We start from the raw sequence: 144,179 nt of genomic DNA on the forward strand, positions 1-144,179 counted from the left end.
GAATCTTCATCCACCAAAGCTGTGTAATGGAACACGATTGACAATCCAGCAAATGATGCCGCATGTCCTAGAGGCAACCATCCTCTCAGGACAATACAGAGGAGAGAAAGTATTCATTCCAAGGATACCACTTATTCCAACTGACCTTCCATTCTCCTTCAAGAGGATTCAGTTCCCCATCAGGCTATGTTTTGCTATGTCCATCAACAGGGTGCAGGGGCAATCAATGAAGGTTGTAGGCCTGAACTTCACAGAACAAGTGTTTGCCCATGGCCAGCTGTACGTGGGCTGCTCGAGGGTTGGAACACCAAGCAATCTTTATGTCTTGGCACCAAGTAAGAAAACCAGAAATGTTGTATACCAAGAGGTTTTGAGAAATTGAAAATTGACAAAACGTCATGTAGGCAATGTACTGTGATATTGCTCTAAAATATACATGTTCTTTTCATCATAAATTTGTCTTATTCTTATTCAACCCGGGCGAAGCCGGGTACCTCAGCTAGTATGTATATATATATATATATATATATATATATATATATATAGTTGTGGATCTCAGAGTAACGGCACTCCCGTTAGCAAGGGGGGGGGGGCGGGGGTTAAACCGCTTGTCTTGTTAAGCTGGCCGTCTCCGGTCCTGGAACTATCCCGCTCCTTTGCGGGGTGAGATTGGCCAGGGTGATTGGTCAAAGGTTTCCCAAATACCTTCACCAATCTCTCCGCAAAGCAGGGAGATGAGTCACTGCTCGAACCGCGGATGTGATGGTAATTGCCGAGATTTAGCAATCCACGATCCAAGCCGTTAACAAAAGGACTAAACCCGATTAAAAGCGGTTGGGCAAATCGTGCCACAGGTACTCAATTGGGGACAGGACGCAAGCGATCGGATGAGAGGAACCAAAGAATAAGAAGGGTGAAGGAAGAACAAATATGATTTATTAACTACCTAAAAGAGGAAATGAAAGGCAAGAAGAATATACAAAAGAAGGAAATAAAAGGACATAGGGCAAGCTTATCTAAACAGTCGTAACTTATCACGACCCCAGGACAAACAGACAGACTCACACGGAATGGTAGCTGGTAGGGGAGGAAGGTCCAGGCAGATGGTTCCAGGCGATGGGATCTGTCCAGGCTCTGGGTCCGCGGGCGAAGAATGGCAGGCAGCTTCCCGTATCGTTGGCGCGCGACCGGACCTTACATATGCGAGGGGCTGGAATCTGCGCACGTATAGCGTGCCGAACGCGCTCAAAACCAACGGCAGTTCGTATCAAACGATCGCCCCAAGCGATCCTCCACGTAATGTTCTTATCATTCACCGCCTCTGCGCTGTTCTCTCAAGTTTGCCGATCATCTGCCGATCTTCTCTCCTCTCTTCTGATAATCTCCCCCGCATCTGCGTAAAAGGGCTTCGCGCTCGCGCTTTTATTACCTGCCTCGCGTATCAAGCCGCGTCCGCTTCGCTCCGCCTACCGGTGAATACGCCTCGTCCCGGATTGGTCGCGAGGGTTCATTGATACCTCCCCTCGTGACGCGTTGATGGGGCCACACCTATGTTCCTGGCCGCTCCTCCCTTCTTCTCCCACTCTGCCACGTGGCTTATGGTGGCTTGGGGCGAGCTTCAGCGCAAAGGTGCGCCATACAATTTGGAGAGGGTAAAGCCGCAAAATGAATAGGATGGGAATTTGAGAAGGGGGCTAGGTTATTTGATTAATACAACGCAGATTCAACTATTGGAAACAGATCCTTACCTGAAACACATACTAATGAGATAACTACAGAAGAAGCCTATGGTGTGCTACGTGTTGCTCGTAGCCTAACTAGGGTGCAACCTTTGACGTTACAAAGGTAATATTTACAAGTTGTTATTTACAAGTATTTACTAGTGAAGGGTTCTCAAAACCGCAACAATATATATATATATATATATATATATATATATATATATATATATATATATATATATATATAATCGTTAGATTAAATAAGACGCGGACGTAGCTTCAGGACGTCGATCTTTAATTGTCGACCAAGCTTTCGACCAACAAAGGTCTTCTTCTGAGTCAGCCCCAAGTTCAACGGAACTTCCGTTCCGTTAACTTCCGTTGAACTTGGGGCTGACTCAGAAGAAGACCTTTGTTGGTCGAAAGCTTGGTCGACAATTAAAGATCGACGTCCTGAAGCTACGTCCGCGTCTTATTTAATCTAACGATTATATATTCAATTCAAATGAGACGCCCTGCTCGTACTTTGGAGTTTCTACTATTTCTTACAGTTATATATATATATATATATACATATATATATATATACATACATACATACATACACACACACACACACACACACACACACACACACACACACACACACACACACACACACACACACACACACATATATACACAGCCACGTGAAAAAGTAAGTACACCCCATGTAAGGTTTTGACTTTTTCAACACATTTCATGATTTGATCTTCATTTCAACAATATTGATAGATAAAGGTGATATAATATAATAAATATCATGAAGCATTTACATTTTGTAGTCCACTGTAAAATTTAAATACACATAAATGCAAATTTCGCATGTAGAAAAAGTAAGTACACCCCGACATTTATCACTACTTCAAATACCTAAAATTAGAATCAGGTGCACCAGCTCAGGTGTAAATGATTAGAACATCGTCATCGAGGATCTTGGAGGAACCTGTCTTATTAGTGTAGCAGCATAGCAAACCTGTTGTGCATTTGATACAAGCACCAAATACAAATGAAGTGATACAAGCACCAAATTTGGCACAAATGTACATTAATATGTTGCGAACATTTTCAGATATTGGGCCACTTGAAATTTCATAATTTTTTTTTCAAATTTTTCCAAATTTCGTAATTTCAAATTTTTCGGGTGACATCGTCACAATTTCGGTCTTCGAGGCCGGCCGATATAGTGGGGCGGCTTAGCCCAAATATTCAAAAGAATTGTGCATTTTGTGATACAAGCACCAAATTTGGCACAAATGTACATTAATATGTTGCGAACATTGTGTGGTCAGCAATGAAGACGAGAGTCTGAATTACATGTATGCAAAAGACCTTGTGAACCAGTGAAGCAAATACACGGGTAAGCATGAATTAAATCTAGGGCATGATATAATTTCCATGATGTTTACCTCTACACTCAATGGTGGAAGGAGGTAATGTTTTGATCCCAGCTTGTCTGTATGTCTGTTTGTCTGTTAGTCCACAAAATTCCAGACAAAGCTTGTAGTAGTGGTAGTTGTAGTGGTAGTGGTGATAACAGAAATTGTTATATAGAACTGAACTTATATTATTATTATATGCAGAAAATAACTTCATTTCTATATGCCCTGCAGTGGACAGGTTAATTGGTTTATGCACTGAAGGGGTCACCCTGGTGTGCACTGCTGTGTTCTGCCTCACTGAGTTGTTCAGGTATGATGTACTCAGCACAAGCTTCCGGTCGGCCCGGAGGTGGGGGTGCGGGGCCTGTCACGGAACGTCAAAACAAACGGCCTGCCGGGGCCGCCCAAAAGTCGGGCGTGAGGGGCGCGTCCACTAATGGAACGCCTCTCGCTTCCCAGATCGAGGGCCACGTGGTCAGGAGAACCTCGTCCCTTCCGGTCACACTTTGCCTATCGGCCGGCCTCGAAGACCGAAATTGTGACGGTGTCACCCGAAAAATTTGAAATTACGAAATTTGAAAAAATTTGAAAAAAAAAATTACGGAATTTCAAGTGGCCCAATATCTGAAAATGTTCGCAACATATTAATGTACATTTGTGCCAAATTTGGTGCTTGTTTCACAAAATGCACAATTCTTTTGAATATTTGGGCTAAGCCGCCCCACTATATTTAAACCTCAGACATTTAGGTTTTTTTGGGGGGTTTTTTTGTATACTGAATCGAGGCTCGTGAAAGAGCTGACATTTACTTCACAAACAAATCAACCAGACAAACAAAATATATAAAAAGAGAGCGCGGAAGACAAGAGAAGGGGAAGCACACAAACACTTGAGAGCACACAACATTTAAGAGCAGGGAGATGTGTGGGAGGGAGAGGGCTTGGGGGGAGGAGGCGTGGGAAGGGGTGGGGGGTGGGAGAAGTATAAAACACAAGGACACCAAGGACTTCCAGGACAGAAGTTGGTATTTCAAAAAAGTGGAATTGGGGTGAAATTAGCGGGGATAGAAAAGATCAAGGTTTTGGATGGGGGAAGATAAGAGATGGTGGTGAACAGCTGTTTTAAAGACCTGGAGGGTGGAGTGGGATTGAAGAGAGTGAGGGAGTTTGTTCCAGAGGCGGGAGAAGAGAGGAATGAAGGAGTGAAGGTGAGCAGAGAGCCTTGATTTTGGCAGTTTAACCATAAGAGGGTTGCAGGCAGATCTTGTGCGACCTGTAGGAATATTTGCGGGACAGAGCCCAGAGAGAGCTGGGGGGGCAAGGCCAGAGAGGAGTCGGTAGAAGACGGAAAGACCACCAACCTGCCTGCGGTGAGTGAGTGAGAGGCCCTTGGAGTTTAACATACCATTTGTAATGTACCATTACATCAAATGTAATGCTACTTTAAAAAAACATACCATTTCAATTGAAAAAACACTACCATTTCCTGGCATGTGACTTCACCACACTGCTAATGGCATACGTTCCAGTACAGAAAGCTTGCGTTTTATGTGGGTTCTGTTTGCGCATTTTTTGAGGAGAGAGCGGCTGTCATTTTTACCATTTTTTTTTTTTTGAATTATGTGACTTGAGTGCGTGAGTAATGCTGCAATTAAATTTTCGCACTGAACAACATGAAAACGTGTTTGCTATAACACCCGGATTCCGGCTAGATGGGATTCCCACCTTTGCCCTCATTTTGTTCACGGTTTCAAAGGTTTCAACGAGATCATGGCAAGCCATGAACTGTCGATTCAACGTCGCACACACATCTCCCAGCAGGTACCCGATGACACGGCTGATAAGACTTCGCATTTCCAGTCCCACATCATGAAGCTTTGCCCGGAGCATGAAATATATTTTTTTGAGGGTGAAAAACAGGGGCGTGGTTAATACACCGGAAAATACGGAACTCAGTTTTCACTCTTTGCTTGTTTGTCCGGGCAATATCTCAGCCGTCCTTTGAGCTGGGAAGCTGAAATTTGGGCACATGGTGAGTGAGTTTTGGGGCACAAAAACAGTATTCTTAATTTTTGATTGATCAATTAATTGATTAATTACTTAATTATAATCGATTTATTAAGAACTCATTTATTTTCTTTCTCATCTGGGCAATATCTCAGGCACCTTTTGAGCTAGGAAGCAGATATTTGGACTTTAATTTGATTAATTATTTAATTTTTTGGATTAATTACTTAATTTTCAAAAAATTAGATTTGGATGAAATGATGGTGCTTTAGGTATGCGATGAGCCAATTGAGTCAGAAATTATTTGTTTTCTGATTATAATTTATTTATTTTAATTATTGAGGATTTATTTATTTTCTTTCTCATTTGGGCAATATCTTGGGCACCTTTTAAGCTACTGAAGGAAGCTGATGTTCGAACACAACAGTGACCAAGGTATTTGGCTATGAAGTATATTTTTATGCCTCCGCCGACAAATTCGCCAGAGGCATTATGTTTTGAGATTGTCCGTCCATCTATCCATCCATGATAGGTTTTCGTTACCGCAATAACTTGAGAACAGGTAAAGGGAACTGTCAAATTTGGTGCAGGTATGTATAATCAGGTAAAGATGAACTGATTAGATTTTGGGGTCACGAGGTCAAAGGCCAAAGGTCAGAGGTCATGTTAGGTAAAAAATACTGTTACCACAATAATTTGTGAACCTATGATGGGATTTTGACCAAATTTGGTACAATTATGGAGCATGATGTGAAGATGAACTGGTTATTTTTTGGGTCAAGAGGTCAAAGGTCAAATCTGAAATAGGTCTATAACTTGAGAACATCTAAAATGATCTAATTCAAACTTCGTACAGGTATGTATAATGTTGTAAAGAAAAGTGATTCGATTTTGGGGTCATAGGTCAAAGCCTGTAATAAGTTTATAGCTTGAGAACGGCTGAAGTGATCAAATTCAAACTTAGCACAGGTATGTATAATGATGTAATGATTAACTGATTAGATTTTGAATGGTCCCAAGGTCAAAGGTCAGAGGTTGTGTCAGGTAAAAATGTGAGAACTTGTGAACAGCTGAAGGGATTTATATTAAAACTTAGCACAGGTATGTATAAGGATGTAAACATGAACTGATTACATTTTGGGGTCAATAAGTCAAAGGCCAGAGGTCATGTCAGGTAAAAATGTGCTAACTTGGGCACAGCTGAATGGATTTAAATCAAACTTGGTACAAGTATTATAATGATGTAATAATGTGGGCGGAGGCATATCAGTCGACGTCGTGATGTCGAAGAGTGCCGTTCCAGTTGATTTATTGATTAACTAGAACGCCACTCAGTGGAGCGCATACTCCCGCCGTGGGTTTAGTTGGAATAATACGTTTTGTTTAACATCCCCTCTCCCCAAAACAATAAATCAAAAAGAAAGTAAGCCCTAACTGTCAGAGAGTTTATTTTGATATATCCTGGAATTAGAGGAGAAAAACATCATTTAAGAATAAGAATAAAAGCTTTAATGCAGTAAAACAGAAAAAATCTTTCCCAAAAAAAATTCCCAAAAAAAATCCTGGATCCGGAATAATATCCTGAGCTTCACCAAAAACAAATCAATTCCTCCTTATCCCAAGGGCAATCATCCCACCAACTTTCATCCAAATCCGTTCAGAACTTTTCCAGATATCTTGTTCACAAACACACGAACATACGAACACACACACACACACACACACACACACACACACACACACACACACACACACACACACACGGATGGACACGATCGAATGCATTACTCCCGAGCGGGAGTAATAAACCTGGAAATCACAGAGCTGGAACCAGAATTATTTATTTGGTCTGGGAAGCCCATGCAAGGTTCCTTCTTCTTCAGCCTCTTACAACCCTGGATGAATATGCGATCTTTTTTTGAAAAGTTGGAATTTTGCCAAATCTGTTTTATTCGTTTGTTAATATACCTCAGCCATTGACAAATCTGGAACTAAATCTTTATAAGTTCATCAAATACTGACACTGTGGCGGACACAAAAGCCCACTGGCGTGGTGACATCATTCCGCGCACCAAGTGGGCGGTGGCCACGCCCGAGGGGTAGGCGTGGCCTCATGATATACACCGGGCACGCAGCCCGGAGCGCGCCAGTGTTACAGTGAGCTCCTGAAATAAAGACGCTTATAAGTTACCGCTTGTCCGCTTCCTCCTTGCTCGCAAGCAGCGCGCGTAACGCCGCGCTTTGCTGGTGACCCCCTTGACGTTGGATCTGCCGGAGCGATCCTTCCACACGCGACGCCATTGCCATGGCCAACTTCATCAAACTTCCCGAATTTTGGGAGGCTCAGGCGGAAGTCTGGTTCGTCCAGGCCGAAGCCCAATTTCAGCTTCGGCGCCTCACCGGCGATGACACGCGCTATTGCCACGTCGTCGCCTCCCTCGGGCCCGGCACGGCCGCTCGAGTTGTGTCCGTCCTTCGCCACCCACCGGACGGCCACAAGTACGAGGCACTCAAGCGGCTACTCCTAGCCACGTTCGGCCTCACGGACGACGCACGGGCCGACCGCCTCCTGGATCTCCCCGAGCTCGGTGACACGCGCCCGTCGGTCCGAATGGACCATATGCTGTCACTGTTGGGTGACGAAGCCCCCGGTTCTCTATTCCGGGCGCTTTTCCGTCGCCAACTTCCAGCGCAGGTTCGCCTCGCGTTGGCCGGGACCGGGCTAACGGAACCCCGAGCATTGGCAGCCGAGGCGGACAAGTACTTCGCCGCTTCAGACACGCGGGCGAGAGTCGGCGTGGCCGTCACGGCCCTCGTGGCTGATGCTGCTGCTGATGCTGCTGATCCACAGCATCAGCTTATACAGCATACACAGCATGCTGATACGCACCTCGTGACCGCCGCCACGCCCCGCCCACCGCCGCGGCGAAAACTGCCACCGCGGGGAAACCCGCCAACTCCACCGGCCTGGCGGAGCCAGCCGCGCTCCTCCAGCTCCACCACCTGGTGCTGGTTCCACGCCAAGTTCGGCCACGAAGCTCGGCAGTGTCATCCGCCATGCTCCTTCAACAGGTCGGGAAACGCCTGGGCCGGCGCTCAATAGTGGCGATGAGCGCCGGCCGTTCGAGCAGCCTACTGTTCATAACGGACACCTTCTCCGGGCGCCGTTACCTGTGCGACACGGGAGCGCAGGTGAGTGTCGTTCCCGCCGGCACGTCAGACAAGCACGCCGCGGGTGGGGGCCCCGCGCAGCTTGCCGCGAACGGGACGCCCATCCGTACGTACGGAAAACGCTGCCTCTCTCTGCGGTTCGGAGGGCAGGTTTTCCGATGGACGTTCGTCACCGCCGACGTGCCCATGGCACTGCTTGGCGCAGACTTCCTGTGCGCTAATGGGCTCCTGGTCGACGTCAAGCGCAGACGTCTTGTCCAGGCCGAGACGTTCAGCTCGCTCGCTTGTGCGTTGCCCAGCTCAACGAGCGGCTTGCCAAGCGGCTTGCCGAACGGTTCGGTTCCGGCCACGTTGGTCTGTACGCTTCCGGCAGTGGACGCATTCACCCGCCTCCTCGCCGGCTTCCCGGCCCTCACGCGGCCCACCTTCTCGGCGGCGGCCGTCAAGCACGGGGTGGCCCATCACATCCCCACCGTCGGCCCACCGGTCTACGCCCGGGCACGCCGCCTCAAGCCGACGAAGCTGGCGGTGGCAAAAGCGGGGTTCGCTACCCTGGAGCGACTCGGCATCGTTCGGCGCTCAGAGAGCGCTTGGGCGTCGCCGCTGCACATCGTGCCGAAGCCCGGCGGGGGATGGCGACCGTGCGGGGACTATCGCCGTCTCAATGATGCCACGACTCCCGACCGCTACCCCGTCCCCCACATTCAGGACTTTTCCGCCCGTTTGGCGGGCATGTCCTTCTTCTCGAAGGTGGACCTCATACGCGGCTACCATCAGATCCCCGTCAGGCCGGAGGACGTCCCGAAGACGGCGGTCATCACGTCATTCGGACTCTTCGAGTTCCTGCGCATGCCCTTCGGTCTGAAGAATGCGGCTCAGGTGTTCCAGCGACTGATGGACAGCATCCTGCGTGACTTGGATTTTGTCTACGTCTACCTGGACGATATCCTCGTCGCCAGCGCGTCCCGCGAAGAGCACCTACGCCACCTCCGCACGCTCTTCGAATGCCTGGGCCAGCATGGCCTGATTGTGAACCCCGCAAAGTGCCGGTTCGGCGCCACCATAATCGATTTTCTGGGGCACCGTGTCACCAGGCACGGAGCCGTCCCCCTGCCGGCCAAGGTGGAGGCGGTGAAGGGGTTTCCGCGCCCCCGCACGATCAGAGGGCTGCAGGAGTTCCTGGGCATGGTGAACTTTTACCATCGGTTCCTGCCCCGTATCGCCCAGCTCCTGCGCCCCCTGCACGAAGCTCTCCGAGGTAAGCCGGGCAAAGGCGACGTTACCTGGACTGAGCAGATGGACACGGCGTTCACGGGCGCGAAGCTCGCCTTGGCTAACGCCACCATGCTCGCGCACCAGGCGCCCGATGCACCGATCGCCCTCACCACCGATGCCTCGGACTACGCGGTGGGTGCGGTGCACGAGCAATGGGTGCGTGGAGCTTGGCAACCGCTGGCGTTCTTTAGCCGGCAGCTTCGCCCGCCCGAACGCCGTTACAGTACCTTCGACCCCGAGTTGCTCGGGCTTCACTTGGCGGTCAGGCACTTCCGCCATCTGCTCGAGGGCCGTGCGTTCACTGCCTTCGTCGACCACAAGCCGCTGATCTTCGCGATGGGCAAGGTCACCGAGCCGTGGTCGGCCCGGCAGCAGCGTCACCTCTCAGCCGTGTCCGAGTACACGACGGACATCCAGCACGTCGCGGGGAAGGACAACCCGGTGGCGGATTGCCTTTCCCGGGCCGTCGCCCACGCAGTCCACCTCGGCATCGACTATGCCCGGATGGCAGCGGACCAGGCCGCTGACCACGACGTCCAGGCCTTGCGGACCGCCGTCACGGGCCGCCGCGTCACCAAGGTGGCGTTCGACGGCGCGGGCGCGGCCCTCTTGTGCGACGTCTCCCTCGGGTGTCCTCGCCCCATCGTGCCCGCGGGCTGGCAGCGCCAGGTGTTTGATGCCATCCACGGCCTGTCCCACCCGGGCGCAAGGGCCTCCCAAAGGCTGATCGCCGACAAGTTCGTCTGGCATGGCCTCCGGAAGGTCGTCCGCGGCTGGGCCAGGACGTGCCTCGCGTGCCAGCGCGCCAAGGTGCACCGGCACACCCAGGCCCCGTTGGCCCCGTTCACGGTGCCGGAACGCCGGTTTGACCACGTCCACGTGGACCTGGTGGGACCTCTGCCCCCCTCGCGGGGTTTCCCCTACGTCCTCACCATGGTGGACCGCACCACCCGGTGGCCGGAGGCCGTGCCCTTGGCGTCGACAACGGCGGCCGATGTCGCGCAGGCTTTCATCGCCACCTGGGTCACCCGGTTCGACGCCCCCTCAGACAGCTCGTCCAACCGCGGCCCCCAGTTCACCTCGGAGCTCTGGGGGGCAGTCGCGCAGGGGCTCGGGGTCCGGCTGCACTGAACCACGGCCTACCACCCCCAGGCTAACGGCCTGTGTGAGCGATTTCACCGCTCATTGAAGGCCACGCTCCGGGCCACCCTCCGCGACGGCGGCTGGGTCGACAGGCTCCCCTGGGTCCTGCTGGGCCTCCGGACGGCGCCCAAGGAGGACCTGCGCGCATCCGCGGCGGAGTTGGTCTTTGGGCAACCGCTGCGGGTGCCGGGCGAGTTCCTCCCCGACTCCACGGCACCATGGTCCGCGGCACAGCAGCGCTCCGCTCTGCAAGAGACCGCCCAGAGGTTCGCCCCGGTGCCAACGGCATGCCACGGGCACCCACCGACGCACGTCGCCCCGGAGCTTCGCACGGCGGAGTACGTCTTCGTCCGCCACGATGCCCACCGGACACCACTGCGGCCCCCGTACGACGGGCCTTTCCGCGTGCTGGAGACCGGGGCGAAGCACTTCACCCTGGACATCGGCGGTACTCCTGACCGCGTTTCGGTAGACCGCCTCAAGCCGGCCCACCTCGACGTGGACCATCCACCGCCAGTGGCCCGACCCCCACGTCGGGGCCGCCCCCCTGCGGGCGGACCCCCGGCACCACCCAGCCCCGCCGCCCCCCGGTCCTGCACCCATCCCAGGGGCAGCCAGGGGCATCCCACCTGGCATCCCTGCACCCCGGACGCCGCCGATCGCCAGGGGGCGCTTCGGCCGGGTCATTCGTCTGCCCCGCAAACTGGCCCTCCAGGTGCGCGGGAATTCTGGGGGGGGCGCGTGTGGCGGACACAAAAGCCCACTGGCGTGGTGACATCATTCCGCGCACCAAGTGGGCGGTGGCCACGCCCGAGGGGTAGGCGTGGCCTCATGATATACACCGGGCGCGCAGCCCGGAGCGCGCCAGTGTTACAGTGAGCTCCTGAAATAAAGACGCTTATAAGTTACCGCTTGTCCGCTTCCTCCTTGCTCGCAAGCAGCGCGCGTAACGCCGCGCTTTAACACCACGAATGACATTCGCTCAGCTAAATGTTGATGTCTCTTCTCAGGTAAACAAACAAAAAAAAAAACAGTTTTAAAGCATTATACGTATCAAACGATACATTTTATGAAACGGGGAAACCTAATGCACACTTTGGTGGTTTTAAAATGACAGAATGTCCTTATTAGAAAAAAAAAATGAACATTGAAGACGACGCTGCTAAAAAAATACACCGCCCTAACGCATAACCACGAATTTAAACTACATTTACAACAAATATGAAAACTATTTTCATATCACAATGTTAAATATAGAATATATAGAAGATAATGTTTAAAAAAAATGAGCCCTATCTTCCAATGGTAAAAAAATCCTTCAAAAAATTCCTGGATCGGGAATAATATCCTGAGCTTCACCAAAAACTAATCAATTCTTCCTTATCCCAAGGGCAATCATCCCACCAACTTTCATTCAAATCCGTTCAGAACTTTTCCAGATATCTTGTTCACAAACACACGAACACACACACACACACACACACACACACACACACACGGACACGAGTGAATGCATTACTCCCTGGCGGGAGTAATTATTGTACACCGCTCCCTCCCAATTCCATCTCCATATGCTGCACTGGAACTGCCGGGCGCCGAATGCGCCCCGTCATTGTCGCACGCTGGAGGATATGTTATTTATTTTTTTGGCAGTGGGACAGTGTACTTTGAATGGAGTTCTACTTGTTGACTTGAAGGATTAACCTTTGAAAGTGGTTAACTTGAAAAATCCGTGGGTCTCACCATTCCCGGTGGCATCTTCATGAGAGGTGAAATTTCCATGCGATTCTCTAAAGCAGTGGTTCCCAAAATGGGGTGTGCGTCCCCCTTGTGGGGTGTGAGGTGGGTACAGGTTTGGAATTTGGGAGGAGGGGCATGAGGACACGCGAATTTTTTTTTTATGCCGAATTTTACATATTCACGCCGTGCAATACACCCACGTCCTTCAAACATCGTGCCAGCTCCGTGTGTGCTGCCACCTGTGAATAACACAACAACTAATGGATTAGTAAATTAAAAACGATGACAAAGTAGAAGCTTGGTTTTCCAATGCATTTGTGGTGTCAGATATCTCCCGTGCAATTTGCTTTGCTGGATTAACCTCTACACCACGTAATAAAGCCAGTGGGACATGCTTACAGAAATTTCCGTCAGCACTTAAAGCCAGAGGGATAGCCTGGTGTTGGCTCAGCGGTTAGGGTGCCGGCTTGGGATCCTAGGATCCTGGGTTCGAATCCCGGTCAATCGCTAAATTAACACCAGGGGGGTTGACTCAGCCTGTCATCCTTCCGAGGTCGGCAAATTGAGTACCAGCTTGCTGGGATGAATGATCACGGTGTGTACCCCGATTTAGAATAGGTACACCGTATCCCTGCGCATCGTCAGAGGTGACTAAGGGTTGGCGCCAGGAGGGGCATCCGGCCATAAAAACATTGCCTCAAACAGGGAACCATGATTGTCATGGGGCCCGCAAGGCTAACCCCTGCTCTCGTGGGGGAAATGGCCTGAAAACGATCATTCATTCATTCATTCACTGAAAGCCAGAAGGAGCTGTGCACTCATCTCCTTCAATAATCTCTGTGGTTGTGTAGTATCAACAGCAGGCATTGGACATGGCGGCGTAGTGTCCGACTGCACTTTACTGCGTCTAAAATAAAATTTATTTCAACAAAAAAGTTTTCACATTGTCACCTTTTTATTTTTCCACTTTTTCACCTTTTCACCTCACTTTTCTGGATATTGTAGAGGCCAAAGTTTGAAAATCATTGGTTGAGCCACAAAATCTATTCTTGCCGAGTCTTGGTTGGCAGAAATTTGATCTTTTATACCCTCTCTTTAGATTTTAGATGGCAGAAATACCTTCTCTCATTTAGTCCTGCATTTTCTTCCCGATCAACCTGCTGCTCTTCCTTCATCCTATTCGACTGAAAAGTGATGCATCTGGAATTACTTTCTGAAGGGGATAAAGGGAGAATTTAAAAATATATAAATAAGGACCGGACATCACAACTTGCTATCCGCTGCCCAGAATAATTGAATAACCTCTGGTAAGGTACCTTGTGTTTCCTCAGTCACTGTCAGACCCATTTGGGAACATGAAAATTCCCACAATTTTCAGCTCTTGATTATGGAGCTTCTCCATGGAGTGGAGTACAGAAATATGGCAAATGTTAAATCTCATTTGAGTGAAATACTTGTCAATTGTGCAACAATTTAATGTTTTGGTGAATTTTGAATGCTTTTTGTGATTTGTCTTTTCAGTGAAACAAATGAATCTGGTTTCTTGTTCCAACTGTTCCCAGTTGTTCTGCTCAGAAATTTTAAATCGTCGCATGACACAAACTGGTTGTCAAGAAACCGACACGTTTAGCAGCGTGTCTTCCAACCACAGTTGTAAAACCTGCACCATCAAGAACCTCAAGAGTATCCAAAGAAGTAAGAGACTACACAAATGTTCTGTGTGCATAAAATCATTTACCGCATTGGCATCTTTAAAACGACATCAACCAATACACACAGGGGAGAAGCCTTACAACTGTTCTGTGTGCAACAATTCATTTGCCAAGTTATGTTCTTTAAAACGACATCAAAGAATACACACACGAGAGAAACCGTACAAGTGCTCTGTGTGTTTTAAGAGCTTTCGTCAATCTTCAAATGTATACATTCATCAAAGAACACATTCAGGAGAGAAGCCGCACAAGTGTACTGCGTGTCCAAAGGCTTTCAAACAATTGACACGTTTACGCAACCATCAAAGAATACACACGGGAGAGAATCCCTACAAGTGTTCTGTGTGTCCAAAGGCTTTCAAACAATTGACACGTTTACGCAACCATCAAAGAATACATTCAGCAGAGAAGCCGCATAAGTGTTCTGTGTGTTCAAAGGCTTTCAAACAGTTGACACGTTTACACAACCATCAAAGAATACACACGGGAGAGAATCCCTACAAGTGTTCTGTGTGTCATAAGATATTGGCGAATAGAATGTCATTAAGAGGGCATCAAAGAATACACACCGGAGAGAAACCGTACAAGTGTTCTGTGTGTTTTGAAGCCTTTCCTCACGTCGTATCCCTAAAAGTTCATCAAACAACACATACAGGAGTACATCCATACACGTGTTCAGTTTGCAACAAGAATTATTCTTCTTCCTCATCCCTTGGTGTGCATAGAAAAAGACACAGCGGAGAAAAGCCCTACACGTGTTCAGTTTGCAACAAGAATTATTCTTCTTCCTCATCCCTTGGTGTGCATAGAAAAATACACAGCGGACAAAAGCCCCACAAGTGTTCAGTTTGCAACAAGAATTATTCTTCTTTCTCATCCCTTGTTGTGCATAGAAAAATACACAGCGGAGAAAGGCCATACAAGTGTTCTGTGTGTTTGAAAACCTTTGCTCGACGAATTGGCTTGAAGGTTCATCAAATAATACATACAGGAGAAAAGCCCTATAAGTGTTCTTTGTGTTTTAAAGCCTTTGCCCGACCACTTGGCTTGAAGGTTCATCAAATAACACATACAGGGGAGAAGCCACACAAGTGTTCTATTTGCAGCAAGTATTTTTCTTCTTCCTCTTGTTTATATAAACATCGAAAAATACACAGTCGAGAAAAGCCATACAAGTGTTCTTTTTGCGGCAAAGATTTTGAGCGGTCCTCGCGTTTATCTGAACATCAAAAACTACACGGTCGTGAAAAACCATACAAGTGTTCCGTGTGCAGCAAGGATTTTTCTACTCCGACACATTTACAACAACATGAAAAAATACACACGGGAGAGAAGCCACACAGGTGTTCTGAGTGTCTGAAGGCCTTTGTACAAAGAGGAACATTAATACGGCATCAAAGAATACACACAGAAGAGAAGACATACAGGTGCTCTGTTTGCACCAAGGTTTGCATTCGTTCTTCGTCATTGAAAAGACATGAAATACTTCACACAAAAGAGAAGATATCAACTTCATTATGAGACAGGTATTGTCTCATTGGCCCCCTTGCACATTTTTCAAACAATGCACCATTTATTCCAGGAAATTGTTGAAATAAAAAAATATTTTGGTATCCACATATGTATTTCTTTGGTTTGCAGTGAACAAAACAAAAAAACGTTTAAAAAATTACTAAATTCTGGCTTATTCTGCACAGAAATCCTAAAATGGCCCGGAGAATATTGTTACGGATCTCTACGGCGGCCCTTTTCCCCTTAAGAAGGGGGGATTAATCCCCTTGTCTATGACTGACCGACGTGAGTCCTGAAGTCCCAACGCTCCTTCCAGTCGGGAGCAGCCAGGGTATTTGGTCTATGAAAAGTCCCAAGGACCTGAGTGCCACTCCTGACCGTGAAGCAGGGGAGGGACTCCCGCTCGAACCCCGGTTTTAGATGGTCTAGTTGCCGAGCGGTTTTTAGCAACCCAAACTTCGAGTCATTAGCATTCACTAACCCGATTCCGAAATGTTGGCCAAAATCGCGCCACAGGTGTTCAATGTGGAAACCTCAAAGATGAACGGATGTGAAGAAGAAGAAGGCAAAAGTAGGAAGAACAAATATGATTTATTACTAACTATTATGTACAAGACCAAAAGAACCAAGGAAAAGGAAAGATACGAAAATAAAGACAGAAAGATGGAAGGACCAAAAGACACAGTGCAATACTAACTTACCTATACAAACTTACTTATACCCCAGGACAAGACACACAAAACAGACGACAATCAGACTTACACGAATGGGGAATGAAGGCAGGAACGAATGGCTGGAAGGAGAGGAAGGTTCAGTTGGAGCAGGAGAATGGTCGGGCCGGGAGTGAGCAGCCGCCGCCCCTCCGCACTCGGGTCCACACGGCCGGGATGCTCGCAGCAACACGTCGGAGCTTGTCGTGGCAAGGCTGGTTGGAACAGCGTCTCCTTTCCCAGAGCTCTCTATTCGGGCTCCTTCAACTCTCTGGCTCCCTCAATGACTTCGTCCTTCACCTCTTTCACCAAGCAGTCCCTCACTGAACTCTTGCACGCATCTCTCTCCCTCAATCATCTGAGGTGGGGGCGTCGCGCTGCGGGTTATATGACACGCCCTACCAAGCCATACCCACTGATTTGTGGTTGGTCGTTCGGGGCTTTCCTGGCTCCATCTTCTGATGACGAGGGGCGGGCAACACCCTTGTTCGTGGGCTTGACCGCGTGCGTAATGGAGTTTGGGGTGAAGAAAACCACCCAATGCACTGAGAGGATTGGGGGAGACTTGAAAAGGGATTCTGTCTTATCTGATTCGGTGCAATGCAGTGTCAATTAATGGGAAACAGAGCCTAAAGCTAATACACAGAATAAGGAAATAACTATTTAGAAGGGTATTTGATTTTCTACGTGCATGCGATGGATTAACTAAGGGGGACGACCTTTGACCTTTACACACAAAACGGAGATATTTACAAGAATTCATTACACTTACAGAGGGTGATATTTACAACAATTCTCAAATCCACAACAATATTATTGGCACCTTTTAGAAGTTGTTAGAAATAATTAGATTTCAAGCAGGTGATTCTCCTTTACTGTGTAATTTAACTCACCTGTGGTGAGTTGCAGGTGCCTGCAATATAAAAAACACTCATTCACCCAGTTTGAATCGAGAAAAGGAGTCATTCTGCTATTTGTGTCACTGTGTGGACCACATTGAGAATGGAGAAAAGAAAGAAAACCAGAAAATTGTCTGAGGAGGTCAGACACAAGATTGTAGCCAAGCATGGATAATCTCAAGACTACAAGTCCATCTCCAGAGACCTTGATGTTCCTGTGTCCACCGTACGCAATATTATCAGGAAGTTTAAGGCCCTTGGCACTGCAGCCAACCTCCCTGGACGTGGCCGCAAGAGAAAACTTGATTGAAGATTGCAGCGAAAGATTGTTAGAATGGTGGAGAAAGCACCTCGATCAACTGCCAAGCAGATTCAAGCTGACCTCCAGACACAAGGTACGACAGTTTCAACTCGCACCATCCGTCACCAACTCAATGAAAGGGGGGTTCGATGGTAGGAGACCCAGGGGGACCCCACTGCTGAGAGAGAGACCTAAGAAAGCCCGATTGAGTTTTCCAACACACACCTGAACAAGCCAAAATCCTTCTGGGAGAATGTCCTGTGGACAGATGAGACCAAATTTGAGCTTTTTGTTAAAGCACATCATCTTTATGTTCACAGAAAACAATATGAAGCCTTCAAAGAAAAGAACACCTTCCCTACAGTCAAAGATGGAGGAGGTTCAGTGATGTTTTGGGGTTGCTGAGCTGCCTCTGGCACTGGGTGCCTTGAATGTGTGAATGACATCATAAAATCAGGAGATTACCAAGGCATTTTGGAGTGCAATGTTCAACCCAGTGTCATAAAGCTGGGTCTCTGTCAAAGGGCATGGGTCTTGCAGCAGGACAATGACTTCAAACACACTTCAGAAAGCACCTAGGAATGGTTCAAGATGAAACGCTGGACTGTTCTGAAGTGGCCAACAATTAGTCCAGATCTAAATCCCATTGGACACCTGTGGGGAGATCTGAAAACAGCAGTTGGGAGAAGGCACCCTTCAAATCTGGGAGAACTGGAGCAGTTTGCACAAGAAGAGTATGGCCCAAACTGCCCGTCGAGAGATGTTGGAAGCTCATTCATGGCTATAGGAAGCGCTTGACTGCAGTTATTTTGTCCAAAAGCTGTGCCACAAAATATTAAGTCTAGGGTGTCAATCATTTTGTCAATGTTCCAGAGGCGGGAGAAAAGAGGAATGAAGGAGTGAAGGTGAGCAGAAAGTCTTGATTTTGGCAGTTTAACCATGAGAGGGTTGCAGGCAGATCTTGTGCGACCTGCAGGAATATTTGGGGGACAGAGCCCAGAGAGAGCTGGGGGGGCAAGGCCAGAGAGGAGTCGGTAGAAGATGGAAAGACCATCAACCTGCCTGTGGTGAGTGAGTGAAAGGCCCTCGGAGTTAGCTTCATCGCGGGAGATTCCAATGATTCTGAACGCTTTGGTTTCAACAGCGTGAAGACGAGCTAGGTGTGAGGCAGGAGCACCAGCCCAGAGGGGAGAGCAGTATTCCATTGAGATGCGGATGAAAGCCTTGTATGTGGTGAGGAGCTCAGGTGTGCCAAGGAAGGACTTCGCACGACGGAGGATGCCCAGTCGGCGACTGGCTTTGGAGGCCAGATTTGAAATGTGGTTTTCCCAGGAAAGATCATGGCAGATAGTGAGACCCAAAAGCTTGAGTGACAGAACTTCTTGGAGAGGATTATTCAGAAAGTGGATGGGAGGGTTGTCCAGTCAGTCTTTTCGGAGAGACATCATAAGAGTGTGAGATTTGTCAGGATTGAAAGACGTGTTCCACTTGTTTGCCTAGTCTGTGATTTTGACCAGGTCTGCAGAGAGTGAGGAGGCTGCAGACTGCCGATCTGAGGGATGAGGAATGGAGCGACAGAGAGTAGAGTCGTCAGCAAAGAGATAGAGAGGATTTTCAAGAGAGTCAGAGAGATCATTGATGAAGACCAGAAAAAGCACAGGGCCCAGGACACTGCCTTGGGGAACTCCAGCCTGAACGGGAAGAGGAGATGAGAGAAACCCATTCAGGGCCACACGTTGACTACGACTAGAGAGGAAGTCCGCCAGCTATGCGTGGAGATTTCCATGGATACCAAAGGAGGAGAGTTTGGTGAGCAGAGCGGGGTGCCAGACCGTATCGAAGGCACGTGATATGTCAAGGGAGACAGCTCTAATTTCCTGTTTGGCATTGAGGACCTCCATCCATTGTTGAGAAAGCAGAAGCAGCATGTCCAGAGTAGAGTGACCAGGTCTGAAACCAAATTGATGGTCAGAGATCAAGCCATTGGAGAAGAGGAAAGATTTCATATCTGAAGCAATGATGGATTCCATGACTTTGCTGATAATTGGGAGAAGGCTGATTGGTCTGTAGTTGCTAGGATCTGTTTTTGCACCTTTTTTGTGCAAAGCGGTGATGTTGGCTGATTTCCAAGCAGATGGCAGATGACCTTGAGCAAAAGCGAGGGTGAAGAGAACAGAGAGAGGGAGTGAAAGAGTGGAAGAACATGATTTTAGGACCCGTGGGCTGATGCCGTCAGGACCAGTTGCAGAATCAGAGTCGAGGGTTGACAGAAACTTTTCCACAGAGTCCAGGAGCAGCTGGGTACGACTGGGTATGGTGGGTACAGAGAGGGATGGGTTTGGGACACAAGATTTGGAGGCAAACACAGAGTTGAGGCATTCAGCTTTTTCACGTGTGGAGTCAGCCGTGTAGCCATTTGAGGTGAGGGAGGGGATGGAGGGGGAACAAACACCAGAAACAGATTTGACCAGACGCCACCAGGATTTGGAAGAGGGAAACAGATAAGAGAGTTCGGTCTTGAGAACGGAGAGATATAGTTTCCTGGCTCTCCTTAGGGTGGACACACACTTGTTTCGGGCTTTGTGAAAGGAAATGAGATTTCTTTCCGTTGGATTTGCTTTCCAGGAGACGAAAGCAAGTTGTTTCTGGGCAACAGCCTCACCACAAGATTCCATGTACCATGGACGGGAGGAAGGGTATGACAACTGAAGACGAGATGGGATAAATCTGTGCGTGAGAGAGAGTAATTTACTTTGGAAGAATTCCCAGGATGAGTTGATGTCAGAGGCGGTAGAGATGGGAGACCAGTCCAGATGATTGATGGCTGCTTGAAGACCGTGCCAGTTGGCCTGAGTGAAATGCCAGACTCGTCGACGCTGAGGAGGCTCTCTGAGAATGGTCAGAGAGATGTCCACTTTGACAAGCACATGATCAGATGAGCCGATTGGAGCAGAAGAAGAGCAGCAGACATTTTCAGGGAAGTTAGTCATAACCAAGTCCAGAAGAGAAGATGCTCCGTTGACCGAGATCCAGGTCGGGAAATTGACAGATTGTGTCAGTCCCAGTGAGTCGCAGAAGTCCTTTGCTGAAGAGCCATGGCTGGTGAGAGAGGTACCCACACCCAGCCAACTGGCATGGTGACAATTGAAATCACCACATATGAGGAAGAGAGAGTTGGGATGGGTAGAAAGAAGTTGGTCCATATTATCAGACAGCGAGATGTAGATGGAGTCATCACTGTTTGGTGGACGGTACAACACACATATGAACAAAAGGTGGGAGCGAAGGGGAAGCCGTAGCCAAAGGTATTCCTGGGGGTGAGGTGGAGAGAGGGCAGTGCAGGGCGAGTGAGGAAGAGAGTTTTTTAAATAAAGATAGCAACCCCACCTCCAGGACGAGGCTCAGGTCTATCATACTGGAGGAGGGAGTAACCTGGGAGAGATACCAAGGAATCAGAGACATCATGAAGGAGGAAAGTTTCTGTTAAGCAGATCACGTCTGGTTTGTCAGAAGCAAGCTGCATGGAGAGATCAGTCAAATTTGAGCGAAGGCCCCGGATGTTTGAGGTCCATACCGTTAATGAAGAGGAAGGGGGAGCATCGGATACAGAACAGGGGGGGGGGGGGCGGGGTAGGGTAAGATGTGGAAGAGGAGGAAGTGGTAGGGAGAGCTGTTGAAGGTGTGTCAGAGATTTCAGAATAGCTTGGAGAAAGGGAAGAATGGGGCGGACAAAAGGTTTGATGGTGATTGGGTGAGGCACAGTGAGGTGTTATTTGAGGAGGGGGGAAGAGCAAGGTAGAAGGTTGGGGGAGATGAAGGTGAAAGTTGGAAGGGGGAAGAAGCGGGGAGGATGCTTTGAGGAGGAGGGGTGAGAGGGGAGTCGAGGAGGGGAGGGGTGTGGGGGGAGTTTGGGAGGGAGGGGAGGGAAGCGGCAAGGGGGGAGATTTGAAAGGGATGGGTGATGGGGAAGATTTGGAGGGGAGGGGCAAGGGGGAATATTTGAAAGAGATGGGTGATGGGGAAGATTTGGAGGGGAGGGGCAATGGGGTAGATTTGGAGGGGAGGGGTGATGGGGAAGTTTTGGAGGGGAGGGGTGATGGGGAAGTTTTGGAGGGAAGGGGTGATGGGGAATATTTGGAGGGGAGGGGAAAGGGGGAAGATTTGAAAGGGATGGGTGATGGGGAAGATTTGGAGGGGAGGGGCAAGGGGGAAGATTTGAAAGAGATGGGTGATGGGAAAGATTTGGAGGGGAGGGGCAAGGGGGTAGATTTGGAGGGGAGGGGAGATGGGGAAGTTTTGGAGTGGAGGGGTGATGGGGAAGTTTTGGAGGGAAGGGGTGATGGGGAAGATTTGGAGGGGAGGGGCAAGGGGGAAGATTTGAAAGAGATGGGTGATGGGGAAGATTTGGAGGGGAGGGTCAAGGGGGAATATTTGAAAGAGATGGGTGATGGGGAAGATTTGGAGGGGAGGGGTAAGGGCATTGATTTGGAGGGGAGGGGTGATGGGGAAGTTTTGGAGGGGAGGGGGGATGGGGAAGTTTTGGAGGGAAGGGGGGATGGGGAAGATTTGGAGGGGAGGGGTGAGATTGGATTTTGAAAAATGTACGATTAATGGGAAACGAACATTTCTTGCAAAATGAGTTTGAGACCTTCGAGTCAAAAATACGTTTGAGGACGCTGACGGAGGGGTGGAGTGCTGGAGAGTTTTGGGAATGTAGAAAAAAGGAACTGTAAGAGATGGTATTTTTTTTTGGAATGAACTGATTTGGTGAGCAAGTCGAAAGCATCCTTTTATAGGAGAAGAAGAAAAAGGTGTTATAATATATGACAGAAAACATTTGTTCAGGGGAAAGTTGAAACATCTTTAACAACGTGATCACGTGATCACAAACAACGTGAACGAAGAACGAACGAACAAATAAGGACAAGAAATAAACGAATAAGAACTGAGAAGGAAATTTTTATTTTTATTTTTTTATTTTTTTTGGAGTTGAGATATTAAACAATGAGTATGGGGTGAACGACTGGGACAAAACAGAGAACGAAAGTAATTGCAGCGCAATCAACGAACCGCTAAGAGAAAACAAAGCCACAAGGTCAGAGACGGTAGCCTAAACCTACTACTACTAGTACTAGTACTAGGCCTCAGAATACACGACACGAATTAACCGACGATTTAGTATACATGTATGAAAAATTAACACCGAAAATTTTCCGAAAGACACACGAAAGGTACACACACCGAAAGATAGATCCAGTCTCGACAAAAACACAATTGTGAAAAATTACTTAACTTCGCAAACGTGAGCGCACGGGTCAGCTTCGAAAAAACGTGACCTCCAATCTTGCGCATGCGCAGATCTCAAAGCCTAATTTATGCCTTTAGCCTAATTTATGACCTGTCAGTTTACAGCTCTCAGTTCATAGTTGTTAGGCTGGTAAGTTCAATAGAACACAATTAAAGCTGATTACTATATTTATTAATGGAGTTCAAGCAAGCAATTAAAACAATTAAAACTTAAGTGTTTGCAACAAACGGTCGGGCGAGGTTCAGGAAAATCCATTCAATGACACAAATTACGTATGCAAATAATTAATTTTCTTCCACAATTTCCCCTTTTGTCATTCTCATGACAACAATCTAGAAGTGTCCAAATTAATTGTTTGAGTCACAAGTTGACCATTTAAACCTGCTTTCACAAATAATTCCTGTTCTTTTTGTTCGGTCCCCAGGTTAAATTATTACCAAATTCACCTGAGGATCCCTGGCCAAATAGTTCTCCACGGATATACCTTCTCATAGACAGGAGAATAAAGGTCTCCAACATAGGCCACTTTGCTTAGCCCATCGTCTGGCAGTATCCCTTTATTTGTGATAGCAGTGTGTCCAATAGTTATTTTGGCTTCCATGTCAGGAACCATCCAAATAGAGAAGGGAAGTGTGAAAGTGTAATGCCAAATGGAATCAATACAGATCAATCATGCACATCTCCCGAAAAGTCTCCTCACGTTTTGGAGGTTTTGGGGATGTAGTTGTGAAGAATTTAGCAATTAAGCATTTAGTAACGAGCACTCCATCGACTACCAAGGAACCAAGTCCTGCCTGAGACTGTTGACCAGTGTGGAGTTGTAAGTGGATGGCCTTGCCTTTTCTACACTGGGCCTAAATGACTCCGCTTGCTGTTTCTGGCATGGGCTATGGACCACTTGGACACGATGGTCCTAACGTCTCTATCGATGCAACTTTCATCTCAGGCCCACACTTGGTATCATTTGGATGATCAAGCAACATCTCATCTGCACCCTCTACCCACTCACGTTGTGTGAAAAGGCAGATCAACTGCAGCTGGATGACAGCCTTGGTCAAGGTCTACTAAGGCTCACTGCAAGTGTGGCTACGTATGGAGCAGGGTCATTTTATGATATTGCCCACCTACGCAGTGATGCAGGTGCTACCATGACGACAGAAGGAGAAAGTCCACACTTGATTTTCATTTACACAAGTGATCGGTCTCTTTCTCAAACAGAGTTCCAGCATTCTCTTTGCAGTGAAACATCCTGGAATCATAATTGCCAAATGTTGCAGGTGTTGAACATCGAATCATGCTGACAATGTCACCCAGATAATGTTGAAACGATAAAGGAAATAATGATGATAACCTTTATTTTGAACTGGGAAATTTGTGCATGTGTATTAGGTAAAGTTTGTTTGCAGAGATACTTGTGTTGCGAACTGATGTTAAAGCAAAGCACATCTGATGGAGTAGCGTGTGGTATGCTTTCTGCTGGCCCAACATCTATCAGTCATTGCAGATAACGTCATATGGCCGCGTGGTCAACAGTGACTAACTTGAATACAATAAACAACTGTCAACAACGGATGGATCAACGAACAAGAAGACGCCTATTAAACGACCAGATCTTCTCATGTGGATGGTGTATGCATGAGGAAAACGGGAAATTGAACATCCAAATTTTGTAATTTGAGCACCTTGTAATTGTTGTTTAAATTAATTATTTAAGTAAAAAAAAAAATAAAACAAGTACACATACATTCAAAGTACACCGCCCCATGCCAAATAATTAAATATGCTGCAGCGCGGCATTGCCGGGGCGCCTCCGGCGCCCGGCAATACCGCAGTGCAGCTCATTGAGGCTGCATTGGGAGGGAGAGGTGTACACTGATTGATTGATTAATTGTATAATTAAAATCAATAAAAGATTATCACAAAATATTTTCATAATCAATTGGCTAATCGCATAACTAAACCACTAGTGCTTCATCCGAAGATGTATCTTTTAGAAATTTAATTAAATAAGTCATTTATAAAAAATTAAATAATTAATTGATTACTCAATAAATAATTAATCGATTAATCAATAAATAATTAATAGATGAAATGATTAATCAATAAATCAAAAATATCTTTGATAGCCACATCACTTGGTCACTCATGTCCAAATATTAGCTTCCCAGCTCAAAAGGTGCCCGAGATATTGGCCAAATGAGAAAGAAAATAAATAAATGATTAATAATGAAAATAAACAAATGATAATCATAAAAAAATTAAATTATTAATCAATTTGGTCAGAGAACACATAAACTACCACTATTTCATCAGAATCTGTAACTTAAAAAAAAAAAATTTTTTGGTCATTAATCGAATAATTAAATAATTAATCGATTAATTGATTAATTAATAAATCAAAAATATCCTTTGCAGCCAAATCACCTGGTCATTGGCATGTCCAAATATCAGCTTCCTAACTCAAAAGGTGCCTGAGTTAATGGTCAGAAGAGAAAGGAAATTTAATTAATTAAATAAGTACTTAATTAAACGCTAATAATTAAATAACTCCTCAATTAATTGATTATTCAAAAAACAAAAAATACCGTATTTGACAAAGGACTAGCTCACTACTGTGCCGAAATTTCAGCTTCCTAGCTCAAAGGATGGCTGAGATATCGCCCGGACAACCAAGAAAGCAAGAAACCAGAGTGAAAACTGAGTACTCTCTTTCAGCGTGCGTCACTGCCGAGCCCCCTTTGGTGCCCGGCAATGACGATTTGCAATGCCTGGAGATGGCATAGGAAAGGAGCGGTGTACAAAAAATTAGAGAATGTAGAAATATAAAGACCTCCACAAGCCAGGAGTAGGCGAGTTATCGCAGGCATTCAAATTCAAAGCTGTCCCTGGTCCTCTTAATTCATAAAATGTATTGCAATGACAAACTTAAATATATTGTTAATGAGATAGAAATCGTTTCGTTCTTTGATGAATCTTAATAATACTATGCTATAGTTCATCATGATCTTGAAGAAAAGGATTAATTATATTATTAATATGTGTGTATTTCTATGTATTACAAACATAGGAATTCAATTCAGGTTTCCGGTCCCTGGAGCAAGGAAGCGTCTTCGACCTCTGCACGGCAGCAAAGTTATAGTATTTTTTCCATTCGTGTCTTCGTCAATTTCCACTCGTTTTTTATTGTGCATGTGTTGCAGTGTGTTTTCCAGTTGGTGTTGATTTGCAATTCTTGCAAACTTTTGTATAAGTTAATCGTTTTCTGTCCCACCGCATGTGCGGCCTGGTTTCTCGCGGCTTCCCCACCGCCATAGGTGTTCTGTGAATTTAAGTTCTTTCCTTCGCTGTATTGCTTCTTTCTTAGATTTTCTCTTCTCCCCCTAACTTCCCCGAACATCGACCACTTGTCTAACGTTTTAAATCTCTTCAAAGTCTCTTCACGTCTCTTCTCGTCACGTCACGTCACGTCTCTTCAAAGCTGTCCATGCGCGCACGCTTTCGAAGTTAAGTAACTTTTCACAATTGTGTTTTTGTCGAAACTGTATCTTTCTTTCGGTGTGTGTAACTATTGGTGTGTCTTTAATAGTATTCTTGGTGTTGGTTTTTCATACCTGTGTACAGAATCGTCGGTTAGTTCGTGTCGCGTATTCTGAGGCCTAGTGTAGTACTAGTAGGCTCCCGTGTCTGACCTTGGCTTGAGGCTTTGTTTCTGTCAGCGGTTCTTCGATTGCGCTCGCAATTACTTTCGGTCTCTATTTTTCACGTTTCACGTTCGGTCTCTGTCTCTGTTTTCATCTCAACTCAAAGAAAAAAAAAATTCCCTTCTCTGTTCTTATCCGTTGTTCGTTCTTATTTGTTCGTTCGTTCTTCGACGACGTTGTTCGTGATCACGTGTTCACGTCGTTAAAAAATATTTCAACTGTCCCCTGAAGAACTGTATTCTGTCATAAACTATAACACCTTTTTCTTCTTCTTCTATAAAAGGATGCTTTCGACTTGCTCACCAAATCTATTCATTCCAAAAAAAAAATCCATCTCTTACAGTTACAGTGCCTCTTTCATACATTCCCTAAACTCTCCAGAACTCCACCCATCCTTCAGCGTCCTCCAACGTATTTTGGACTCGAAGGTCTCAAGAAACTCATTTTGCAATAAATGTTCGTTTCCCATTAATCGTACATTTTTCAAAATCCAATCTCACCTCTCCCCTCCAAATCTTCCCCATCACCCCTTCCCTCAAAAACTTCCCCATCAGCCCTCCCCTTCAAAACTTGCCCATCACCCCTCCCCTCCAAATCCACCCCCTTGCCCCTCCCCTCCAAATCTTCCCCATCACCCATCTCTTTCAAATATTCCCCCTTGCCCCTCCCCTCCAAATCTTCCCCATCACCCATCCCTTTCAAATCTTCCCCCTTGCCCCTTCCCTCCAAAACTTCCCCATCACCCCTCCCCTCCAAAACTTCCCCATCACCCCTCCCCTCTAAATCTACCCCCTTGCTCCTCCCCTCCAAATCATCCCCATCACCCATCTCTTTCAAATCTTCCCCCTTGCCCCTCCCCTCCAAATCTTCCCCATCACCCATCCCTTTCAGATCTCCCCCCTTGCCCCTTCGCCCCTAAACTCCCCCCACACCCCTCCCCTCCGAGACTCTCCCTCACTCCTCCCCTCCTAGACTCCCCTCTCACCCCTCCTCCTCAAAGCGTCTTCTCCGCTTCTTCCCCCTTCCAACTTTCACCTTCATCTCCCGCAACCTTCTGCCTCACTCTTCCCCCTCCTCAAATAACACCTCACTGCGCCTCACCCAATCACCATCAAACCTTTTGTCCGCCCCATTCTTCCCTTTCTCCAAGCTATTCTGAAATCTCTGACACACCATCAACAGCTCTCCCTACCTCTTCCTCCTCTTCCACATCTTACCCTACCGCCCCCCCCCCCCCTGTTCTGTATCCGATGCTCCCCCTTCCTCTTCTTTAACAGTATGGACCTCAAACATCCGGGGCCTTCGCTCAAACTTGACTGATCTCTCCATACAGGTTGCTTCTGACAAACCAGACGTGATCTGCTTAACAGAAACGTTCCTCTTTCATGATGTCTCTGATTCCTTGGTATCTCTCCCAGGTTACTCCCTCCTCCGGTATGATAGACCTGAGCCTCGTCCTGGAGGGGGGGATGCTATCTTTATAAAAAAAACTCTCTTCCTCACTCGCCCTGCACTGCCCTCTCTCCACCTCACCCCCAGGAATACCTTTGGCTACGGCTTCCCCTTCACTCCCACCTTTTGTTCATATGTCTGTTGTACCGTCCACCAAACAGTGATGACACCATCTACATCTCGCTGTCTGATAATATGGACCAACTTCTATCGAGCCATCCCAACTCTCTCTTCCTCATATGTGGTGATTTCAATCGTCACCATGCCAGTTGGCTGGGTGTGGGTACCTCTCTCACCAGCCATGGCGCTTCAGCAAAGGACTTCTGTGACTCACTGGGACTGACACAATCTGTCAATTTCCCGACCCGGATCTCAGTCAACGGCGCATCTTCTCTTCTGGACTTGGTTATGACTAACTTCCCTGAAAATGTCTGCTGCTCTTCTTCTGCTCCAATCGGCTCATCTGATCATGTGCTTGTTAAAGTGGACATCTCTCTGACCATTCTCAGCGAGCCTCCTCAGCGTCGACGAGTCTGGCATTTCACTCAGGCCAACTGGCACGGTCTTCAAGCAGCCATCAATCATCTGGACTGGTCTCCCATCTCTACCGCCTCTGACATCAACTCATCCTGGGAATTCTTCCAAAGTAAATTGCTCTCTCTCATGCACAGATTTATCCGATCTCGTCTTCAGTTGTCATACCCTTCCTCCCGTCCATGGTACACGGAATCTTGTGGTGAGGCTATTGCCCAGAAACAACTTGCTTTCGTCTCCTGGAAAGTAAATCCAACGGAAGGAAATCTCATTTCCTTTCACAAAGCCCGAAACAAGTGTGTGTCCACCCTCAGGAGAGCCAGGAAACAATGTCTCTCCGTTCTCAGGACAGAACTCTCTTATCTGTCTCCCTCTTCCAAATCCTGGTGGTGTCTGGTCAAATCTGTTTCTGGTGTTTGTTCCCCCTCCATCCCCTCCCTCACCTCAAACGGCCACACGGCTGACTCCGCACGTGAAAAAGCTGAATGCCTCAACTCTGTGTTTGCCTCTAAATCTTGTGTCCCAAACCCATCCCTCTCTGTACCCACCATACCCAGTCATACCCAGCTGCTCCTGGACTCTGTGTCCTTTCCTCCTGACAAGGTGGAAAAGTTTCTGTCAACCCTCGACTCTGATTCTGCAACTGGACCTGACGGCATCAGCCCACGGGTCCTAAAATCCTGTTCTTCCGCTCTTTCACTCCCTCTCTCTGTTCTCTTCACCCTCTCTTTTGCTCAAGGTCATCTGCCATCTGCTTGGAAATCTGCCAACCTCACCGCTTTGCACAAATAAGGTGCAAAAACAGATCCCAGCAACTACAGACCAATCAGCCTTCTCCCAATTATCAGCAAAGGCATGGAATCCATCATTGCTTCAGATAAGAAATCTTTCCTCTTCTCCAAAGGCTTGATCTCTGATTATCAATTTGGTTTCAGACCTGGTCACGCTACTCTGGACATGCTGCTTCTGCTTTCTCAACAATGGATGGAGGTCCTCAATGCCAAACAGGAAATTAGAGCTGTCTCCCTTGACATATCACGTGCCTTCGATACGGTCTGGCACCCCGCTCTGATCACCAAACTCTCCTCTTTTGGTATCCATGGAAATCTCCACGCATGGCTGGTGGACTTCCTCTCTAGTCATAGTCAACGTGTGGCCCTGAATGGGTTTCTCTCATCTCCTCTTCCTGTTCAGGCTGGAGTTCCCCAAAGCAGTGTTCTGGGCCCTGTGCTTTTTCTGGTCTTCATCAATGATCTCTCTGACTCTCTTGAAAATCCTCTCTATCTCTTTGCTGATGACTCTACTCTCTGTCGCTCCATTCTTCATCCCTCAGATCGGCAGTCTGCAGCCTGCTCACTCTCTGCAGACCTGGACAAAATCACAGACTGGGCAAATAAGTGGAATATGTCTTTCAATCCTGACAAATCTCACACTCTTACGATGTCTCTCCGAAAAGACCGACTGCACAACCCTCCCATCCACTTTCTGAATAATCCTCTCCAAGAAGTTCTGTCACTCAAGCTTTTGGGTCTCACTATCTGCCATGATCTTTCCTGGGAAAACCACATTTCAAATCTGGCCTCCAAAGCCAGTCGCCGACTGGGCATCCTCCGTCGTGCGAAGTCCTTCCTTGGCACACCTGAGCTCCTCACCACATACAAGGCTTTCATCCGCAGCTCAATGGAATACTGCTCTCCCCTCTGGGGTTGTGCTCCTGCCTCACACCGAGCTCATCTTCACGCTGTTGAAACGAAAGCATTCAGAATCATTGGAATCTCCCGCGATGAAGCTAACTCCAAGGGCCTCTCACTCACTCACTGCAGGCAGGTTGGTGGTCTTTCCGTCTTCTACCGACTCCTCTCTGGCCTTGCCCCCCCAGCTCTCTCTGGGCTCTGTACCGCAAATATTCCTACAGGTCGCACAAGATCTGCCTGCAACCCTCTTATGGTTAAACTGCCAAAATCAAGACTCTCTGCTCACCTTCACTCCTTCATTCCTCTTTTCCCCCTCCTCTGGAACAAACTCCCTCACTCTCTTCATTCCCACTCCACCCTCCAGGTCTTTAAAACAGCTGTTCTCCACCATCTCTTATCTTCCCCCATCCAAAACCTTGATCTTTTCTACCCCCGCTAATTTCACCCCAATTCCACTTTTTTGAAATACCAACTTCGGTCCTGGAAGTCCTTGGTGTCCTTGTGTTTTATACTTCTCCCACCCCCCCCCCCTTCCCACGCCTCCTCCCCCCAAGCCCTCTCCCTCCCACACATCTCCCTGCTCTCAAATGTTGTGTGCCCTCAAGTGTTTGTGTGCTTCCCCTTCTCTTGTCTTCCGCTCCCTCTTTTTATATATTTTGTTTGTCTGGTTGATTTGTTTGTGAAGTAAATGTCAGCTCTTTCACGAGCCTCGATTCAGTATACAAAAAAAAAAGAAGAAAAAAGTGTATAACTCAGATTTTGGTGTGACTCAACAATTGACTTGTGATGGAAAGATATACATATCTTTCATGAGCAGTCTTGTGTCAATATTAAGTTGGGGATAGACTTTGTGAAACAAAGACAGAACTTCTTCTGTTGTCATGTTACCCGCTGAGAAGAGAATAGCTATCAAGGTTTCTCGGCCCCCGATCAATTCCCTCCCACATTTTGCTTCCAAATAAGTGATCCCGGTCCTCCAGATCTACCCTTCCCTAATCCCTTATCAGAATCCCTCGCCCCCCCCCCCCATCTCCTCCCTCCTACCCCCTCCGACTGTGAAGACCCAATCAAATATTCTCCTATTGTTCTGAATGATATAAATTGAGCTAACTGCACTCAATCGAGGAAGAATACCTGTGTCGGCCCAGAGTCCTGGTGTGGAGTGAGTTGATTACATTTTGTATTGCTATTGTAACAACTAGGGCATGCCCGTACTATATCTATATCTAAAATTATATCCCCCCCCTCTATTTACATGAAATGGTTTGGTCCAAAGCGAACGGCTTGCGAGTACGGTGACAATCCCCCCCCTCTATTTACATGAAATGGTTTGGTCCAAAGCGAACGGCTTGCGGAGTTTGGTAAAGAAATCGCCATAGCATGCACAAACGCGCAGGAAAGCGAAAGAATCGCAAATTAGTTTTAATTAGTTTTAAAACATCGTTTAACGCCAACATAGCGGCAACATAGTTTGCCAACGTGAAATAAATGAATACGCTCTCAAATGTGCCGTCCGAGGCAGAGTCTGTTCGCCACGTTCGGCACACGTGATAGCTCGCTGCTCTCTGATTGGTTGAATCGTTTTTTGGACATAGCTCGGTAACTACTTCTCCGATTAATATGAAACCTTGAAAAGGCACATCCTCGGGTCCCCAGCAATATACCTGGCAAGTTTAAAGTATATCGGACCCGTGGTTGTCGAGAAACAGCGGTCACAGACATACAAACATACAAACATACACACAGAGATTACTGGAATTATAGATAGATGAGTATTCATTCCAGTGATATTAAAATATACAAATATTCAGTGAGTGGACATGACTCTGATGATGTACACAATATTGTTATTCAACATGTGTGTGTGTTTATATATGTGTATCAGTGTATGTATATGTGTGTATGTGTGTGTCTTTATGTGTCTGTTTGTCTGTGTGTGTGTGTGTGTGTGTGTGTGTGTGTGTGTGTGTGTGTGTGTGTGTGTGTGTGTGTGTGTGTAATATCATATGAAAAATAAATTTTCCTTATTGGGTTTTTTTTTTTTTTTTGTATGCTGAATCGAGGCTCGTGAAAGAGCTAACATTTATTTCACAAACAAATCAACCAGACAAACAAAATATATAAAAAGAGGGAGCGGAAGACAAGATGGGGAGAGAAGGGGAAGCACACAAACACAACATTTGAGAGCAGGGAGAAGTGTGGGAGGGAGAGGGCTTGGGGGGGAGGAGGCGTGGGAAGGGGGGGAGAGGTATAAAACACAAGGGGACCAAGGACTTCCAGGACAGAAGTTGGTATTTTTAAATAAATAAAAATGTGCGATTTTGGGTGAAATTAGCGGGGGTAGAAAAGATCAAGGTTTTGGATGGGGGAAGATAAGAGATGGTGGTGAACAGCTGTTTTAAAGACCTGGAGGGTGGAGTGGGATTGAAGAGAGTGAGTGAGTTTGTTCCAGAGGTGGGCGAAAAGAGGAAAGAAGGAGTGAAGGTGAGCAGAAAGTCTTAATTTTGGCAGTTTAACCATAAGAGGGTTGCAGGCAGATCTTGTGCGACCTGTAGGAATATTTGGGGGACAGAGCCCAGAGAGAGCTGGGGGGGCAAGGCCAGAGAGGAGTCGGTAGAAGACGGAAAGACCACCAAACTGCCTGCGGTGAGTGAGTGAAAGGCCCTTGGAGTTAGCTTCATCGCGGGAGATTCCAATGATTCTGAACGCTTTGGCAATGCAGGTAGGGGAGTGTTTTAGGCACCTACGAAATTGATATATGTTATAATTGGACCTGATATGCAAGTTCTCGTCCAATTGCAAGTCACTCGGATGAAAATTGAGGATTTTTGAAATTTCACTTGAGCAATGACCTTTGGCCTATATTGACCTTTTAGCCGATGTTGACCTCAAAAAATAATTGGTGGTTGAATTCACTGTCCTGATATGCAAATCCTCTTCAATTTTCAGTCACTGGGATGAAAATTGACAATTTTAGAAACATGCCGATGTTGACCTTTTGACCTTCAGACCCGTGCGTCCTGTTACGACCTGGCCCTTGTGTGAATGGCTCAGGGTACTACCTATTGCTCCGGAGATCCTAATCGATGTGCTCGGGAGACCAATACGTTCCTTGTGGGCGGTTCGCGCCATATGAGCAATCAGAAGTGACCGAGCGAAGCTACCATCCAAATGCTGACGCAATTTTACACCCCCCCTCCAATCTTCAACACACAGTATGCCAATCCAGAAATGCAATGCAAATTCAAAACAGGGAAATAAATGCAAATACTTTACTCAAAATCAAGAAAACACACAAGGTACAACACCAAAGAAAAGATAAATCATAAGGAAAACAAGTCAGGAGACGACGATGGTTCACGAGCGAGCGGTATTCAATGACAAAGGACGGACTGTAACCGAAACAGGCCCGGACAGGCCAGGCCCGGAAATGTCAAAACGAAGGTTACTGACCTTGAAATGAGATAGAAAATAATGCATAATCAGTTATGAGGTTAGTTAGCTGCACAATACCGAAAATTCGGTGAAAAATGAAATGGGGAAAAAAAATTATAAATAAATAAATAAAATGAAAAAACAAAAAAAAGGAAAAATCGAGCTCCGTGGGGCTGGACACATGACATTGGCCAAACCAAATATCGAAACCCCTGTCAGATTCCACCAAACCCCTTGGAGAAGATGTAGCTTGAATTTGATTACCCCCTAAAAAGACATCATTTTCGGGCATGGCTCTGCCCACAATGGACGCAATTCGCCCACTTTAGGCAGGACACAACTAGATCATGATATCAACCTCCCAACCAAGTTTCATCAAGATCGTATGATATCTCGTAGTTATCCTGCGGACAGACAGACACACAGACAGACGCACACACATGACAAATATAGTGGTCACTTGATAACTCGTGAACCAAAATAAATCCCGCTGATAAGCAGCGGCAAATATCAAGTAACTAAAGGACAGACAGGCGCCAAGACAAAACAGACAAGACAATTAAACGACCCACCCAGTATCTTTAGCTAATCCCAAAGGGGAGGGAGGGGTAGGAAAAACAACAAAGACAAGTCAGGAGACGACTATGGTTCACGAGCGAGGACGATAACTGAAACATTCCCGGACAGGCCAGGTCCGGGAATGTCAAAACGAAGGTTACTGACCTTGAAATGAGTTAGAAAATAATGTATAATCAGTTATGAGGTTAGTTAGTTACACAATACCGAAAATTCGGTGAAAAATGAAATGAAAAAAATATATATGAAAAATCGAGCTCCGTGGGGCGAGACACATGACATTGGCCCAACCAAATATCGAAACCCATGTCAGATTCCACCAAACCCCTCGGAGAAGATGTAGCTTGAACTCGATTACCCCCTAAAAAGACATCTTTTTCGGGCGTGGCTCCGCCAACAATGGGCGCAATACGCCCACTCTAGGCAGGACACAATGAGATCATGATATCAACCTCCCACCCAAGTTTCATCAAGATCGGATGATATCATTGGGTAGTTATGCTGCGGACACACAGACACACACACAGACAGACGCACACACATGACAAATAGAGTGGTCACTTGATAACTCGTGAACCAAAATATTCGCCAGGATATAAAGGAAATAAAAGGTAAAATACAACTGGGAGGGGAGGGGAATTGCGGCCCGTTTCAGATGGCGTCCTAGCTGCCTCGCCCCAGCCACGTGTCCCGGGGTTGGCGCTTCCCCTCCACTCTTCTCTTTTTCAGTGGGTGTCCTCAAATTCCACAAACGACTTGCCCAGAGCAGTTCCTGGAAGACCATGAAGCCGCATGTTGCCTCCGGCCGGCTCAGACGAAACTTGATGAGGAGCAAAAGCTTCTGCTCCCTCTCCCACTTTTGCTCACGATCCCACGTGCACCGAGAAAACCCCCCTCCACCCAAATCTCTCCTGCACCGACTGTCCCTCCAACAGGCAGCCCTCAGAAAGCTAAATCAAATCCTCAAAAAGGTCACACAGGCCGAGTCTCTCATCAAAACTTGACCCGTACGTGCTGCGTTCGTTTTCGCCTTTCTCCACCGACCCGATGCACTCTTCTTCCTCCTCTTCTTCTCTTCTTGTGCACTGCTCCTTTCCTATGCCATCTCCAGGCACTGCAAAACGTCATTGCTGGGCACCGAAGAGGGCTCGGCAATGACGCCGCTGAAAGGGTGCACTCAGTTTTCACTCTGGTTGTTTGTTTTCTTGTTTTCTTGTTGTATACCGCACCTTTCCTATGCCATCTCCAGGCGCTGCATAACGTCATTGCCGGGCACTGAAGGGGGCTCGGCAGTGATGCACGCTGAAAGGGAGTACTCAGTTTTCACTCTGGTTGTTTTCTTGTTTGTTTTCTTGTTTTCTTTCTTGTTTGTCCGGGCGATATCTCAGCCATCTTTGGAGCTAGGAAGCTGAAATTTCGGCACAACAGTGAGCAAGTCCTTTGTCAAAAACGCTATTTTTTGTTTTTTGATTAATCAATTAATTGATGAGTTATTTAATTATTAGCGGTTAATTAAGTACTTTTTCATTTCCTTTCTCTTCTGACCATTATCTCAGGCACCTTTTGAGTTAGGAAGCTGATATTTGGACATGCCAATGACCAGGTGATTTGGCTGCAAAGGCTATTTTTTATTTATTAATTAATCAAATAATCAATTAATAGATTAATTATTTAATAATTCAATTAATGACTAAATTTTTTTTTTTTTAAAGTTACAGATTCTGATGAAATGGTGGTGGTTTATGTTTTCTTTGACTGAATTGATTAATAATTTAATTTTTTTATGATTCTTATTTTTTTATTTTCATTATTAATTATTTCTTTATTTTCTTTCTCATTTGGCCAATATCTCAGGCACCTTTTGAGCTAGGAAGCTAATATTTGGACATGACAGTGATCAAGCGATGTGGCTATCAAGGATATTTTTGATTTATTGATTAATCATTTAATCGATTCATTATTTATTGATTAATCAATTAATTATTTTATTTTTTATTAATGACTTATTTAATTAAATTTTAAAAAGATACATCTTCGGATGAAGTACTCGTGGTTTAGTTATGCGATTAGCCAATTGATCAAGAAAATACTTTGGGATAATCTTTTATTGATTTTAATTATACAATTAATCAATCAATTAGTGTACACCTCTCCCTCCCAATGCAGCCTCGATGAGGTTTACTGCGGTATTGCCGGGCGCCGGGGAGGCGCCCCGGCAATGCCGCACTGTAGGATATTTAATTATTTGGCATGGGGGCGGTGTAGTGTACTTTGAATGTATCTCTATCTGCACTTGTTTGTTTGTTTTTTCTTCCCAGAGGTTCTTTCTCAATTCAATTATGTGGAGCTCCGGTGGGAGGGACAAGGTCGATAAGGAAGATCTTTATTTGTTTTTTAACAAAAGAATAAAAATAAAGTCGAAAGGGAAGGAAGAAAGAAAAGAGCAAATCTGGTTTCATAGCCGGCCCGGAATTTCACACAAGATACACCCCAAACGATCACAGCCCTCCCCTGCCCCTCATGGCCTCATTCATTCCCACATCCCTCAATTGTCCAAGTCTCCCTCCATGTTGTCCTTGAATCCTGCTGCTCTTTCCGAGTTTCCTCCGTCGGGATTCGCTACGTGCTCCTCTCTGGAGAGATCTTGTTCCTTCGTGTACAGTACAGTGTTGTACAGTGTAACACCAGCGTTCGAGTGAAGGCCATGAACTCATACGATCTCTGAGGAGGTTTTCAGCAATCTCAACAATTCCAATCCGCAGATTCGCCACAGATCTCGGACGTCGTTAAAAACATTCCCTCGGTTTTAATGGGGAGCCAGTAATTATTTCGTGACGTTTTGTTGAGAAATAAAAGGAAAAACTCTTCGACTCGCTTCTCGTGATCGAGTCCTACCTGGTCCTTACCTGGAAACATTATAGCCTCCTTGGATTCTTGTTCGTTTTTATTTTTAAATAAAATGTTCGATCTGTGGCGAATCTGCGGAGTGGAATTGTTCAATTAACTCGGTTCATAGATCACGTGATCGCGCGGTCTCAACTCGCACGTTGTGGTTTGGTTATTGGAGTGTGCGGTACTGTACCAGGTACACTGTATTCTACTGTACTCAACTGTACTGCATTATACTGTCGTGTTTGCTGTGAACCGATATCTCCACGGGAAGAAATGGTAAGAATATCCTACGGGAATCCCCCCGAATGGAGGAGCGACTCAGATGGAGGAAACGGGGAAACGGGGGATGAGGAGTCTGGACCTGGTACGTACTGTTCGTTCCCGTACGGTGTCCGTGCTGTGTGCTATTTAAATAAATAATAATTTTGATGGAGAATCACACCATGTACGGATCGGGTTCCCTCGGACAAGATCGTGTCGATGTCCTGACCGGGTTCCCTCGGACAAGATCGTGTCGATGCCGGGTTCCCTCGTACAAGATCGTGTCGATGTCCTGACCGGGTTCCCTCGAACAAGATCGTGTCGATGCCCTTATCGGGCTCCCTCGTACAAGATCGTGTCGATGCCCTTATCGGGTTCCCTCGGACAAGATCGTGTCGATGCCCTTATCGGGTTCCCTCGGACAAGATCGTGTCGATGCCCTTATCGGGTTCCCTCGTACAAAATCGTGTCGATGCCCTTATCGGGTTCCCTCGTACAAGATCGTGTCGATGTCCTTATCCGGTTCCCTCGTACAAGATCGTGTCGATGTCCTGACCGGGTTCCCTCGTACAAGATCGTGTCGATGTCCTGACCGGGTTCCCTCGTACAAGATCGTGTCGATGTCCTGATCGGGTTCGATCCTTTCCTCCTCTTTTTCCCTCGGATTCTCCAAAACTATTCCCTCCATCTTTGTTATAATCACCTCGACCCCTTCGGGATCCTTCAAGATCTTTGGTGCTGAGAGGGTTTTTTATGTTGATTTGCGAACTGTATAAGAATTGTCATGAAATATGCTGAGAAATTGGGGTAATGGGGTCAGGGAGGGGGTGTAGTTCTGGGTTCAGGGGAGAGAATTAGTAAATATTTACCAAGAGAGATTGTTGGGTTTGTTTCCTTTACTTTGTGGAAGTTAAAACTCATGGTCGCTTTACTTTTCCAAGTTGTTTCAAAAAGATATTTTTCACGGGATTGAAAAGGACAAATTTTCTGAATATCTATTGTGACGATGATTTTGTTTAGAAATCCTCTTTAAACTTGAGTTTGTTTGTGATGTTTTTATTTTCAGATTTTATTGTGAAGGTGAAGGTGAAGGTGGAGTCCGAGTTTTTGGATGATTCCTCCTCGCTTATCAAAGGTTTGAACAACAACAACAATGTTTCTGTTATAGTTCAACTTGAATTATTAATTAATAAAACTGCCGCTTCCGGACTTCCGGCTTCGTTTTTCTTCCGGACCTCCGCTTCCGGACTTGCCGGCGAGGTTTCCGTTTTTTCGAAGCTGTGTACGCTCTCCACACTATCGAAGTTAAGTAATTGTTTCCATTTGTATTTTCATCAAAACTATTTATGTTATGGTGTGTGTACGTATAGTGTGTCCAGAGGAAGATTCTCAGTGTTAATCTTTCATACCTGTTTGAAATATCGTCGGTGAATTCATGTCGTGTCTTTTGAGGCCTTGTACCTTGTCCGACCTTGAGGCTTTGTTTTTCTCTCAGTGGTCCATCTATTGTGCTCCAACTACTTTCGTTCTCTGTTTTTTTCCCAGTCTTTTCACCCCATACGTCCTTGTTTAAAATCTCAACTCAAAAACAAAAAAACCCAAAAAATTTTTTTTCCTTCTCTGTTCTTATTCGTTGTTCTTATTCGTTCTGTCGTTCTTCGTGTTTCACCCACATTTCCCCAGATCGTTTTCACTGTTAAACTTTAAAATGTTTAAACTTTCCCCTGAAGTACTGTATTCTGTCGTGTATTATAATACCTTTTTCTTCTTCTTTAAAAGGTTGCTTTCGATTTGCTCACCAAATCTATTCATTCCCAAAAAAATTCCATCTCTTACAGTGCCTCTTTCATACATTTCCTAAACTCTCCTGCTCTCCACCCCCCCCCCCCCCCCCTCCAGCATCCTCAAACATATTTTTGACTCGAAGGTCACAAGAAACTCATTTTGCAATAAATGTTCGTTTCCCATTAATCGGACACTTTCCAAAATCCAATCTCACCCCTCCCCTCCAAATCCTCCCCATCACCCCTCCCCTCCAAATCCTCCCCATCACCCCTCCCCTCCAAATCTTCCCCATCACCCATCCCTTTCAAATCTTCCCCCTTGCCCCTCCCCTCCAAAGCCTCCCCATCACCCATCCCTTTCAAATCTCCCCCCTTTCCCCTTCCCTCCTAAACTCCCCCCACACCCTTCCCCTCCAAGACTCCCCCTCACCCCTCCCCTCAAAGACTCCCTCCTCACCCCTCCCCTCCAAATCTCCCCCATCTCCCATCCCTTTGAAATCCCTCCCCTTGTCCCTTCCCTCCTAAACTCCCCCCTAACCCCTCCCCTTCAAATCTCCCCACCCTCATTTCTTCTCCATTTTCCCCCCTCTAACCCCTCCTCCTCAAAGCATCCTCCCCGCTTCTTCCCCCTTCCAACTCTCACCTCCATCTCCCCCAACCTTCTGCCTCGCCCTTCCCCTCCTCAAATAACACCTCACTGTGCCTCACCCAATCACCAGCAAACCTTTTGTCCGCCCCATCCTTCCCTTTCTCCGAGCTATTCTGAAATTTCTGACACACCTCCAACAGCTCTCCCTCCCTCTTCCTCCTCTTCCTCCTCTTCCACATCTTACCCTACCCCTCCCCCCCCCTGTTCTGTATCCCCCCTTCCTCTTCATTAAAGGTATGGACCTCAAACATCCGGGGCCTTCGTTCAAACTTGACTGATCTCTCCATACAGGTTGCTTCTGACAAACCAGACGTGATCTGCTTAACAGAAACTTTCCTCCTTCATGATGTCTCTGATTCCTTAGTATCTGTCCCGGGTTACTCCCTCCTCCGGCATGATAGACCTGAGCCTCGTCCTGGAGGTGTGGTTGCTATCTTTATCAAAAACTCTCTTTCTCACTCGCCCTGCACTGCCCTCTCTCCACCTCACCCCCAGGAATACCTCTGGCTACGGCTTCCCCTTCGCTCCCACCTCTTGTTCATATGTGTGTTGTACCGTCCACCAAACAGTGATGACTCCATCTACATCTCGCTGTCTGATAATATGGACCAACTTCTATCTACTCAACCCAACTCTCTCTTCCTCGTATGTGGTGATTTCAATTGTCACCATGCCAGTTGGCTGGGTGTGGGTACCTCTCTCACCAGCCATGGCTCCTCAGCAAAGGACTTCTGCGACTCACTGGGACTGACACAATCTGTCAATTTCCCGACCCGGATCTCAGACAACGGAGCATCTTCTCTTCTGGACTTGGTTATGAATAACTTCCCTGAAAATGTCCGCTGCTCTTCTTCTGCTCCAATCGGCTCATCTGATCATGTGCTTGTTAAAGTGGACATCTCTCTGACCATTCTCAGGGAGCCTCCTCAGCGTCGACGAGTCTGGCATTTCACTCAGGCCAACTGGCTCTGTCTTCAAGTAGCCATCAATCATCTGGACTGGTCTCCCATCTCTACCACCTCTGACATCAACTCATCCTGGGAATTCTTCCAAAGTAAATTGCTCTCTCTCTCATGCACAGATTTATCCCATCTCGTCTTCAGTTGTCATACCCCTCCTCCCGTCCATGGTACACAGAATCTTGTGGTGAGGCTGTTGCCCAGAAACAACTTGCCTTCGTCTCCTGGAAAGCAAATCCAACGGAATGAAATCTCATTTCCTTTCACAAAGCCCGAAACAAGTGTGTCCACCCTCAGGAGAGCCAGGAAACCATATCTATCCGTTCTCAAGTCCGAACTCTCTTATCTGTCTCTCTCTTCCAAATCCTGGTGGCGTCTGGTCAAAACTGTTTCTGGTGTTTGTTCCCCCTCCATCCTCTCCCTCACCTCAAACAGCTACACGGCCGACTCCGCACGTGAAAAAGCTGAATGCCTCAACTCTGTGTTTGCCTCTAAATCTTGTGTCGCAAACTCATCCCTCTCTGTACCCACCGTACCCAGTCGTACCCAGCTGCTCCTGGACTCTGTGTCCTTTCCTCCTGACAAGGTGGAAAAGTTTCTGTCAACCCTCGACTCTGATTCTGCAACTGGACCTGACGGCATCAGTCCACGGGTCCTAAAATCCTGTTCTTCCGCTCTTTCACTCCCTCTCTCTGTTCTCTTCACCCTCTCTTTTGCTCAAGGTCACCTGCCATCTGCTTGGAAATCAGCCAACATCACCGCTTTACACAAAAAGGTGCAAAAACAGATCCTAGCAACTACAGACCAATCAGCCTTCTCCCAATTATCAGCAAAGTCATGGAATCCATTATTGCTTCGGATATGAAATCGTTCCTCTTCTCCAATGGCTTGATCTCTGATCATCAATTTGGTTTCAGACCAGGTCACTCTACTCTGGACATGCTGCTTCTGCTGTCTCAACAATGGATGGAGGTCCTCAATGCCAAACAGGAAATTAGAGCTGTCTCCCTCGATATATCACGTGCCTTCGATACGGTCTGGCACCCCACTCTGCTCACCAAACTCTCCTCCTTTGGAATCCATGGAAATCTCCACGCATGGCTGGCGGACCTCCTCTCTAGTCGTAGTCAACGTGTGGCCCTGAATGGGTTTCTCTCATCTCTTCCTGTTCAGGCTGGAGTTCCCCAAGGCAGTGTTCTGGGCCCCGTGCTTTTTCTGGTCTTCATCAATGATCTCTCCGACTCTCTTAAAAATCCTCACTATCTCTTTGCTGATGACTCCATTCTCTGCCGCTCCATTCCTCATCCCTCAGATCGGCAGTCTGCAGCCTCCTCACTCTCTGCAGACCTGGACAAAATCACTGACTGGGCAAACAAGTGGAACATGTCTTTCAATCCTGACAAATCTCACTCTCTTACGATGTCTCTCCGAAAAGACCGACTGGACAACCCTCCCATCCACTTTCTGAATAATCCTCTCCACGAAGTTCTGTCACTCAAGCTTTTGGGTCTCACTATCTGCCATAATCTTTCCTGGGAAAACCACATTTCAAATCTGGCCTCCAAAGCTAGTCGCCGACTGGGCATCCTCCATCGTGCGAAGTCCTTCCTTGGCACACCTGAGCTCCTCACCACATACAAGGCTTTCATCCGCAGCTCAATGGAATACTGCTCTCCCCTCTGGGCTGGTGCTCCTGCCTCACACCTAGCTCGTCTTCACGCTGTTGAAACCAAAGCATTCAGAATCATTGGAATCTCCCGCAATGAAGCTAACTCCAAGGGCCTCTCACTCACTCACCGCAGGCAGGTTGGTGGTCTTTCCGTCTTCTACCGACTCCTCTCTGGCCTTGCCCTCCCAGCTCTCTCTGGGCTCTGTCCCGCAAATATTCCTACAGGTCGCACAAGATCTGCCTGCAACCCTCTTATGGTCAAACTGCCAAAATCAAGACTCTCTGCTCACCTTCACTCCTTCATTCCTCTTTTCTCCCGCCTCTGGAACAAACTCCCTCACTCTCTTCAATCCCACACCACCCTCCAGGTCTTTGAAACAGCTGTTCACCACCATCTCTTATCTTCCCCCATCCAAAACCTTGATCGTTTCTACCCCCGCTAATTTCACCCCAATTCCACTTTTTTGAAATACCAACTTATGTCCTGGAAGTCCTTGGTGTCCTTGTGTTTTATACTTCTCCCTCCCACCCCCCCCCCTTCCCACGCCTCCTCCCCCCAAGCCCTCTCCCTTCCACACATCTCCCTGCTCTCAAATGTTGTGTTTGTGTGCTTCCCCTTCTCTCCCCATCTTGTTTTCCGCTCCCTCTTTTTATATATTTTGTTTGTCTGGTTGATTTGTTTGTGAAGTGAATGTTAGCTCTTTCACGAGCCTCGATTCAGTATACAATAAAAAATAAAAAATAAAAATAAAAAGTTGCAGGAGAAGTACATGGAGAAGAGGAAGAAGTTGTTTCTTGGGTTTGTTGATCTGGAGAAAGCATTCAATAGGGTTCCACGCGAAGTATTGACATGGGCATTGAGGAAGTTAGTAGTGGAGGAATGGTTGATCAGAGTCGTGATGGCAATGTACAAAAGAGCACGCACAGCTGTAAGGACGAAGGACGGGAACAGTGGTGAGTTTGAGGTGAAGGTGGGAGTGCATCACGGGTCGGTACTAAGTCCACTACTATTTGTAGCTGTGATGGAGGTGCTGGCTCAGAACGTAAAGGAGGGTTTACCGTGGGAGTTGTTGTATGCAGATGATCTGGTGTTGATTGCGGAAAGTATGGATGGACTGAAGGAGAAGATGAAGAAGTGGAAGGAATGTATGGAGACAAAAGATCTGAAGGTGAAAATAGGAAAGACGAAGGTGATGGCAAGTCGTAAAGCATGTGGTGAGGTGGAAAGAACTGGGAAGTGGCCCTGTGCTGTGTGCAGGAAGGGTGTCGGAGTGAACTCCATTCAATGTACAATGTGCGCTGAGTGGGTTCATAAAAAAATGTAGTGGTCTGAGAGGGTCATTAACCAGTGTGGCAGCTACATTCAAATGTAAGGTGTGCACAGAGGGAGCTGCAGATGGAGGAAATGTTGAGTTGGATCTTGGAGACGGCGTGAAGCTGGAAGGTGTGAAAACATTTTGCTACCTCGGAGACATGCTGAATGGAGAAGGTGGATCAGACTCGGCAACGGTTGCAAGAGTGAGATGTGCATGGAAGAAGTTTCGGGAACTGAGTGGCGTGCTGACGAGGAGGGGAGTGTCGTTGAAGCTGAAGGGAAAGGTGTATGCTGCATGTGTGAGAAGTGTTATGATTTATGGGAGCGATACATGGGTAATGAACGTAGAGCAGCAACGAAGGCTGGAAAGGGTGGAAATGTGAATGGTCCGGTGGATGTGCGGAGTATCGTTGAGAGAGAGGAAGACAAATGATGAGTTGCAAAAGATGATGGGAATAGAGCCTGTGATTGATGCTGTGAAGAGGAACAGGTTGAGATGGTTTGGTCATGTGTTGAGGAAGGATGAAAGTGACTGGTTGAGAAGAGTGATGGAAATGAATGTGGAAGGAAGTAGAGGACGGGGAAGACAGAGAAAGACTTGGCTGAAGATGGTCGAAGAAGAAATGCGGGCCAGGGGGTTAACAAGGGGAGATGCAGAAAATAGGGCAAAATGGAGAACATTGTCATGGGGACCGCAAGGCTAACCCCCGCTCTTGCAGGGAAAATGGCCTTTTAAAATGCCTGTTGTTGTTGTTGTTGTTTCCTCACTCACATCATCTAATGTCTAATCTTCATCCCTACAAATTGCTGTATACATTGGTATTTTAGGTGCTCTTTCGTTTTCAAAATAGGAGCTTTGAGGATTTTATGCATTATATGATGCAATTTTCCACAATGCCCTCACACGGACTAATTCAAGTCTATAATTGAAGTGGTGCGATTTTTAAAAAGAGAGCAGGAAGTCTATATAGTATGACTGATTACATCAGGGCTCCTTCGTTCACCACTGTTATGTCTGGCCTCGTGGCATATATAGAGCCTTGCAAAATAATGCCATAAAAACAAGCTGTTCCTAATCAACCAATGTTTGTGAGCCATGGCGATACAGTCGCAAGTGGTTTAATTGACTTTATATCAGAGTGGACACCATTTTTAATATTAAAATTACAAATGCTAAGGTGATAAAATAAACATGTTATTCTTCAACCGTTTCATTGGAGTGCTTGCATGAGTGCTTTAGACACTTCGCTTACAAGGAGCCTGTATATTTTTTTGCATGTTTTGGATACAGTATTGTTTGTTCATAACAGAATGGATGACCACAAGAAAAGGCGGCGTGACGACAGTAGACGTTGGCAAAAGGCAAAGCGATCAGTCGTCTCTGAAAAACTTGTTTCCAAAGATCTACCAAGATACAGTGAGGTTGGTGGTGACAGTGCTCCAACCAATTCTACTGGGAACATCTTAAACTCCAATGTTACAGTTTCTGATAATTCCCACTGTGAACCAAGTATTGAAAATGCAATCTGTGCAAGTACCTCCCAACACACCAAAGAATCAGACAGTGCCAATGAAAATGAACATTGGAGCTGGGACTTCATTGATGATCATTTTACCCTGTCATCACATTCGCATTCAGATGATGCAGAGCAAAATTGTGATGTTTCACTGGCAGAAGACCCAGCTTCCTGGTTAATGAATTTCAGGTTAAGCACAATGCAGTTGATGCTCTTCTTAAATTGTTAAAGTCCCATCATGAAAGTTTGCCCACCACAGCGAGAGCATTACTGAAAACTGCAACGAATGTACCAATGGAGATCAAATCAAGAATGCAATATGTATACTTTGGTGTGAAAGACAAATTGGTGAACAACTTTAACAAATATCCATCAGAAACTAGAAAAAAACGTACAAGTTCTGGAATTATCGTTAAACATCGATGGTGCACCTCTATTTAAAAGCACCAACATGTCAACATGGCCAGTGTTATGTGCAATTCATCTGAAACCTGTCAAAGTTTTTCCAGTGGCACTTACATGTGGCAAGACAAAACCAAGCAATTTAGACTTTCTACAAGATACTGTGAAAGACTTGGACCAAATCCTCAAACATGGTATAGAGCATGATGGAAAGAGAATGCCTATTAAACTAAGGTGTATTGTTTCTGATGCACCTGCTAGGTCATTATCAAAGCTCACCAAGTTGTATTCTGGCTACTTTGGCTGTGACAGATGTGCGCAGAAAGGTGTGTGGATTGGAAGAATGACTTATCAAGACATCAACTTCATTAGTTGGACTGATCAGTCATTCCGAGATCAGTCTTAGAAAGAACACCACCACGGAGTGTCTCCCTTTTGCAATCTGCTGCAGATAGACATGATGAAGCAGTTTCCCAAAGACTACATGCACCAGGCATGCCTCGGACTACAAAAACGGGTGATTCTACTCTGGAAGAGGGGACCCAGAGCCACGAGAATGTCGGCACAACAGATTAGCCAACTCAATATAAGGCTATTGGAGCTCCAAAACTGTGTCGCAAATGTGTTTTCACGAAAGCCAAGATCTTTAGACGAAATTGATCGGTGGAAAGTTCTGGACGGTGGGAGGGATTTTCGAAGCTCCACACGGTCTCCACGTTTTTCGAAGTTAAGTCTGTTCACAATTGTATTTTGTCGAAACTGTATTTATCTTTCGGTGTGTGAAGTTATTGTGTGCAACTTTGGTTGTTTCTCGGTGTTTATCTTTCATAAATTGATCGTCTGTTTGCCGCGTCGCGAGCAAGGCCTTTGCCGCGTCGCGAGCAAGGCCTTTGCCGCGTCGCGAACGATTTGAAATCGAAGTTAAGTGATTGTTCCCATTTGTATTTTCGTTAAAACTGTATTTATTTATGGTGTTGTACGTATATTGTGTCCCGACGAAGATTTTTCGGTGCAAATCTTTCATACCTGTATTGAAAATCGTGTTAATTCGTGTCGTGTCTTGAGGCCTTGTACAGTGTGCACTGTACAACCTTGAGGCTTTGTTTTTCTCTCAGCGGTCCGTCGTTTGTGATCCAATAACTTTCGTTCTCTGTATTCCCAGTCTTTTCACCCATAGCCTACTTCCTTGTGTAAATCTCAACTCAAAAAAAAAAAAAAAAAAAAAAAAAAAAAACATTTCCTTCTCTGTTCTCATTCGTTTATTCATTCTTATTCGTTCGTTCGTTCTTCGACCACGTGTTTCTCCCCCATTTCCCCAGATAGTTTTCACTCATTAACCTTCAATGTTTACACTTTCCCCTCAAGTTATGTATTCCGTCATATTTTATAACACCTTTTTCTTCTTCTTCTTTAAAAGGCTGCTTTCGACTTGCTCACCAAATCAATTCATCCCCAAAAAAATATCCATCTCCTATAGTGCCTTTTTTCTACATTCCCTAAACTTTCCTGCACTCCATCCTCCATCCAGCGTCCTTAAACGTATTTTTAACTCGAAGGTCACAAGAAACTCATTTTGCAATAAATGTTCGTTTCCCATAAATCGTACACTTTCAAAAATCTAATCTCACCCCTCCCCTCCTAATCTTCCCCATAACCCCTCCCCTCCAAATCTTCCCCATCACCCCTCACCTCCAAATCTTCCCCATCACCCATCCCTTTCAAATCTCCCCCCTTGCCCCCTCCCTCCTAAACTACCCCCTCACCCCTCCCCGCCAAGACGCCCCCTCGCCCCTCCCCTCCTAGACTCCTGCCTCACCCCTCCCCTCCAAATCTCCCCCATATCCCATCCCTTTCAAATCCCTCCCCTTGTCCCTTCCCTCCCAAACTCCCCCCTCACCCCTCCCCTTCAAATCTCCCCACCCTCATTGCTTCTCAATTTCCCCCCTCTCAGTCCCCCTCCTCAAAGCGTCCTCCCCGCTTCTTCCCCCTTCAAACTCTCACCTCCATCTCCCCCAACCTTCTGCCTCGCTCTTCCCCCTCCTCAAATAACACCTCATTGTGGCTCACCCAATCACCATCAAACCTTTTGTCCGCCCCATCCTTCCCTTTCTCCGAGCTATTCTGAAATCTCTGACACACCTTCAACAGCTCTCGCTACCTCTTCCACCTCTTCCACATCTTACCCTACCCCTCCTCCCCCCTGTTCTGTATCTGATGCTCCCCCTTCCTCTTCATTAACGGTATGGACCTCAAACATCCGGGGCCTTCGTTCAAACTTAACTGATCTCTCCATACAGGTTGCTTCTGTCAAACCAGACGTGATCTGCTTAACAGAAACTTTCCTCCTTTATGATGTCTCTGATTCCATAGTATCTCTCCCGGGCTACTCCCTCCTCCGGTATGATAGACCTGAGCCTCGTCCTGGAGGCGGGGTTGCTATCTTTATCAAAAACTCTCTTCCTCACTCGCCCTGCACTGCACTCTCTCCACCTCACCCCCAGGAATACCTCTGGCTACGGCTTCCCCTTCGCTCCCACCTCTTGTTCATATGTGTGTTGTACCGTCCACCAAACAGTGATGACTCCATCTACATCTCGCTGTCTGATGATATGGACCAACTTCTATCTACTCATCCCAACTCTCTCTTCCTCATATGTGGTGATTTCAACTGTCATCATGCCAGTTGGCTGGGTGTGGGTACCTCTCTCACCAGCCATGGCTCCTCAGCAAAGGACTTCTGCGACTCACTGGGTCTGACACAATCTGTCAATTTCCCGACCCGGATCTCAGTCAACGGAACATCTTCTCTTCTGGACTTGGTTATGACTAACTTCCCTGAAAATGTCTGCTGCTCTTCTTCTGCTCCGATCGGATCATCTGATCATGTCCTTGTTAAAGTGGACATCTCTCTGACCATCCTCAGGGAGCCTGCTCAGCGTCGTCGAGTCTGGCATTTCACTCAGGCCAACTGGCACGGTCTTCAAGCAGCCATCAATCATCTGGACTGGTCTCCCATCTCTACCACCTCTGACATCAACTCATCCTGGGAATTCTTCCAAAGTAAATTGCTCTCTCTCATGCACAGATTTATCCCATCTCGTCTTCAGTTGCCATACCCTTCCTCCCGTCCATGGTACACGGAATCTTGTGGTGAGGCTGTTGCCCAGAAACAACTTGCCTTCGTCTCCTGGAAAGCAAATCCAACGGAAGGAAATCTCATTTCCTTTCACAAAGCCCGAAACAAGTGTGTGTCCACCCTCAGGAGAGCCAGGAAACAATATCTCTCCGTTCTCAAGACCGAACTCTCTTATCTGTCTCCCTCTTCCAAATCCTGGTGGCGTCTGGTCAAATCCGTTTCTGGTGTTTGTTCCCCCTCCATCCCCTCCCTTACCTCAAACGGCTACACAGCTGACTCCGCACGTGAAAAAGCTGAATGCCTCAACTCTGTGTTTGCCTCTAAATCTTGTGTCCCAAACCCATCCCTCTCTGTACCCACCATACCCAGTCGTACCCTGCTGCTCCTGGACTCCGTGTCCTTTCCTCCTGACAAGGTGGAAAAGTTTCTGTCAACCCTCGACTCTGATTCTGCAACTGGACCTGACGGCATCAGCCCACGGGTCCTAAAATCCTGCTCTGCTGCTCTATCTCACCCTCTCTCTGTTCTCTTCACCCTCTCTTTTGCTCAAGGTCAACTGCCATCTGCTTGGAAATCAGCCAACATCACCGCTTTGCACAAAAAAGGTGCAAAAACAGATCCTAGCAACTACAGACCAATCAGCCTTCTCCCAATTATCAGCAAAGTCATGGAATCCATCATTGCTTCGGATATGAAATCTTTCCTCTTCTCCAATGGCTTGATCTCTGATCATCAATTTGGTTTCAGACCAGGTCACTCTACTCTGGACATGCTGCTTCTGCTGTCTCAACAATGGATGGAGGTCCTCAATGCCAAACAGGAAATTAGAGCTGTCTCCCTCGACATATCACGTGCCTTCGACACGGTCTGGCACCCCGCTCTGCTCACCAAACTCTCCTCCTTTGGTATCCATGGAAATCTCCACGCATGGCTGGCGGACTTCCTCTCTAGTCGTCGTCAACGTGTGGCCCTGAATGGGTTTCTCTCATCTCCTCTTCCTGTTCAGGCTGGAGTTCCCCAAGGCAGTGTTCTGGGCCCCGTGCTTTTTCTGGTCTTCATCAATGATCTCTCTGACTCTCTCGAAAATCCTCTCTATCTCTTTGCTGATGACTCCACTCTCTGCCGCTCCATTCCTCTTCCCTCAGATCGGCAGTCTGCTGCCTCCTCACTCTCTGAAGACCTGGACAAAATCACAGACTGGTCAAACAAGTGGAACATGTCTTTCAATCCTGACAAATCTCACACTCTTACTATGTCTCTCCGAAAAGATCGACTGGACAACCCTCCCATCTACTTTCTCAACAATCCTCTCCAAGAAGTTCTGTCGCTCAAGATTTTGGGTCTCACTATCTGCCATGATCTTTCTTGGGAAAACCACATTTCCAAGCTGGCCTCCAAAGCCAGTCGCCGACTGGGCATCCTCCGTCGTGCGAAGTCCTTCTTCGGCACACCTGAGCTCCTCACCACATACAAGGCTTTCATCCGCAGCTCAATGGAATACTGTTCTCCCCTATGGGCCGGTGCTCCTGCCTCACACCTAGCTCGGCTTCACGCTGTTGAAACCAAAGCTTTCAGAATTATTGGAATCTCCCGCGATGAAGAAGCTATCTCTGAGGGCCTTTCACTCACTCACCGCAGGCAGGTAGGTGGTCTTTCTGTCTTCTACCGACTCCTCTCCGGCCTTGCACCCCCAGCTCTCTCTGTGCTCTGTCCCCCAAATATTCCTACAGGTCGCACAAGATCTGCCAGCAACCCTCTGATGGTTAAACTGCCGAAATCTCGGCTCTCTGCTCACCTTCAGTCTTTCATTCCTCTTTTCTCCCGCCTCTGGAACAAACTCCCTCACTCCCTTCAATCCCACTCCTCCCTCCAGGTCTTTAAAACAGCTGTTCACCACCATCTCTTATCTTCCCCCATCCAAAACCTTGATCTTTTCTACCCCCGCTAATTCACCCCAGATCCACCTTGTTTGAAATTCCAACTTCTTTCCTGGAAGTCCTGGCAGTGTCCATATGTTTTATACCTCTCCCACCGCCCCCTTCCCATGCCCCCCCCCCCCCAAAGCCCTCGCCCTCTCTCAGATCTCTCCATGTCTCCATGTCTCTCGGTCCCTGCTCTCAAATGTTGTGTTTGTGTCCTTCCCCCTCTCTCCCCATCTTGTCTACCGCTCCCGATGTTATATGTTTTATGTGTCGGTTTGTCTTTCTGTGTGATTAATGTTCGCTCTTTCACGAGCCTCGATCTTGTATACAAAAAAAAAAAAAGAAAAAAAAAAAAAAGCTATTAGTCTAGTAGGAAGACTAGGTCCCCCTGCACCCCCCGGAGATATACTTCTAATCAGTGTTTCTAGATTGGAAACAATGTGTAGAAAATGACTAGCTATGGCCCCAAGCTGAAAAAATGTCCCACATACCATTTTTATGCAAATTACTGCTGCCATTATCAAAAAAAGACTAGGTCCCCCTGCACCCCCCCGGAGATATACTTCTAATCAGTGTTTCTAGATTGGAAAAAATGTGTAGAAAATGACTAGCTATGGCCCCAAGCTGAAACAATGTCCCACATACCATTTGTATGCAAATTACTGCTGCCATTATCAAAAAAACGATTTTTGACATATCTCAGCCAATATTGCAGATAATTGAAAAATGAAGGTGTCTAGACCCATGTTTTGAAGGGCATAGATCATGATAGAACTATTCATAACATGATTACATGTGTCTATGGTATACTAGTATGCTAATTAGTGCTTTATTTACAAAATAATCACAGTTTTACGAAATAATAGACTCATATTAAGGTCCGTCTACACAGACGTTAACACAAAGTTTTATTTTTCTAAATACCCTGTGAAATTCACCGAATGCCCTGTGAAACCTGGGATTCTTCTCCAGCTTTTTCAAGGGCCCGACTTTTCCCTTCCCTTTGAAGGCACTGGTGCAGTCTTCTCCGCTGAACACATAGTACCCCAGGAGAGTGGCACAGTAGTCCTCTCCCAGGGATTCTGCCAGCTCAGAGACGTTGACAAGTTGGCGATGCTTCCCTGACCCTGTATCCAGGTACACCGTCAGCTTGATGTTGTGGGCATGGTGGAGCAGGATCAGGAGGATGTCTGTGTCCGGTGTTCTGACTACAGCGTTCTTGTATCCGATGGTAGCAGCATGATGGAGGTACAGAACCACCCTGGTATCAGTCTCTTCCTGGTTGCTGTAGATCGTGGGGAGTTCACGTACCTCGACCTGAAACACAAAAAGGCACCGCATTTCAATCACCAGTCACTGCCAGTTTCAGTATATCTCCGGGGGGTGCAGGGGGACCTAGTCTTTTTTTGATAATGGCAGCAGTAATTTGCATAAAAATGGTATGTGGGACATTTTTTCAGCTTGGGGCCATAGCTAGTCATTTTCTACACATTTTTTCCAATCTAGAAACACTGATTAGAAGTATATCTCCGGGGGGTGCAGGGGGACCTAGTCTTTTTTTGATAATGGCAGCAGTAATTTGCATAAAAATGGTATGTGGGACATTTTGTCAGCTTGGGGCCATAGCTAGTCATTTTCTACACATTTTTTCCAATCTAGAAACACTGATTAGAAGTATATCTCCGGGGGGTGCAGGGGGACCTAGTCTTTTTTTGATAATGGCAGCAGTAATTTGCATAAAAATGGTATGTGGGACATTTTGTCAGCTTGGGGCCATAGCTAGTCATTTTCTACACATTTTTTCCAATCTAGAAACACTGATTAGAAGTATATCTCCGGGGGGTGCAGGGGGACCTAGTCTTCCTACTAGACTATATGGGATTAAGACAATTTATGCTCTATACTGGGAAACTTGTACTGAAAGACATTTTAAGGGCAGACTTGTACATGCATTTCATGGCATTCAGTGTTGCTATGTGCATCCTTGTTTGCCCTAGACTAGCATCGGAACACTTGGTCTATGTGCGCCAATTGTTGTTGTTCTTTGTCACCAGAGGACGTGAAATATATGGTCCCGAATTTCTGGTGTACAATGTGCACAGCATGCTCCATATCGCAGACGATATAGAGGAATTTGGCAGCCTGGATGCATGTGCAGCTTTCTTCTTTGAGAGCTACAATCACCAACTGAAGAGGATGGTTCGATCATGGAAGAATCCGCTAGCACAGATGGTGAAAAGAATCGGTGAGGCGCATGCAGTTCATCAAACCTTTTCAGCACCTTCGAAATGCAGCTCCACTTCCATACACAATCCAAACAACACGTACATCATGGATGGATCATCTTGTTGTGAGGTTGTGGCTATCACCAACAGTACAGATGAAGACAACAAGAGGATACTTGTGCCGAGTGTATGAAAGATCCTGGCCTGTCTTTGTGGAGCCATGTGATTCGAGGATCATTGGTGTGTTCGGTGTTAATACGCACAATGCAAAGATGAAGCATCTGTCGGAAAACCTCCTCACCAGAAAGGCTATGATGGTTTCAAAGGACCATGGCACACAGGCTGTGTTCCTCGCCTTACTGCATGAATTTTAATCAGTAAGTTCATTCAAGTTGTTAACGCCTCCACCAAAGGTGGATGGAGGTTATGTTTTCACCCCTGTCTGTTTGTATGTGAACAAGACATCTCAAAAAGTTGTTTATTTTGGACAATTTTGTTTTGGGGGATTTCGGATTTTGGACGGATTTGGACGAAACTTGGTGGACAGTTTGGGTGTGTTTTGGAAGACCGAATTGATTCGATTTTGGTGAATATCTGAATATGGATTCGGATACGAGAATTATTAATTTTTAAGGTGATTCTTCACCATTGGGAGATCTGGCAAAAAGCGATATATAACATTTTAAAAAGTTATGGTCGAGTTATGACTAAACTTGGTGGATGTGTTGGTTAGGTGACAAAAACGACCTGATTAGATTTTGGTTCAGGTCCGAATCCAGATCGGGCCTATTAGTGGGATGCAAAACAAACTGTTCAGCCTGATGGAGGCATGTGCTCTACCGAGTGCCGTTCTAGTTTCGATTTGTTTCCAACTAATTTATTGTTGAGTTGCATCGCTTTTTCATGCATAGCAAACTAAGCTGCATGTTGAAACCTGAATTCAATGCCAAAATAAGAGGTAAACACAATTTTTTTTTTTGTGTGGGCTTGTTTGACACATGTTGCACCCCTGAAGTGCAGGATAAAAGACTAGATATCTGGTTGTTGTGTTTGGGGTGGCCTCACAGGTTTTAGTGATGAAAATACATTCCATAGCCCTGGGGTTAAAGATAAAGAAGGGGTACTAATTTTTTGTGTACATTTATGTATCATATAGCGTTGCTCAATGCTGAGGGTACCACAAGTGAAAACCAATAATGTAATATGTGATTGTGTATATGGTTAACTTAATTATGGATCGTGGTGATCCATATTTAAGTCCCTTTTCTAAATATATAATTACTCTGTTTCTATAGGTAGTTAAAAAAAATTATATTTGAAAATGAATTGTTTATTGCCATTTTTTTTTTTTTTTCCTGATTGATCCATTATGGCTGAGAGATGAAGTGTTTCGCAGTGTGAATTGCTGCATGGTATGAGGTTTTGAAGTCTGTAATTGCATTCCAAGGATGATTGGCGGCAAGCCACGTTGGATCCAAAAACGATATAGACTTATATTTATTTAAAATATAGACTTCATTATGGATTACCCTGTACATCATATAATACACGATATAAATGGAGAAGCCAATCAGATCAAAATTCATGAGCAAGCATTTTAATACGACAAACCAGATAATCATCTGGGCATCCATTAACAAGGGGTGCAACACGACTCGGTAGATCCTTATGACTTGGTGAGGTGATCTAAAGAAAACGGGTAAAACGTCATAATTTCACAGGATGGTTTCCGATGGAGTCTGGATGGGGTAGGTGGATTAATCCATCCATATATGTATCAACTTCGCTGGAAATATAAATTGATAAAATGCAATGTCCATCCATGTTGCTGTTTGTTTAATACTGTATTTAATTTAGATGCCCGTCAAATAATTTGCTGTGGTGGAGTTTGTGAGTGAGAAGACTGTGGAGGTGGTTCACTCTTCATGGCTGGAGAAAGTAGATAATGTAAGTAGGATTTTATAGACAGCATATGTTCTGAGATTCATTTGGGTCATCCTACTATTAATTTCAAATTGATCACTGCCTTTGACAGCAATACAAATTTTTATTACGGAACCAAAGCATCAAAAACTACATATATTGAACAAACAGTTTCTAACGGAGACCTCAACGCCATTCAAGCATATTCCACCCGATGTGGCAATAAATGTGAATTGTTGCTCCAAGCCCGGCTCGATGACAGAAGATGCCATTTGCATTTTTGCCGGACAGTTTTGGACAATTTCAAATGGAGCACCTCGCCTACCAACCCCATTTAGAATCCATTATGGGCATGTCCGCAACTTGCTAGTTTAAATAATGAAACTTGTTGCATCCGACAGATAAAATTTATACAGTACTCACCAGTTACAGAATGTTGAATGATCAAATCTATACAGTACTCACCAGTTAAAGAATGTTGAAAGATGCACTTCATCATTTAATTTCCTTATTTTTCCATTTTTAGGTTGTCATTTGCTACTGGCCCAGGTTGTCTGCATCAAAACGTGCAAAAGTGGGGGAATTGCCTGACAAATTCAAATGGAAATCATATCCTGTCAGGATAATGAGCTCTACTGGCAAGGAACTTGGCCTTTGATGTTTTAAATAAAGGTTGTCTCACTGAGTCGATATTGTTGTACACCGCTCCTTTCCTATTCCATCTCCAGGCGCTGCATGACATCATTGCTGGGCACCAAAGGGGACCCGGCGATGATGTGCGCTGAAAGGGAGTACTCAGTTTTCACTCCGGTTTATCTCTTGTTTGTTTTCTTAATTATTTGGTTACCGGTAGTTAATTAATTTTTGTAAAGTTACAGATTCGGATGACACGGTGGTGGTTTTGGTATGCTCTTGGCCAAAGCATAAATAATTTTATTATTTTACGATAATTATTTATTTATTTTAATTACGCAATTAATCAACAATTTTACACCTCTCCCTCCCAATACCGTCTCTGTGCAGCATGGCAGCATCGCTGGACGCCGAAGGCGCCCTGGCAATGCTGAATGCTGAAAAATATTTTTGCGGATTTCAGAATCCTTTGTTGTACATATGCCCCCCGAGTGTAATGATTCCTTGTAAATACCTCCGTTTTGTGTGTAAAGGTCAAAGGTCGTCCCCTTAGTTAATCCATCGCATGCACGTAGAAAATCATATACCCTTCTAAATAGTTATTTCTTATTCTATGTTAGTTTAAGGCTCTGTCTCCCATTAATTGACACTGCATTGCACCGAGTTTGTTAATTTGCACCGAGAAACACCGAGAAACACCGAGATTGCACCGAGATTGCACCGAGATTGCACCGAGATTGCACCGAGATTGCACAACATTGCACCGAGAAAAATATTTTTGCGGATTTCAGAATCCTTTGTTGTACATATGCCCCCCGAGTGTAATGATTCCTTGTAAATACCTCCGTTTTGTGTGTAAAGGTCAAAGGTCGTCCCCTTAGTTAATCCATCGCATGCACGTAGAAAATCATATACCCTTCTAAATAGTTATTTCTTATTCTATGTTGGTTTAAGGCTCTGTCTCCCATTAATTGACACTGCATTGCACCGAGTCTCAAAGAGTTTGAAATAAGATAGATCCCTCTTTGAAATTCCCTCAAAGCCTCCCTTTCCAACTGCATTTGCCGCCATTACGGCGTGGTCAAGCCTCGGAGAAGAAGGGGGAGGAGCTATATCAAGGGCGTTGCCCGCCCTCGTCATCAGAAGGTGGACCAGCGAGCCCCCCACCAGCCAATCGGGGCTGGTGAGATACCATCATGGGCGTGGCGCGCATTGATCTCAAAGGGCGTTATAAAAGCGCCCGCGCAAGTCTATTGGAGAGAGGCGCGTAAGAGTTCACCTGAGGCAGTCCACCGGAGCCCAGTTGAGTCCAGTTGGAGCAGAGGACCAAGGAAGCCCCCCACAGCAGATGAGTAAGGAGTCCACCGCAGCTGAACCAACCGCAGCTGAGTCCACCGCAGCTGGGTGGAGTTGAGCTTTAACGGCGGTTTGACCCGCGGCCGCGAAGCAACGCCGCCGTGCGAACGGAAGTGTGGAGAGTCGGCGGCTGCTCACTCCCGGCCCGGCCGTTCTCCTGCGTCCAGCTGAACCTTCCAGCCCTGTGGTCCCACCTCCTCATCCATCCAGCCATCCACCTCCTGCCATTCCTGTCATCATCCCCGTGTAAGTCTGACTGTCGTCTGTTCGTCCGTGTTGTCCTGGGGTTTAAATAAGACTGTATAGATAAGTAGAATTGCACTGTGTCTCCCTCTTCTGTAAATTATTTTCGTATTTTTCCTTCTTCCTTGGTTTATTTGGTCTTGTAAATATTAGTAATAAATTATATTTGTTCTTCCTTACCTTCTGGTTTCCTCACATCCGATCGTCTTTGTGATTTCCCCATTGAGTACCTGTGGCGCGATTTTGGCCAACGTTCAGAATCGGGTTTAGTACTTGCTAACGGTTCGAGCCGCGGGCTGCCATCCGCTCGGCAAAATAACATCTTGTCCGCGGTCTCGAACGAGGTTGCTCACCTGCCTCTCTGGAGGGAGCGGGGCAGCTTCAGGACTCACATCGGTCAGTCGCAGACAAGGGGTTTAATCCCCCCTTGGTAAGGGGAAAAAGGGCCGACGGGGAGATCCGCAACAATATGTTTATTATTTATTTGGCATAAGGGCAGTGGACTTTGAATGTATCTGTTCTTGGGTTTTTCTTTTTGGCAAATTAAAAGCTGTTCCCCTTAACCTCCTCTCTGCCCTCAGCTCCCCACCACTGCAGATACATCAAATAGATGTTGATGAGTACACCTTTTGCAAAGATATTAATCATTCAAAAATGTGAAACTTGATGTCTAAATTATGAAATTCAGAGACAATAAAGAGTCCAAATAGAATGATATTGAAAAGTTTGTACTTTGAGACTGACAATATATTCACTTTTTGATTGTGCACCTTTCTTTAGATGCATATGCTCAGGCAATTCAGCATGCGAGATGGGCAGAATGCAATTCAAATGTTGAGTCTGAGGAAGAACTTGGAGAGAGGAGGAAAAAAAGACCTTGTCGCTTTGAGCATGATGGAGATCATTTTAGTGATCAAGCAGATGGTATAAGTACAGCATAGATCACAATATCGAATCTCGCATGAATATATTGACTCATTAAATTGGCTTTTTTAAGACTACTTGATATGTTGACCTTTTTTTTTTTTTTTGTCTTTTTTTTTTGTATACTGAATCGAGGCTCGTGAAAGAGCTGACATTTACTTCACAAACAAATCGACCAGACAAACAAAATATATAAAAAGAGGGAGCGGAAGACAAGAGAAGGGGAAGCACACAAACACTTAAGAGCACACAACATTTAAGAGCAGGGAGATGTGTGGGAGGGAGAGGGCTTGGGGGAGGAGGCGTGGGAAGGGGGGGGGGGGGGGGTGGGAAAAGTATAAAACACAAGAACTTCCAGGACAGAAGTTGTCACTTTGTCACTTGTGACTTGTCACTTTTCTGACAGATTGAATCAAAACACAGCATGTTGTACTTGAAAAACAATGTGCTGTTTAATTTGACAAATGATTTAATTTGACAAACAGTTTAATTTGCCCAAAGTCATTTTATATTTCATAGGAAGTCATCACCTTTAACATTTAATATCACCTTTATCTGCCAACCTTGCTGCTTATATATGGCATGAGCAAAAATCAAATCCGCTTCACTGTGAAGGTTAGTGTTGGGTGCTTTTGTTTGAACCTCCACTTAAAATTGGTGAAATAAAGCATTTTGAAAATTTAGAATTATTCTCACTCAAATATCAACATGACTGTAATGCATATTACCATATTGTTATCTCCACCACCGAAGGTGGACGGAGGTTGTGTTTTCATCCACGTGTCTGTATGTGAACAGAGTATCTCAAAGTTGTGGACAAATTTGGACGAAACTTGGTTGATAGATTGGGTGTGTGACAAGGACGAAGTGATTAGATTTTGGGGAAGCTCCAGATCAGAATCTGGATCCGAATAATATATTTTTTAAAGTGATTCTTCACCATTGATAGACAGGGCCAAAACGATATAGAGCACAATATCAAAGTTGTGGACAAGTTATGACAAGATGTGGATGAGTTGGTTGGGTAACAAGAACAAGCCAATTCGGTTTTGGTTCAGGTCTGTGGGATACAATACCCTATCAGTAGCAATCAAAACAGTTCAGGTCCGTGTGGGATACAATACCCTATCAGTGGCAATCAAAACAGTTCAGGTCCGTGGGATACAATACCCTATCGGTGGCAATCAAAACAGTTCAGGTCCGTGTGGGATACAAATTATAAACTGTTCAGCCTGGTGGAAGCAAGGGGTGTTGCAAAACATTTTACCTTTTTTTCCCCCCCGAGGCATGCTTCCTTTGATGCACGTTAACATACCAACCGTAACGGGTTCTCGGGGAGGGGGGGGGGGGGGGGAGGGGGAAAGGTAAAATGTTTTGCAACACCCCTTATGTGCTCTACTGAGAGCCGTTCTAGTTTGAGCCTTCTTTATAGGGGAAGAAAATTTGCAATATCAGCTCCACCAGGTATTGCTATTGCATACATATATACATTGGGGTCCTCCCTTCCTCCCCCACCTTAACCCTACTTCCCAAGATATGCTACCAAGGCAGAAACAGTAGTTGTAGTTCCCGTAAGCACGTACAAAATTTGGTTGGGTTTTGTTGAGTCGTTTTTAATTTTTCTGAGGCATATATAAAGAAATATTCATATAAATTCAATTTTATAGTTTAGATTTATGTTGTGGTATTATATGCAGGAGTGCTGTAAAGTGTAATTTAATTATTCAATTTCTGGTTTCTGCTTTATTTAATGTAGATGAATCTTTTGAAGATGTCATCAGACCGACAATGGCCACAATAGTGTCGACACCACCAAAGGCACCTTTGTATATCGGACTACCCTCACCAAGTACATCAAAACTCTTGACAAATGTGATCGTCTCCACAGATAGTGATCTAACAACTCATCTGCAGCTATTAGACTCACCATCATGCAGCAGTTTGAGTGAAAGATCACCTAGTACGGGTAAGTGAAATGTTTATTATCTTTCAATTTGTGAATGTACAGCGTAAACTATACAGGATGAACAGTAATAAAATTGCATTTCTATATCATTCTACATATCTGTCTACACATCATTCATAATTAAATTTAATGTCATTGCAGGAATAAATGCACCATCCACTGCATCAACAAGCTACAAAATGGATGATGACGTCAATGACAGTAACAACAACCAAAAACTATAAATCTTGATAGTGAATAATGTTTCAAAAACAAATCTGTATTTAAGGAAGTGTAGTATTAAGTATTAAGGATATATATATCCATTTATAATCCCTGGTGGATAAGGATATATATAATCCCTGGTGTTGGCTTAGCGGTTAGGGTGCCGGCTTGGGCTCCTAGGATCCTGGGTTCGAATCCCGGTCGATCGCTGAATTAACGCCAGGGGGGTTGACTCAGCCTGTCATCCTTCCGAGGTCGGCAAATTGAGTACCAGCTTTCTGGGATGAATGATCACGGTGTGTACCCCAGTTTAGAATAGGTACACCGTATCCCTGCGCATCGTAAGAGCGTGACCAAGGGTTGGCGTCAGGAAGGGCATCCGGCCATAAAAACATTGCCTCAAACAGGGAACCATGATTGTCATGGGGCCCGCAAGGCCTAACCCCCGCTCTAGCGAGGAAAATGGCCTTAAAACGATCATTCATTCATTCATTCATTCATTTATATATATATATATATAATCCGTATGTCTGTGCATATGTGAACATGATATCTCAAAAAGTTATGTGTGTATATATACATATATATATCTATATATATATATATATATACATATATATATATATATATATATATATATATATATATATATATATATATATATATATATATATTGTTGTGGATATGAGAATTGTGTTTTTTTATTGTTGTAAAAATATCACCCTCCTTCCTCCAGTTGTGTATAAAGGTCATAGGGCGTCCCTTAGTTAGGTCATATACAATCGCATTAGCCAATCATAGATTTCTTGCTTGTTGGTAGTTATTTCCTTATTCTGTGTATTAGGTTAAGGCTTTGTCTTCCATTAATTAATACTCCATTGCACCGAATTCAAATAGATAGATCCCCTTTCATTTTCATTCCCAAAGCCTCTATTGCCAACTGCATTCGCCGCCATTGCCCATGTGCTCCAACTCGGAGAAGAAGGGCGTGGCCCGCCCATCTACATCAAGAGGTGGAGCCAAGAAGCCCCTACGACCAACCAAGAATGAGTGGGTATGGCTCAAGAGGGTGGGGTTATAAAACCCGTTGCATCAGCCCCCACCGAGAGTTGCGCCAGAGACGGCAGATGAGTCGAGACAAGCCCTCGGAGAGAGAAGGGAGACGTGTCCTGAGGTGAGCCAGAGAAGCAGTTTTGGCTCCACCAGCAGTTTTGGCTCCACCAGCAGTTTTGGCTCCACCAGCAGCTTGGGCTCCACAAGCAGCATGGGCTCCACCAGGCAGCTTCGACCCGTTACCCCGCGGGAACCAGGATCGGTGGCATCGGTGACCGTCGAGGTCCAGCCCGACGTCCCGTGCGGGATCAAGCCCGAACCATCTGCCCCAGCTGAACCTTCCCATTCCTCCTTCCAGTCATTCCTGCCTCCATTCCCCAGTCGTGTAAGTGTGATCGTAGTCTGTCTTTTGTCTTGTCCTTGGGTTTCTAAGTAAGACTGTAATAGTTAAGCTAAGTTTCACTGTGTCCTTCTGGTCCGTCCGTCTTTCTGCCTTTATTTTATTATCCTTCCTTCTCCTTGGTTTCTTTTGGTTGTAAATAGTAATAATAAATCCTATTCGTATTTCCTACCTCTTGTCTTCTTCTTCTTCACATCCGTCGTCTTTGTCTTTTCCCCATTGAATACCTGCGGCACGATTTGGCCAACGTTAAGGAATCTGGTTAGTCTTTGTTAACGGTTCGGGCCGTGGCTGCCATCCGCTCGGCAAATTAACATCTTATCCGCGGTCACGAACGAAGCTGCTCACCGGCCTTTCCGGAGGTCGCGGTGCAGCTTCAGGGACCACGTCGGCCAGTGACAAGCGAGGGGACTAATCCCCCCTCAAAGGGGAACCATAGGCCGACGTCGGGTTCCGTAACAATTGGTGTCTGGGAGTGAGATACGGACCTGAAGCGCTATGGCGCTCAAATTACGAGTGGGCCGAAATTTTTGTTTTATAAAATCTTAAATTTAAAATCGTGTCATGGATAGTCAAGGCAGCGGGATGCTGGTGGGGGAATTTGTAGAGGGGTTAGGGGTAACCCAGGACCACAGGGAGGAAATGGAGGAGGGGAACAATGGTGAAGTGGTTGAGGAGGTATCAGGTGCGCAAAATGGCGCCCTCGCGCACGTGGTTGTAGCGGTACCAAATTTAGCCGCGCCCGTGGTTGCAGCAGCTGAGCCCGAGATGCCAATGAATCTGGACCTGTTTATGAAACAGATGATGGCCTTTATGGTAAAAACAGACGATAATTTCAAAGGGATGGAAAACAGAATGGGGGGCCAAATGAGGGACGAAACGAGGGCTCAGAGAGAAAAATTGGGAAATCTAATTGAAGGGTGTTGTAATAGAATAAAAGGGGACAAATTGAAGGACATAACTGCCCAGGCCAAAGAAGTAAATGAGGGACTGGCGAGGGACAAGGCCAGGTATGAGGCAAAGCAGGTGGAAGGGGACAGAGACCGCGGGTTGAGCGAGCAGGTCCCAGGGGTGCACGAGGAGGTAACGCGGGTCGAGAAGCACTGGTTGGGCGAAGTGGAGGAAAGCGCGGGTACAATGACGGGTATAGAAATCGCGACCCGGGGTATGGGGCAGCCGGCGACCGCTGAGGTAGAGGGAATTTTATAAAAGCCAGCGGTCGTCGAGGTGAATAAAGAAAAAGAAATAATAGGTACAGTTAAAATTGAAGAGACGACGGAGGTAGCCCGGGAATTGCAGGGAGAAATGGATTATGTACAATGTCCGTGCTCGCATCCTGATGCTGTGCTCATTAATCCTCATAAAGATTTGCAGGTGTTGGTGCAGGGAGGAAGAAGAACCCCGAAGGTGAGACGGGCTGCATGTGGTGCCGGGAGATTTTGTAGAAAAGTGTTCAGCACGAAGAGAATTGTCGCGCGATTGGGGTCAATATGGCACCCGGGCGTTGGTGAAGGGTCCCGTGTGAGTGGAAATGGCGCGCGTGTGAGGAAAAAGTGTGCGTCGGCGAGTGGGTGTGTTATAAAGTGTGGGAGTGAAACCGAGTGCGAGCGAGAACGCACGTCGGGGTGTACGGAGTGTGACACGAGGAGTGAGTTGGTGGTGGAGCGGGTGCGAGGATGCACGTATGGGATGAACGGCGAGGGTGTGCGAGAAAGCACACCTGAGTTGGTTGTGGCGCGAGTGTGAGGGTGCACATCGGAGCGCGGTTGTGGGTGGATGCAAGAGTGCCCGCCCATGGTGAGTGGTACGGAGTACGTACCGAGTGAGGAGAGTGCGCAAGACGGTGCGTGGGAGGTGTGGTGTGTAACAGGGAGTGCGTTGGTGGAATGGACGGAGTGTGTGGGATGCACTGGAGGCGCCGAGACCGCAGGTTTTGTGAGTGTGAAACGGGTCGCGTATGCAAGTGAAGCATCGACATTGAACGGGTTAGCGTTTAGGGTGACGGATAGCCGACGCGGGTGCGCGGTGCGCTTTGTTGGATGCCAGGCCCCGCATGGTCGAGTCCAGGCCTTGTCCGGCGAGGCGACCGGTCCGGTTCAGGGGCGAGTAGGAGGAAGCGGAACGGTGCCCCCTGGTGGCGGGGACGGGGTTCCGACCGGGCGAGCCTCGGTCATCGGGCCCGGGGCCGCAAGGTGCCGCGCCGAGATGGTGCGTGGAATCTCGGCCCGACCAAACCACCTCCCTTGAACCGAAAGCCGGACGGATTCAACCTGCAGGCGACCAAACCACCCGCGTTCATTGCTCGGCTTTGCGAAACCGAGTTTTAATGATGTGACGACGCACCGAGGCTAGGATATAGCGGACTGTGATGATGGTGATAGTGTTTTTGGATTCGAAATTTTGGGATAGAAAATTTTTGATTAGCTGGAATTTGGATGAGCAAAATTTATAGTGAGAGATGCCCGATGTGGTGGGATGGCAACTCTGCCATCCCTCACAGCGGGGGCAAAGGAGCAGTAGCTATTGGGGTTTATGGCAGTGAAAACTAGCCCGGGAGGGTTAGGATATAGTGTGTAGGGACCTAGAGATTGACAATAGGTAACGGTAAGGTTAGGTAGTGACCATGATACCTGTAGTGGGGATGCAGGTAGATTATTTGGATGATAATGACGAGGGAGCGCAATAGTTTAAAGGGGCGACTGGGAAGCGCAAGTTCCAGAGGGGAGTAGTTAGATGAGATGATGCCGAGTGTTTGAGGATCGAAAGTGTATTGAGCGTGGAAGTGTATGGAGCAGTGAGTGAGGAACAATTGAGATTGCACAGGTGTGCAACTGAACAGGTGTATGGAGCAGTGTATGAGTGAGTGATGGTGATGTGGGTTGTGTTGACCAAATGGTCCCAGGAGGAAGGAAGGTGCAGGAAGCACCAGTATGAGTGATTGCACAGGTGTGCAACTGCAGGTGTATGGAGAATGCTTGTGTGAAATACATGGAGTGTGGAATATTTGGAGTATGGAATGGATGGTCGTGGAGTGAGTATGGTGGAAACTGTGGAGTGGAGCGGATGGTGCGAAGGTGTGGATGGGGGAAAGGAGGATGGACCCCATCACGAATACCCGGGGAGGGTAGTGTAAGAGTTAGGTAGAGGGAACAGGTAAATTGTGGTTGGATATTGGCATCTGTGGTGCGTGTGGAAGAATGGAGTTTGGATGGGTGCATTAGTGACGTGGAAATGGCTGGGCGTGTAGCCTGTTAGTATGTGTAGTTGATTGAGCACTCCACCACTGTGAGGATGTCGGCCAGGTGAGGCCGCAGGTGGGCTCTGGGAGCCGGTAGAGTTGTTGTGGATGGGGCCCGAGGATCCGGAGGACGGACCCGGGTAGCCCAGTGCCAGAGGGCACCGAGGGGTGACAGAGCCAGGAGGGGCCTTCCCCAGTAGATAGGTTAGGTTAAGGAGCAGGTAAGCTCGGAGGCAACTACAGTGGTGGAGGTGTGCAGGTGGGTAGACCTGCTGGGAGAGCTACATGACTCAGCCCGGAAATTGTGCAAGGGCACCGGGAGATGAATCGGGGGAGTGAGACCCCAAATTGATAAGCACCACAGTTTGGTCAATGGGAATTGGTTTTTAGAACCCTTAGTGTAAGTTGGCCAATGGATTGGCAGGGAAAGACCCCGGGTAGTGTAAAGTGAGTTAATGTCATTTAGAGGATAGTTAGGATTAAGAATCTCCTCGCACCATCTACATCCACTCACCTGAGGTGACGTACCTCCACACCATGCCAGGTGGTTTTTATTATTTTTATTGTGCAAACGTTTGGAAGGTGAGACGCATCATGACGTGGGTGTGACATTGTGCTTTGTTGTTCCATCTCTTCCTCCTTATGAGGATTGATGATGAATTGGGTGATGGCAAATTTTGGATTAGTGGGAGTGAAGACGAATTTGGTATAGGGGAAATATGGGGAAGACGAGACATTAGTGACGAATTTGTAAATGTGTAGATTGTTGTAAATATGGGGTAAGGGCAAGGGTAGAGTAGGTGACAGGGGTGGTGACGTACGGTAGGGACGAGGTTTTCTCCGCTCCGTCTCCATACGCACCTCGCCTTGCATTGCCTTTATTGATGTGTACCCTTGTGACCTTACCCCTCGCTCACCTGTCTTTTCCCCCCCCCCCCACCCCCTTGTCTCCCACACGAGGACTGTGTGCCACTGGGCGCCGAGGGGAGCGTGCGTGAGTCCGCCATTGTGTGCCCGAAACTCTCGCAACCACAGCTGTCTGCATCGATGCACCACGTATGGACCACATGTCTGTGGCTGAGCACCACTGATGGACCCCATGGGTTGGGGCATGTCCCCTCTGCTGGAACTGGCCATGAAGGCCCGAGATCTTGCTGGCGGACCTTGCTCACAGGGCACTGATGCCACACAGGTGAACCACCCCAAGTCGGCCCTGTGGTCCATAAATAAAGAAAAAAGCAATGGGCACATTTTGTGCACTTTTATTATGTCCAAATAGGCCGCCAGCAAAGAAGATGACAACATCTGGAAGAACCATGGCCAGCAGAGGGAGCCGAAGAGGAAGACCAGCACCAGGGTTTGTTGGGTTTTTTTTATTGAACAGTGATGACTGTGCACCGATTGGTGCTTGAGGGTGCTTTGGTGCGTTTTGGGTGCTTTCTGGTGCGTCGATGCAGAGCAGACTGTCTCCCCCCCAAAAGAACAATCACAGGTCCTGGGTTAGTTTTGTAAATAAAATAGCGTCAACTATAAATAATACTCCCCCATCGTAAATGTATAGTTTGAAGACCATTCCGCAATTCGGTTAGCTGTGGGCGTGAGTCTGTTAGGCAGGGTGCAATGGAGCAGGGGGACATACTTATTTGTGTTTTAAAACTGTCACACTCAGGGTCAGGTTAAATGTAGAGGGAACTACACCTACGTGCCACACTAAAAGTAAAGGTAATAGGCCCGGGACGTGCCTAAGAGGAGGAGGGTGCAGTGTTGTGGATATGAGAATTGTGTTTTTTTATTGTTGTAAAAATATCACCCTCCTTCCTCCAGTTGTGTATAAAGGTCATAGGGCGTCCCTTAGTTAGGTCATATACAATCGCGTAAGCCAATCATAGATTTCCTGCTTGTTGGTAGTTATTTCCTTATTCTGTGTATTAGGTTAAGGCTTTGTCTTCCATTAATTAATACTCCATTGCACCGAATTCAAATAGATAGATCCCCTTTCATTTTCATTCCCAAACCTCTATTTCCAACTGCATTCGCCGCCATTGCCCATGTGCTCCAACTCCGAGAAGAAGGGCGTGGCCCGCCCATCGTCATCAAGAGGTGGAGCCAAGAAGCCCCTACGACCAACCAAGAATGAGTGGGTATGGCTCAAGAGGGCGGGGTTATGAAACCCGTTGCATCAGCCCCCACCGAGAGTTGCGCCAGAGACGGCAGATGAGTCGAGACGAGCCCTCGGAGAGAGAAGGGAGACGCGTCCTGAGGTGAGCCAGAGAAGCAGTTGTGGCTCCACCAGCAGTTTTGGCTCCACCAGCAGCTTTGGCTCCACAAGCAGCGTTGACTCCACCAGGCAGCGTGGGCTCCACCAGGCAGCTTCGACCCGTTACCCCGCGGGAACCAGGATCGGCGGCATCGGTGACCGTCGAGGTCCAGCCCGACGTCCGTGCGGGATCAAGCCCGAACCATCTGCCCCAGCTAAACCTTCCCATTCCTCCTTCCAGTCATTCCTGCCTCCATTCCCCAGTCGTGTAAGTGTGATCGTAGTCTGTCTTTTGTCTTGTCCTTGGGTTTCTAAGTAAGACTGTAATAGGTAAGCTAAGTTTCACTGTGTCCTTCTGGTCCGTCCCTCTTTCTGCCTTTATTTTATTATCCTTCCTTCTCCTTGGTTTCTTTTGGTTGTAAATAGTAATAATAAATCATATTCGTATTTCCTACCTCTTGTCTTCTTCTTCTTCACATCCGTCGTCTTTGTCTTTTCCCCATTGAATACCTGCGGCACGATTTGGCCAATGTTAAGGAATCGGGTTAGTCTTTGTTAACGGTTCAGGCCGCGGCTGCCATCCGCTCGGCAAATTAACATCTTATCCGCGGTCACGAACGAAGCTGCTCACCGGCCTTTCCGGAGGTCGCGGTGCAGCTTCAGGGACCACGTCGGTCAGTGACAAGCGAGGGGACTAATCCCCCCTCAAAGGGGAACCATAGGCCGATGTCGGGTTCCGTAACAATATATATATATATGTAGATATATATGTAGATATATATATATATATATATATATATATATATATATATATATATATATATATATATATATATATTGTTACAGACGCGGTTTTAGATGTTATTTTACCGAGCGGTTGGTATTACCGCGTCCGAACAGTTACTCCCCGATTAGAACCCAAGCGTTGGCCGGATCGCACCGCAGCTGCTCAATGAGGGAAAAGACTAAAACGACGAATGCAAAGAGGAAAACGAAGGCAAAGAAAGGTTTGGAAATACGACTGAATTTATTGACTATTTACACACATAAGCAAAAAGAAAGCAGTCACGTTTATTTACAAGCACATAAGACGCAGGTGACACAGTGAAATCTTTAGCTTACCTACACAAGCTTAATTAACCCAGGACAGAACAAACAGAACAAACTCACGTACACAAGAAGGGTGGAAAGGCAGGAGGTGGATGGCTGGAGGGAGAGGGAGGTCCAAGGGGGTCCTGCAGCTCCACCGGCGCGTTTAGCAGCCGCCGTTCCTTTACGGCCCTGCTCCAAACCGCCGTTCAGGCCCCCACGCTGCTGTTGTGGCTGCTGTGGACGTCGCGTGCTTTGCCAGGCCTTGTCCGACTCGTCTGGTCCAAACCCTCAACTCGTTCTTGGTCCACTCACTCTTTACCACCGACTCCTCACCGCAACCAACGCAACCAACTGACCACCGACTCCACTGACTGACTCCTCACGACTCTCTCCACGACCAACTCACTTGCTTCTTGCGTGCGCGCCTTTTATAGCGCCTCTGGCGATTAAGCCGCCGGCCTTTTGGACACGCCCATCGGGGTGCTCACCTCGGCCCTGGTTGGTCGCGCGACCCTCTGGCTCCGCCCTTGATGACGACGGGCGGGCACGCCTTTCTTCTCCGATTCGAGCACATGTTCAATGGCGGTTATTGGAGGGGAGGTAATTCGGCAATCGAGGCCCGGCAATGACGGAAGGGGGTGTAAAAGGAAATGGAGATTTTGGGGATGGAAGGAAAGGGGATCTATTCTCTTTCACTGGTGCAATGGAGTACTTCAATTAATGGGAGACACAGCCTTACTCTAAAACACAGAATAAGAGATAACTATCAACAGGGGTATTCTATTATTTGGCTGATGTGTATGCTTGTGGACTAATTATGGGATGCCCTTTCACCTTTACACAGCTCCGGAGGTAGGGGGGCGCAGAATAAACAATAATAATAATAATACAGCACACAATCAAAAAAATACAGTCCTCATCTCTGCAACAATATATATACACATACATACATATATATATATATATATATATATATATATATATATATATATATATATATATATATATATATATATACAGTGGTACCTCGGCTTACGAGTGCCCCAACGTACGAGTTTTTCGGGATACGAGCCGTCGCTCGGGCGGTTTGTTGCTTTGGGATACGAGTCGAGATCCGATGTACGAGCTCAAAAAATTTATTTTTTTGAATTTTCCGGTTGTGGCTTCCGGTTCCGGTCACGCGGTTATCTTGCCGTGAAAGCATCTCTGCTTGGATATAAAACACGCAATCGTCGAAATACATGAGCGAGGAATCTCCTTGCTCCAGCCGGTGACATCATCGGCGGGGATCCCCGCCTCCAGAGTGGCTGGTCACGTGACCGCCAAAGCGTGTCGCGCGTGCGGGTATAATGAGCTACACCTGTGGATCACGTGACCACGGAAGCACGCCTCGCTTGAGAGGCATGGCTTTCGGTTTGCGTTTTGCTTTATAAGGCGCGATAAATGGGCTTTTGAGTGTTAGCGGTTCATGGCGTTGACGGTTCATGACGGTTCATGACGGTTCATGGCGTTGACGGTCAAAAACCCATTACATCAATTTTACCAGGCACTGTACAGTTAGTACAGTGGACACCAAATGCACGGTGGAAGGCTAGAAGTAGAAGATCGTCCAAGACAAGTGAGAATAAGCCATACTTTGGAGATGACGTCATTCGCTGGTCCGATAACCAAAGATGTGGTATAAAAAACCAGGTGAGCTAACAATGCAGCAATGAAGGAATTCGGCCAAGGCACCGGCACACAACGACCTACCTACATCGAAAGACTCAATGCCAATGGTGACAGAAGCCAAGACGGCCGGCTTAAACACCGCCGAAAGACCACGGTGTACCAACTTACGATGCAGAACATCTTGCACTTAATATGATGACAACAGGTGCCATCCTCTGACGTACCATTACAGGTACAGGTACAGTACACGTGAGCACAGAGCAAAAGTTCACTGAAACCGAGATTAAGAAAAAAGTAAAAACACCTCGTGGTCCGTGCTCGATATCCGAGTTTCAATCTTTTCAAACACATGATGCTCTCGGTCACGGTATCTCCTGCGAGCTGCTTCTCCTTCAACTACACAAACAACAACTTCTCCATATCTTCATGGATAGAGGTCCGGAGCTTTGAAATAATCGTAACGCCCTTGGCTGGCGTTATAGCCTTTATGGACTCCTTCTGCTTCAAAATCGTACATATCGTAGAAGGAGTACGATCGTACTGCCTCGCCAAGTCGACAACACGCACACCTCACCTGGCATGCTCTTCTCCTCTGCTTAATAAAACCAGTTTATTTCTTTACATTCTCTTGTATTATGTACAGTATATACGAGGTCGTGCTTGTTTATACATTATTTGTTATTTATAAAGTACATTTTTGTTATTTAAAAGCACCTAACAAAAAAAATTGGTGTTTTTTTTTTGAGGCTGGAACGGATTAATAGCATTTCAATGCATTTGAATGGGAAAATTTGCTTTGACTTACGAGCGATTTGGCTTACGAGCTCCGTCACGGAACGGATTAAACTCGTAAGCCGAGGTACCACTGTATATATATATATATATATATATATATATATATATATATATATATATATATATATATATATATATATATAATATTTATTTATATATATATATATATATATATATATTTATTTATATATATATATATATATATATATATATATATATATATATATATATATATATATATATATATATTTATATATATATATATATATATATATATATTTATATATATATTTATATATATATTTATATATATTTATATATATATATATATATATATATATATATATATATATATATATATATTGTTGCGGATATGGGACTTGGCCTCAATATCCGCTTGTAAATACTCCCCTATTTCCCCAATACTCCCCAACTATCCCCAATCCCCCATTCCCTAGTCCCATTGCCTGTAAATAACACTCTGTAGAACCGACCTTCCCCTTTTTCCCCCATTAAATGTCGTGCCCAGGTCCACCGCATCTCACGTAGACAACTTTCGGACATCTTGCTAGTTATTCTTAGTCTATGTCAGTTAAGGACTCGTTTCCATTAATTCTGACTCTTCGTTGCACCAGAATGTGATTATATGGCACCAGTAGTGAGTTTAGGACCTTCCCATACCTCCTCCCATCTTCTTCCCCAAACAACAACAACAACAACAACTACAGCTACAACAACAACTACAACAACGGCGCGCGGGGGGAGTGTGCGTCCTCACACCGGCTCGGTTAGCCGCCATGACCATGCGCTCCACGGGGTTACCACGAAGGGGCTCCCTGTCAGCCCCTCGTCAAGGGCGGAGCCGGTAACCCCCCCGCACGCACCCAATGAGAAGCAACGAGCCGATTCCATCTGGGGCGGAGCTAACGAGCCGAGGGCGTGTCACTCCCCGCCGGATATACGCGGCGACTTACCGGATGTGAGGTCAGATGCGCCTGAACTACGGAGAGCAGAGGAAGCCACCGCCACCCCCAGCGCGACGATACCTCCCCGCATCTTTGGACCGGACCGAACCGGGTCGATTCTGCCCTGAGCCCAGGTGCACCTGGAGCCATCGCTACCCGCCTTTCCTTGCCATCAATCCCCGTGTGAGTCAGCCTTGTCCCGTTTATCTGTCGTCTGTTGGGGTTAATATAAGTGTGTCTAAGTGCCTGTCTTTCTATGATGTCCCTCTTGTAGTTGTAATCTAACCTTCCGCCTTAATATAACCTCCTCCGGAGGTCTTGAGAACTGAACCCTTGGTGTCGTGTCATTTTAATCCAGCCGTGTGTCTTTTCCTTCATTGACCTAGCGTAGCGCGACTCGGCAACGTTCGAGTATAATCGGGTAACTTGTGCAGACGTGGTCATACCAAACCGCTCGGTAAACTAACATCCACAACCGCGTCTGTAACAATTGTTGTCAGGAGTTGGGATTCGAACCTGGGACTAAATTTATTTAGCCCAAATTTTGGACACCAATTGTGTTAGTACAGTAACAATTGGTGTCGAGGAGTGGAATTCGGACCCGGGACTAAATTTGTTAGGCCCAAACTTTGAGGAGGTAGAATCGATCCGGAGCGCGTTTACTGCGCTCGACGAAATTATAACGGCGAAATTTGATTTTGTTATACGGAAATAAAAACCCGAATTTTGAAAGTCGCGCTATGGCAGACCAAGTCGGCTGGGGTCCGGTAGTGGAGAGTGAGGCAGGGTCGGTCCAGGACCAAATTGAGGGACGCGAGGAGAGCGAAGCAGCGAGGGTAGCAGACGCACAAAATGGCGCCTCGCTGGTCACCGCGCCCGCGACCGTGGCAGCGCCCCTGGTGGATTCGAACCTTTTCCTCCTGCAAATGAGGGCCCTTATGGAACAAATGGTGGGAATGAGGGCTGATAGTGAGCGGTTGGGAAACCAAATGGGGGTAATGGGGAACCGGATGGATGCTCAGAGTGAGCAATTGGGGGTAATGGGAAACCAAATGGGGGTAATGAGGGACGAAGCGAGGGGTACCAGTGAGGGGTTAGACAATAATTTTAAGGAGTTAGACAAGAAATTTGGGAAGTTAGACAATAATTTTGAGGAGTTAGACAAGAAATTTGGGAAGTTAGACTAATTTTGAGGAGTTAGACAAGAAATTTGGGAAGTTAGACAATAATTTTGAGGAGTTAGACAAGAAATTTGGGAAGTTAGACAATAATTTTGAGGGGTTAGACAACGGGATAAAAGAGGTGAGGAATGGGTTAATAGGGTTAGAAAACAGTATGGAAGGCAAATTGAGGGACATGAGGGACCAAGCGGAAAGGGAAGTTAAACAAATGGAGCAGCAGATAGAGGGGTCAGAATGGGGGTAGAAACCAAACTGGATGCTCACAGGGAGGAAATGGAGCAGATGAGGGTGGCATCTGGGCAGGAGATGCAAGTGATGGGAGAGGAGATCAGAAGAGGTGTGAGTGAGGAGGTCGGAGGAGTGCGCGAGGAGGTGAGGCACTGTAAGGAGCACATGGAGAAGGAGGTGAGAAAGGGGACTGTAAAGTTACAAGGGGGCATAGAGGACCTGACGCAGGAGGTGGAGCAGCTGACGGTGGGACAGACGGAGTTAGTGGAGCAGGTTCAAAGGAACGCTGCGGTATTAGGAGGTTTAAAAGCGACACAGAAAGAACTAAAAGATGACTTGGTAGCGACGAGGAGGGAATGTCAGATGGTACGTGAGGGACTGACAACGAGGCTGGACGAGGTGATAGAGGTAATGGAGACGAAGGACCGGCAGGTGAGGACGCACATGGAAACGGTCAAGGTAGCCTTGGAGGACGAGCTTGAGGAGACGTACCGGGGGATAAAAGAGGTGAAGCAGAAATTAGAAGAAGTGGAAGAAGGGGTGAGCGAAATTAAGAAGCGACGGAGAGGGCATAAGAAAGAGATAAAAGAGGAGATAAAAGAATTGGTCCAAAGTCTGTGTTTGGATCGTGATGATGTGCTCATTAACCGGATGAGGGATTCGCAGGTGATGGAGGAGAAGCGAAGAGGAAGAGGACCCGGTGTAAGTGGTGACCAATATGGTCGTGCGTATGATGCGCCAGGGGATTTAATAAGCTTGGGGGTCGAGATAGACCCGGGTGTTCGTGAGAGGCACGTAGTTGGGTGTGCGAATGAGGGCACACCTGTGATTGTCACAGAGGAGGTGACCGAGGAAGGGGCGCGAAGCGGTGTATTGGTGAGGTGTGCGAGCAACGAATGTGTGCCAAAGTGTTCGGTGGTCAGGTGTGTGACCAAGGCTGTGAGTGGAATGGGTGTACCTGGGTGTGTAAGGAAAGGTACGAGGAGCATGGGCACGGCTGGATGTGTGAGCAAGGAACGGGCTGCGGGGTGTAAGCGTCCAGGTGAAGCATCGACGTTAGACGGGGTAGAGTTTAGAACGACTTATAGCCGAATCGGGCCCTCGGTGCGTGCTGGGCCTCGCTTTGAACGGCCGCGTCCGTGCTCCACTAGGCGGAGCGGGCAGCCCGATAGAAAGGGTCGTCATGGCGACCACTTTTTGTTGAGGCATTCCGGCAGGTCGAGATCGAGCCATGGGATGGCTCCGTGCCGAGATGGTGCGTGGGATCTCGGCCCGGGTAAACCTCCTTCCCTGCACCGAATGCGGGACGCATCCAGCCGCTGGCACAGAACAACCCGCATTCATGGCTTGGCTTTACGAAGCCGGGCTTTGGACAGGAATTGGCGCACCGAGAGGTATTAGTGAGTCGACTGGGTGATGAGGTTAGTGTTTTGGACCCAAAATTAGAGAAAAACAAAATTTGATGATTGGCAGTAGTGATTGGCAGATGATGAGTAGGATTGGCAAATTTTTGATTGGTGGAAATTTGATGTGCAAAATTGGTAGTGAGCGATGGGCCCGGTGGGTAAGGGGGGGCATCCCTGCCACCCTTCCCATGGTGGGGCAAAGGAGCAATAGCTTATGGGGTGTATGGCAGTGAAAACTAGCCCGGGTGGGTTAGGTTAAATTGATAGGGCTCTAGAAGATGACATTAGGTGACGTTAAGGTTAGTTAGTGACTGATACCTGTAGTGGGGACGCAGGTAGTTTAGTGTGGATGATAATGACGTGGGAGCGCAATAGTTTAAAGGGACGACTGGGAAGCGCAAGTTTCAGAAGGGAGTAGTTAGCTGAGATGATGCCGTGTGTGTGAGAATTGAACAGGTGTGATTGCACAGGTGTGCAACTGGACAGGTGTGTGGAGCAGTGTGTGAGTAATGAGTGTTGTGGATCAGCGCGAATGCGCTTGGGGAGAGAAGGGTGCAGGTGGCACCAGGTGTGAGAGCACAGGTGTGCAAGTACAGGTGTGTGGAGAGAGTTGGAGTAAGTGGTACGGAGTGGTGTGCATGGTGCGAAGGTGTGAATGGGGGAAGAGTGGACCCCCATCACGGATACCCGGGGCGGGTAGTGTAAGTGTTAGGTAGAGGGTACAGGTAAATTGTGGTTGGATATTGGCATTTGTGGTGCGGTTGCAGAATGGTGTTGTGGATGGGTGCATTAGTGTTGTGGAAATGGCTGGGCGTGTAGCCTGTTAGTGTGTGTAGTTGGTTGGGCACTCCACCACTGTGAGGATGTCGGCCAGGTGAGGCCGCAGGTGGGCTCTGGGAGCCGGTAGTTGTGAGTGGGTGCCTGAGGATCCCGGGTGTGGATCGGGCAGCCCAGTGCCAGAGAGGGCACCGAGTGGGGAGAGCGCCAGAGGGCCTTCCCCAGGTAGTTAGGTTAGGGTAAGGAGCAGGTAAGCTCGGAGGCAACTGCAGTGGTGGAGGTGTGCAGGTGGGTAGACCCGCTGGGAGAGGTACACGCCACAGCCCAGAAATTGTGCGAGGGCACCGGGAGATGAATCGGGGGAGTGAGACCCCAAATTGAAAAGCACCACAGTTTGGCCAATGGGAATTGGTTTTTAGAACCCATAGTGTAAGAGGGCCAATGGTTTGGCCGGAGAAAGACCCCGGGTAGTGTAAAGTTGTTAAAGTCATTTAGGAAATAGTTAGGATTGATGAGCCTGTCGCACCATACGCAGCCACTTACCTGTGGTGATGATGATGACTCCACACCTGTGTTTTCTTTGTTTGTGGTGCAGGAAATAAGGACTGCTGTTGGATTTGTGAGACGCATCACGACGTGGATGAGACATTGGGGTGATTCCATCTCTCCCTCCCTAGGAGGGACTGATGATGAATTGGTAATGGCAAATTTTGATGTGCAGTTGGAGATGGCAAATTTTGATGAGAGTTGAAAATGGCAAATTTGATTGGTTAGGAGGGAGAGAAGACGAATTTGGTATATGGGAGGAACGGGGAAGACAGTAGGGATGTTTGTTGATTTGTAAAGTAGATGTTTATGGGTAGTGTTGTGTTTTGTGGATACAGTAAGGGGTAAGGGAGGGGCCATGTAGGTTACCTGGTGGGGGGGGGGGGGGCGTACGATAGGAACGTACCTGTCTCACCTGGTTCCCATGTGCCCCCAGTGTGCATCATCTTGTATTGCGTGCACTTTTGCGCCCTTACCACCTTACTCACTTGTCTGCTTCTTTTGTCTCCCACCTCCGAGGATCTGGCTTTGGGGCAGAGAGAGAGGAGAGAGAGGTGCTGGCTCCGCAGTTGTGGGCCTGCACTTTCGCTGCTTGCTGCTTGGATCGATACACCATATGGACCGCAATGTTTGTGGCCACCCACAATGGACCGCAGCTCTTTTGCGGCCAAGCACCACCCGTGGATGGACCTATGGGTCAACGTGACACCTATGCCATACAGGTGAACCACTTATAGTTGGCCCCTGACGGCCACAATACAGAAATGGACGCGGTTGGCGCCTTTCTTTATTTTTTTGAAAGAGGCGAGAACACCAAGTGCACCACACGAAGGCAAGACCAGCGGCAGAACATCGGCCGGCTGTGACACCACCGGTGATTCATAAACACTTTATTGGTGCACCGGATGGTGCTGACTGTGTGATGGGGTGGTGCTTTTGGTGCTGGGAAGGGGTGCTCTGCACATTATTAAAGGCCGTAAGGCCACAGAGCACTCGTGGGTTGGTGTATCGATGCTGGCATGCGTGCTCTCTCTATGCATAACATCTGCATGTGTTCCTCCAAAAACAGGTCCTGGATCGTAGTGTAAATAGCAGCGTAGTCGTGTAAATAATGCTCCCTACCGGCTGTATGTTTAGTTTGCGAATTCTTTCCGGATTCGGTTATCCTGTGGGTGTGTTTCTGAGAGGAGAAGGGTGCAACGTCGCAGGGGGACATATTTACTCATTTGTGAATATCTGTAAAACTGTCGCACTCAGGGTAGAGTTAATAGTAGAGGGAACTACATCTGAGTGCCACACTAAAATAGGTAAAAATTTATCGGGTCGGGACGCCCCGAGGGTAGAGAAGGGTGCAATGTTGCGGATATGGGACTTGGCCTCAATATCCGCTTGTAAATACTCCCCTATTTCCCCAATACTCCCCAACTATCCCCAAACCCCCATTCCCTAGTCCCATTGCCTGTAAATAACACTCTGTAGAACCGACCTTCCCCTTTTTCCCCCATTAAATGTCGTGCCCAGGTCCACCGCATCTCACGTAGACAACTTTCGGACATCTTGCTAGTTATTCTTAGTCTATGTCAGTTAAGGACTCGTTTCCATTAATTCTGACTCTTCGTTGCACCAGAATGTGATTATATGGCACCAGTAGTGAGTTTAGGACCTTCCCATACCTCCTCCCATCTTCTTCCCCAAACAACAACAACAACTACAGCTACAACAACAACTACAACAACGGCGCGCGGGGGGAGTGTGCGTCCTCACACCGGCTCGGTTAGCCGCCATGACCATGCGCTCCACGGGGTTACCACGAAGGGGCTCCCTGTCAGCCCCTCGTCAAGGGCGGAGCCGGTAACCCCCCCGCACGCACCCAATGAGAAGCAACGAGCCGATTCCATCTGGGGCGGAGCTAACGAGCCGAGGGCGTGTCACTCCCCGCCGGATATACGCGGCGACTTACCGGATGTGAGGTCAGATGCGCCTGAACTACGGAGAGCAGAGGAAGCCACCGCCACCCCCAGCGCGACGATACCTCCCCGCATCTTTGGACCGGACCGAACCGGGTCGATTCTGCCCTGAGCCCAGGTGCACCTGGAGCCATCGCTACCCGCCTTTCCTTGCCATCAATCCCCGTGTGAGTCAGCCTTGTCCCGTTTATCTGTCGTCTGTTGGGGTTAATATAAGTGTGTCTAAGTGCCTGTCTTTCTATGATGTCCCTCTTGTAGTTGTAATCTAACCTTCCGCCTTAATATAACCTCCTCCGGAGGTCTTGAGAACTGAACCCTTGGTGTCGTGTCATTTTAATCCAGCCGTGTGTCTTTTCCTTCATTGACCTAGCGTAGCGCGACTCGGCAACGTTCGAGTATAATCGGGTAACTTGTGCAGACGTGGTCATACCAAACCGCTCGGTAAACTAACATCCACAACCGCGTCTGTAACAATATATATATATATATATATATATATATATATATATATATATATATATATATATATATATATATATATACATATATATATATATATATATATATATATATATATATATATATATATATATATATATATATATATATATATATATAGTATATATGTATATATATGTATATATAAACATGCATTTTAAACATAATATCATTTGACAAGCTTATTGTACTGCCAATTTGTTTTTGAAGTTTCAAAAGTAAAAAGGAGAATGTTATTTTTCTTTTTGGTCTAATGTTATTGCAGGGAGTGCTTGTTAATCTCACAATTTCATACCCTTGGCTTGATGTCGCATCTAAATTATTTCTGCATTCTGTTGTGCTATTTTAAGACTTCTAACTGTTTCAAATGTATTATTGTGACAGATTTTCAGGTGAGAGTGTTAATGAAACTCAACAAAATATTGGACAATCAGATTGAGCAGACATCAATGCTACGGATGTTGGTCACACAACAAGACCACCTGAATGAGGTTGAGGATATCCTTGCAGAGCCTGTTAACACAGAACAGCAGCTGATTGCTTTGTGCGATAGGATCTCCAAAGAGAAGACTTTTAAAAAGCATTTGGTATGTATGCATCACATATTGATGTAAATACTTTGTTACACATTTCCATGGAAACAGTGAGTGCCACAATTTGTGTGGGACACCTTTTTCTGAGCTATTAAACTCTAAATTTGGTAAGTTGACACAATTGGTAGCCAAGGTTAGTCATCAAACTTGTAACCCATGGTGACATTTCGTATTTTTCTTCTTCAGATTGCATATCTTGCCTCTTTGGGTGGTGCAGACCTTGGGGCAAGTGTGCGCCGGATGCTACGCCAAATCGGAACAAATGAACTTTGGTCCAGTTACAGTTTAAAAGGGAGAAAAGGGAAAAATAAGTTTGAGCACCTTCCCTTAATGAGATTGGTCATCGGTAAGTTGAACAACAAATTATTACCTCTACCACCAAAGTTGGATGGAGGTTATGTTTTCACCTCAATATTTGTTTGGCTGTCTGTCTGTTTATCTGTCTATGCGCAGGATATCTCAAAGTTTTGAGGGATTTGGCCGAAATTTGGTGGACAGTTTGGGTGTTCGGTTTCGGTGAAGATCCGGATCTGGATCCGAATACGAGAATTTTTAAAGTGATTCTTCACAGTTCAGTGATAGTGTCAAAAGCTATATATAATATGATATCTCAAAGTTGTGGACGAATTCGGACAAAACTTGATGGATGACTTGGAAAGGTGCCAAGAACAAGCCGATTCGATTTAAGTTCAGCTCTGGATCCAGTTCCGGCCTTTCAGTGAATACAAAACGTAAACTGTCAGCCTGGTCCCTCTTGTCCCTCTACCGAGTGCCGTTCTACTTTTTAGTGTGACAGAAATCTGAGAACCTTCCATTGTTTATTGCCTGTGGATGGGAGCAAACAATTAAGGTTCATGAGTTGAGGTGTGAGGTACAATGTACACTTCGTATTACAATGTGTTATAGCACCATAGTTCATCAGCAAATATTTAATTTTAGTTTTGTTCCCTGCATTCAATTTGGATTTGTTGATCAAATACACATTGTTATAAATATAATATTCATGTTACATTCTTTTCTTTTAGGAGCATGCATTAGAAATAATCCAAAGGTGAAAACAGCCGATATAGAGTCGGAGATTGGGGAAACCCTGAAGCATGCACCAGGCAAAGCAGGAGGGAAGAGCAGAAAGGTGAATGATATTCAAACATCATATTTGTCACATGCAGGAAAGGTGGTTTAAATATGTCACCTGCAAAACATTAATGTTGATTTCATTGTCGTGTGCTAATATATTCTGAACACAAACCAGTAATTATATAATTCACCATTCTCTGATGTAAAAATATTGTTATGAATTTGGTAGAGCAACATCTAGAGCTAGGTAGATCTGTATAGGTAGGTATTCGACTGTCGTGACAGGGACTCTACATGTAATAAGTTCTTGATATTTAGGCGTTTGTCGGGGTAAGATGTATGATTGTGGATCTACCTGGAGATTCGAGTGTTAAGTAGTGAGGGATTAAAGGTAACGCCCCTGTGAGTCTCACCTAGTAGTCAAACCTTTGTCCATTATGGCACTGCAAACCACATAAACATTAGTTAGGTCCTTAGCGCAACATTAAATAATTCCTTTCCCTGACGATGACTTCGGAACAAACGGACAGGAAACCAGGCCAAAAACACCGCCACAATTGGCCGCCACCGTTTACACCTCCAAGGCCTACAAACCTCGCCTGGCACGTGTTATAACACAAGGACCGCGGGGTCGGGGACGGGAGAGTGGAGTGATGCCGCAGAGGGTGTGACCTGGGCGAGCCGGCGAGTTGGGAGGCTTTTATTGGCTGAGGAGTGCGCCAATGTGACGTTATCGGCCAGAGATATTATCGACGGTCGGACGCCATTTTTGAGCACTTGGCAGTTGGCTGCCAGCACTCCCGCAGAGAGTCGAGTCGAGTGGAGTTCAAAGGAGTTCACGGCTTGAGAGGGTCCCGGTGCGATCCAGAGTTTGGAGAGTCCTTCCTGTCCCTGGTCAAGTGGAGTTCGTTTGCTTTGTGCAGCCCTGCGTTGGACCTTTGGAGCAAGGGAGCTCATGGTGTGGGTGTGCCGTTGAACCGACGAGGCCTGGTGGCGCTCGGAGGCGGACGGAGAGGGCCGCGGGGCCGTGTTACACTGAAGACGAAAGGAGCCAGATAAGCCCGAGTTCCGCGTTTACACTTTACATGACGAGACGTTATTTTCGTTTTCATCTCCCTCGTATCGTGTTTGATATCTGTTGTGTGTGGGATCCCAATTTAGGCTTATTAGAGTTATTAGTATTACCGGCGCGTGCTTTTTCACTGTCTACTTTTCATGAATAAATCCTTGTATTATTTTCTATATATATCTGAACGCAGTTTCCTGTTGGATTTTAATAGATAAGGCGGCGGAGCTTTGCTGTGTCCCGTCCCGTGCGCGAAACAATCTTCCGGAAGGCGGATGTCGGAGATTGACGAGATGGAGGTACGCAGCGAGGCTTCCGTCAGCGTCGGGAGTGAGCCGGAAATGGGGGAAATGGAGGATAGCGTTGGAACCTCCCCCGCCGCTGGGACGGCCCCGATAGATCTCCAGACCATAGTAAATTTAATAAATGCTCAGAGGGCCGATAGTGAGTGTGCCAGTCGGGAATTGAATGACAAAATTGATGGGCTGGAAAATAAAATGAGTAATGAGATGGGACAAATGAAAAGTGGGTTGGAAAATAAAATGGAGGGAATGAGTAAGTAGATGGGAGAAATGAAAAACAAAATGGATTCCCAGGGGAATGAATGGAGGGAAGGAATGAAGGATATGAGTGACCAAATTAATGGATTAAAAGGGGAAATGAATGCTCAGAACGAGCAATTGGAGAACAAAATTAATGCCCAAACCAATAACATGGAGGGGCAAATGGATAGATTAAAGGAGGGTTTGAAAGAACAGATCGAAGGGATGGACAGCAAAATTGAGGGATTGGCGGGAAAAGTGAATGAACGAATGAATGAACAAATGAAAGAGAGGAATGAAAAATTGGAAGGAAAAATTGGGGAAATGGCACAACAGCTGGGGAAACGAATTGATGGCATCGAAGGGAGTGTAAAAAACCAAATTACGGGCAGACTGGGGGAATTGGAGGATAAAGTAGAAACTAGGGGGGGGGGGGGAGATGGAAAAAGCCATAGGGGTGGCAAGTGAATCGATACGGACAGAATTAATGTCAAAAATAGAGGAGGGCGTGACCCAGGCTGTCCGAAAGGGGGAAGCGTTGGAGGGTCGAATTGATAAAGCAAATGGGGACCTGGAAGGCTATCGGGGCCGGGTGGATGCCAGAATGCTACAGCAGAGTGAGGAATGGGGACTGCTCAACCGACAGGGGGGCAAATTGGCCGAGGAGGTGAGAGGGTTGGAAACCCGCATAAAAGAGCAGGAGCAAGGGTTAATTGAGAAAGGCCCGTGGGGGCCACAAATGGATAATGAAAGGGTGAGTGATTTTATGCAGGAGCGACTGGAGACCTGGGACAATACCATCAAGGAGGAGGTTGGTCGGGTTCAAGAGAGCCTGAGGGAAGAGGTGAGTAGGTCGGTTAAACATCTTCAGGATCAGATTAAGGTGACCCAGGAGACCCTCACCACGAGCCACATTTGGACACCAGAGGCTCCGAAACGGAATACCCAGTTGGGGTGGGGGGGGGGGGTGATTTGGCCCCGGACTGGATTTGGACAGAGAGGAATCAGGGAATAGAGTCTCTGGAAAAACAATCCCCCTCGTACATTTTGACGGATCAGGGAGCCTCGAGGCTTTCCTGACACAATTTGAGTGCGTGTCTCAGCTCAATGGTTGGGGAGAGCGGGAGCGCATGGGGAATCTGGTGGCGACACTGCGGGGGTCAGCCGCAGACGTGTTAAACATAGTCCCAGAGGGAATATTGACCAGCAAGGCCATCTGTGAGGCCTTGAATAACAGGTATGGGACAGGCGCAAGGTGCGACCTGGTCAGGGCACAGTTGCTGCATCGCAGGCAAAAGCCTAACGAGACGTTGCAGGAGCTGGCCCAGGATATATACCAATCTGTGAGGATAGCATACAGGGACCTACCAGCACAGGCGTGGGACAAGCTGGCGATAGAAAAATTTATGGCGGCTCTCCCTGATCCCGAGGTCCAGACGTTGGTGGAGTTACAGGACCCACCCACGGTGCACCGGGCAGCGGAATGCGTGGCGAGACTGACCTTTTTGAGAAGGTCGAACCGCGCATCGGAGAGGGCACCTGTGACGGTACGGCAGGCCGAAGTGCGGGATCAGGAAAAGCCAGAGGATGACATAGGGCGAATGTTAAGGGGAATCAGCCGCCAGCTGACAAATTTGACCGGGGGAAAATTTGCAGGGAGCGAGTCACGACAGTTTGGTCCAGGTTGGCCATCGGGACGGCCTGATTTTTATCGGGCTGGGCCGGGAGAAAGGGGTGCTCCGCCTGGCTACTAGAGGGGTCCGTTCTTGGGGACTTGTTTTAGATGTGGGAGAAGAGGGCACAGTCAGAGGAATTGTCGGCAACCCTATGGGCCCCCACCTCCTGACAGGCTTCGCAGCCCAGAAAGGAGGGGGCCCCCAGTAGGTCCACAGGCGCCAGACAGAGGACCACCACCTCGGCCTGGGCCAATAGCAATAGAGTGTGCGGGAAACTAGAACGAGCCAAGCATATGGGCCATGCTCGGCTGGCATGTGTATGGCAAAGCATCTTTCTTTGGTGAGGTTAGTGAAATGTGAAAAATGTTTGGCAAGGGTAATCTGTGGGTTAGATGGAAATTTAAGGGTGGATTTTGAAATGTCATGGTGGACACTGTACAGTGACGCCATTATTGATCCAGGTGTGTAGACCAAAGTGTTGGAGGCTGTGAAAAAAATTAATAAGGTAGCAGGACACAGCTTCAACTGGTTGCGGGGGCAACTGTGCTGATATTTGGGACGTGGGGTTATGGGGATGTAGTTGTGTAGCCTGAGGGTCAACGTGGTGCTGTGCATGTCCGAGGTGTGTGGACCATGTCTTCTGGGTGGGTCTCCTGGTGGAGCATGGCTGTTGACTGGACCTTGGTGTGGTCAAGTGTGGGTGAGCACTGGGGGGGCTGCAGTTCTGTAGTCGGACTGGGGGATGATGGGGAGGTGCAGGGGACGTGGCTGTGGGGATGCCACGCACTGCGACCGTGCCCCCCAGGGCCGAGGTTGTGTGTGCGGTACTGTGTGTTGTGGCAGCAAGTGCTCACCACATTGGCCAGCTGGGGCTGGTGCAGCTGTGTTCCTCGCAAGGGGGCCGAAGGATGGATGGTGGGTCGCACCCTTATGGACACTCGTGGGCCATGTTGGCGTTTTGACTGCTCACCTTGTCCCGGTGACCCTTGCACGGTAGAGGTGCAGAGCTGTCGTGGCCACAGGTAGTTGTGTAGCGATGATCACCGTTGGATGTGGATCCACATACCTGCCAGTGTAGTGGGGACAAAAGAGAAATTTGGAAGTATTTGGTAGGCCCAATGTGAAATTTTGGGAATTGTATGGGTGGATTGCACTTTGGACCTGACCAACCTGTAACTACCTGCACTTGAGGTGAGTGTTTTAAGGAGTACTGTCCCAGGCTTCAGGACTTGCTTTGGAGATTGGGGACATGTAATTTGGAGTTAGGAGGCAGGTGAGAGTGATGACATGGCCGGTGAGGGGATGGAATGGGGGCCACACAGTGTCTTGTGGGTGGCGTATGTTTTTGTGTTGTGGTTATGTGTTTTGATGTGGTCGTGAGGTTGGAAAAATATGAGCGAGTGGTGATTATTGAGTTTTGAAATGCGTTTTGAAAATGGAAATGTGTAATGATTCAATGATTTGAACTGTGAATGGGATTTCACATGTAGCAGGTCATGGCAAACTTTGAAACGCCTTTTGTACTACCATCATCTATGAATTGTGCTGAGTTGTGTGGAGAATTGAATGGCAGTGGGGGAGGAAGTGTGTTTTGGGGTCTTGTGGGTGGGGAAGGTGTGTGTCCCCGCAGGTACAGAGCAAGCTCTGCGGAGCGATGCCTGCGGGCCCCCCTCTGCGGCAATTACCCCTGGCAGCCGGTGGTAACTGGAAATTGGAGCTCGTTGGTGGAGGGTCTGGTTGGGCGCCGTGGGGTGAGGAAGTTCCCCGGTGACCCGTGTTGCTGCGCGGAAGCAGGAGGCAAGGAGCCTGGTGTGTGTGGAGACCCTCACCGGCGAGGTAACGGCGGAAAGGGGCTGTTGGGCTGTCACGGGGCCAAGAGGTAAAGGGGGGGGGGGGGGGGGCAATGAACTTGTAAGTCGGTTGACTTGTTTTTGGGACTGCGGGCACCACAGCCTGATGCGCCCCCACCATCTTTTTGTGTGGTACCTCCCCGCTGCCTAGTTGAGGAATGCACACACACGCGAATGACATCAATGCCATGGTCCTGCAGGGGGGTGTATTGAAATAAGTGCTTTGTTGACTTTTGAAATGCCTTGATGATTTTTGGAATGAGGATGAGCGGTTAAGGGGTCTGTGTTGCATGAATGTGGGCGAAATCCACCGAGCCATGTCACTCACCTGCAACATCTGGACAGGGCCCGTGGAAATTGAGGGGGTGCATTGGAATGGCCCCGCAGGTAAGGTTGTGTCTTGTGGCATCCACCGGGGGACGCGGTCTGTAGACCGGGGTATGTACAAGGGCTAGAGTTTTGAGTTTTTGTAAGATGGTTAAGTTTGTGGATAAGGTAGGAGTTTTGGTGTGTTGTTTGTTCCTCCCTCCGCAGGAACAATGAAGAAAATGTACATACTTGCATGATGGTTAAGGGGTTTAGCATGTTAAGGAAGTGTAGGTAGGTAGTCCGACTCACTTCCCACAGCCCTTCCTGATTTATTTCATAGGTTAATTAAGTATGTGACAGTAAGTGTTAAGGCTGGAATGGTAGCGCCTGCGGTGAACCTTGCAGGAGCTACGGTTCCAGGGGGAGGGCTGTGTTATGAATTTGGTAGAGCAACATCTAGAGCTAGGTAGATCTGTATAGGTAGGTATTCGACTGTCGTGACAGGGACTCTACATGTAATAAGTTCTTGATGTTTAGGCGTTTGTCGGGGTAAGATGTATGATTGTAATAATAATAATAATAATAATAATTCATTTATTTTGTATAGCGCTTTTCCAGAAGCCCAAAGGCGCTTTGACAGAGTGGAAAACATAATGCATAGCAATACATGAAAACAACAATTGCAAAAAGACAAGAATCAATAGGGAAATATTTAAAGCAAAAGGAGGGAGAAGGAGAAGGATAAGAGATAGTCAGGGGTTAAATGCTGTGGGTTGAATGTTGAATGCAGTGTTGAACAGGTGGGTCTTTAGTGATGGTTTGAATGTGGTGAGTGAGGAGGAGTCTCTGATGGTGTGAGGTAGTGAGTTCCAGAGGGTGGGAGCAGCGATGGAGAAGGCCCTGTCCCCCCAGGATCTGAATTTGGTCCGGATGGAGGGGGTCAGGAGGTTGGTACCAGCAGAGCGGAGGTTGCGGGTGGGAGTGTGTCTGGAGAGGAGGTCAGCCAGGTAGGATGGGGCCAGGTTATGGAGGGCTTTGTATGTCAAGAGGAGGATTTTGTACTGGATTCTCTGGGGGATGGGGAGCCAGTGAAGCTTGTAAAGGACGGGGGTGATGTGGTCACGGGTCCGGGAATGGGTGAGTAGACGGGCAGCGGAGTTCTGAATGTATTGGAGTTTATTGGTGATTTTTGAGGGTGAACCATAGAGGAGGCTATTGCAGTAGTCCAGACGGGAGGTGATGAAGGCGTGGATGAGGGTTTCTGCAGCCGTGGAGGAGAGGGATGAGCGGAGACGGGCAATGTTTTTCAGGTGAAAGAAGGCTGACTTTGTGATCTGTTTAGTGTATTTGTCGAAGGAAAGGGTTTGGTCAAAGATGACGCCAAGATTCCGGATGTGAGGGGAGGTGGATACTGGGATACCGTCGATGTTGAGGGCAAAGTTATGGGTGGATTTTGTGAGCGTTTTTGGGCCAATGATGATTATTTCAGATTTATCACAGTTAAGCTTGAGGAAGTTGATTTGAAGCCAGGATTTTATTTCAGTGATGCAGTTTGTCAGGATAGAGTGGGTGTCGGTGGAGACGGACTTGGTGGAGATGAAAAGCTGGATGTCATCGGCAAAGCAGTGGAATTGGAGACCATGACGGCGGATCAAGTGACCGAGGGGGGACAGGTAAAGGATGAAGAGGAGGGGGCCAAGAACTGAACCTTGGGGGACACCTTGGGGGAGGGGAGCAGTGGGGGATTTGCAGTTATTGATGGAGATGAACTGGCGTCTGTCAGAGAGGTATGATTTAATCCAAGAGAGGGCAGTGCCGGTAACGTTAAAGGTGGATTCAAGTCGGGTGAGGAGGATGGTGTGATCGATGGTGTCAAAGGCAGCGCTGAGGTCGAGGAGGACGAGAATGTTGAGGTTGCCAGCGTCAGAGGAGAGGAGAAGGTCGTTGGTGATTTTGAGGAGAGCAGTTTCAGTACTGTGGTTGGAGCGGAATCCGGATTGGAATGTTTCATACAGGTTATTGGCAGAGAGATGATGTTTGAGTTGAGTGGCTACAGCGCGTTCCAAAACTTTTGACAGAAAGGGTAGGTTGGAGATGGGTCTGAAGTTGTTTAGGGTGTCAGGGTTTAGACCAGGTTTTTTTAGAATGGGGGTAACAGCAGCAATTTTGAGGGAAGGTGGGACGATGCCTGTAGACAGGGAGGAGTTTATTGTTGCAATGATAAGTGGAGAGAGAGCAGGGAGGGAGGCCTTGACAAAGCTGGAGGGGATGGGGTCAAGAGTGCAGGTGGCAGTTTTCATTCCTATGAGGAGTTCAGAGAGGTCAGTAGGGGAGATTGGGGAGAACCGAGACAGGGGATGGCAGGACAAGGGGGGGCAGGTGGTTGGAGGGGGAGCAGGTGCGGCGGTGGTCAAGCTGTTGTAGATGTTGTCTGTAGATTGTGGATCTACCTGGAGATTCGAGTGTTAAGTAGTGAGGGATTAAAGGTAACGCCCCTGTGAGTCTCACCTAGTAGTCAAACCTTTGTCCATTATGGCACTGCAAACCACATAAACATTAGTTAGGTCCTTCGCGCAACATTAAATAATTCCTTTCCCTGACAATGACTTCGGAACAAACGGACAGGAAACCAGGCCAAAAACACCGCCACAATTGGCCGCCACCGTTTACACCTCCAAGGCCTACAAACCTCGCCTGGCACGTGTTATAACACAAGGACCGCGGGGTCGGGGACGGGAGAGTGGAGTGATGCCGCAGAGGGCGTGACCTGGGCGAGCCGCCGAGTTGGGAGGCTTTTATTGGCTGAGGAGTGCGCCAATGTGACGTTATCGGCCAGAGATATTATCGACGGTCGGACGCCATTTTTGAGCAGTTGGCACTTGGCAGTTGGCTGCCAGCACTCCCGCAGAGAGTCGAGTCGAGTGGAGTTCAAAGGAGTTCACGGCTTGAGAGGGTCCCGGTGCGATCCAGAGTTTGGAGAGTCCTTCCTGTCCCTGGTCAAGTGGAGTTCGTTTGCTTTGTGCAGCCCTGCGTTGGACCTTTGGAGCAAGGGAGCTCGTGGTGTGGGTGTGCCGTTGAACCGACAAGGCCTGGTGGCGGACGGAGAGGGCCGCGGGTCCATGTTACACTGAAGACGAAAGGAGCCAGATAAGCCCGAGCTCCGCGTTTACACTTTACATGACAAGACGTTGTTTTCGTATTCATCTCCCTCGTATCGTGTTTGATATCTGTTGTGTGTGGGATCCCAATTTAGGCTTATTAGAGTTATTAGTATTACCGGCGCGTGCTTTTTCACTGTCTACTTTTCATGAATAAATCCTTGTATTATTTTCTATATATATCTAAACGCAGTTTCCTGTTGGATTTTAATAGATAAGGCGGCGGAGCTTTGCTGTGTCCCGTCCCGCCATTCCGCGCGTTTAACTTTAGTTTAAGTGTTTGATTTGGAATCCGCTATTGAGTTCTCGCCTCGGGACTTAAAGCCTCGCAATTGGCCATCCGCAACTGTGGTGTTAATCGCGGTTGCGTGACAATATGATAAATATCTGACCCCCTTCAAAACAATAAAAAGTCGATGGTATTCATTCATTCACTTAGCACGCACAATCAAATTGGTGAGGGCCAACTCCTCTGTTTTTGACGGGTTTTTTATTTGATGCAATATGGCCGCCAAACTACGTGGGTGATGACATCATAAATTTAGATCATGTAACCCTTAGATACGCCGAGTCAATAAATCACAATTTTTTTTTTGTGTTTCTTTTGGTATAAAAGATCGAGGCTCGTGTCGGAGCTAACGTCACAAAAAGAGCAAACGGACACACAAAACATACAATAAAAAGAGCAGGAGACAAGATGGGGAGAGGGAGAGGGAAGCACACAAACACAACAGCAGAGAACAGGGACATCAGAAAATCTGTGGGAGGGAGTGGGCTTGGGCGGAGGAGGCATGGGAACGCGGAGGGGAGGGGGGAGGGGTGGGAGAGGTATAAAACACATGGACACTGCTAGAACTTCCAGGATTTGAAGTAACGGGGGTAGAAGAGATCAAGGTTTTGGATGGGGGAAGATAGGAGATAGTGGTGAACAGCTGTTTTAAAGACCTGGAGGGGGGAGTGGAATTGAAGAGGGTGAGGGAGTTTGTTCCGGAGGCGGGAGAAAAGAGGAATGAAAGAGTGAAGGTGAGCAGAGAGTCTTGATTTTGGCAATTTCACCAGAAGAGGGTTGCTGGCAGATCTTGTGCGACCTGTAGGTATATTTGGGGTACACAGCACAGAGAGAGCTGGGACAGCGAGGCCGGATAGGAGTCGGTAGAAGACAGAAAGACCACCTACCTGCCTGCGGTGAGTGAGTGAAAGGCCCTCGGAGTTAGCTTCATCGTGGGAGATTCCAATGATTCTGAAAGCTTTGGTTTCAACAGCATGAAGATGAGCTTGGTGTGATGCAGGAGCACCGACCCAGAGGGGAGAACAATATTCCATTGAGCTGCGGATGAAAGCCTTGTATGTGTTGAGGAGCTCAGGTGTGCCAAGGAAGGACTTCACAATGTGCCAAGAAATGGAGAATGCCCAATCGGTGACTGGCTTTGGAGGCCAGCTTGGAAATGTGGTTTTCCCAGGAAAGATCATGGCAGATAGTGAGACTCAAAAGCTTGAGTGACAGAACTTCTTGGAGAGGATTGTTGAGAAAGTAGAGAGGAGGGTTGTCCAGTCAGTCTTTTCGGAGAAACATAGTAAGAGTGTGAGATTTGTCAGGATTGAAAGACATGTTCCACTTGTTTGACCAGTCTGTGATTTTGTCCAAGTCTGCAGAGAGTAAGGAGGCTGCAGGCTGCCGAACTGAGGGATGAGAAATGGAGCGGCAGAGAGTGGAGTCATCAGCAAAGAGATAGAGAGGATTTTCAAGAGAGTCGATGTCACATCATCAGAGATCATTGATGAAGATGAGAAAAAGCACAGGGCCCAGAACACTGCCTCCAGCCTGAACAGGAAGGGGAGATGAGAGAAACCCATTCAGTGCTACACGTTGACGACGACCAGAGAGGAAGTCCGCAAAGCATGCGTGGAGATTTCCATGGATACCATCGGAGGAGAGTTTGGTGAGCAGAGCGGGGTGCCAGACCGTATCGAAGGCACAAGATATGTCAAGGGAGTCAGCTCTGATTTCCTGTTTGACATTGCGGACCTCCATCCATTGTTGAGACAGCAGAAGCAGCATGCTCAGAGTAGAGTGACCTGGTCTGAATCCAAATTGTTGACCAAAGATCAAGCCATTGGAGAAGAGGAAGGATTTGATATCCGAAGCAATGATGGATTCCATGACTTTGCTGATAATTGGAAGCAAGCTGATTGGTCTGCAGCTGCAAGGATCTGTTTTTGCACATTTTTTGTGTAAAGCGGTAATGTTGGCCAATTTCCAAGCAGATGGCAGATGACCTTGAGCAAAAGCGAGGGTGAAGAGAACAGAGAGAGGGTGAGATGGAGCGGCAGAGCAGGATTTCAGAACCCGTGGGTTGATGCCGTCTGGTCCAGTTGCAGAATCAGTCGAGGATTGACAGAAACTTCTCCACCTTGTCAGGAGAGAAGGATACATAGTCTAGGAGCAGCTGGGTATGACTGGGTACGGTGGGTACAGAGAGGGACGGGTTTGGGCCACAAGATTTTGAGGCAAACATAGAGTTGAGGCATTCAGATTTTTCACGAGCGGAGTCGAGTTTAAACTACATTTACAACAAATATGAAAACTATTTTCATATCACAATGTTAAATATAGAATATATAGAAGATAATGTTAAAAAAAAAATGAGCCCTATCTTCCAATGGTAAAAAAATCCTTCCAAAAATTCCTGGATCCGGAATAATATCCTGAGCTTCACCAAAAACTAATCAATTCTTCCTTATCCCAAGGGCAATCATCCCACCAACTTTCATTAAAATCCTTTCAGAACTTTTCCAGATATCTTGTTCACAAACACACGAACACACACACACACGGACACGAGTGAATTCATTACTCCCTGGCGGAGTAATTATTGTACACCGGTCCCTCCCAATTCCGTCTCCATATGCTGCACTGGAACCGTGTTGGAGTCGTCGTTCTTGTCGCGTCATTGTCGCACGCTGGAGGATATGTTGTTTATTTATTTGGCAGTGGGACGGTGTACTTTGAATGGAGCTCTACTTGTTTACTTGAAGGATTAACCTTTGAAAGTGGTTAACTTGAGAAATCCGTGGGTCTCACCATTCCCGGTGGCATCTTCATGAGAGGTGAAATTTCCATGCGATTCTCTAAAGCAGTGGTTCCCACACTGGGGTGTGCGTCCCCCTTGTGGGGTGTGAGGTGGGTACAGGTTTGGAGTTTGGGAGAAGGGGCATGAGGACACGTGAAATTTTTTAATGCCGAATTTTACTTAAATATTCACGCCGTGTAATACACCCACGACCTTCAAACATCGTGCCAGCTCCGTGTGTGCTGCCACCTGTGAATAACACTACAACTAATGGATTAGTAAATTAAAAACGATGACAAAGTAGAAGCTTGGTTTTCCAATGCATTTGTGGTGTCAGATATCTCCCGTGCAATTTGCTTTGCTGGATTAACCTCGATACCACGTAATAAAGCCAGTGGGACATGCTTACAGAAATTTCCGTCAGCACTTAAAGCCAGAAGGAGCTGTGCACTCATGTCCTTCAATAATCTCTGTGGTTGTGTCGTATCTACAGCAGGCATTGGACATGGCGGCGTAGTGTCCGACTGCGCTTTACTGCTTCCAAAATAAAATTTATTTCAACAGAAAAGTTTTCACATTGTCACCTTTTTATTTTTCCACTTTTTCACCTTTTCACCTCACTTTTCTGGATATTGTAGAGGCCAAAGTTTGAAAATCATTGGTTGAGCCACAAAATCTATTCTTGCCGAGTCTTGGTTGGCAGAAATTTGATCTTTTATACCTTCTCTTTAGATTTTAGATGGCAGAAATACCTTCTCTCATTTAGTCCTGCATTTTCTTCCCGATCAACCTGCTGCTCCTCCTTCATCCTATCAGACTGAAAAGTGATGCATCTGGAATTACTTTCTGAAGGGGATAAAGGGAGAATTAAAAAATATATAAATAAGGACCGGACATCACAACTTACTATCCGCTGCCCAGAATAATTGAATAACCTCTGGTAAGGTACCTTGTGTTTCCTCAGTCACTGTCAGACCCATTTGGGAACATGAAAATTCCCACAATTTTCAGTTCTTGATTATGGAGCTTCTCCATGGAGTGGAGTACAGAAATATGGCAAATGTTAAATCTCATTTGAGTGAAATACTTGTCAATTGTGCAACAATTTAATGTTTTGGTGAATTTTGAATGCTTTTTGTGATTTGTCTTTTCAGTGAAACAAATGAATCTGCTTTCTTGTTCCAACTGTTCCCAGTTGTTCTGCTCAGAAGTTTTAAATCGTCACATGACACAAACTGGTTGTCAAGAAACCGACACTTTTAGCAGCGTGTCTTCCAACCGCAGTTGAAAAACCTGCACCATCAAGAACCTCAAGAGTATCCAAAGAAGTAAGAGATGACACAAATGTTCTGTGTGCATAAAATCATTTACCGCATTGGCATCTTTAAAACGACATCAACCAATACACACAGGTGAGAAGCCTTACAACTGTTCTGTGTGCAACAATTCATTTGCCAAGTTATGTTCTTTGAAACGACATCAAAGAATACACACAGGAGAGAAACCGTACAAGTGCTCTGTGTGTTTTAAGAGCTTTCGTCAATCTTCAAATTTATACATTCATCAAAGAACACATTCAGGAGAGAAGCCGCATCAGTGTACTGCGTGTCCAAAGGCTTTCAAACAATTGACACGTTTACGCAACCATCAAAGAATACACATGGGAGAGAATCCCTACAAGTGTTCTGTGTGTCCAAAGGCTTTCAAACAATTGACACGTTTACGCAACCATCAAAGAATACATTCAGCAGAGAAGCCGCATAAGTGTTCTGTGTGTCATAAGATATTGGCGAATAGAATGTCATTAAGAGGGCATCAAAGAATACACACGGGAGAGAAACCGTACAAGTGTTCTGTGTGTTTTGAAGCCTTTCCTCACATCGTATCCCTAAAGGTTCATCAAACAACATATACAGGAGTACATCCATACACGTGTTCAGTTTGCAACAAGAATTATTCTTCTTCCTCATCCCTTGGTGTGCATAGAAAAGCACACAGCGGAGAAAAGCCCTACACGTGTTCAGTTTGCAACAGGAATTATTCTTCTTCCTCATCCCTTGGTGTGCATAGAAAAATACACAGCGGAGAAAGGCCATGCAAGTGTTCTGTGTGTTTGAAAACCTTTGCTCGACCAATTGGCTTTTTTTTCCTTTCTTTTTTGTATACTGAATCGAGGCTCATGAAAGAGCTAACATTTATTTCACAAACAAATCAACCAGACAAACAAAACACACAAAAAGAGGGAGCGGAAGACAAGATGGGGAGAGAAGGGGAAGCACACAACCACAACATTTGAGAGCAGGGAGAAGTGTGGGAGGGAGAGGGCTTGGGGGCAGGAGGCGTGGGAGGGGGAGGGCGGGGGGGAGAGGTATAAAACACAAGGGGACCAAAATTAGCGGGGGTAGAAAAGATCAAGGTTTTGGATGGGGGAGGATAAGAGATGGTGGTGAACAGCTGTTTTAAAGACCTGGAGGGTGCAGTGGGATTGAAGAGAGTGAGGGAGTTTGTTCCAGAGGTGGGAGAAAAGAGGAATGAAGGAGTGAAGGTGAGCAGAAAGTCTTGATTTTCGCAGTTTAACCATAAGAGGGTTGCAAGCAGATCTTGTGCGACCTGTAGGAATATTTGGGGGACAGAGCCCAGAGAGGGCTGGGGGGGGTAAGGCCAGAGAGGAGTCGGTAGAAGACGGAAAGACCACCAACCTGCCTGCGGTGAGTGAGTGAAAGGCCCTTGGAGTTAGCTTCATCGCGGGAGATTCCAATGATTCTGAACGCTTTGGTTTCAACAACGTGAAGACGGGCTAGGTATGAGGCAGGAGCACCAGACCAGAGGGGAGAGCAGTATTCCATAGAGCTGCGGATGAAAGCCTTGTATGTGGTGAGGAGCTCAGGTGTGCCAAGGAAGGACTTCGCACGATGGAGGATGCCCAGTCGGCGACTGGCTTTGGAGGCCAGATTTGAAATGTGGTTTTCCCAGGAAAGATCATGGCAAATAGTGAGACCCAAAAGCTTGAGTGACAGAACTTCTTGGAGAGGATTATTCAGAAAGTGGATGGGAGGGTTTTCCAGTCGGTCTTTTCGGAGAGACATCGTAAGAGTGTGAGATTTATCAGGATTGAAAGACATGTTCCATTTGTTTGCCCAGTCTGTGATTTTGTCCAGGTCTGCAGAGAGTGAGGAGGCTGCAGACTGCCGATCTGAGGGATGAGGAATGGAGCGACAGAGAGTAGAGTCGTCAGCAAAGAGATAGAGAGGATTTTCAAGAGAGTCAGAGAGATCATTGATGAAGACCAGAAAAAGCACAGGGCGCAGAACACTACCTTGGGGAACTCCAGCCTGAACAGGAAGAGGAGATGAGAGAAACCCATTCAGGGCCACACGTTGACTATGACCAGAGAGGAAGTCCGCCAGCCATGCGTGGAGATTTCCATGGATACCAAAGGAGGAGAGTTTGGTGAGCAGAGCAGGGTGCCAGACCGTATCGAAGGCACGTGAAATGTCAAGGGAGACAGCTCTAATTTCCTGTTTGGCGTTGAGGACCTCCATCCATTGTTGAGAAAGCAAAAGCAGCATGTCCAGAGTAGAGTGACCAGGTCTGAAACCAAATTGATGATCAGAGATCAAGCCATTGGAGAAGAGGAAAGATTTCATATCTGAAGCAATGATGGATTCCATGACTTTGCTGATAATTGGGAGAAGGCTGATTGGTCTGTAGTTGCTGGGATCTGTTTTTGCACCTTTTTTGAGCAAAGCGGTGATGTTGGCTGATTTCCAAGCAGATGGCAGATGACCTTGAGCAAAAGAGAGGGTGAAGAGAACAGAAAGAGGGAGTGAAAAGCAGAAGAACATGATTTTAGGACCCATGGGCTGATGCCGTCAGGACCAGTTGCAGAATCAGAGTCGAGGGTTGACAGGTTCATCAAATAATACATACAGGAGAAAAGCCCTACAAGTGTTCTTTGTGTTTTAAAGCCTTAGCCTGACCACTTGGCTTGAAGGTTCATCAAATAACACATACATGGGGAGAAGCCACACAGGTGTTCTGAGTGTCTGAAGGCCTTTGTACAAAGAGGAGCATTAATACGGCATCAAAGAATACACACAGGAGAGAAGACATACAGGTGTTCTGTTTGCACCAAGGTTTGTATTCGTTCTTCATCATTGAAAAGACATGAAATACTTCACACAAAAGAGAAGATATCAACTTCATTATGAGACAGGTATTGTCTCATTGGCCCCCTTGCACATTTTTCAAACAATGCACCATGTATTCCAGAGAATTGTTGAAATTAAAAAATATTTTGGCATCCACATATGTATTTCTTTGGTTTGCAGTGAACAAAACAAAAAAACGTGAAAAAAATTACGAAATTCTTGGCTTATTCTGCACAGAAATCCTAAAATGGCCTGGACAATATTATTGGCACCTTTTAGAAGTTGTTAGAAATAATTAGATTTCAATCAGGTGATACTCCTTTACTGTGTAATTTAACTCACCTGTGGTGAGTTGCAGGTGCCTGCAATATAAAAATCACTTATTCACCCAGTTTGAATAGAGAAAAGGAGTCATTTTGCTGTTTGTGTCACTGTGTGGACCGCATTGAGAATGGAGAAAAGAAAGAAAACCAGAAAATTGTCTGAGGAGGTCAGACACAAGATTGTAGCCAAGCATGGATAATCTCAAGGCTACAAGTCCATCTCCAGAGACCTTGATGTTCCTGTGTCAACCATACGCAATGTTATCAGGAAGTTTAAGGCCCTTGGCACTGCAGCCAACCTCCATGGACGTGGCCGCAAGAGAAAACTTGATTGAAGATTGCAGCGAAAGATTGTTAGAATGGTGGAGAAAGCACCTCGATCAACTGCAAAACAGATTCAAGCTGACCTCCAGACACAAGGTACGACAGTTTCAACTCGCACCATCCGTCACCAATTCAATGAAAGGGGGGTTCGATGGTAGGAGACCCAGGGGGACCCCACTGCTGAGAGAGGTACCTAAGAAAGCCCGACTGAGTTTTCCAACACACACCTGAACAAACCAAAATCCTTCTGGGAGAATGTCCTGTGGACAGATGAGACCAAATTTGAGCTTTTTGTTAAAGCACATCATCTTTATGTTCACAGAAAACAATATGAAGCCTTCAAAGAATAGAACACTTTCCCTACAGTCAAACATGGAGGAGGTTCAGTGATGTTTTGGGGTTGCTGAGCTGCCTCTGGCACTGGGTGCCTTGAATGTGTGAATGACATCATAAAATCAGGAGATTACCAAGGCATTTTGGAGTGCAATGTTCAACCCAGTGTCAGAAAGCTGGGTCTCTGTCAAAGGGTGAAGTGGTGAAGGTCTTCTTGCAGCAGGACAATGACTTCAAACACACTTCAAAAAGCACCGAGGAATGGTTCAAGATGAAACGCTGGACTGTTCTGAAGTGGCCAGCAATTAGTCCAAATCTAAATCCCATTGAACACTTGTGGGGAGATCTGAAAACAGCAGTTGGGAGAAGGCACCCTTCAAATCTGGGAGAACTGGAGCAGTTTGCACAGGAAGAGTGGCCCAAACTGCCAGTCGAGAGATGTTGGAAGCTCATTCATGGCTACAGGAAGCGCTTGACTGCAGTTTTTTTGTCCAAAGGCCGTGCCACCAAATATTAAGTCTAGGGTGTCAATCATTTTGTCAACGCCATTTGTTTTTATTTTCTGATTTGAAAGGATATATTGAGTTCTGAATCAAAAACAAAGGTTCTGTAATATTAACAGTGAAATAAAGAATTGTGGAGACCAAATACTTTTGTCAATTTCAACTTATTTTTGGAGAAAAGTGTGAGTTATTTGAAAAAATTGCAAGGGTGCCAATATTTTTGGCGACGACTGTCATTGAACCAGGTGATATTCAGAGAATACTTAACCCGTGCAGTTGACTTGGTGCGAGCCAACTCTTCTGTTTTTTACGAAGGTTTTTTTTTCTTTGATCCAATATGGCTCTTAAAATTCAATAACGTCATAAATGTACATTCCCCAATGTAATTGTTGTGTAGGTCATGCTCAATAAATTTCAAACTGATCGGACTCAGTGTTGGCCCTGTCGAATTATGATGTCATAATTACGGCACCAATGACGTCATCGTTGACAACATTTATTCCCCATGCGGAGTTCTTTACAATGAGCCACATCCAATTTTTTCCCATGGAGCGGTTTCGGAGATATAGAGGTGCAACGTTTTTCGGTTTTTCCAAGATGGCGCCCATACTACATTACATATGTCATTATTATCACCAAAAATTGTGCAGGAGGAATCGCTCCTCTCGTGAAAATGTGTGAATCGGACCAACAGTTGCAGAGAAAATGAATAAATGAATATAAACAAGATGACGCCCAACCTTGTGACCTATGACGTCAAAATTGTTGTGAAAAATTCGACATGAGTCGACGCATACCATGGTGAAAATTTCATGTCAGTCTGAGTAACGATTGCTGAGCATATCGATTTTAAAAATGCAGATACGTATGTATGACATACGTGCGTAACCGATCGCTTAACCTCGCTTTTTGCTTTGTGAGGGCAAGGTAACAAAAGAAGTGATGTTAGTGAAAAAATGAATGCTGCTGTTCGGTCGGTAGCCAGTGAAGCCCACCGTGTATCCCTGTTCCCTCTCTCCCTCACCCACCCTCTCCCAGAAAAAAAACTTATTTGCACTGTATCAAAGAGAGCCATTTCAATGGAAATCTATCGTAAATTTAACAAGGGCACCTCGGTCAATAAATCAAACATATCTCGATAATTTTTCTGATGGAATAACACAACTGGTACCAAAACAGAGGTTAGGCATTTCCCCTTTCTCATCGAATGTTGATATGTTAATTTGCATAATCATTCATATTCATTACTATAAGAAAAATGTTTCTTAAAATTCTGAAAATATCAACTTCAACACTTTTCAGAAGTTATAGGAGAAAGTGTGAAGACAAGCTCTTGAACGCAGTGTGTAATGTTGACATGTGAACCTTGCAGCAAATGCTTGGAACAACAATTCAGTCAAGTAAATTATCAAGTTGCAGTATGGAACTTTCTACAACTTAATTATTTTTTTATTCAAGACTGGAAATATTATTCTACTTCATCTATTAATTCTTTGCAAAATTATGATTTTAATGCTTCTTTCACAACAAACCTTGTTTTGAGTCCCCGTTCTTTTCCACATCTCCTCATTTTACAACCAGCAGTGAAGTCCATGTTTTTATGCCTCCGCCAATGAAGTCGCCGGAGGCAGTATGTTTTCAGGTTGTCCGTCCGTCGTCCGTCCGTGATAGGTTTTTGTTACCGTGTTAACTTGAGAACGGCTAAAGGGATCTTCGTCAAACTTGGCACAGGTATGTATAATGAGGTAAAAATTAACTGATTAATAGTTTGGGGGCACAAGGTCAAAGGACAAAGGTCAGAGGTCATGTTAGGTAAAAATACTGTTCGCGAAGACTTGTGAACCAGTGATGGGATCCAATTCAAACTTGGTGCAAGTATGTATAATATTGTAAAGATTAACTTATTCGATTTTGGGGACAAAGGTCAAATCTGTAATAGGTCTATATTTTGAGAACGGCTGAAGTGATCGAATTCAAACTTGGTGCAGGTATGTATTGTCGAGGATTTTAATTAATTTAGCCTTGAAATGCTGAAACTTAATTCAACGTGGGAGATCTCACTTCAAAGTTACAAGAATAAATCGTCAAAGCAAAGAAATAAACTGAAGAAACACATACACAATTCCCATACAGACAAAATCTCAGTACGCAACATCCAATATAGACGAGCCAAAATGAGAATCTCAACAACTTTACTTTTACACAGCTATTTTATAGTTGAAGATCAAAGCGTGAGAGGTCATGAGGAGGTCAGATGGGAGGAGAAAAATAGATTTGGGGGCCGAAGGAAAGATAACATTTCGGAACATCAAAGAAAGCTTTACAGTCATTCGTGGTCTCTTCGTGCCAGTCGTTGGATTCATTCATAGCACTGCAGCTCCCTCCAGGTCGTTATCTCCGTTTCTTTTTGGCCAGGAGTGTCGATATGATTTAAAGGTTAAAGAAAGACTCCAGCTCGTCTTGCAATTCAGTATACACAGGGCTGACTGCCCTTTTAAAGATAATAATCTCCAGCCTGGAGAAAAGAGGGTTACAAGTTACAGACTTACTTACAATTAAATGTTTGTTCTATAGTTTAAATCCATGTTGTAAAGGTAATATGAAATCCTATGAATATTTAATTAAAATAACTTCAAACTGGTCGATGCGCCGATAAGCCGACCTGGTTGCCCCGAAAAACCGTTTGCCTTTAGCCTAATTTATGACCTGTCAGTTTACAGCTCTCAGTTCATAGTTGTTAGGCTGGTAAGTTCTATAGAACGCAATTGAAGCTGATTACTATATTTATTAATGGAGCTCAAGCAAGCAATTAAAACAATTAAAACTTAAGTGTTTGCAACAAACGGTCGAGGTTCAGGAAAATCCATTCAATTACACAAATTACGTATGCAAATAATTAATTTTCTTCCACAATTTCCCCTTTTGTCATTCTCATGACAACAATCTCGAAGTGTCCAAATTAATTGTTTGAGTCACAAGTTGACTTCATTTAAACCTGCTTCCACAAATAATTCCTGTTCTTTTTGTTCGGTCCCCAGGTTAAATTATTACCAAATTCACCTGAGGATCCCTGGCCAAATACTTCTCCACGGATATACCTTCTCGTAGTCCAGGCAGGTCATTGAACAGGAGAATAAAAGTCTCCAACATAGGCCACTTTGCTTAGCCCATCGTCTGGCAGTATCCCCTTATTTGTGATAGCAGTGTGTCCAATAGTTATTTTGGCTTCCATGTCAGGAACCATCCAAATAGAGAAGGGAAGTGTGAAAGTGTAATGCCAAATGGAATCAATACAGATCAATCATGCACATCTCCCGAAAAGTCTCCTCATGTTTTGGAGGTTTTGGGGGTGTAGTTGTGAATAATTTAGCAATTAAACATTCAGTAACTCGCACTCCATCGACTCCCAAGGAACCAAGTCCTGCCTGAGACTGTTGACCAGTGTGGAGTTGTAAGTGGATGGCCTTGCCTTTTCTACACTGGGCCGAAATGACTCCGCTTGCTGTTTCTGGCATGGGCTATGGACCACTTGGACACGATGGTCCTAACGTCTCTATCGATGCAACTTTCATCTCAGGCCCACACTTGGTATCATTTGTATGATCAAGCAACATCTCATCTGCACCCTCTGCCCACTCACGTTGTGTGAAAAGGCAGATCAACTGCAGCTGGATGACAGCCTTGGTCAAGGTCTACTAAGGCTCACTGCAAGTGTGGCAATGATGCTACGTATGGAGCAGGGTCATTTTATGATATTGCCCACCTACGCACAGTGATGCAGGTGCTACCATGACGACAGAAGGAGAAGGTCCACACTTGATTTTCAATTACACAAGTGATCGGTCTCTTTCTCAAACAGAGTTTCAGCATTCTCTTTGCAGTGAAACATCCTGGAATCATAATTGCCAAATGTTGCAGGTGTTGAACATCGAATCATGCTGACAATGTCGCCCACATAATGTTGAAACGGATAAAGGAAATAATGATGATAACCTTTATTTTGAACTGGGAAATTTGTGCATGTGTATGAGGTAAAGTTTGTTTGCAGAGATACTTGTGCTGCGAACTGATGTTAAAGCAAAGCACATCTGATGGAGTAGCGTATGGTATGCTTTCTGCTGGCACAACATCTACCAGTCATTGCAGATAACGTCATATGGCCGCGTGGTCAACAGTGACTAACTTGAATACAATAAACAACTGTCAACAACGGATGGATCAACGAACAAGAAGACGCCTATTAAACGACCAGATCTTCTCATGTGGATGGTGTATGCATGAGGAAAACGGGAAATTGAACATCCAAATTTTGTAATTTGAGCACCTTGTAATTGTTGTTTAAATTAATTCTTTAATTAAAATAAAAAATAAAAAATGAGAGAATGTAAAAATATAACGACCTCCACAAGCCAGGAGTAGGCGAGTTATCGCAGGCATTCAAATTCAAACCTGTCCCTGGTCCTCTTAATTAATGAAATGTATTGCAATGACAATAAACTTTAATATTGTTACGGACGCGGCTTAGATGTTATGATGGGCCGAGCGGAATGGCCGCCGTGTTCGCACAGTTTACCCGATTCCACCCGACGTTGACCAAATCGCGCTATGCTAAATCAATGAAGGAAAGGACACAACGGCTGGGATAAATGAAACGACACAAGGGGTACAGTTCTCAAGACCTCCGGAGGAGGATATAATTGGTGGTGGAGAAAAGGAGTAGATTACAAGGCAAGAGGTAAAGCACAGAAGAGATAGGCACTTAGACACAATCTTATCTATCCCAGACAGACCACAGACAAATGGAACAAGACTGACTTACACAGGGATTGATGGCAGGGAAGGACAGGCAGTCGATAGCACAAGGTGCACCTTGGCTCAGGGACAGGATAAAGCACGGTCCAGTAGATGCAGGGAGGTGTCACGGCGCTCGGAGGTGGCGTCCTCTTGCTTCAAGCTCAGCGCGCATCTGACGTCACCTCCCTCTTCCTGCGCATGCTCAACGGGGAGTGACACGCCCTCGGCTGCTTGGCTCCGCCCCAGATGGGACCGGTCCGCCGCTCCCATTGGGTGCGGGGGTTACCGGGCTCCGCCCTTGACGAGGAGCTGACAGCGAGCCCCTACGTGGTAACCCCGTCGAGCACATGTTCGATGGCGGCTAACCAAGCCGGAGTGAGGACGTGCACTCCCCGCGCCGCCGCCGTTGTTGTTGTTGTTGTTGTTGCTGAACCGTGAGGAAGAGCTGCGGGGAGGTATTGGGAGGTCCTAAACTTCCTAACGGTGCCATACAATCACATTCTGGTGCAACGAAGAGTCAGAATTAATGGAAACGAGTCCTTAACTGACATAGACTAAGAATAACTAGCAAGATGTCCTATAGTTGTCTACGTGAGATGCGGTGGACCTGGATACGACATTTAATGGGGGAAATAGGGGAAGGTCGGGTCTACAGAGTGTTGTTTACAGAAAATGGGACTAGGGATTGGGGATAGTTGGGAAGTATGGAGGAAATAGGGGAATATTTACAAGCGGATATGGATGGAGGCCAATCTCATATCCGCAACATTGCACCTTTCTCTACCTCGGGGCGTCCCGACCCGATAAATTTTTACCTACGTTAGTGTGGCACTCAGATGTAGTTCCCTCTACTATTAACTCAATCCTGAGTGCGACAGTTTTACAGATGTTCACAAATGAGTAAATATGTCCCCCTGCGACATTGCACCCTTCTCCTCACAGAAACACACCCACAGGATAACCGAATCGCGGAAAGAATCCTCAAACTAAACATACAGCCGGTAGGAAGCATCATTTATACAAGACTACACTGATATTTACACTACGATCCAGGACCTGTTCTTTGAGGAACACATGCAGATGTTATGCATAGAGAGAGCACGCATGCCCGCATCGATACACCAACCCACGAGTGCCCTGTGGCCCTACGGCCTTTAATAATGTGCAGAGCACCCCATCCAAGCACCAAAAGCACCACCCCATACACACAGTCAGCACCATCCGGTGCACCAATAAAGTGTTCATAGTCACCGGTGGTGTCGCAGCCGGCCGATGTAATGCCGCTGGTCTTGCCTTCATGGAGCACTTGGCCTTCTGGCTTCCTTAGAAATAAAGAAAGGCGCCAACCGCGTCCATTTCTAAATTGTGGCCGCCAGGGGGGCCAACTATAAGTGGTTCACCTGTATGGCATAGGTGCCACGTTGACCCAGAGGTCCATCCACGGGTGGTGCTTGCCCGCAAAAGAACTGCGGTCCATGGTGGGCGGCCACAAAAATTGCGGTCCATATGGTGTATCGATCCAGGCAGCAAGCAGCGAAAGTACAGGCCCACAACTGCGGAGCCAGCACCTCTCTCTCCTCTCTCTCTGCCCCAAAGCCAGATCCTCGGAGGTGGGAGACAAAAGAAAACAAGTGAGTAAGGTGGTAAGGGTGCAAAAGTGCATGCAATGTAAGGTAATGCACACTGGGGGCACATGGGAACCAGGTGAGACAGGTACGTTGCTACCGTACGCCCCCCCCCCCCCACCAGGTAACCTACATTGCCCCTCCCTTACCCCTTACTGTATCCACAAAACACAACACTACCCATAAACATCTACTTTACACATCAACAAACGTCCCTACTGTCTTCCCCGTTCCTCCCATAAACCAAATTCGTCTTCTCTCCTAACCAATCAACTTTGCCATTTCCAACTCTCATCAAAATTTGCCATCACCAATTCATCATCAGTCCCTCCTAAGGAGGGAGAGATGGAATCACCCCAATGTCTTATCCACGTCGTGATGCGTCTCACAAATCCAAACAGCAATTCTCATTTCCTGCAACACAAAACAAAGAAACACAGGTGTGGAGTCATCATCATCACCTCAGGTAAGTGGCTGCGTATGGTGCGACAGGTTCATCAATCCTAACTATTTCCTAAATGACTTTAACAACTTTAAATTACCCGGGGTCTTTCCCTGCCAATCCATTGGCCAACTTACACTATGGGTTCTAAAAACCAATTCCCATTGACCAAACTGTGGTGCTCCTCAATTTGGGGTCTCACTCCCCCGATTCATCTCCCGGTGCCCTCGCACAATTTCTGGGCTGTGACATGTAGCTCTCCCAGCAGGTCTACCCACCTGCACACCTCCACCACTGTAGTTGCCACCCGAGCTTACCTGCTCCTCACCCTAACCTAACTAACTGGGGAAGGCCCTCTCGCACTCTCACCCCCTCAGTGCCCTCTCTGGCACGGGCTGCCCGATCCACACCCGGGATCCTCAGGCACCCACTGACACTAACGGCTCCCAGAGCCCACCTGCGGCCTCACCTGGCCGACATCCTCACAGTGGTGGAGTGCCCAAACCAACTACACACACTAACAGGCTACACGCCCAGCCATTTCCACAACACTAATGCACCCATCCACAATACCATTCTGCAACCGCACCACAAATGCCAATATCCAACCACAATTTACCTATACCTTCTAACTATTCTTTAAACTACCCTCCCCGGGTACTCGTGAAAAGGGGTCCACTCTTCCCCCATCCACACCTTCGCACCATGCACACCACTCCGTACCACTTACTCCAACTCTCTCCACACCACTCATTCCAATACTCCATGTATTCCACACACCTGTACTTGCACACCTGTGCTCTCATACTTGGTGCCGCCTGCACCCTTCTCTCCCCCAAGCGCATTCGCGCTGATCCACAACACTCACTACTCATACACTGCTCCACACACCTGTCCAGTTCTCACACAGCATCATCTCATCTAACTACTCCCCTCTGAAACTTGCGCTTCCCAGTCGTCCCTTTAAACTATTGCGCTCCCTCGTCATTATCATCCACTCTAATCTACCTGCGTCCCCTCTACAGGTATCAGTCACTATCTAAACCTTAACGTTACCTAATGTCATCTTCGCTAGATCCCTACACACAATATCCTAACCCACCCGGGCTAGTTTTCACTGCCATACACCCCATAATCTATCGCGCATTTGCCCCCTTTTTTGTGAGAGATGACAGAGTTGCCATCCCACCACATCGGGCATCTCCCACTACCAATTTTGCACATCAAATTTCAACAAATCAAAAATTTGCCAATCACTACTCATCATCTGCCAATCATTACTGCCAATCCTTTGCCAATCATCAAATTTTGTTTTTCTAATTTCGGGGCCAAAACACTATCCTCGTCATTACAGTCTACTTACTAATGCCTCTCGGTGCGCCAATTAACTTCTAAAGCTCGGCTTCGTACAGCCAAGCCATGAATGCGGGTTGTTTGGTTCCAGCGGCTGGATACGTCCCGCATTCGGTGCAGGGAAGGAGGTTTACCCGCGCCGAGGCCCCACGCACCATCTCGGCACGGAGCCATCCCATGGCCCGATCTCGACCTGCCGGAATGCCTCAACAAAAAGTGGTCGCCATGACGACCCTTCCTATCGGGCTGCCAGCTCCGCCTAGTGGAGCACGGACGCGGCCGTTCAAAGCGAGGCCCAGCGTGGATCGCGTACGGCGGTCCTTTCGAACCCGCCGTGGCTCGGATCCCCGCTGGTTCTCGCGGCACGCGAAGCCCGGCACGCACCGAGGGCCCGATTCGGCTATAAGTCGCTCTAACCTCTAACCCGGTTACCGTCGATGCCTCACCTGCATGCTTACATGCATACGCTACCCCTTTCTTGCTCATACCTCCAGCTGTTCCCATGCTCCTCGTACCTTTCCTTACACACCTCGGTACACTCATTCCACTCACAGCCTTGGTCACACACCTGACCACCGAACACTTTGGCACACATTCGTTGTTCGCACACCTCACCAACACACCTCTTCGCGCCCCTTCCTCGGTCACCTCCTCTGTGACAATCACAGGTGTGCTTTCACTCGCACACCCAACCACGTGCCTCACGACCAACTCAAGTGTGCATTCCCACACACGCTCTACCATTCCAGGTGTGCATCCTTCCATTCCAGGTGTACATCCTCGCTCACCTGTCACAACTAACTCACGCTCCATGTCACTCTCACTACTCTCACCTCCACTCTTGACAGCGCACTCTTTCCTTACTCTCGACAGCGCACTCTTTCCCCATGCACCTGTCTGTCACACATCTTTCTCGCACACCCTCTCCCGTTACATCCTCTGTAACACTCACCACAGGCGTGCATTCTCCCTTTACACCCTCCGTAACACTCCTCACTACGCGCTTCCATGTGCTCCCTCGCACACGCGCTACGACCGACTCACTCTCGACAGCACCCTCACTCCTTGGCACGCACTTTTTCCTCACACACCCCAGAGTCGGACTTTCTCGCACACCTCCTTTTTCGCACACCAGACCTGTCGCACACTTCACCAACGGCCTCTCACAAACACCCGGGTCCATCTCGACCCCCAATCTTATTAAATCACCTGGCGCATCATACGCACGACCATATTGGTCACCACTTACACCGGGTCCTCTTTCTCTTCGCTTCTCCTCCATCACCTGCGAATCCCTCATCCGGTTAATGAGCACATTATCACGATCCGAACACAGACTTTGGACCAATTCTTTTACTTCCTCCTTTATCTCTTTCTTATCCTCTCTCCGTCGCTTCTTAATTTAGCTCACCCCTTCTTCCACTTCTTCTAATTTCTGCTTCACCTCCTTCATCTCCTCGTGCGCCCCCTCAAGCTCGTCCTCTAAGGCCACCTTGACCGTTTCTATGTGCGTCCTCACCTGCCGGTCCTTCGTCTCCATTACCTCTATCACCTCATCCAACCTCGTTGTCAGTCCCTCACATACCATCTGACATTGCCTCTGTGTCGCTATCAAGTCATTTTTTATGTTGTTTTGTGTCGCTCTTAACCCTCCTAGTACCGCAGTGTTCCTTTGAACCTGCCCCGTTAGTTCTTTTTGTCCCTCCGTCAGCTGTTCCACTTCCAGCGTCAACTCCTCTATACCACCTTGCAATTTTACAGTCCCCTTTCTCACCTCCTTCTCCATGCGCTCCTTACAGTGCCTCACCTCCTCGCGTACTCCTCCGACCTCCTCACTCACACCTCTTCTGATCTCTTCTCCCATCACTTGCATCTCCTGCCCAGATGCCACCCTCATCTGCTCCATTTCCTCCCTGTGAGCATCCAATTTAGTTTCTACCCCCATTCTGACCCCCTCTATCTGCTGCCCCATTTTTTTAACTTCCCTTTCTGCTTGGTCCCTCATGTCCCTCAATTTGCCTTCCATACTGTTTTCTAACCCCTCTAACCCCTTTTGCATCCCTTCCATTTGATTCTCTTGAGCGGCCATTCTGTTTTCTACCCCCATTAACCCATTCTTTACCTCTTTTATCCCATTGTCTAACCCCTCACCGGTACCCCTCGCTTCGTCCCTCATTACCCCCATTTGGCCCTCCAATCGCTCACCCTGAGCATCCATCCGGTTCCCCATTACCCCCAATTGCTCACTCTGCAGTTTGAGGGACGCCTGCATTTGCGCCATAAATTGCTCCATGAGGGCCTGCATTTGGGCCATCCCTCCCACTTGTGCAGCGGGTGCGGCCGCCGTAGCCCTGTGCGAGGCGCCATTTTGCGCGCCCGCAACCTCGTGCGCGAGGACGCCATTTTGCGAACCTGCCGCCCTCACTGCTTCGCTCTCCTCATGTCCCTCATTTTGGTCCTGGATCAACCCTGCCTCACTCTCCTCTACCGGAACCCAGCCGTCTTGATCTGCCATAGCGCGACTTTCAAAATTCGGGTTTTTTTTTTGTAAAACAAAATCCAATTTCACCGTTAATAATTTCGAGCGCGTGAAGCGCGCTTCGGGTCCAATCCCACTTCCCGACACCAATTGTTACGGACACGGCTTAGATGTTATGATGGGCCGAGCGGAATGGCCGCCGTGTTCGCACAGTTTACCCGATTCCACCCGACGTTGACCAAATCGCGCTATGCTAAATCAATGAAGGAAAGGACACAACGGCTGGGATAAATGAAACGACACAAGGGGTACAGTTCTCAAGACCTCCGGAGGAGGATATAATTGGTGGTGGAGAAAAGGAGTAGATTACAAGGCAAGAGGTAAAGCACAGAAGAGATAGGCACTTAGACACAATCTTATCTATCCCAGACAGACCACAGACAAACGGAACAAGACTGACTTACACAGGGATTGATGGCAGGGAAGGACAGGCAGTCGATAGCACAAGGTGCACCTTGGCTCAGGGACAGGATAAAGCACGGTCCAGTAGATGCAGGGAGGTGTCACGGCGCTCGGAGGTGGCGTCCTCTTGCTTCAAGCTCAGCGCGCATCTGACGTCACCTCCCTCTTCCTGCGCATGCTCAACGGGGAGTGACACGCCCTCGGCTGCTTGGCTCCGCCCCAGATGGGACCGGTCCGCCGCTCCCATTGGGTGCAGGGGTTACCGGGCTCCGCCCTTGACGAGGAGCTGACAGCGAGCCCCTACGTGGTAACCCCGTCGAGCACATGTTCGATGGCGGCTAACCAAGCCGGAGTGAGGACGTGCACTCCCCGCGCCGCCGCCGTTGTTGTTGCTGTTGTTGTTGTTGTTGCTGAACCGTGAGGAAGAGCTGCGGGGAGGTATTGGGAGGTCCTAAACTTCCTAACGGTGCCATACAATCACATTCTGGTGCAACGAAGAGTCAGAATTAATGGAAACGAGTCCTTAACTGACATAGACTAAGAATAACTAGCAAGATGTCCTATAGTTGTCTACGTGAGATGCGGTGGACCTGGATGCGACATTTAATGGGGGAAATAGGGGAAGGTCGGGTCTACAGAGTGTTGTTTACAGAAAATGGGACTAGGGAATGGGGGATTGGGGATAGTTGGGAAGTATGGAGGAAATAGGGGAATATTTACAAGCGGATATGGATGGAGGCCAATCTCATATCCGCAACAATATATTGTTAATGAGATAGAAATAGTTTAGTTATTTGATTAATCTTGATAATACTATGCTATCGTTCATAATGATCTTGTAGAAAAGGATTAATTATATTATTAAGATGTGTGTATTTATATGTATTGCAAACTTAGGAATTCAAGAGTACAACTCAGATTTTGGTGTGACTCAACAATTGACTTGTGATGGAAAGATATACATATTGTTACGGAATCGGACGACGGCACTCCCCTTTCCGAGGGGGGGTTTAATCCCCTCGTCTTGTTAAGCTGGTCGTCTCCGTTCTGGGTACCTGTAACGCTCCTCTGCGGTGGGGGGGGGGGGGGGGCGGAGGGCGGATCAGGGTTATTGGTCCAGGGTTTATCCCGATTACCTTTATCAGTCCCTCCGCAGAACAGGGAGACAAGTACCGCTCGAACCCCGGACAAGATGGTATTTGCCGAGCGGTTTTAGCAACCCGAAGTTCAAGCCGTTAGCAAAGACTAACCCGATCCTGAGCATTGGCCAAATCGTGCCATGTATATCAATTGGTAAAAGACAAAGACGATCGGACGAGAATGAAGAAGACAAAGGTAGGAAGAACAGGTATTTATTAATTACTATTTACACAACCAAAGAAAAGAAGGAAACAAAGGTAATTTACAGTGAAAGATAGGAGACACAGGGCAGCTTATACTTACACAGGCTTAACTTATACCCCAAGGACAAGAAGACAAACACGTACACGAATGGATAGTATGGCAGGGATGGTATGGGAAGGGAGAGAAGAGTCCGTTCAGGATGGCAGGCTGAAGGCGAACGGTCGCCGACTCCTCCGCAATCTGGTTCACGCGCAGGTTCGCTCGCAGCAGCGCATCAGAGCTTCACGCGCAGGGGCTGTTCCAAGCAGCGTCTCCCTCAGGCCTCGTACGTCCTCCGCCTCATCCGTTCTCTGCCTCATGCGTTCTCTCTCCACGGAACTGCCAGCTCAACTCTCCACAGAAGGACTCCTCAGAACTCTCTCAACTTTTGTTCAGCGCACCTCCCTCAGAACTGAGGTGGGAGCTCCACGCAACGGGTTTCTAGCACCACACCCTGGAACGTTCGCGAAACTGCTCGATCGTTCTCTCTCCGCCCTCTCAAGCCAAACCCACTCATTCTTGGTTGGTCGGCAAGGGCTTTCTTGGCTCCACCTCTTGATGACGATGGGCGGGCCATGCCCTTCTTCTCCGAGTTGGAGCACATGGGCAATGGCGGCGAATGCAGTTGGTGATGTAGGCGAATGCTGTTGGAGATGTAGGTTCTGGGGTCATCGAAAGGGGATCTATCTTATTTGATTTTGGTGCAACGTAAGATCGACTATTGGACACACAGCCTTATCTGAAACACAGACTAATGAAATAACTATAGAGAGGTTCTATGATTGGCTACGTGCTTGTACATGGACTAGCTAAGGTGCTCATTTCAATTAACAGCCAATTAAGGGGGAAATGTACACAGGGGGTTATTTATAAGGAATTTTAATACTAAATTTGATGTGAAAGTTCTAAAAACTGTAACACAGCACCCTCATTCCTCACGGGACGTCCCGGCCCGAAAACTTTAACTTAGTGTGACACTGAGGTGTAATTCCCTCTACAATTAATCTGACCCTGAGTGTGACAGTTTTAAAACACAAATAAATATGTCCCGCTATTACGTTGCACCCTACCTAACAAATTCACACCCACAGAATAACCGAATTTCAGAATTAATTTTCAAACTAAACATTGACGGTGGAGAGCATTATTTACAAGTGACATTATTTTGACTATTTACAAAAACGCAACCCAGGACCTGTTATTGTTTTTGGGAGACACAAAAAGAGAATCCTGTGGGAGGGAGGATAGAGACAGCATGCACTGCATCGACGCACCAGCACCAATAAACACCAAAGCACCAATCAAAGAGCACAGTCACGCACCATCCAGTGCGACATTACACAATAATAAAACAAAAGAAACACACTGATGGTCTTCTTCTTCTCTGCTCCGCTCCCTCTGCTGGCCGATGTCATTCTTGATGTTATCTTTTCTTGGTCTTCTTGCTTGCGGCCTATTTGGTGGTAATAAAACAAAAAGCACAACCGTGTCCACTGTTTTTATTTATGGCCAACAGGGGCTAACTATGGTGGCCCACCTGCATGGCAAAACAGGGGCCACCTGACCGTGGTCCGCAAGCAAGATCTTTCTCTGGCCAACCTGGCCGGTCCCAGCAGAGGGGCCATGCCACACAACGTGTGGTCCATAAGTGGTGCTCGGCCACAGTACTGTGGTCCATAAGTGGTGCGTGGATGCAGGCAGCTGGTTGCAGGGATTCGGGCACACAATGGCGGACTCCCGCACGCTCCCCCTCAGTGCCCAGAGAGCATGGTCCATGGGTGGGGAAGGAAGACAAAGTGGCAGCGTTAGCGAGGGGTAAGGTCACAAGGGTACACATCAATCAAGGTAATGCAAGGTGAGGTGCGCATGGGAGCGAGCTGAGAAAGTTCGTCCCTAACGTTCGCCCCCCCCCCCCCTCCCCTGTTACCTACACTACCCTTGCCCCTTACCCCGTATTTACACAACAATTTACAAATTCGTCACTACTGTCACGTCTTCCCCATATCTCCCCTAATTCCAAATTCATTACAATCCCAATGTCTAAATTTGCCATCACCAATTCATCATCAATCCTCATAAGGAGGGAGAGATGGAACAACCAGCACAATGTCTCACCCACGTCATGATGCGTCACATTTCCAAAACATTTGCACAAAAATAAAACAACAACACATGGCACGGTGTGGAGTTCTGTCGTCACCTCAGGTGAGTGGATGCAGATGGTGCGAGGGGATTTCAATCCTAACTATCCTCTAAATGACTTTAACACACTTTACACAACCCGGGGTCTTTCCCTGCCAATCCATTGGCTATCTTACTCTATGCGGTTCTAAAAACCAATTCCCATTGACCAAACTGTGGTGCTCATCAATTTGGGGTCTCACTCCCCCGATTCAACTCCCTGTGCCTTTGCACAATTTCGGGAATGGGTCGTGTGGCTCCCCTAACAGGTCTACTTACCTGTGCGCCTCCGCCACTGAAGTTTCCACCCGAGCTTACCTGCTCCTCACCCTACCTATCTAACTGGGGAAGGCCCTCCCTGGCACTTACCCCCTCGGTGCCCTCTCTGGCACTGGGCTACCCGGGTCCGTCCTCCGGATCCTCGGGCCCCACTCACAACTCTACTGGCTCCCAGAGCCTACCTGCGGCCTCACCTGGCCGACATCCTAACAGTGGCGGAGCGCTCAACCAACCATCCCTCTAACAGGCCACACGCCCAGCCATTTCCACGTCACTAATGCACCCATCCAAACACCATTCTTCCACACGCACCACAGATGCCAATATCCAACCACAATTTACCTCTACCCTCTACCTAACTCTTAAACTACCCTCCCCGGGTATTCGTGATAGGGGTCCATCCTCCCCATACACTCCCTTCGCACCAACCACTCCACTCCACATTTTCCACCAGACTCACTCCACACCATCCATTCCATACTCCATGTATTCCATACCAGCTATTCCACACAACCATTCTCACCTGGATTTGCACACCTGTGCCCACACACCTGGTGCCACCTGCACCCTCCTTCCTCCCAGGCTTCTTCATTCATTCAATACAATGCACAATCACCTCACACTTTTCACAATACGCTACTGAATACACTTTCTACACACACACGGCACCATTCACGAGCATTGCCTCATTTGCTCAACATGCTCACCTGCAAACACACTGCAGCATCTGATCTACCTGGTGCCCTTCTAAAACTTGCGCTTCCCAGTCGCCCCTTATATTATTGCGCTCCATCGTCATTATCATCCAACTAATCTACCCACGTCCCCTACTACAGGTATCATGTCGCTACTTAACCCTACCGTTACCGATTGTCATTTCTCTAGATCCCTATACATTATCCAAACCCTCCCTGGCTTGGTTTTCACCGCCATAACCCCATAACTAGTGCTTATGTGCCCGGGGTTATGTGAGGGATGGTGGATTTGCCATCCCAGCGCATCGGGCATCTCCCATTATCAATTTTGCCCATCCAATTTTCTGCCAATCAAATTTGCCAATCATCTGCCAATCAAATTTTTGCTCATCAATTTTGCCAATCACCAATTCCCTATCCCTACCAAATGTGCATTATTCTGAGCCTCGGTGCGTCGTTACATGCTCAAAGCTCGGCTTCACCAAGCCGAGCAATGAACGCGGGTGGTTCGTTTCCTCCAGTTGGATCCGTCTGGCACTCGGTTCAGGGGAGCAGGTTTACTCGGGCCGAGATTCCAAGGTCCACCTTGGCGCAGAACCTTTCGGTCTCCCGCTCGATGGCCCAATCTCGCCCGGCCGTAACGCCGCAACCACAAGGGGTTGCCGTGCCGACCCTTCCTACCTGCCCTCGAACCAGGCCACCCGCTCCGCTTAGCAGCGCGCGGATGCGACCGTTCAGGGTGAGGCCCGGCGCGGATCACGTACGGCGGTTCTTTTGAAACCGCCGTGGTTATGATCCCCGCCGGTTCCCGCAGCACCCAAAGCCCGGCACGAACCGAGGGCTCGCGTCGGTCTAACCGCTATCCCGTGTAGCGTCGATGCTTCACTTGCATGCTCACACCACGCGTTCCGTTCCTTATTCACACATCCAGGTGTCTCCATACACTTTGTCATTGCACCTCCTCTTACACACCACCCAGGTACACTCATTCCGCTCACAGACTTCGTCACACACCTGACTACCGCACACCTTGGCACACACTCATCGTTCGCACACCTCATCAACACACCTCTTCACGCCCACTCCTCGGTCACATCCTCTGTGACAACCATGGGTGTGCACTCTTCTGCACACCCGATCACGTGCTTCAATGTGCCCTCTCGCACCACCACCAACTTCGGTGTACATTCCTGCATGCGCTCAACCATTCCAGGTGTGCATTCTTCCATTCCAGGTGTGCATTCTCTCTCACCTACCACAACCAACTCATGCTCCGTGTCACTCTCACCACCACACTCTGTCGTACGTTCACGCTCACTCGACAGCACACTCACTCCTCGGCGCACACTCTTTCCTCACACACACCTCCGTTCCACACCTTTCTTGCGCACTCTCTCCTGGTACATACTCCGTACCACCCATGGGGATGTATTCTTGCACACACCCGATCACCGCCGCACACCCTGGCTCACAAATACCTTCCACACTCCCCATAGTCGGACCTCCTTGCACACCTCCTCTTTCCACACACTTTGCACCTGTCGCACACCTTACCAGCGGCCTCTCACGAACGCCCGGGTCCAAACCAACACCCAAGCCCACTGAATCTCCCCTCACACCATATACATTTCCGAGTATATCGCCACTCACCTCGGCACCTCGTCTTTGCTCCTCCTCCGCCACCTGCAAACTCTTTATTTGGTCAGTAAGCACATCATCACGATTTGAGCACAGACCTTGCACCAATTCCATCACTTCCTCCTTCAGCTCCTTTTTAGTCTCCCTCCATCTCTTTTTAATTTCACTTACCCCCTCTGCCACTTCCTCTAATTTTTGTCTCACCTCTTTTATTTCCTGGTGCGCCCCCTCAATTTCTTCCTCTAATGCTACCTTGGTCGTCTCTATGTGCATTCTTACTTCCCGTTCTTTTGTCTCCATTGCCTCTGTCACCTCGTCCAACCTCTTTGTCAAACCCTCGTGTACCATCTGACATTCCCTCTTTGTCGCTATAAGTTCTTTTTTTATTTCCTTCTGTGTCGCTTTCAACCCCCCTATTACCGCCGTATTCTTTTCCACCTGCTCCCCCAAATCCTTTTGTCCTACCGTCAGCTGCTCTACTCCCCGCGTCAGGCCTTCTATTCCCCCCTGTAACCTAGCCGTACTATTCCTCACCTCTTTCTCCATGCGCTCCTCACCCCGCTTTACCTCCTCGCGTACCCCCACGACCTCTTCGCTCACTCCACGCGTTATCTCCTCCCCCATCTCTCCCATCTCTTTGGTAGATGCTGCCCTTAGCTGTTCCAAATCATTCCTCTGGGCATCCAATTTTTTTTTTTTTTTTTTTTTGTATACTGAATCGAGGCTCGTGAAAGAGCTAACATTTATTTCACAAACAAATCAACCAGACAAACAAAATATACAAAAAGAGGGAGCGGAAGACAAGATGGGGAGAGAAGGGGAAGCACACAACCACAACATTTGAGAGCAGGGAGAAGTGTGGGAGGGAGAGGGCATGGGGGCAGGAGGCGTGGGAAGGGGGGGGGGGGGGTGGGAGAAGTATAAAACACAAGGGGACCGAAATTAGCAGGGGTAGAAAAGATCAAGGTTTTGGATGGGGGAGGATAAGAGATGGTGGTGAACAGCTGTTTTAAAGACCTGGAGGGTAGAGTGGGATTGAAGAGAGTGAGGGAGTTTGTTCCAGAGGCGGGAGAAAAGAGGAATGAAGGAGTGAAGGTGAGCAGAAAGTCTTGATTTTGGCAGTTTAACCATAAGAGGGTTGCAGGCAGATCTTGTGCGACCTGTAGGAATATTTGGGGGACAGAGCCCAGAGAGGGCTGGGGGGGCAAGGCCAGAGAGGAGTCGGTAGAAGACGGAAAGACCACCAACCTGCCTGCGGTGAGTGAGTGAAAGGCCCTTGGAGTTAGCTTCATCGCGGGAGATTCCAATGATTCTGAACGCTTTGGTTTCCACAGCGTGAAGACGGGCTAGGTGTGAGGCAGGAGCACCAGACCAGAGGGGAGAGCAGTATTCCATAGAGCTGCGGATGAAAGCCTTGTATGTGGAGAGGAGCTCAGGCGTGCCAAGGAAGGACTTCGCACGACGGAGGATGCCCAGTCGGCGACTGGCTTTGGAGGCCAGATTTGAAATGTGGTTTTCCCAGGAAAGATCATGGCAAATAGTGAGACCCAAAAGCTTGAGTGACAGAACTTCTTGGAGAGGATTATTCAGAAAGTGGATGGGAGGGTTTTCCAGTCGGTCTTTTCGGAGAGACATCGTAAGAGTGTGAGATTTATCAGGATTGAAAGACATGTTCCATTTGTTTGCCCAGTCTGTGATTTTGTCCAGGTCTGCAGAGAGTGAGGAGGCTGCAGACTGCCGATCTGAGGGATGATGAATGGAGCGACAGAGAGTAGAGTCGTCAGCAAAGAGATAGAGAGGATTTTCAAGAGAGTCAGAGAGATCATTGATGAAGACCAGAAAAAGCACAGGGCCCAGAACACGACCTTGGGGAACTCCAGCCTGAACAGGTAGAGGAGATGAGAGAAACCCATTCAGGGCCACACGTTGACTACGACCAGAGAGGAAGTCTGCCAGCCATGCGTGGAGATTTCCATGGATACCAAAGGAGGAGAGTTTGGTGAGCAGAGCAGGGTGCCAGACCGTATCGAAGGCACGTGAAATGTCAAGGGAGACGGCTCTAATTTCCTGCTTGGCGTTGAGGACCTCCATCCATTGTTGAGAAAGCAGAAGCAGCATGTCCAGAGTAGAGTGACCAGGTCTGAAACCAAATTGATGATCAGAGATCAAGCCATTGGAGAAGAGGAAAGATTTCATATCTGAAGCAATGATGGATTCCATGACTTTGCTGATAATTGGGAGAAGGCTGATTGGTCTGTAGTTGCTGGGATCTGTTTTTGCACCTTTTTTGTGCAAAGCGGTGATGTTGGCTGATTTCCAAGCAGATGGCAGATGACCTTGAGCAAAAGAGAGGGTGAAGAGAACAGAAAGAGGGAGTGAAAGAGCGGAAGCACATGATTTTAGGACCCGTGGGCTGATGCCGTCAGGACCAGTTGCAGAATCAGAGTCGAGGGTTGACAGAAACTTTTCCACCTTGTCAGGAGGAAAGGACACAGAGTCCAGAAGCAGCTGGGTACGACTGGGTACGGTGGGTACAGAGAGGGATGGGTTTGGGACACAAGATTTAGAGGCAAACACAGAGTTGAGGCATTCAGCTTTTTCACGTGCGGAGTCAGCCGTTAAGCCGTTTGAGGTGAGGGAGGGGATGGAGGGGGAACAAACACCAGAAACAGATTTGACCAGACGCCACCAGGATTTGGAAGAGGGAGACAGATAAGAGAGTTCGGTCTTGAGAACGGTGAGATATTGTTTCCTGGCTCTCCTGAGGGTGGACACACACTTGTTTCGGGCTTTGTGAAAGGAAATGAGATTTCCTTCCGTTGGATTTGCTTTCCAGGAGACGAAAGCAAGTTGTTTCAGGGCAACAGCCTCACCACAAGATTCCGTGTACCATGGACGGGAGGAAGGGTATGACAACTGAAGACGAGATGGGATAAATCTGTGCATGAGAGAGAGCAATTTACTTTGAAAGAATTCCCAGGATGAGTTGATGTCAGAGGCGGTAGAGATGTGAGACCAGTCCAGATGATTGATGGCTGCTTGAAGACCGTGCCAGTTGGCCTGAGTGAAATGCCAGACTCGTCGACGCTGAGGAGGCTCTCTGAGAATGGTCAGAGAGATGTCCACTTTGACAAGCACATGATCAGATGAGCCGATTGGAGCAGAAGAAGAGCAGCAGACATTTTCAGGGAAGTTTGTCATAACCAAATCCAGAAGAGAAGATGCTCCGTTGCTGAGATCCAGGTCGGGAAATTGACAGATTGTGCCAGTCCCAGTGAGTCGCAGAAGTCCTTTGCTGAAGAGCCATGGCTGGTGAGAGCGGTACCCACACCCAGCCAACTGGCATGGTGACAATTGAAATCATCACATATGAGGAAGAGAGAGTTGGGATGGGTGGATAGAAGGTGGTCCATATTATCAGACAGCGAGATGTAGATGGAGTCATCGCTGTTTGGTGGACGGTACAACACACATATGAACAAAAGGTGGGAGCGAAGGGGAAGCCGTAGCCAAAGGTATTCCTGGCGGTGAGGTGGAGAGAGGGCAGTGGAGGGCGAGTGAGGAAGAGAGTTTTTTATAAAGATAGCAACCCCACCTCCAGGACGAGGCTCGGGTCTATCATACCGGAGGAGGGAGTAACCTGGGAGAGATACCAAGGCATCAGAGACATCATGAAGGAGGAAAGTTTCTGTTAAGCAGATCACATGTGGTTTGTCAGAAGCAACCTGTATGGAGAGATCAGTCAAGTAAAACCAACCTGTATGGAGACCTGTATGGAGACCAACCTGTATACCTGGATACAGGTATACCTGGTTGGAGACCAACCTGGATACAGGAGACCAACCTGTATGGAGACCAAGCAACCTGTATGGAGAGATCAGTCAAGATCAGTCAAGAGATCAGTCAATTTGGTTTCCAACCCGATTTTTACCTCCTCTATCTGGTTCCCCATCTATTTAATTTCCCAGCTGGATTGCTCCCCTATTTCCCTCAATTTGCCTTCCATGGTGTTTTCTAACCCCCCTAACCCATTCTTCACCCCTTCCATTTGGTTCTCCTGGGTGGCCATTCTATTTTCCAACTCCGTTAACCCATCCTTCATTTCCCCAATTTGATTACCCATGTCCTCTAATTGGCCCCCCAATTTACCTTCGAGCCCCCCGATTTGGATTCCCATGTCATTTCTCAATTCCCCGATTTGGTTTTCTAATCCCCCAAATTTGGCTTCTAGCCCCCCAAATTTGGCTTCTTGCCCCCCGATTTGATTTCCCAACTCCCCGATTTGGCTACTGGTACCCCTCGCTTCGTTCCTCATTGCTCCCATTTGGCCTCCCAATTGCTCAATTTGGCTTCCCAGCCCCCTGTTATTTTCCATGAAGGCCTGCATTTGCAGCATGAATAGGCCCCAGTCCATTGGCGGCGCGGGCGCGGCCGCAGCAGCCACGCGCGAGGCGCCATTTTGTGCGCCTGAAACCTCGTGCGCGAGGCCGCCATCCTGTGTGCCTGAAACCTCCGCTACCCAATGCGTATTGCGTTCCTCCTCCATTATTCTCAATTCCTCCCCGGGGTCCTGGGTCGACTCTACCCCCTCTTCTATCTCCCCTACCGGCATCCGGTCGCCTTGATCATCCATGGCACGATTTAAATTAGATGTTATAATAAAATTTCGGCCACTCGTAATTTTGACCAAATTTTGGGATGTTAAAAAAAATAAAAAAATAAAAAATTGTTCGGGCCTCAAATCCCACTCCCCGACACCAATTGTTACGGAATCGGACGACGGCACTCCCCTTGCCGAGGGGGGGTTTAATCCCCTCGTCTTGTTAAGCTGGCCGTCTCCGTTCCTGGTACCTGTAACGCTCCTCTGCGGGGGGGGGGGGGGGGGGATCAGGGTTATTGGTCCAGGGTTTATCCCGAATACCTTTATCAGTCCCTCCGCAGAACAGGGAGACAAGTACCGCTTGAACCCCAGACAAGATGGTATTTGCCGAGCGGTTTTAGCAACCCGAAGTTCGAGCCGTTAGCAAAGACTAACCCGATCCTGAGCGTTGGCCAAATCGTGCCATGTATATCAATTGGTAAAAGACAAAGACGATCGGACGAGAATGAAGAAGACAAAGGTAGGAAGAACAGGTATTTATTAATTACTATTTACACAACCAAAGAAAAGAAGGAAACGAAGGTAATTTACAGTGAAAGATAGGAGACACAGGGCAGCTTATACTTACACCGGCTTAACTTATACCCCAAGGACAAGACAAACAAGACAAACTCACATACACGAATGGATAGTATGGCAGGGATGGTATGGGAAGGGAGAGAAGAGTCCGTTCAGGATGGCAGGCTGGAGGCGAACGGCCGCCGACTCCTCCGCAATCTGGTTCACGCGCAGGTTCGCTCGCAGCAGCGCGTCATAGCTTCACGTGCAGGGGCTGTTCCAAGCAGCGTCTCCCTCAGGCCTCGTACGTCCTCCGCCTCATGCGTTCTCTGCCTCATGCGTTCTCTCTCCACGGAACTGCCAGCTCACCTCTCCACAGAAGGAATCCTCAGAACTCTCTCAACTTTTGTTCAGCGCACCTCCCTCAGAACTGAGGTGGGGGCTCCGCGCAACGGGTTATATAGCGCCACACCCTGGAACGTTCGCGAAACTGCTCGATCGTTCTCTCTCTGCCCTCTCAAGCCAAACCCACTTATTCTTGGTTGGTCGGCAAGGGCTTTCTTGGCTCCACCTCTTGATGATGATGGGCGGGCCACGCTCTTCTTCTCCGAGTTGGAGCACATGGGCAATGGCGGCGAATGCAGTTGGTGATGTAGGCGAATGCTGTTGGAGATGTAGGTTCTGGGGTCATCGAAAGAGGATCTATCTTATTTGATTTTGGTGCAACGTAAGATCGACTATTGGACACACAGCCTTATCTGAAACACAGACTAATGAAATAACTATAGAGAGGTTCTATGATTGGCTACGTGCTTGTACATGGACGAGCTCAGGTGCTCATTTCAATTAACAGCCAATTAAGGGGGAAATGTACACAGGGGGTTATTTATAAGGAATTTTAATACTAAATTTGATGTGAAAGTTCTAAAAACTGTAACAATATCTTTCATGAGCAGTCTTGTGTCAACATTAAGTTGGGGATAGACTTTGTGAAACAAAGACAGAATTTCTTCTGTTGTCATGTTACCCGCTGAAAAGAGAATGGATATCAAGTATTCTCGGCCCCCGATCAATTCCCTCCCACTTTTTGCTTCCAAATAAGTGATCCCGGTCCTCCAGATCTCACCTTCCCTAATCCCTTCTTTTTTTTTTCTTTTTTTTTTGTATACTGAATGAGCTAACGTATACTAAATATGAGCTTTTGTATACTAAATATGCTCGTGAAAGAGCTAACATTTACTTCACAAACAAATCAACCCGACAAACAAAAATATATAAAAAGAAGGAGCGGAAAACAAGATGGGGAGAGAAGGGGAAGCACACAAACACAACATTTGAGAGCAGGGAGATGTGTGGAAGGGAGAGGGCTTGGGGGAGGAGGCGTGGGAAGGGGGGGGGGGGGTGGAGGGAGAAGTATAAAACACAAGGACACCAAGGACTTCCAGGACAGAAGTTGGTATTTCAAAAAAGTGGAATTGGGGTGAAATTAGCGGGGGTAGAAAAGATCAAGGTTTTGGATGGGGGAAGATAAGAGATGGTGGTGAACAGCTGTTTTAAAGACCTGGAGGGTGGAGTGGGATTGAAGAGAGTGAGGGAGTTTGTTCCAGAGGTGGGAGAAAAGAGGAATGAAGGAGTGAAGGTGAGCAGAGAGTCTTGATTTTGGCAGTTTGACCATAAGAGGGTTGCAGGCAGATCTTGTGCGACCTGTAGGAATATTTGCGGGACAGAGCCCAGAGAGAGCTGGGGGGGCAAGGCCAGAGAGGAGTCGGTAGAAGATGGAAAGACCACCAACCTGCCTGCGGTGAGTGAGTGAGAGGCCCTTGGAGTTAGCTTCATCGCGGGAGATTCCAATGATTCTGAATGCTTTGGTTTCAACAGCGTGAAGACGAGCTAGATGTGAGGCAGGAGCACCAGCCCAGAGGGGAGAGCAGTATTCCATTGAGCTGCGGATGAAAGCCTTGTATGTGGTGAGGAGCTCAGGTGTGCCAAGGAAGGACTTCGCACGACGGAGGATGCCCAGTCGGCGACTGGCTTTGGAGGCCAGATTTGAAATGTGGTTTTCCCAGGAAAGATCATGGCAGTTAGTGAGACCCAAAAGCTTGAGTGACAGAACTTCTTGGAGAGGATTATTCAGAAAGTGGATGGGAGGGTTGTCCAGTCGGTCTTTTCGGAGAGACATCGTAAGAGTGTGAGATTTGTCAGGATTGAAAGACATGTTCCACTTGTTTGCCCAGTCTGTGATTTTGTCCAGGTCTGCAGAGAGTGACGAGGCAGCAGACTGCCGATCTGAGGGATGAAGAATGGAGCGACAGAGAGTAGAGTCATCAGCAAAGAGATACAGAGGATTTTCAAGAGAGTCAGAGAGATCATTGATGAAGACCAGAAAAAGCACAGGGCCCAGAACACTGCCTTGTGGAACTCCAGCCTGAACAGGAAGAGGAGATGAGAGAAACCCATTCAGGGCCACACGTTGACTATGACTAGAGAGGAAGTCCGCCAGCCATGCGTGGAGATTTCCATGGATACCAAAAGAGGAGAGTTTGGTGAGCAGAGCGGGGTGCCAGACCGTATCGAAGGCACGTGATATGTCAAGGGAGACAGCTCTAATTTCCTGTTTGTCATTGAGGACCTCCATCCATTGTTGAGAAAGCAGAAGCAGCATGTCCAGAGTAGAGTGTCCAGGTCTGAAACCAAATTGATGATCAGAGATCAAGCCATTGGAGAAGAGGAAAGATTTCATATCTGAAGCAATGATGGATTCCATGACTTTGCTGATAATTGGGAGAAGGCTGATTGGTCTGTAGTTGCTGGGATCTGTTTTTGCACCTTTTTTGTGCAAAGCGGTGATGTTGGCAGATTTCCAAGCTGATGGAAGATGACCTTGAGCAAAAGAGAGGGTGAAGAGAACAGAGAAAGGGAGTGAAAGAGCGGAAGAACAGGATTTTAGGACCTGTGGGCTGATGCCGTCAGGTCCAGTTGCAGAATCCGAGTCGAGGGTTGACAGAAACTTTTCCACCTTGTCAGGAGGGGAAAGGACACAGAGTCCAGGAGCAGCTGGGTACGACTGGGTACGGTGGGTACAGAGAGGGATGGGTTTGGGACACAAGATTTAGAGGCAAACACAGAGTTGAGGCATTCAGCTTTTTCATGTGCGGAGTCAGCCGTGTGGCCATTTGAGGTGAGGGAGGGGATGGAGGGGGAACAAACACCAGAAACAGATTTGACCAGACGCCACCAGGATTTGGAAGAGGGAGACAGATAAGAGAGTTCGGTCCTGAGAACGGAGAGATATTGTTTCCTGGCTCTCCTAAAGGGGACACACACTTGTTTCGGGCTTTGTGAAAGGAAATGAGATTTCCTTCCGTTGGATTTGCTTTCCAGGAGACGAAAGCAAGTTGTTTCTGGGCAATAGCCTCACCACAAGATTCCGTGTACCATGGACGGGAGGAAGGGTATGACAACAGAAGACGAGATGGGATAAGTCTGTGCATGAGAGAGAGCAGTTTGCTTTGGAAGAATTCCCAGGAAGAATTTATGTCAGAGGCAGTAGAGATGGGAGACCAGTCCAGATGATTGATGGCTGCTTGAAGACCGTGCCAGTTGGCCTGAGTGAAATGCCAGACTCGTCGATGCTGAGGAGGCTCTCTGAGAATGGTCAGAGAGATGTCCACTTTAACAAGCAGAGATGTCCACCCTTATCAGAATCCCTTGCTCCCCCCCCCCCCCCATCTCCTCCCTCCTACCCCCTCCGACTGGGAAGACCCAATCAAATATTCTCCTCTTGTTCTGAATGATATAAATTGAGCTAAGTTCACTCAATCGAGGAAGAATACCTGTGTCGGCTCAGAGTCCTGGTGCGGAGTGAGTTGATTACATGATGTATTGCTATTGTAACAGAATGAGTAATCTTTCCAGTGATATTAAAATATACAAATATTCAGTGAGTGGACATGACTCTGATTATGTACACAATATTGTTATTCAACATGTGTGTGTGTGTGTGTTTATATACGTGTATCAGTGTTTCTGTATGTGTGTGTGTGTGTTTGTGTTTATGTGTCTGTGTGTGTGTGTGTGTGTGTGTGTGTGTGTGTGTAATATCATATTAAATATAAATTTTCCTTATTGGGTGCAGGTAGGGGAGTGTTTTAGGCACCTAACAAATTGATATGTTATAATTTGACCTGATATGCAAGTTCTCGTCAAATTGCAAGTCACTCGGATGAAAATTGAGGATTTTAGAAATTTCACCTGAGCAATTGACCTTTGGCCTATATTGACCTTTTAGCCGATGTTGACCTCAAAAAATAATTGGTGGTTGAATTCACTGTCCTGATATGCAAATCCTCTTCAATTTTCAGTCAATGGGATGAAAATTGACAATCTTAGAAACATGGCCGATGTTGACCTTTTGACCTTCAGACCCGTGCGTCCTGTTATGACGTGGCCCTTGTGTGAAGGGCTCAAGGTACTGCCTATTGCTCCGGAGATCCTAATCGATGTGCTCGGGAGATCAATACGTTCCCTGTTGGCGGTTCGCGCCATATGAGCAATCAGAAGTGACCGAGCGAAGCTACCATCCAAATGCTGACGCAATTTTACACCCCCCCAATATTCAACACACAGTATGCCAATCCAGAAATGCAATGCAAATTCAAAACAGGGAAATAAATGCAAATACTTTACTCAAAATCAAGAAAACACACAGGGTACAACACCAAAGAAAATATAAATCATAAGGAAAACAAGTCAGGAGACGACGATGGTTCACGAGCGAGCGGTATTCAATGACAAAGGACGGACTGAAACCGAAACAGGCCCGGACAGGCCAGGCCCGGAAATGTCAAAACGAAGGTTACTGACCTTGAAATGAGATAGAAAATAATGTATAATCAGTTATGAGGTTAGTTAGCTGCACAATACCGAAAATTCGGTGAAAAACGAAATGGAATTTTTTTATTATAAATAAATAAATAAAATGAAAAAAAAAACAAAATGAAAAATCGAGCTCCGTGGGGCTAGACACATGACATTGGCCAAACCAAATATCGAAACCCCTGTCAGATTCCACCAAACCGCTTGGAGAAGATGTAGCTTGAATTTGATTACCCCCTAAAAAGACATCATTTTCGGGCGTGGCTCCGCCCACAATGGGCGCAAATCGCCCACTATAGGCAGGGCACAACTAGATCATGATATCAACCTCCCACCCAAGTTTCATCAAGATCATATGATATCATCGAGTGGTTATCCTGCGGACAGACAGACACAGACAGACGCACACACATGACAAATATAGTGGTCACTTGATAACTCGTGAACCAAAATAAATCCCGCTGATATGCAACGGCAAATATCAAGTAATTAAAGGACAGACAGGCGCCAAGACAAAACAGACAAGACAATTAAATGACCCACCCAGTATCCTTAGCTAATCCCAAAGGGGAGGGAGGGGTAGGAAAAATAACAAAGACAAGCCAGGAGACGACGATGGTTCACGAGCGAGCAGTATTCAATGACAAAGGACGGACGATAACTGAAACAGGCCCGGACAGGCCAGGTCCGGAAATGTCAAAACGAAGGTTACTGACCTTGAAATGAGATAGAAAATAACGTATAATCAGTGATGAGGTTGGTTAGTTACACAATACCGAAAATTCGGTGAAAAATGAAATGAAAAAAAAGATATGAAAAATCGAGCTCCGTGGGGCTGGACACATGACATTGGCCAAACCAAATATCGAAACCCATGCCAGATTCCACCAAACCCCTCGGAGAAGATGTAGCTTGAACTCGATTACCCCCTAAAAAGACATCTTTTTCGGGCGTGGCTCCGCCCACAATGGGCGCAATACGCCCACTCAAGGCGGGACACAACGAGATCATGATATCAACCTCCCACCCAAGTTTCATCAAGATCGGATGATATCATCGGGTAGTTATGCTGCGGACAGACACACACACAGACACACACACAGACAGACGCACACACATGACGAATTTCGTGGTCACTTGATAACTCGTGAACCAAAATATTCGCCAGGATATAAAGGAAATAAAAGGTAAAATACAACTGGGAGGGGAGGGGAATTCCGGCCCGTTTCAGATGGCGTCCTAGCTGCCTCGCCCCAGCCACGTGTCCCGGGGTTGGCGCCTCCCCTCCACGCTTCTATTTCTCAGTGGGTGTCCTCAAATTCCACAAACGACTTGCCCAGAGCAGTCCCTGGAAGACCATGAAGCCGCATGTTGCCTCCGGCCGGCTCAGACGAAACTTGATGAGGAGCAAAAGCTTCTGCTCCCTCTCCCACTTTTCCTCACGATCCCACGTGCACCGAGAAAACCCTCCTCCACCCAAATCTCCCCTGCACCGACTGTCCCTCCAACAGGCAGCCCTCAGAAAGCTAAATCAAATCCTCAAAAAGCTCACACAGGCCGAGTCTCTCATCAAAACTTGACCCGTACGTGCTGCGTTCGTTTTCGCCTTTCTAAAACCGACCCGATGCACTCTTCTTCCTCCTCTTCTTCTCTTCTTGTACACCGCTCCTTTCCTATGCCATCTCCAGGCACTGCAAAACGTCATCGCCGGGCACCGAAGGGGGCTCGGCAATGACGCGCGATGAAAGGGAGTACTCAGTTTTCACTCTGGTTGTTTGTTTTCTTGTTTTCTTGTTGGACACCGCACCTTTCCTATGCCATCTCCAGGCGCTGCATAACGTCCTTGCCGGGCACCGAAGGGGGCTCGGCAGTGACGCACGCTGAAAGGGAGTACTCAGTTTTCACTCTGGTTGTTTGTTTTTTTGTTTTCTTGTTGTATACCGCACCTTTCCTATGCCATCTCCAGGCGCTGCATAACGTCATTGCCGGGCACCGAATGGGGCTCGGCAGTGACGCACGCAGAAAGGGAGTACTCAGTTTTCACTCTGGTTGTTTGTTTTCTTGTTTTGTTGTTGTGCACCGCACTTTTCCTGTGCCATCTCCAGGCGCTGCATAACGTCATTGCCGGGCACCGAATGGGGCTCGGCAGTGACGCACGCTGAAAGGGAGTACTCAGTTTTCACTCTGGTTGTTTGTTTTCTTGTTTTGTTGTTGTACACCGCACTTTTCCTATGCCATCTCCAGGCGCTGCATAACGTCATTGCCGGGCATCGAAGGGGGCTTGGCAGTGACGCATGCTGAAAGGGAGTACTCAGTTTTCACTCTGGTTGTTTGTTTTCTTGTTTTGTTGTTGGACACCGCACTTTTCCTGTGCCATCTCCAGGCGCTGCATAACGTCATTGCCGGGCACCGATTGGGGCTCGGCAGTGACGCACGCTGAAAGGGAGTACTCAGTTTTCACTCTGGTTGTTTTCTTGTTTGTTTTCTTGTTTTCTTTCTTGTTTGTCCGGGCGATATCTCAGCCATCCTTGGAGCTCGGAAGCTGAAATTTCGGCACAACAGTGAGCAAGTCCTTTGTCAAAAACGCTATTTTTTGTTTTTTAATTAATCAATTAATTGATGATTTATTTAATTATTAGCGATCAATTAAGTACTTATTTAATTAATTAAATAAGTACTTAATTTCTTAATTTCCTTTCTCTTCTGACCATTATCTCAGGCACCTTTTGAGTTAGGAAGCTGATATTTGGACATGCCAATGACCAGGTGATTTGGCTGCAAAACCTTTTTTTGATTTATTAATTAATCAATTAATCAATTAATAGATTTATTATTTAATTATTCAATTAATGACAAAAAAATTTTTTTTTTAAGTTACAGATTCTGATGAAATGGTGGTGGTTTATGTTTTCTTTGACTGAATTGATTAATAATTTAATTTTTTTATGATTCTTATTTATTTATTTTCATTATTAATTATTTATTTATTTTCTTTCTCATTTGGCCAATATCTCAGGCACCTTTTGAGCTAGGAAGCTAATATTTGGACATGACAGTGATCAAGCGATGTGGCTATCAAGGATATTTTTGATTTATTGATTAATCATTTAATCGATTCATTATTTATTGATTAATCAATTAATTATTTTATTTTTTATTAATGACTTATTTAATTAAATTTTTAAAAGATACATCTTCGGATGAAGCACTCGTGGTTTAGTTATGCTATTAGCCAATTGATCAAGAAAATACTTTGGGATAATCTTTTATTGATTTTAATTATACAATTAATCAATCAATTAGTGTACACCTCTCCCTCCCAATGCAGCCTCGATGAGGTGTACTGCGGTATTGCCGGGCGCCGGAGGTGCCCCGGCAATGCCGCGCTGTAGGATATTTAATTATTTGGCATGGGGGCGGTGTAGTGTACTTTGAATGTATCTCTCCTTGTTTCTTTTTTTTTTCTTCCCAGAGGTTCTTTCTCAATTCAATTATGTGGAGCTCCGGTGGGAGGGAGAAGGTCGATAAGGAAGATCTTTATTTGTTTTTTAACAAAAGAATAAAAATATAGTCGAAAGGGAAGGAAGAAAGAAAAGAGCAAATCTGGTTTCATAGCCGGCCCGGAATTTCACACAAGATACACCCCAAACGATCACAGCCCTCCCCTGCTCCTCATTCATTCCCACATCCCTCAATTGTCCAAGTCCCCCTCCATGTTGTCCTTAAATCCTGCTGCTCTTTCCGAGTTTCCTCCATCGGGATTCGCTATGTGCTCCTCTCTGGAGAGATCTTGTTCCTTCGTGTACAGTACAGTGTTGTACAGTGTAACACCAGCGTTCGAGTGAAGGTCATGAACTCAAACGATCTCCGAGGAGGTTTTCAGCAATCTCAACAATTCCAATCCGCAGATTCGCCACAGATCTCGGACGTCGTTAAAAACATTCCCTCGGTTTTAATAGGGAGCAGTAATTATTTCGTGACGTTTGGGTTGAGAAATAAAAGGAAAAACTCTTCGACTCGCTTCTCGTGATCGAGTCCGACCTGGTCCTTACCTGGAAACATTATAGCCTCCTTGGAAACTTGTTCGTTTTTATTTGTCAATAAAATGTTCGATCTGTGGCGAATCTGCGGAGTGTAATTGTTTCATAAACTCGCTTCATAGATCACGTGATCGCGCGGCCTCAACTCGCACGTTGTGGTTTGGTTATTGGAGGTACTGTACCAGGTACACTGTATTCTACTGTACTGCATTATACTGTAGTGTTTGCCATGAATCGATATCTCTACGGGAAGAAATGGTAAGAATATCCTACGGGAATCCCCCGGGATGGAGGAGCGACTCAGATGGAGGAAACGGGGAAACGGGGGATGAGGACTCTGGACCCGGTACGTGCTGTTCGTTCCCGTACGGTGTCCGTGCTGTGTACTATTTAAATAAATAATAATTTAGATGGAGAATCGCACCATGTACTGATCCGGTTCCCTCGTACAAGATCGGGTCGATGTCCTGATCGGGTTCCCTCGTACCAGATCGTGTCGATGTCCTGACCGGGTTCCCTCGTACGAGATCGGGTCGATGTCCTGATCGGGTTCCCTCGTACAAGATCGTGTCGATGTCCTGACCGGGTTCCCTCGTACGAGATCGTGTCGATGTCCTGACCGGGTTCCCTCGTACGAGATCGGGTCGATGTCCTGATCGGGTTCCCTCGTACAAGATCGGGTCGATGTCCTGATCGAGTTCCCTCGTACCAGATCGTGTCGATGTCATGACAGGGTTCCCTTGGACAAGATCGTGTCGATGCCCTGATCGGGTTCGATCGTTTCCTCCTCTTCTTCCCTCGGATTCTACAAAACGATTTCCACCTTTATCTTTGTTATAATCACCTCCACACCTTCGGGATCCTTCGTGATCTTTGGTGCTGAGAGGGTTTTTAGCCGCGTCGCAGACGCTGCTCATAGAGTGCACTCTGCTGTTGTTGTTGTTCTTCTTGTTCTTCTTCTTCTTCTTCTTGTTCTTGCAGAGAAGACAAAACCTCAAAGCTCCACCCATTCTGGGAACCATAGCTCCACCCATTGTGGGAGAGGCTTCATATAAACAAATATCCACCATTTTATTAACTCGCATAGCTTTGAGGCCTGTTTTGTAGGCCCGTGGTGTCTTCCTTTCTCACACAGTTTTATTTCAAATCAAATTCGATATATCATTTCATTTTTCACAGTCGCTAACATAGTTTTAGACTCGGTTGAAAAAAAACGGGAAGAAAATCCGAATGAAAGTTGCCCCTTTATAGACCGAAATGAATTCTCAAAGGCCTGTAACTTCAAGTCCATTGAGATATATTTTTTTAAAATCGCGGCATGGTCAGTCATACACCGCCCGAAATAACAGACGGGAAAATGCCGAGATATATATATTTTGTTTAAATCGCGGCATGGTCAGTCATACACCGCCCGAAATAACAGACGGGAAAATGCCGAGATATATTAAAAATTCGTCCATTTGATGACAATCGTCACGATGAAATATTTAATTTATACGTCGTCACAATAATGTGGAGAGAGGAGCATAGCTTCGTTCACGTGTCGCCACATACGGGAAATTGCCGAGATATATATATTTTAAATCGCGGCATGGTCAGTCATACACCGCCTGAAATAACAGACAGGAAAATGCCGAGATATATTAAAAATTCGTCCATTTGATGACAATCGTCACGATGAAATATTTAATTGATACGTCGTCACAATAATGTGGAGAGAGGAGCATAGCTTCGTTCACGTGTCGCCACACACGGGAAATTGCCGAGATATATATTTTTTAAATCGCGGCATGGTCAGTCATACACCGCCTGAAATAACAGACGGGAAAATGCCGAGATATATTAAAAATTCGTCGCCACACACGGGAAATTGCCGAGATATATTTTCACTTTGCACAAAAATAACATAAAGTAATCGAATCAATAGGAATGTCCTGTGCCTATAACATCGACGTTATAGGCAACGCTGCATCTAGGCATTGTGTAACATCGACGCAGCTTTTGTTTTAATGAAAACTTTTTGTACTTCTTTAGCCGCGTCGCAAGACGCTGGTCATAGAGTGCCCTCTGCTGTTGTTGTTGTTGTTCTTCTTGTTCTTGTTCTTGCAGAGAAGACAAAACCTCAAAGCTCCACCCATTCTGGGAACCATAGCTCCACCCATTGTGGGAGAGGCTTCATATAAACAAATATCCACCATTTTATTAACTCTCATAGCTTTGAGGCCTGTTTTGTAGGCCCGTGGTGTCTTCCTCTCTCACACAGTTTTATTTCAAATCAAATTCGATATATCATTTCATTTTTCACAGTCGCTAACATAGTTTTAGACTCGGTTGAAAAAAAACGGGAAGAAAATCCGATGAAAGTTGCCCTTTATAGAACGAAATGAATTCTCAAAGGCCTGTAACTTCAAGTCCATTGAGATATGTTTTTTTTAAATCGCGGCATGGTCAGTCATACACCGCCCGAAATAACAGATGGGAAAATGCCGAGATATATTAAAAATTCGTCGCCACACACGGGAAATTGCCGAGATATATTTTCACTTTGCACAAAAATAACATCAAGTAATCGAATCAATAGGAATGTCCTGTGCCTATAACGTCGATGTTATAGGCACAGCTGCATCTAGGCATTGTGTAACATCGACGCGGCTTTTGTTTTAATTAAAACTTTTTGTACTTGTTTATGTTGATTTACGAACTGTATAAGAATTGTCATGAAATATGCTGAGAAATTGGGGTAATGGGGTCAGGGAGGGGGTGTAGTTCTGGGTTCAGGGGAGAGAATTAGTAAATATTTACCAAGAGAGATTGTTGGGTTTGTTTCCTTTACTTTGTGGAAGTTAAAACTCATCGTCGCTTTACTTTTCCAAGTTGTTTCCAAAAGATATTTTTCATGGGATTGAAAAGGACAAATTTTCTGAATATCTATTGTGAGATTTTGATTTTGTTTAGAAATGTTCTTTTAAGTTGAGTTTGTACGTGATGTTTTTATTTTCAGATTTTATTGTGAAGGTGAAGGTGGAGTCAGAGTTTTTGGATGATTCCTCCTCGCTTGTCAAAGGTTTGAACAACAACAACAATGTTCCTGTTATAGTTCAACTTGAATAATTAATAAAACACCTTCCTTCCAGAATAAAACACTTTGCTCCGTCATACCTGGTACCTGTTGTGTTTCCCACCATGCAAGCTTCCCTTTCATCAGTGCAGTATTTATCCAAATGAACATCCCAGCCATGTTATCCTCACTCGGAAGAACATATAATTTCAAACCACAACACTTTATTCATGGCTTATTCTCATCCTGTTTTCTTCAGTTTGTCCATAATCGATTTAGGACTTTTGAAATGACATAATCCGACCTAGAATGATCGGAGCACCTTCACAGAAAAACCCCTCGGAATAACGATCCTCAGCGCATGTGAACTTATAAAGGGCGTATTTCCCAAAATGGCTCGTTAAGCTTCCAGCAGAAGCTGAAATATACTTGGAGAAGTACCTGACAGAAAGGTGTGGTGTGTGTGTGTGTGTGTGTGTGTGTGTGTGTGTGTGTGTGTGTGTGTGTGTGTGTGTGTGTGTGTGTGTGTGTGTGTGTGTGTGTGTGTGTGTGTGTGTGTGTGTGTGTGTGTGTGTGTGTGTGTGTGTGTGTGTGTGTGTGTCAGTCAGCTTGCTCTATTTCCAGCCTTGAACCTTGTACTTAAAAACAAGACCAAAAGTATAACAGCGGCGGAGTCGGGCTTGTAAAATATTATAAACCACAAACACAAATAATTATCTTTTTAAACAGTCGCTGATGCTGTTTGTAGCATTAAACAAAGAAATTTGGAGGAATCTCGACATCCATGAGGTAAGTTTTACCTGCAGAAATGAGGGAAGATTTACTGTAATCTACCCCACAAGGTTTTGAGGTGTGCTCATTTACCAAGCAGCTTGCCAAGCCAACTGTTCCTTAAAGGTTTTGAATGGCGTGCTGACTCGAATGCTTAAACCACTTGGCGATCTATCCAGAAGAAACTTGGTAAATGAACACACCCAATGTTCTTGAGACCAAACCATAGATCGACTGTAATCCATATACCTCAAAGAGGAATGCCCCTTTCTGCAACTCCCGTAGTGTGCTGGTGCAGGCCCACTTGTAAATTAAAATGTCGGTCAGTGGAGCAGCCGTCGTAATGACATCATCGACGTAATGACGTAACGGTCACAAAACTGCCGCTTCTTTAATATGTGGATCATTATTTATTTTAAATTCCAGTACGTTTGCAGTTACTACCAAGGGATTAATGTTATGATTAGAGTTACTATAATATTGTTATGGATTTGAGAATTGTGTTTAATTGTTGTAAAATATCACCCTCCTTCCTCCATTTGTTGTGTATAAAGGTCAAAGGTCGTTCCCGTAGTTATGTCATATACAATCACGTAGCCAATCGTATATCCTTCTATACAGTTATCTCCTTATTCTATGTAGGTTAAGGCTCTGTTCCCACTAGTTAACGCTGCATTACACCAAATGAAATAAGATAGATTCCCTTTCATTCCCATTCCCAAAGCATCCATTGCCAACTGCATTTGGGCGGTTTTCTTCGTCCCAAAACTCCATTGAGCACGCGGCCAGCTCGGAGAAGAAAGGCGTGTCTCCACCTCGTCATAGAGGGGAGGAGTGAGCCAGCCCTGAACAACCAACCAAGTATAAGGGGTTTGGCTTGAGAGGGCGGAGAGAGAACAATCGGGGAGGTTCGCGAAGGTTCGAGGATGTGGCCTATATAACCCACGGCGGAGCGCCCACACAAAAAGGATGAGCCCTTGGAAAGCACGCGACGCACCTGAGACGAGCTGCGTGATCCAGGAGAGGAGAGAGGGATGTCCCATGAGCTTTGAACCACCGCAGCTTTAAACCACCACAGCTTTGAGCTTCGACGGCAGCTTCGACCGTGGCCGCGAAGGAACGGCGGCTGCTGAACGTGCCGATCAAGAAGGGGGCGGCGGCTGCTCACTCCCGGCCCGACCGTGCTCCGGTTCCAGTTGGACCTTCCTCTCCTTCCAGCCAATCGTTCCTGCCTTCATCCCCCATTCGTGTGAGTTTGATTGTAGTCTGTCTTTGTGTGTCTTGTCCCTGGGTATAAGTAAGACTGCCATAGGTAAGCTAGCGTTGCACTGTGTCTCCTTGCTCCTGTCTGTCGTTATTTTCTTATCCTTCTTGCTCCTTGGTTATTTTGATGATTTGTAAATAATAATAATAAATTAGATTTGTTCTTCCTACCTTGCCTTTCTTTCCCTTACATCCGTTGTCGTTGTGATTTCCCTCATTGGACACCTGTGGCACGATTTGGCCAACGTTTCAGGATCGGGTTTAGTCTTTGCTAATGACTCGAACTTCGGGTTGCTAAAAACCGCTCGGCAACTAGACCATCCAAACCGGGGTTCGAGCGGGAGTCCCTCTCTTGCTCACGGTCAGGAGTGGCACTCAGGTCCTTGGGACTTTTTGTAGACCAAATACCCTGGCTGCTCCCGACCCGGAGGAGCGTTGGGACCCCCAGGACTCACGTCGGTCAGTCGCAGACAAGGGGACTAATCCCCCCCTTCTTAAGGGGAAAAGGCCGACGGAGAGATCCGTAACAATATTAACGTATGTTATCATTATTTCGAAAATGATATTACCATCAAAAATCGAGGCGAATTCCTTACTTCCATGGTTATTAATATTAGTGCCGAACACCACTTATCATTGATCATGAACCATTTCCCGGTGTGTACCCTGGTTAGAATAGGTACACCGTATCCCTGCGTGTCGTAAGAGGCGACTAAGAGGGTTGGCGTCAGGAAGGGCATCCGGCCATAAAAACATTGCCTCAAAAAGAGAACCGTGACATTTACAACTACATATGGGCAGGATACAGCCCGAAGTGGAGATCGGTTTCTGAGGTTTGGGACATGGAATGTAGGGACAATGACAGGGAGATCAGGAGAAGTGGGGGAAGTATTGATCAGAAGAAGAGTGGACATATGTTGTGTGCAAGAGACGAGATGGAAGGGAAGTGGTGTGAGAATGGTGAAGGGTAGGCAGGGACAGAAATACAAGTTTGTGTGGCAAGGGTGCCCGGAGGGCGTGAATGGTGTTGGTGTCCTGTTTTCTGAGGAGTTTGTAGACAGTGTGGTGAGTGTGACTAGAGTGAGTGATAGGTTGATGATGGTGAAAATGATGATTGGAAAACTCTTGGTGAACGTCATATCGGGATATGCTCCGCAGGTTGGTCGGAGCGATGAAGAGAAGGACAAGTTCTGGTGTGCGATAGAGAAGCTGATGGAAAACGTGAAAGATCAGGAAGTTGTTGTGGTCGGAGGAGACCTAAATGGACATGTGGGAAGGAGTATGGACGGTTTTGAGGGAGTTCATGGGGGGTTACGGATATGGTGTGAGAAATGGAGAAGGTGAAAGGATTTTGGAGTTTGCTGATGGAGCTGATTTTTTGATTTGTAATACTCAGTTCCAGAAAGAGGAAAATAAGCTTGTTACATACACGTCAGGTGGGTCGACGACAACCCTTGACTACCTGATGGTGCGTAGGCGAGATAGGGGGCACCTCCGGGACACAAAGGTGATCCCGGGGGAGGAGGCTGTTTCACAGCACCACTTGGTTGTCTGCGACATAAGGGTGAAAGGTGCGAGGAGAGCTCGGCGGGTGAAGTACCAACCGAGAATGAAGGTGTGGAGGTTGAAAGAGGTGACGTGTGATGTGATGGGGGTGAGTTGCTTGAAGGATGAAGTGGGACAAATCGTTGTGGACCCAGATGGAATTAAAGGAAGACGGAAAAGATAAATGGAAATGCTGTTGAATACAGAGAATGAATGGGATGGCAACATAGAGAGTAACCCAGTTTTAGGACCGGCAGAGAAGATAACTGAGAAGGAAGTTGAGGAAGCGATAAAAGCAATGAAGAGTAGAAAAGCGGGAGGGCCGACGGGAGTTGTGGGAGATATGTTGAAGGCAGCAGGAAGTTGGGGTGTGAAGAAAATGACAGAGATCTGTAATCTGGTGGTGAAAGAAGGCCGCATTCCAGTGGATGGGAACTGAGTACCCTTGTCCCTCTATACAAGGGGAAAGGTGACCCTCTGGAGTGTGGCTCGTACCGAGCGATAAAGTTATTAGAGCATGGAATGAAGGTATTGGAAAGGGTGTTGGAGAGGAGGATAAGGAAGAAGGTGAAGATCGACGAAATGCAGTTTGGATTTATGCCAGGAAGAGGAACGACAGACGTGCTCTTTATTGTGAGGCAGTTGCAGGAGAAGTACATGGAGAAGAGGAAGAAGTTGTTTCTTGGGTTTGTTGATCTGGAGAAAGCATTCAATAGGGTTCCACACGAAGTATTGACATGGGCATTGAGGAAGCTAGGAGTGGAGGAATGGTTGATCAGAGTAGTGATTGCAATGTACCAAAGAGTGCGCACAGCTGTAAGGATGAAGGATGGGAACAGTGGTGAGTTTGAGGTGAAGGTGGGAGTGCATCAGGGGTCGGTACTAAGTCCACTACTATTTGTAGCTGTGATGGACGTGCTGGCTCAGAACGTAAAGGAGGGTTTACCGTGGGAGTTGTATAATAATAATAATAATAATGCATTTATTTTATATAGCGCTTTTCAGGAAGCCCAAAGACGCTTTGACAGAGTGCAAAACATAATGCATAGCAAAACATAAAGACAATTGCAAAAAAAGAAGAATCAATAGGGAAATATTCAAAGCACAAAGGAGGGAGAAGGAGAGGAGATAGTCAGGGGTTAGATGCTGTGGGTTAAATGTTGAATGCAGTGTTGAACAGGTGGGTCTTGAGTGATGTTTTGAATGTGGTGAGTGAGGAGGAGTCTCTGATGGTGTGAGGTAGCGAGTTCCAGAGGGTGGGAGCAGCGATGGAGAAGGCCCTGTCCCCCCAGGATCTAAATTTGGTCCGGATGGGGGGGGGGGGGGGGGGTCAGGAGGTTGGTACCAGCAGAGCGGAGGTTGCGGGTGGGAGTGTGTCTGGAGAGGAGGTCAGCCAGGTAGGATGGGGCCAGGTTATGGTGGGCTTTGTAGGTCAAGAGGAGGATTTTGTACTGGATTCTCTGGGAGATGGGGAGCCAGTGAAGCTTGTAAAGGACGGGGGTGATGTGGTCACGGGTCCGGGAATGGGTGAGTAGACGGGCAGCGGAGTTCTGAATGTATTGGAGTTTATTGGTGATTGTTGAGGGTGAACCATAAAGGAGGCTATTGCAGTAGTCCAGACGGGAAGTGATGAAGGCGTGGATGAGGGTTTCTGCAGCCACGGAGGAGAGGGATGGACAGAGACGGGCGATGTTTTTCAGGTGAAAGAAGGCTGTCTTTGTGATCTGTTTAGTGTATTTGTCGAAGGAGAGGGTTTGGTCAAAGATGATGCCAAGATTCCGGATGTGAGGGGAGGTGGATACTGGGAAACCGTTGATGTTGAGGGCAAAGTTATGGGTGGACTTGGTGAGCGTTTTTGGGCCAATGATGATTATTTCAGATTTATCACAGTTAAGTTTGAGGAAGTTGATTTGAAGCCAGGATTTTATTTCAGTGATGCAGTTTGTCAGGATAGAGTGGGTGGCGGTGGAGATGGACTTGGTGGAGATGAAAAGCTGGATGTCATCGGCGAAGCAGTGGAATTGGAGACCATGACGGCGGATTAAGTGACCGAGGGGGGACAGGTAAAGGATGAAGAGGAGGGGGCCAAGAACTGAACCTTGGGGGAGGGGAGCAGTGGGGGATTTGCAGTTATTGATGGAGATGAACTGACGTCTGTCAGAGAGGTATGATTTAATCCAAGAGAGGGCAGTGCCGGTAATGTTAAAGGTGGTTTCAAGTCGGGTGAGGAGGATGGTGTGATCGATGGTGTCAAAGGCGGCGCTGAGGTCGAGGAGGATGAGAATGTTGAGGTTGCCAGCGTCAGAGGAGAGGAGAAGGTCGTTGGTGATTTTGAGGAGAGCAGTTTCAGTACTGTGGTTGGAGCGGAATCCGGATTGGAATGTTTCATACAGGTTATTGGCAGAGAGGTGATGTTTGAGTTGAGTGGCTACAGCGCGTTCCAAAACCTTTGACAGAAAGGGTAGGTTGGAGATGGGTCTGAAGTTATTTAGGGTGTCAGGGTTTAGTCCAGGTTTTTTCAGAATGGGGGTAACAGCAGCAATTTTGAGGGATGGTGGGACAATGCCTGTAGACAGGGAGGAGTTTATTGTTGCAATGATAAGTGGAGAGAGAGCAGGAAGGGAGGCCTTGACAAAGCTGGAGGGGATGGGGTCAAGAGTGCAGGTGGCAGTTTTCATTCCGATGAGGAGTTCAGAGAGGTCAGTAGGGGAGACTGGGGAGAATTGAGACAGGGGATGGCAGGATAAGGGGGGGCAGGTGGTTTGAGGGGGAGCGGGTGCGGCGGTGGTCAAGCTGTTGTAGATGTTTTCAATTTTGCATTGGAAGAATGAAAGGAAGGAGATGCAGTTGTCTATTGTGAATGACTGGGTGGTGGTGTTCAGGGGGCTGAGGAGTTTGTTTATTGTAGAGAAGAGTGCTTTTGGGTTTCCGGAGCCAGAGTGGATAATTTGAGAGTAGTAGGCGGAGCGGGCGCGGGAGAGGGCATCTTTATAGTGTTGTATGTGGTCCTTGTAGGCCTGGGAGTGAACTGTGAGACCTGTTTTATTGCGGAGTCTTTCAAGTTGGCGAGCACGAGTTTTCATCAGGCGGAGTTCAGGGGTAAACCAGGGAGCAGAATGGGTGAAAGAAACTGTTTTGGTTTTTATAGGCGCAAGTTGGTCAAGGCAGGAGGAGAGAGTGTGGTTGTAGTAGTCAGTGAGGTCAGAAGGGGTGTGGAGGTCAACGAAGGGAGAAGTGGACATTTTTTCAGAGAGGGTCGATGAGAATGAGGCAGGTGAAAGAGCGTTTAGCTTACGGAAGTTGATAGTGCGATAATGCCTTGGTGCTGGGGTGGGGATGTTGATGGTCAGAGTGATGGCTAGGTGGTCAGAGAGAGTGAGGTCGGAGCCAGAGAGATGGTGCAAAATTAGTCCAGTAGAGCAGACAAGGTCCAAAATGTGACCACGGTTATGGGTAGGAAAGTTGACATGTTGAGTGAGGTTAAAGCAGGTGAGTAAATCAGTGAAGTCAGTGGTTAGCGTGGAGTCAGTGGAGTCCATGTGGATATTGAAATCACCAAGGAGGAGGATTGAGGGGGAGAGGGAACATAGCTGGGTCAGAAAGTAGGAGAAGTCAGACAGGAATGATGGGTGTGGTTTGGGAGGGCGGTAGACAACAGCCATGACTGACTGTGTGTGACCAGAGAGTTTAAAAGGCAGGTGTTCAAATGATGGAGCAGATGAGATGGAGATGAGGTTGGTCTTGATGTCTTGTCGGTGAATAACGGCAATTCCACCACCTCGGCCCTCCGAGCGTGGTTTATTGATGTAAGAATATCCATTGGGTGTGGTGAGGTTGAGCGTGTAGTAGTCCAGTGGTTGTTTCCAGGTCTCAGTGAGACAGAGAAAGTCCAGTTTATTTTCCAGGATGTAGTCGTTCAGGATGAGGCATTTGTTGTTGAGGGACCGGGTATTGAACAGGGTGAGCTTGATGTTGTTTTGTACGGCGCGTATGAATCCAGGTGATTTGGCCAGGGTTCGCAGACAGGAGGTGCGATTTTGTGCGTTGTTGTGACCAGGTGTGTTGGGACGATGAGTGGGAGTGCGCTGAGCCGACCAGAGGATGGGGATGGAGTGACCTGATTGTAAATAAACAAACTTACGACCGGAGCCACCGTGAATGTACCTGGGTCGATGCAGGAGTCCATTCGATTTGATTGCAGAGATGCATGATGGGGTGGAGCGGGTTTTAAGCAGGAGAAGCCTTGCGGCGGAGTTCCGCAGAGCCATGCCAGCAGGAGCGAAGGGACGAGCACGAGACCAAGGGTGAGGAGGCGAAACAATCGACACAACCCACGGGAGTGGGCCCGAGGAAACAGCGAAGGAGCCGAGCAGGTGAAGCCAGGAGCAGAGCCGGGACCATGCAGAGGGCAGACAGGAGCGAAGAGACGAGCACGAGGCCAAGGTTGAGGAGGCAAAGCGGCAAATGCAGCGGAAAACGACCGCCGCCGCTAATCAAGATCACGGCGGCAAACCGCCACCACCGCCGCTGCAAACAATGGGCGGCACAACCCACGAGAGTGAGCCCGAGGAAATAGCGAAGGAGCCGAGCAGGTGAAGCCAGGAGCAGCAGAGCAGAGCCGGGACCGTGCAGAGGAAGACTCAATGGCCAAAAATCCGCCACGACCACCAGGAAAGCAAGATACGGACAATGGTCCAGTCAGAGAAGCGGCGAGCAAGTGACGCCAGCGTCCTCTCACGACCGGACCGGAAACGGAAGTCCAAGTATGCAGATTATCTGGTGTTGATTGCGGAAAGTATGGATGGACTGAAGGAAAAGATGAACAAGTGGAAGGAATGTATGGAGACAAAAGGTCTGAAGGTGAATTTAGGAAAGACGAAGGTGATGGCAAGTGGTAAAGCATGTGGTGAGGTGGAAAGAATTGGGAAGTGGCCATGTGCTGTGTGCAGGAAGGGTGTCGGAGTGAACTCCATTCAATGTACAATGTGCGCTGAGTGGGTTCATCAAAAATGTAGTGGTCTGAGAGGGTCATTAACCAGTGTGGCAGCTACATTCAAATGTAAGGTGTGCACAAAGGGAGCTGCAGATGGAGGAAATGTTGAGTTGGATCTTGGAGACGGCGTGAAGCTGAAAGGTGTGAAAACATTTTGCTGCCTCGGAGACATGCTGAATGGAGAAGGTGGATCAGACTCGGCAACGGTTGCAAGAGTGAGATGTGCATGGAAGAAGTTTCGGGAACTGAGTGGTGTGCTGATGAGGAGGGGAGTGTCGTTGAAGCTGAAGGGAAAGGTGTATGCTGCATGTGTGAGAAGTGTTATGATTTATGGGAGCGATACATGGGTAATGAACGTAGAGCAGCAACGAAGGCTGGAAAGGGTGGAAATGCGAATGGTTCGGTGGATGTGCGGAGTATCGTTGAGAGAGAAGAAGACAAATGATGAATTGCGAAAGATGATGGAAATAGAGCCTGTGATTGATGCTGTGAAGAGGAACAGGTTGAGATGGTTTGGTCATGTGTTGAGGAAGGATGAAAGTGACTGGTTGAGAAGAGTGATGGAAATGAATGTAGAAAGAAGTAGAGGACGGGGAAGACCGAGAAAGACTTGGCTAAAGATGGTGGAAGAAGAAATGCGTGCAAGGGGGTTAACAAGGAGAGATGCAGAAAAAAGGGCAAAATGGAGAAGATTGTCATGGGGACCGCAAGGCTAACCCCTGCTCTAGCAGGGAAAATGGCCTTTAAATGCATGTTGTTGTTTTTGTATGAACCATACACCGCTTCAATCCATTAACCTTCCATTCACTACATTGGGATTGAAGTATTATGGTTATATTTACGATATTATTGTTATTATTATTATTTTTACGAAAACTGTACTACTGAAACGATACACTACTGTATTAAGAAACCTGGGTTTAATTTGTCCGAAGCGCTCCGAAGGTGAAGTATAACGCCTAAGGCCTATACGTACTGTACCGTATTGTTGGAAGAGATGTAACGCCGATGCTTTCGATATTTGATGATCATTTTAACAATCGGTTTGTTTGTGTTTCACACTGAATGAAAAACGTAAAAGTAGAGCATGGCGATTGCGATATATGACAGTTTCGACGATATTGTTATGTCGGTGGGGTAGTGGGATATATAGATTTAGGTAGATCTGCATAGGTAGGTGCTCCGACGTCGCAAAGAAGAAGAATCATCTCGATGTACGTAAGTCAGGGACCTGTCTTGCCCGGTTTGTCGGATTAAGGTGTATCTTCGTCCCCATTACGAGGAATGGGACATGTTAAGTAGTTCTAGGGTTTATGCTAATTCCCCGTATGTCTGCCCCTCTGTGATCATTCTGGTGTCCCTGATGACAACACATCACATACATTAGCTCGGCCCAATAGAGCACCACATTCATTAAATTCCCCCGCCGCCACAATGACTTGGGGACGAACAGATCGGAAGCGGCTGCGCACACCGCCGGCATAATGAGGAAACATCGATCAGCCAGGCAATAGCTACGCCCAGAAGAGCTCGTGAGGGGCGAGTTGGAAGCAGGTCGCTGATTGGAGAGTATGGAAGATGAGGGACGTGCCACAATGACATGCCAGGTGATGACGTAACGCCAAAGGTGCGAGACGCTCGGCTAATCAGTGCGGAGGGCGCAAAGCACTACCAACAAGCGACGCGCTCATTGGAAGAAAAGCACCGGCGACGTTCGGAAGGCGGGAAAGGCCACGAGGAGGCGACGCACTGATTGGGAGAGGGAGAGACCTGACGTCAGACGCTGAGTGATAAAACAACTCGCTCACCAGCATTTTAGAAGCTTCTTGTTCTTGGATTCCTCCTGCCCGGACCTTACTCCCCTTCTCTCCTGTTTGGACCTCTTTCCTTCTTGCTTTTCGTTCCCGTTTGGACTTTTGCTTGGTGGCCGTTGGAAAGACGGTGGGGCGCCGACGATCATCCTCTCCTGGTGCCTGCCTGCGTGCGAGTGCTGTGCTGTGTGGTGTGGGATGGACTGTGCAGCAAGGGCGGTGTTCGCGCCAAGGCCCGAGCGGTTCGCGCCAGCGGAGCTGTGGTCGGACGCCGAGCACCAAGCCTGACCATCCTTGACGAACGATTCCTGACATCCAGACAGATAAGCCCGCATGCACAAACACAACGGTTTCTTTTATTCATTCTCCCATTTGTTGTGTAGTTCGAAGTCTGTGTGTAAGAGCACTCACTCGGGGGTTTAGTTTTTACCATTGCGTTCTTTGTTATCGGGTTCCGTGTCATAAATATTCCTTTTGTACATAATTCCGTTTTCGTTCGTGTTAATTTCCACAGGGTGAAGATGCTGGCGCGCGCAGACCGTGAAGTAAATCTCGCCGCTTCTTCTTCCTCTTTCCTTCTTCCTCCCGCGCGTGTATAGCAAATCCGCCATTGGTTGTCACCTCATTAAGCTCGGTTCCATCCATTATTTCCCGGTATTAACCGAGGGGAATCACGCGACAATATGTTCGGCCTGAACGGCATATAAATCAAAATGGCGGTGTGTGGAGAGTCAGCTGCTGCACGGCCGTAATGACATCAGACGTAATCACATCACCCTGTCATGTGACCAGATTCTCAGCTCTGATTGGTATACGTTTGAGGGGACATACATACATACATACATACAGATGGACAAACACTGTTCGAGATGGCTCTGCCCAATGGGCTGCGCCGTAAAAAAACAAACCTCACAATGATGAAACTTTTGTCCCTTTCTATCCTGTAATCAACTGGGTGGGTTTTTATTTTTATTTTTTTATTTTTTATTTTTATCCTGTAATCAACTGATGTCACATGGTTTGCAGAAGAAGATCCTCTGGTGATGGGAGAAACCTTCCCGAGTAACTCTCTTCTGACCTCCCAGAATGCTTTGAGTAATGAGCATGTAAAGCAGGAACCATGTGATTCTCCTCCTGCAGAGGCAAGCAAAGCTGCTGAGCTGCTCGAAGGTATGGAGAGAACACATCAAACTGTGCTCACTTGTTTTGTTTATTATTTTTTACAAATAAATTATTTCGTTCCAATTCTTGTAGAATTGCAAATTAATTAAAAGTGTGTGCACCCAAACGGGCCTTTTGATGGTAACTCAACAGGATATCTGTTGCATTTGAAAATTTTCTGTACTTTACTCAAGATTAATTGGATACATGAAGATATAGTTTGAGAGTCTCTATTTCCCAATATATTCTGTGGAAATGGCATTGTATATAACAAACCAATTTAGATTACTGGGGAGTTGACAAGTTAAAAATACAAGTTTATCACTATTGTCTCATCACAACCAACTCTAATATTGTACACCGCTCCTTTCCTGTTACATCTCAAAGCGCCGCATGACATCATCGCCGGGCGCCAAAAGGGACCTGGCGATGACGCACATAGGAAGGGAGTACCGTATTTTTCGGTTTATTAACCATGCTTTTTTATCGGCAAAACGGTTATAAGTTGGGGGTGCAGTTAATACACAGATATAGAAAAACAATCGGTCTTAAAAACAATCGATGCTGAATTTAAATTATATTCCAATTGTCATACATTAACCGTAACCCCGACATGTCATCGAGTACCTGACAGTTCTGATTGATTGACAAACAGGAGTAAGGATGCTTGATGGGAATACCCACCTGGTCTCCAGGGCCAGGTTTACAATGGCTACAATGGCGCCTCGGCGCCAGGTCCACAATTAGTCAGGTTCACCATGTTTTTTCGTTCAAAATTTTTGGAGATTAGCAAAACTATCCATTTTTGGAATAATCAGAGCATGAGGAATCC

The 144,179-nt window shown here is 47.0% G+C and overlaps 3 protein-coding genes across 5 annotated transcripts in view; all 3 read left to right on the forward strand.

Moving 5' to 3' along the window:
* Positions 1-37,315: 37,315 nt before the first annotated feature.
* LOC137418432 (uncharacterized) lies at positions 37,316-93,801 on the forward strand. 2 transcript variants are annotated; one of them, XM_078778166.1, is made up of 9 exons: positions 37,316-37,567; positions 38,531-38,599; positions 57,978-58,121; positions 59,878-60,087; positions 60,229-60,288; positions 78,750-78,952; positions 79,145-79,304; positions 79,984-80,090; positions 92,903-93,800. In XM_078778166.1, the coding sequence occupies exons 1-9, from the start codon at positions 37,477-37,479 to the stop codon at positions 92,993-92,995; spliced, it is 1,137 nt and encodes a 378-aa protein (XP_078634292.1). In that variant the 5' UTR covers positions 37,316-37,476; the 3' UTR covers positions 92,996-93,800. The 2 variants fall into 2 exon arrangements, with proteins under 2 accessions (XP_078634292.1, XP_078634293.1); XM_078778167.1 differs by having other exon boundaries at positions 37,320-37,567; positions 92,862-93,801.
* LOC137428539 (uncharacterized) lies at positions 93,047-101,117 on the forward strand (the record flags this gene model as incomplete). Its single annotated transcript, XM_078777341.1, has 2 exons — positions 93,047-93,867; positions 100,919-101,117. Coding segments are annotated over 2 exons (1,020 nt in total), but the record flags the coding sequence as incomplete, so codon positions are not given.
* Positions 101,118-128,856: 27,739 nt separating this feature from the next.
* LOC137428538 (uncharacterized) overlaps positions 128,857-144,179 on the forward strand; it is a 25,497-nt gene continuing 10,174 nt past the window's right edge. The window contains exons 1-3 of one of the 2 annotated variants that reach the window (XM_078778164.1): positions 128,857-129,091; positions 131,747-131,809; positions 143,213-143,356. In XM_078778164.1, the coding sequence (XP_078634290.1) occupies positions 129,001-129,091; positions 131,747-131,809; positions 143,213-143,356 (298 nt within the window). In that variant the 5' untranslated portion in view covers positions 128,857-129,000. The remainder of the gene's footprint in view (positions 129,092-131,746; positions 131,810-143,212; positions 143,357-144,179) is intronic. The other variant, XM_078778165.1, reaches the window with a different exon arrangement.

This window comes from Myxine glutinosa, chromosome 5 (genome assembly GCF_964187855.1).
Source record: "Myxine glutinosa chromosome 5, kmMyxGlut1.1, whole genome shotgun sequence".
In the NCBI taxonomy this organism is placed as follows: Eukaryota; Metazoa; Chordata; class Myxini; order Myxiniformes; family Myxinidae; genus Myxine; species Myxine glutinosa.

What these genes read in the sequence shown, in the direction of transcription:
- LOC137418432 (XM_078778166.1), top strand. Translation starts at nt 37,477, where the DNA reads ATGGTAAGAATATCCTACGGGAATCCCCCCGAATGGAGGAGCGACTCA. An exon ending in TTTTAGTGATCAAGCAGATG is followed by an intron (nt 58,122 to 59,877) that starts GTATAAGTACAG and finishes TATTTAATGTAG; the next exon opens with ATGAATCTTTTGAAGATGTC. An exon ending in CTTAATGAGATTGGTCATCG is followed by an intron (nt 79,305 to 79,983) that starts GTAAGTTGAACA and finishes CTTTTCTTTTAG; the next exon opens with GAGCATGCATTAGAAATAAT.